Source organism: Seriola aureovittata, chromosome 1 (genome assembly GCF_021018895.1).
Source record: "Seriola aureovittata isolate HTS-2021-v1 ecotype China chromosome 1, ASM2101889v1, whole genome shotgun sequence".
Taxonomy (NCBI): domain Eukaryota; kingdom Metazoa; phylum Chordata; class Actinopteri; order Carangiformes; family Carangidae; genus Seriola; species Seriola aureovittata.
The window spans coordinates 8,759,668-8,881,563 of NC_079364.1; the positions used below are offsets into that span (position 1 = coordinate 8,759,668).

At 38.9% G+C, this 121,896-nt stretch overlaps 2 protein-coding genes, 1 long non-coding RNA gene and 1 pseudogene across 4 annotated transcripts; 2 read left to right on the forward strand and 2 right to left on the reverse strand.

Annotated features, from left to right (window-relative positions):
• Positions 1-29,887: 29,887 nt before the first annotated feature.
• On the reverse strand, positions 29,888-43,528 carry LOC130174306 (uncharacterized). Of its 2 annotated transcripts, XR_008828580.1 has the most exons (7): positions 42,899-43,528; positions 42,409-42,512; positions 39,047-39,142; positions 38,795-38,920; positions 38,180-38,322; positions 30,240-30,380; positions 29,888-30,086 (listed from the first exon to the last, which is right to left on the reverse strand). It is a non-coding gene; the product is annotated as an uncharacterized LOC130174306 (long non-coding RNA). The 2 variants fall into 2 exon arrangements; XR_008828586.1 differs by lacking the exon at positions 39,047-39,142.
• On the forward strand, positions 33,205-39,903 carry LOC130174238 (ras-related C3 botulinum toxin substrate 2-like; annotated as a pseudogene).
• Positions 43,529-57,436: 13,908 nt separating the features above from the next.
• dut (deoxyuridine triphosphatase) lies at positions 57,437-60,065 on the forward strand. The gene is made up of 7 exons (XM_056399101.1): positions 57,437-57,639; positions 58,333-58,489; positions 58,809-58,900; positions 59,092-59,136; positions 59,240-59,314; positions 59,686-59,756; positions 59,920-60,065. Exons 1-7 carry the CDS (start codon positions 57,525-57,527, stop codon positions 59,974-59,976), a joined length of 612 nt encoding a protein of 203 aa, XP_056255076.1. The 5' UTR covers positions 57,437-57,524; the 3' UTR covers positions 59,977-60,065.
• Positions 60,066-60,423: 358 nt separating this feature from the next.
• fbn1 (fibrillin 1) lies at positions 60,424-121,538 on the reverse strand. Its single transcript, XM_056398973.1, has 66 exons — positions 121,247-121,538; positions 120,745-121,029; positions 118,817-118,899; positions 116,845-116,943; positions 115,861-115,956; positions 114,333-114,428; positions 107,292-107,489; positions 106,098-106,223; positions 104,599-104,724; positions 103,138-103,290; positions 102,766-103,026; positions 101,449-101,601; positions 101,245-101,364; positions 101,030-101,155; positions 99,797-99,919; positions 98,626-98,748; positions 97,523-97,675; positions 96,679-96,732; positions 96,396-96,521; positions 96,162-96,287; positions 95,894-96,013; positions 95,163-95,300; positions 95,023-95,073; positions 94,779-94,904; positions 94,445-94,672; positions 94,225-94,350; positions 93,106-93,234; positions 91,617-91,742; positions 89,702-89,827; positions 89,473-89,595; positions 88,522-88,647; positions 87,773-87,898; positions 83,911-84,033; positions 83,278-83,400; positions 83,026-83,151; positions 81,356-81,478; positions 80,975-81,097; positions 80,703-80,870; positions 79,201-79,269; positions 78,948-79,073; positions 77,574-77,696; positions 77,316-77,474; positions 77,146-77,217; positions 76,929-77,054; positions 76,664-76,786; positions 75,369-75,494; positions 75,130-75,246; positions 74,909-75,034; positions 74,702-74,821; positions 73,866-73,991; positions 70,442-70,594; positions 70,265-70,327; positions 70,016-70,135; positions 69,774-69,893; positions 69,562-69,684; positions 68,875-69,006; positions 68,483-68,608; positions 67,375-67,581; positions 66,386-66,511; positions 65,997-66,119; positions 65,319-65,435; positions 63,788-63,916; positions 63,576-63,695; positions 62,646-62,877; positions 62,397-62,568; positions 60,424-62,083 (listed from the first exon to the last, which is right to left on the reverse strand). Exons 2-66 carry the CDS (start codon positions 120,945-120,947, stop codon positions 61,697-61,699), a joined length of 8,739 nt encoding a protein of 2,912 aa, XP_056254948.1. The 5' UTR covers positions 120,948-121,029; positions 121,247-121,538; the 3' UTR covers positions 60,424-61,696.
• Between the last annotated feature and the right edge of the window lie 358 nt (positions 121,539-121,896).

Sequence of the window (121,896 nt, forward strand, 5' to 3'; positions counted from 1 at the left end):
ACAGGAAGTGTGTCAGATGAGATAAGAGAAGAAGAGACACTCTGGTGACGTAGCTGTTGCCTCTGTTCAGTGTTCCCCTCACTGTACCGTTAAAAAGTTAAAAAAAAAAAACCTTTTTGACCAAATCAGGATCAGCTGTTCAGATTCAAATCTTTACGATGGAATTAATTAAAATAATCAGCCATTTTCCAAGGCTTGTATTAAAGGGTCAGTTCACTCAAATAGCAACAAAACATGTTTTTTCGCCTTTTAGTTTTGGTTTGATTCGTCCAGGTTTTGATATACAGCATCTGAGATTTCTGCCTCCAGCACAAAACAACAGAGGTAAAGTTTTCACCTGAACTTCTTTCTTCCAAAGAAATAGTCCCTGTAAAACCTCTTGACAGTATGTTTTTTTGGATTATCCAGACTTGAGGGGACATTGGTTGATTCTGGAGAGACAAGCTGCTGTTGGCAGAAATCTAAAAGGCAGATATCTCAACATATAACAGGAGAAGTAAATGTGAAGATCCACATGTGACATGATCTTAATGTCTGGTTGCATCATTTCAGGGTTGGCTAAAGGTGCTCACTTATTTACAGCAAGTTAGACTCTGTAAACTGTCTGTGTGTGTGTGTGTGTGTGTGTGTGTGTGTGTGTGTGTGTGTGTGTGTGTGTGTGTTTGTTTGTTTATTCATTGTAAAAAGTGACCTTTTAAATTTAAATTCTAAATGCTCTCTGTTTCCATTGTTGACATGAGGCCAGTTAACATTTGACATTTTTGCCTCATAAATAACTCAAACTTATAACAAGGGAATTTTTTGGCCTCCAGTGAGAAGTGGAAACTAGTTGTGAACACAACATTGATACATCATCACTTTTTATGTTGATTCAATTAACTTTTTTTTTTGAGCATTTCTTCTTTTTATTTGATGGAGACAGGAAAGGCAAGGGAGAGCAAAGGGCTAATAAATATTTTTAGAGCAGTATCGACACAGCAAATCATTTACATTATTAAACTGGACTAAAAACCCTGGTGTTACATCAGCTGGAAAATTCTACCAGTCTTGATTTTTTTCCCAGAACCTTTGCACCAGTTTGTTTGGCTGGTTTTCTGGATCGTCGGCCAGCTCAGACTAAATACGAGGCGTCCTTGTGCGCTGTCCCCTCCCTGCTGCTGCTGCTCTCTGCCTCATTTCACCATAGTAACAAATGAACAGGAGGGACAGTGAAGCTCTTTGCTGCTGTGAGTCTCACGTTGCACACAAGTAACTCCCTGCAGACATGTCAGGGATATTCGTATGATAGTGAGACATGAAAACACAACATCAGGAGGGTTTAATGACAACACAGCACTGTTGTTGTTGCAGCTGCATGTGCTGTTTGGCTGCAGAGGTTTCTTTGTGTGTTGTGTGAGTGTGTTTCCCCCTTGAAGCAGAAAATGCTTCACTGATTCAGGCACATGCATTCGATACGTTACTGTAACTGCATTGTTTTCCTATAGAGGATAAGGCTTGTTATGTTTTATATTTTAAGTATTTTAAAAACTAATATTTCAAAAGTTAGGTGAAATTCATTGTCACACAATTGTGGCTGTTTCTTCGCTGGGATAGTCTGGCACATAAAATGGCAAACTGTTACTTAAACACTTTGGTTTTTGTACAGATTAAACAAATGCGAAAAAGCCTACAATATATCAATTAGTGTGCATTAAGGTGCTGTTAGGTGAATTGTGCTACCTCTGCACAGAGTCATGCTAGCTGCTTTCCCAAAATGTCAAACTTTTCCTCTGAGGTTACAGGGAACAGTTGTGGTCGTGGTTAAAGGAGCTATTTGTAGGTTTTGCTATTGCTACATAGCTCTGGTTGGCAATGGAGCAATAGCAATACTTACATATATCCTCCTCTAAAAAAAATAAACAATAGGTGGCTTTCCATGCACCTGTTATTATGCACATTTTCAATTTCCCCCACATAATCCAGAGTGGAAACAGAAAATTAAAAAAAAAGTTTTGCGACAAAGTGCAATGGAAACAGCCGTAGTGAATAAATGAAGATGTACATCAGATCTGTTTGTAGTGATGAGGAGGCTGGAACCTTCCTCACATTAATGCATGAAACAAACAGAAATGTCATATTTCCATCATGTTTCCTCACATGGTTTTTCATGTGCTTTTGAAGCTCTTTTAATAACATAATCTCGTTGTGCCCTCTTCACCTGCAGTTTAATGGCACAGACTGAAAAATTAGAACCAGCTCCCAATATTCAGCTCTGTCTGTGGCACTCGGTTCCCAAGACCAATAGTTTAATTTTTACTTCTCCACTGTAGCAAACTTTACTCAAACAGAGAAAACTGTTCATTTGTTAGTCACTGTTTTCAGTGGAGGATTAACCCACATTTGGTGCTCTGGTGAGTATTTGGGGCAATAGGACGGAGTCCAAATAAACCAGTGTGTGTGCACATGGTGATGAAGGAACATATCACCCAGTGTAACAGTGTGGCTCACTGATGTGTTTTTAATAGTTTAATAGTCACATGTAGGAGCCATTCATTGTTGGGTTTGGTCTTTTCATGAAATTTGTTGACAGTTAGGAAAGTATTAATTATAACCTCTTATCCCTTAAGAAGCACACCAACTATAATTTGTGTTTCTGGTTGTTAACCCCAACCCAACCCTCATCCCAGATTCCCAGGAACAATTCTGAGGACATGACCTCAGCTACAGTATACAGTACAGCTCTGATCATGACTGTGGAAGATTACTAAACTCGAAACTCTCCAAACTGAAGTATCCAACACTTTAGACTGGAGGTGAAGTCATTAAGAGTTACAATTAAAATCTGGTCTATATTTTAGTCTATAACAAACCTTATTTTCTCAGAACAAGTGAAGAAGTCTGTCACTGCAGAATACTCCAGTCAATTCAAGGGAAATGTATTTTCTCAAATCAGGTTTCAGTTTTATAATGCACCTTACACTTTATTGTTTCAACTCTAGTCTTTAGATGTGTGCATAACAATTAAAAACAGGTAGAAATCATTGTACTGCATTAACAAATTTAAAGAAAATACAGGTTTTTGGATCCAATTACATACAGAATTATCTTTATAAGATTGGGGCTTTTGCACTGTTAAAGACCGAACTGCTCAACAGTACAAAAGCTGGACCAAACGCAACAGTTAAATGCTGCATTTACATACTATAGCCTATATATAGTATATATACATTAGATACTAGACAGCGCGTCTTTTTTGTGATCAATACAAGATGTCATAAAACAACTGTCTTCAAAGCTTCTAACATGTTATCACAGAGCTGCGTCTCTCATGATAAATATGATATTGTAAAATATGATGATAATCATGTTCAGCTCAGTGTTTAAAAACAAATACAGTGGTCCCTGTCAACACACTGTTATGACCTGGAACTCAGACCTGAACATGTGGAGAGAAAACCAGCCTCTAATGGAGCCTCTGTTAAAGGGTCTGTATTGTACTCAAGGCTGAAGCTCTTTGGCTGCTGTGCAGAGAAGGACAAAAATATTCACAAATATTGTGGCAAAGGCTGAAAGATCCAGAGAGCACAACATGTTATGCAAGCCACAATTCAAAAATTTATTAAACCAGAGAAACCAAATGAACTACTATATCTGTTGTCCATTAGTATCACTCGGTATTTTTTACACGCTCGTAGCTGTTTTTCTAGTTTCTGTGTATTTTAAATCTGCACTGATCAATGTTTCATATCAACAATTGATCACAGTTCTAAATTAAATGTGAAAGGGATTACTTGTAGTCTGTAGTTCCCCTCAACTCTACAGAGCATTTTAGCATGGGTGTAGTTTGGCAGGGTTCAGGGGGCTCACTAAACCCTCCAATGGCTGTAGCAAAAAATACATGTAGGGATTTAAATATTATGTATATTTTTTATTATAATAAGACAGAACTAATAACTTATTGTATTGTCTTGCTCTATAATAATAAATACAAAGTTGGAGATCCCAGTACACTACAGACTTCTCTATGTTTTAACATATTAGAAGCCACAGGGTAGGTCTATCAACAATCTGCAACTCATCTCTGGAGAAAAGCTAATAGCCGGAGATCTGTAACTGGTTTACTGTTGGGTTTTGGGCTGGGTTGGGCACTTCACAACAGTACTTGGATAAATGTATTTTGAGCAGACTGTGTCTTTAAAAGAAGACACAGGTGAAACTTTATTCCATCCATTCATACTGCAGCTGCCTGAAAAGGTTCACATGAGGTCCCGGCTGTTTGCACAGCTACAAATTACAGACTACTCAACAAAAAAATAGATCCTTCAATTTCAGAGACTTTTGCAGCAAATCAAATGTGATTCTGGGTCAGAGGATGTTTGATTTGTCTACATTAATTGATACATTAAGCCAGCTGTAACATAGGTCTGAGTTACTGGACACAACTGTATATAACTGGGTATAGAACATAAGGTTTCATCTGCAGCTCTGGCAGGCGTCCTCATATCCTGCTGTTGACATAAGGCAATTTACCATGCATTCTGGGCCGTGCCAGCAATGTGGGTTTTGCAGACACAGATAAAATGAAACAAACTGACTTGATGCAGAGCTCCATCAAACTGGAACGACTGGTTTTATGGTTCTGCTGTGGCACCAGCTATAATTTTGTCATGTACGCCATTCCTGTCATTCGTTTTGATTGTGGTGTATATGTTTTAACTGTTTCCTCTTCAGGTCTTAAATTCTTGCGTATGTAGCAGGAAGTATTAAACCAATGCAAACAGATAGTGACCCTGACACACAACACTTAAGGAAATACAGTGACATTTCACTCTAAACATGACATTTAAGAAAAAACAGCATTTGAGAAAGCTTTAACAAAAGATATCCACATGATGTAATTATCGACAAGCTTTCAACATATCATGACATTAAAATGTCCCATGAAACAGCAAGAATCTAGCAAAAGACGTATCCTACATTATGGGAAATGCACGATACAGAGTTTTTGGAGTTAGACACATTCAAGGGACTAAAAATTGGAAGATGCAGTAAAAAGGATCAAGATTAAAATGTTAACATTCTTTACAGTGTCTCAGACAGTTTCTAGTTTGGCAAGTTTATGTCTCCTGTGCGTTATGAAAAGCAAAGAAGACATCTACATTTGATAGTCAAATGTGAGTATCACTTATGGGTTCCTTTCCCTGTGTTGAATATAAACCATAAATATACTGTAGCTAAGGCTGCCTGGAACAATTATTTCTGTGTTCTCAGTCAAAGCTCTTCAGATTGCAGCCTGAAGGAAAATCCCTCCTTTATTCTTGGTTATGTCACTATTGCGAGCACTGTTGACCCTGTATGAGAATAAAACATGATACTGATCTTAAACCTGCTTTAATTCATATGTTAACATGGACAATGATTAAAGTGATTGTGTAAAGTGAATAAACATCATGTGTCCTGATGAAATCACTGAGAATTACACAATAATGTCCTCTCTGCTTTTATGTTTGTCTGCCGCCTAGTGGCCAAAAATCGAGAAATACAGCTTTAGGAAAATATGAGAAGATTGCAGCTGAGTCTTTTTAGGGAACTACATTTTAAAAAATAGTTAAACTTATTATTGGTTTTATTTGCTTTCTTGCTGAGAGATGAGAAGATTGAAAAAAGATCCACAAATCTTTTTTGTTAGATTTCAGTTGTAAACAAACAGTAAAATGCGCTACCTTCTGAGCTTTAGAGGTGCAGGCAGGTCAATCTTTCAAGTGTGGACAGAGCCAGGCTAGTTGTTTCCTCCTGTTTCCAGTCTTTATGCTAAGCTAGGCTAATCCTCTCCATGCTTAATGCACAGATATGGGAGTGGTATCAATCTTTGTCACTCTGTATAAAGGTGTTTATTTTCCAAAACTAAAAGACTGTTCCTTTAAATATTTCCTTATACAATGTGTTTCATCATCTTTTTGTTACAGGACTTATTTTCTTTATTTTATAGGACTTTTTCACAGCTGACGTTTTGACATGTCACATTAAGTAAAGCACAGGTTTAAAAAATAAAATGAATTGTGGTTAAATTCTTTATTATCTGCCTCTTTATCTGCTGCAGTTTCACAGTCCTGGTCTTGTTCATGCTGGCTCACTGTTATGACTCACTTGGACACTTAATAAACAGCAGTTAACCTACTGTCTGCTACAGTAGGTTGTAACAATGCCGCCATCAAATGGAAAGTATCTGAATTACAACCTGTGGTACCTGCTATTAGGATACAGGTGAATTTTATAATATAAGCTACAAAATGTAAAAGATGCAGGATATAATGTGCACAGGGATACAAAGCAAACATTTCAATCTCTTTTGACCAAAGAATGCAGCCACAAAATAGCAGTATTTGTATTGTTGTCAAAACAGTGATATACATACAGCGTATAAAAGATTTTGAAGTGGGAATTTAAAGGTTAATTTCAGTGGTTACGGTTTTTAGTTGTACACTAGATCTTAGGTCAGATGACTGTCTAAAATCTAAATAAAATGTACAGAAAAAAAGATAATTTCATTTCAGATATGAAGAATTTGACAAATGTTCACAATACATTTAAAGGGCCTTTTTGTGAACCTCATGTACACTTAATTTGTATAATGTTATAATGTATGTTTTTAACATGGTTTTATGTTCATGTGAGGCACTTGTCATTTCTTTGTTGTGAAGCAATTTGTGCTGCATTCCTTGTATGAAAGCTGTGATACAAGTAGATTATTATTAATCTTATTATTATTATTATAAAAAAAATGTATGTGCCTTACATAATGTGTTCCTGTATCACACTGTGAGGCGCTAAAAATAAACTCAACCAAAAAGAGAGAGAAAATCTATCTCTCTCATTTTGTCTCCCAGTGATGAATGATTACCTTATTTCAAGGGTGTGGATAAAATGTCATTGTATAATAAGGCATAATAAGTCATAAACCTATACTTAGGCATAAAAAGGTCTTAGTATAGTTAGGAATAAAAATGTAATCATACATTAAGGCATAAAAAGGTCTTTGTATAGTAAAGTATAAAAAGTCGTAAGAATGTCATAGTATATTAAAGCATAAAAACATCATAATAGAGGAAGGCATAGAAACGTCAAAGAATAGTCACGCATAAAAACATCATAGTATAGTTAGGCATACAAAGTCATGAAAATGTCATAGTATAGTTAGGCATAAAAATGCCATAGTATAGTAAGGTAAAAAAAAGTCATTAAAACATCATAGCATAAGTAAGGCATAAAAAGGTCTTAGTAGAATAAGGTATAGAAAAGTCATAGTATAGTATGGCATTAAAGTCATAGTGAAGTAAGGCATAAAAAGTTATTAAAATATCACAGTAGGCTTTAATGAGGCATAAAAAACGTCTTCGTATAGTAAGGCGTAATAAGTCATAAAAAAGTTTTAGGAATACAAACGTCATTGTTTAGTAAGGCATGAAAAAGTCATTGTATAGTAAGTGTTACAACAGCATATCTTCCTGGTGTTTGTCTTTTCCCTGTCTTTTCTCAACTGCTCCGCCCTCGCCCGCCCTGATTACTCCACAAGATCCACCTGGCCTGGGAAAAAAAGGTTAAAAACTCTGGTGCCAGCTGCTGTAGGGGAGAGGATTTTGACATGGGGACTGTTGGTTTTGCAACCTCTCAGCATGTGATTTTTGTTGTGTTCTCTTTTGTCTGTTTCGCATCATTAGTTGTCTTAATTTACTGCCCTGATCCTTTTGTACATTTATGTTAAATAAAACCTTCATCATTTTAGAGGTGTCTTATTTGTAGTTTGTTGGGTCACTGGTGAATAAAAAACTTCACAATATAGTAAAGTATAAAAAAAAGCATAAAAATGTAAAATTATATTAAGGCATAAAAAATCATAAATAAGACATTATATAGAAAGGTATAAAAACTCATAAAACCAACATAGTATAATAAAGCATCAAAATGTCATAGTACAGTAAGGAGTAACAAATCATAAAACCGACATAGTATAGTAAGCCATAACAACTCATAGTATGGTGAGGCATAAAAAGTCATAAAAATGACATAGCATAGTAAGGCATAAAAAGTCATAAAAATGACATAGCATAGTAAGCCATAACAACTCATAGTATAGTGAGGCATAAAAAGTAAAAAAAACGACATAGTATAGTAAGGCATAAAAAGTCATAGTATAGTGAGGCATAAAAAGTCATAAAAACGACTAAGTATAGTAAGGCATAAAAAGTCATAAAAAAGTCATAGTATAGTAAGGCATAAAAAGTCAAAAAAACGACATAGTATAGTAAGGCATAAAAAGTCATAAAAATGACATAGTATAGTAAGGCATAATAAGTCATAGTATAGTGAGGCATAAAAAGTCATAAAAACGACTTAGTATAGTAAGGCATAAAAAGTCAAAAAACGACATAGTATAGTAAGGCATAAAAAGTCATAAAAACGACATAGTATAGTAAGGCATAAAAAGTCATAGTATAGTAAGGCATAAAAAGTCATAAACACGACTTAGTATAGCAAGGCATAAAATGTTATAAAAACGACATAGTATAGAAAGGCATAAAAAGTCATAGTATAGTGAGGCATAAAAAGTCATAAAAACGACATAGTATAGCAAGGCATAAAATGTTATAAAAACGACATAGTATAGTAAGGCATGAAAACTCATAGTATAGTGAGGCATAAAAAGTCATAAAAACGACTAAGTATAGTAAGGCATAAAAAGTCATAAAAATGACATAGTATAGTAAGGCATAATAAGTCATAAAAAAGTCATAGTATAGTAAGGCATAAAAAGTCAAAAAAACAACATAGTATAGTAAGGCATAAAAAGTCATAAAAATGACATAGTATAGTAAGGCATAAAAAGTCAAAAAAACAACATAGTATAATAAGGCATAAAAAGTCATAAAAAAGTCATAGTATAGTAAGGCATAAAAAGTCAAAAAAACAACATAGTATAGTAAGGCATAAAAAGTCATAAAAATGACATAGTATAGTAAGGCATAATAAGTCATAGTATAGTGAGGCATAAAAAGTCATAAAAACGACTTACTATAGTAAGGCATAAAAAGTCAAAAAACGACATAGTATAGTAAGGCATAAAAAGTCATAGTATAGTAAGGCATAAAAAGTCAAAAAAACAACATAGTATAATAAGGCATAAAAAGTCATAAAAAAGTCATAGTATAGTAAGGCATAAAAAGTCAAAAAAACAACATAGTATAGTAAGGCATAAAAAGTCATAAAAATGACATAGTATAGTAAGGCATAATAAGTCATAGTATAGTGAGGCATAAAAAGTCATAAAAACGACTTAGTATAGTAAGGCATAAAAAGTCAAAAAACGACATAGTATAGTAAGGCATAAAAAGTCATAGTATAGTAAGGCATAAAAAGTCATAAACACGACTTAGTATAGCAAGGCATAAAATGTTATAAAAACGACATAGTATAGAAAGGCATAAAAAGTCATAGTATAGTGAGGCATAAAAAGTCATAAAAACGACTTAGTATAATAAGGCATAAAAAGTCATAGTATATAAGGCACAAAATGTCATAGTATAGTAAGGCATAAAAAGTGATAAAAATGACATACTATAGTAAGACATAAAATGTCACAAAAACGATATAGTATAGTAAGGCATGAAAAGTTATAGTATAGTGAGGCATAAAAAGTCATAAAAAAATTAGTATAGTATGCCATAAAACATCATAGCATATTAAGGCACAAAAAGTCAGAAAAAAAAATGAGTATAGTATGGTATGAAACGTCATAGTATAGTAAGGCATAAAAAGTCATAAAAACGACATAGTATAGTAAGGCATAAAAAGTAAAAAAAACGACATAGTATATTAAGGCATAAAAAGTCATACTATAATAAGGCATAAAAAGTCATAAAAACGACATAGTATAGTAAGGCATAAAAAGTCATAAAAACGACATAGTATAGTAAGGCACAAAATGTCATAGTATAGTAAGGCATAAAAAGTCATAAAAACGACTTAGTATAGTAAGGCATAAAAAGTCATAAAAACGACATAGTATAGAAAGGCATAAAAAGTCATAGTATAGTGAGGCATAAAAAGTCATAAAAACGACTTAGTATAATAAGGCATAAAAAGTCATAGTATATAAGGCACAAAATGTCATAGTATAGTAAGGCATAAAAAGTGATAAAAATGACATACTATAGTAAGACATAAAATGTCACAAAAACGATATAGTATAGTAAGGCATGAAAAGTTATAGTATAGTGAGGCATAAAAAGTCATAAAAAAATTAGTATAGTATGCCATAAAACATCATAGCATATTAAGGCACAAAAAGTCAGAAAAAAAAATGAGTATAGTATGGTATGAAACGTCATAGTATAGTAAGGCATAAAAAGTCATAAAAACGACATAGTATAGTAAGGCATAAAATGTTATAAAAACGACATAGTATATTAAGGCATAAAAAGTCATACTATAATAAGGCATAAAAAGTCATAGTATAGTAAGTCATAAAAACGACATAGTATAGTAAGGCACAAAATGTCATAGTATAGTAAGGCATAAAAAGTCATAAAAAAGTCATAGTATATTAAGGCATAAAAAGTCATAGTATAGTAAGGCATAAAAAGTCATACTATAAAAAGTCATAAAAACGACATAGTATAGTAAAGCATAAAAAGTCATAGTATAGTAAGGCATAAAAAGTCATAAACATGACTTAGTATAATAAAAGGCATAAAAAGTCATAGTATAGTAAGGCACGAAAAGTCATAGTATAGTGAGGCAAAAAAAGTGATAAAAATGACTTAGTATAATAAGGCATTAAAAGTCATAGTATAGTAAGTCATAAAAAGTCATAAAAACGACTTAGTATAGTGAGGTATAAAACGTAACAAAAACGACATAGTATAGTAAGACATTAAAAGTCATAGTATATTAAGGCATAAAAAGTCATAAAAAAAATTAGTATAGTATGCCATAAAATATCATAGTATAGTAAGGCATAAAAAGTGATAAAAATGACATACTATAGTAAGACATAAAATGTCATAAAAACGACATAGTATAGTAAGGCATAAAAAGTCATAGTACAGTAAGGCATAAAAAGTCAAAAAAACGACATAGTATATTAAGACATAAAAAGTGATAAAAATGACATAGTATAGTAAGGCATAAAAAGTCATAGTATAGTGAGGCATAAAAAGTGATAAAAAACCACTTAGTATAGTAAGGCATAAAAAGTCATAAAAAGTAATTGTATATTAAGGCATAAAAAGTCATAAAAACGACATAGTATAGTAAGGCATAAAAAGTCATAAAAACGACATAGTATAGTAAGGCATAAAAAGTCATAGTATAGTGAGGCATAAAACTTAATAGTATTGTAAGGCATAAAAAGTGATAAAAATGACATACTATAGTAAGGCATAAAAAGTCATAAAAACGACATAGTATAGTAAGGCACAAAATGTCATAGTATAGTAAGGAATAAAAAGTCATAAAAACAACTTAGTGTAGTAAGGCATAAAACGTAACAAAAACGACATAGCATAGTAAGGCATAAAATGTCATAGTATAGTAAGACATAAAAAGTTATAAAAACGACTTAGTAAAGTAAGGCATAAAAAGTTATAAAAACGACATAGTATATTAAGGCATAAAAAGTCATAAAAACAACAGTCTAGTAAGGCATAAAAAGTCATAGTATAGGGAGGCATAACAAGTGATAAAAACGACATAGTATAGTAAGGCATAAAAAGTCATAGTATAGTAAGGCATAAAAAGTCATAAAAATGACATAGCATAGTGAGGCATAAAAAGTCATAAAAACGACATAGTATAGTAAAGCATAAAAAGTCATAGTATAGTAAGGCATAAAAAGTCATAAACACGACTTAGTATAGCAAGGCATAAAATGTTATAAAAACGACATAGTATAGAAAGGCATAAAAAGTCATAGTATAGTGAGGCATAAAAAGTCATAAAAACGACATAGTATAATAAGGCATAAAAAGTCATAGTATGTAAGGCACAAAATGTCATAGTATAGTAAGGCATAAAAAGTCATAAAAACGACATAGTATAGTAAGGCATAAAAAGTCATAAACACGACTTAGTATAGCAAGGCATAAAATGTTATAAAAACGACATACTATAGTAAGGCATAATAAGTCATAAAAACGACATAGTATAGTATGGCATAAAAAGTCATAAAAAGTCATAAAAACGACTTAGTAGAGTAAGGGATAAAATGTCATAAAAACGACATAGTATAGCAAGGCATAAAAAGTCATAGTATAGTGAGGCATAAAAAGTCATAAAAACGACATAGTATAGTAAGTCATAAAAAGTCATAAAAATGACATAGTATAGTAAGGCATAAAGAGTCATAGTATAGTATGGCATAAAAAGTCATAAAAACGACATAGTATAGTAAGGCATAATAAGTCATAAAAAGTCATAAAAATGACATAGTATAGTAAGGCATAAAAAGTCATAGTATAGTGAGGCATAAAAAGTCATAAACACGACTTAGTATAGTAAGGCATAAAATGTTATAAAAACGACATAGTATAGTAAGGCATAAAAAGTCATAAAAATGACATAGTATAGTAAGGCATAAAAAGTCATAAAAACGACATAGGATAGTAAAGCATAAAAAGTCATAGTATAGTAGGCATAAAAAGTCATAACACGACTTAGTATAGCAAGGCATAAAATGTTATAAAAACGACATAGTATATTAAGGCATAAAAAGTCATAAAAACAACAGTCTAGTAAGGCATAAAAAGTCATAGAATAGGGAGGCATAAAAAGTCATAAAAATGATATAGCATAGTAAGGCATAAAAAGTCATAGTATAGTAAGGCATAAAAAGTCATAAAAACGACATACTATAGTAAGGCATAATACGTCATAAAAACGACATAGTATAGTATGGCATAAAAAGTCATAAACACAACTTAGTATAATAAAAGGCATAAAAAGTCATAGTATAGTAAGGCACAAAAAGTCATAGTATAGTGAGGCAAAAAAAGTGATAAAAATGACTTAGTATAATAAGGCATTAAAAGTCATAGTACAGTAAGTCATAAAAAGTCATAAAAAGTCATAAAAACGACTTAGTATAGTGAGGTATAAAACGTAACAAAAACGACATAGTATAGTAAGACATAAAAAGTCATAGTATATTAAGGCATAAAAAGTGATAAAAATGACATACTATAGTAAGACATAAAATGTCATAAAATCGACATAGTATAGTGAGGCATAAAAAGTCATAAAAACGACATAGTATAGTAAAGCATAAAAATGACATAGCATAGTGAGGCATAAAAAGTCATAAAAACGACATAGTATAGTAAAGCATAAAAAGTCATAGTATAGTAAGGCATAAAAAGTCATAAACACGACTTAGTATAGCAAGGCATAAAATGTTATAAAAACGACATAGTATAGAAAGGCATAAAAAGTCATAAAAAGTCATAGTATAGTGAGGCATAAAAAGTCATAAAAACGACATAGTATAATAAGGCATAAAAAGTCATAGTATGTAAGGCACAAAATGTCATAGTATAGTAAGGCATAAAAAGTCATAAAAACGACATAGTATAGTAAGGCATAAAAAGTCATAAACACGACTTAGTATAGCAAGGCATAAAATGTTATAAAAACGACATACTATAGTAAGGCATAATAAGTCATAAAAACGACATAGTATAGTATGGCATAAAAAGTCATAAAAACGACTTAGTAGAGTAAGGGATAAAATGTCATAAAAACGACATAGTATAGCAAGGCATAAAAAGTCATAGTATAGTAAGGCATTAAAAGTCAAAAAAACGACATAGTATAGTAAGTCATAAAAAGTCATAAAAATGACATAGTATAGTAAGGCATAAAGAGTCATAGTATAGTATGGCATAAAAAGTCATAAAAACGACATAGTATAGTAAGGCATAAAAAGTCATAAAAATGACATAGTATAGTAAGGCATAAAAAGTCATAGTATAGTGAGGCATAAAAAGTCATAAAAACGACATAGTATAGTAAGGCATAAAATGTTATAAAAACGACATAGTATGGTGAGGCATAAAAAGTCATAAAAATGACATAGCATAGTGAGGCATAAAAAGTCATAAAAACGACATAGGATAGTAAAGCATAAAAAGTCATAGTATAGTAAGGTATAAAAAGTCATAAACACGACTTAGTATAGCAAGGCATAAAATGTTATAAAAACGACATAGTATATTAAGGCATAAAAAGTCATAAAAACAACAGTCTAGTAAGGCATAAAAAGTCATAGAATAGGGAGGCATAAAAAGTCATAAAAATGATATAGCATAGTAAGGCATAAAAAGTCATAGTATAGTAAGGCATAAAAAGTCATAAAAACGACATACTATAGTAAGGCATAATACGTCATAAAAACGACATAGTATAGTATGGCATAAAAAGTCATAAACACAACTTAGTATAATAAAAGGCATAAAAAGTCATAGTATAGTAAGGCACAAAAAGTCATAGTATAGTGAGGCAAAAAAAGTGATAAAAATGACTTAGTATAATAAGGCATTAAAAGTCATAGTACAGTAAGTCATAAAAAGTCATAAAAACGACTTAGTATAGTGAGGTATAAAACGTAACAAAAACGACATAGTATAGTAAGACATAAAAAGTCATAGTATATTAAGGCATAAAAAGTCATAAAAAAAATTAGTATAGTATGCCATAAAATATCATAGTATAGTAAGGCATAAAAAGTGATAAAAATGACATACTATAGTAAGACATAAAATGTCATAAAATCGACATAGTATAGTAAGGCATAAAAAGTCATAGTACAGTAAGGCATAAAAAGTCAAAAAAACGACATAGTATATTAAGACATAAAAAGTGATAAAAATGACATAGTATAGTAAGGCATAAAAAGTCATAGTATAGTGAGGCATAAAAAGTGATAAAAAACGACTTAGTATAGTAAGTCATAAAAAGTCATAAAAAGTAATTGTATATTAAGGCATAAAAAGTCATAAAAACGACATAGTATAGTAAGGTATAAAAAGTCATAAAAACGACATAGTATAGTAAGGCATAAAAAGTCATAGTATAGTGAGGCATAAAACTTAATAGTATAGTAAGGCATAAAAAGTGATAAAAATGACATACTATAGTAAGGCATAAAAAGTCATAAAAACGACATAGTATAGTAAGCATAAAATGTCATAGTATAGTAAGGAATAAAAAGTCATAAAAACAACTTAGTGTAGTAAGGCATAAAACGTAACAAAAACGACATAGCATAGTAAGGCATAAAATGTCATAGTATAGTAAGACATAAAAAGTTATTAAAACGACTTAGTAAAGTAAGGCATAAAAAGTCATAAAAACAACAGTCTAGTAAGGCATAAAAAGTCATAGTATAGGGAGGCATAATAAGTGATAGAAATGACTTAGAGTAAGGCATAAAAAGTCATATAAACGTCATTGTATAGTAAGGCACAGAATGTCATAGTATAGTAAGGCACAAAATGTCATAGTATAGTAAGGCATAAAAAGTCATAAAAACGACTTAGTATAGTAAGGCATAAAAAGTCATAAAAACAACAGTCTAGTAAGGCATAAAAAGTCATAGTATAGGGAGGCATAATAAGTGATAGAAATGACTTAGAGTAAGGCATAAAAAGTCATATAAACGTCATTGTATAGTAAGGCACAGAATGTCATAGTATAGTAAGGCACAAAATGTCATAGTATAGTAAGGCATAAAAAGTTATAAAAACGACTTAGTATAGTAAGGCATAAAAAGTCATAATATAGTATGGCTCAAAATGTCAGTATAGTATGGCATAAAAAGTCATAAAAACGACTTAGTATAGTAAGGCATAAAATGTCATAAAAACGACATAGTATAGTAAGGCATAAAAAGTCATAGTATAGTAAGGCATAAAAAGTCATAAAAACGACTTAGTATAGTAAGGCATAAAATGTCATAAAAACGACATAGTATGGTAAGGCATAAAAAGTCATAGTATAGTAAGGCATAAAAAGTCATAAAAACATCATGGTACAGTAAGGCATAAAAAGTCATAAAAACATCACAGTATAGTAAGGCACAAAATGTCAGTATAGTATGGCATAAAAAGTCATAAAAACGACATAGTATAGTAAGGCATAAAAAGTCATAGTATATGAAGGCATAAAATGTCATAGTATAGTAAGGCATAAAATGTCATAAAAACGACATAGTATAGTAAGGCATAAAAAGTCATAGTACAGTAAGGCATAAAAAGTCAAAAAAACGACATAGTATATTAAGGCATAAAAAGTGATAAAAATGACATAGTATAGTAAGGCATAAAAAGTCATAGTATAGTGAGGCATTAAAAGTGATAAAAAACGACTTAGTATAGTAAGGCATAAAAAGTCATAAAAAGTAATTGTATATTAAGGCATAAAAAGTCATATAAACGTCATTGTATAGTAAGGCATAAAAAGTCATAGTATAGTGAGGCATTAAAAGTGATAAAAAACGACTTAGTATAGTAAGGCATAAAAAGTCATAAAAAGTAATTGTATATTAAGGCATAAAAAGTCATATAAACGTCATTGTATAGTAAGGCATAAAAAGTCATAGTATAGTGAGGCATAAAAAGTCATAAAAATGACATAGCATAGTAAGGCATAAAAAGTCATAGTATAGTAAGGCATAAAAAGTCATAAAAAACGACTTAGTAGAGTAAGGCATAAAATGTCATAGTATAGTAAGTCATGAAAAGTCATAAAAAACGATTTAGTATAGTGAGGCATAAAACGTAACAAAAACGACATAGTATAGTAAGACATAAAAAGTCATAGTATATCAAGGCATAAAAAGTCATAAAAAAAATTAGTATAGTATGCCATAAAATATCATAGTATAGTAAGGCATAAAAAGTGATAAAAATGACATACTATAGTAAGACATAAAATGTCATAAAAACGACATAGTATAGTAAGGCATAAAAAGTCATAGTATATTGAGGCATAAAAAGTCATAAAAACGACATAGTATAGTAAGGCACAAAATGTCCTAGTGTAGTAAGGCATAAAAAGTCATAAAAACGACTAAGTGTAGTAAGGAATAAAACGTAACAAAAACGACATAGCATAGTAAGGCATAAAAAAGTCTTAGTATAGTAAGCATAAAAAGTCATAGTATAGTAAGGCATAAAAAGTCAAAAAAACGACATAGTATAGTAAGGCACAAAATGTCATAGTGTAGTAAGGCATAAAAAGTCATAAAAACGACTAAGTGTAGCAAGGAATAAAACGTAACAAAAACGACATAGCATAGTAAGGCATAAAAAGTCTTAGTATAGTAAGGCATAAAAAGTCATAGTATAGTAAGGCATAAAAAGTCATAAAAACAACAGTCTAGTAAGGCATAAAAAGTCATAGTATAGGGAGGCATAACAAGTGATAAAAAACGACTTAGTAGAGTAAAGCATAAAAAGTCATATAAACATCATTGTATAGTAAGGCAAAAAAAGTCATAGTATAGTGAGGCATAAAAAGTCATAAAAACGACATACGACATATGTCGTATGTCATATGACATATTTCGTATACATACGACATAAGGCATAAAATGTCATGAAAAACGACATAGTATAGTAAGGCATAAAAAGTCATAGTCTAGTAAGGCATAAAAAGTCATAGTATAGTATGGCATAAAAAGTCATAAAAACGACTTAGTATAGTGAGGTATAAAACGTAACAAAAACGACATAGTATAGTAAGACATAAAAAGTCATAGTATATTAAGGCATAAAAAGTCATAAAAAAAATTACTATAGTATGCCATAAAATATCATAGTATAGTAAGGCATAAAAAGTGATAAAAATGACATACTATAGTAAGACATAAAATGTCATAAAATCGACATAGTATAGTGAGGCATAAAAAGTCATAAAAACGACATAGTATAGTAAGGCATAAAAAGTCATAAAAATGACATAGCATAGTGAGGCATAAAAAGTCATAAAAACGACATAGTATAGTAAAGCATAAAAAGTCATAGTATAGTAAGGCATAAAAAGTCATAAACACGACTTAGTATAGCAAGGCATAAAATGTTATAAAAACGACATAGTATAGAAAGGCATAAAAAGTCATAGTATAGTGAGGCAAAAAAAGTCATAAAAACGACATAGTATAATAAGGCATTAAAAGTCATAGTATGTAAGGCACAAAATGTCATAGTATAGTAAGGCATAAAAAGTCATAAAAACGACATAGTATAGTAAGGCATAAAAAGTCATAAACACGACTTAGTATAGCAAGGCATAAAATGTTATAAAAACGACATACTATAGTAAGGCATAATAAGTCATAAAAAGTCATAGTATAGTATGGCATAAAAAGTCATAAAAAGTCATAAAAACGACATAGTATAGTGAGGCATAAAAAGTCATAAAAACGACATAGTATAGTAAGGCATAAAAAGTCATAGTATAGTAAGGCATTAAAAGTCAAAAAAACGACATAGTATAGTAAGTCATAAAAAGTCATAAAAATGACATAGTATAGTAAGGCATAAAGAGTCATAGTATAGTATGGCATAAAAAGTCATAAAAACGACATAGTATAGTAAGGCATAAAAAGTCATAAAAATGACATAGTATAGTAAGGCATAAAAAGTCATAGTATAGTGAGGCATAAAAAGTCATAAAAACGACTTAGTATAGTAAGGCATAAAATGTTATAAAAACGACATAGTATGGTGAGGCATAAAAAGTCATAAAAATGACATAGCATAGTGAGGCATAAAAAGTCATAAAAACGACATAGGATAGTAAAGCATAAAAAGTCATAGTATAGTAAGGTATAAAAAGTCATAAACACGACTTAGTATAGTAAGGCATAAAAAGTCATAAAAAGTCATAAAAACGACATAGTATATTAAGGCATAAAAAGTCATAAAAACAACAGTCTAGTAAGGCATAAAAAGTCATAGAATAGGGAGGCATAAAAAGTCATAAAAATGATATAGCATAGTAAGGCATAAAAAGTCATAGTATAGTAAGGCATAAAAAGTCATAAAAACGACATACTATAGTAAGGCATAATACGTCATAAAAACGACATAGTATAGTATGGCATAAAAAGTCATAAACACAACTTAGTATAATAAAAGGCATAAAAAGTCATAGTATAGTAAGGCACAAAAAGTCATAGTATAGTGAGGCAAAAAAAGTGATAAAAATGACTTAGTATAATAAGGCATTAAAAGTCATAGTACAGTAAGTCATAAAAAGTCATAAAAACGACTTAGTATAGTGAGGTATAAAACGTAACAAAAACGACATAGTATAGTAAGACATAAAAAGTCATAGTATATTAAGGCATAAAAAGTCATAAAAAAAATTAGTATAGTATGCATAAAAAGTCATAGTATAGTAAGGCATAAAAAGTGATAAAAATGACATACTATAGTAAGGCATAAAATGTCATAAAATCGACATAGTATAGTAAGGATAAAAAGTCATAGTACAGTAAGGCATAAAAAGTCAAAAAAACGACATAGTATATTAAGACATAAAAAGTGATAAAAATGACATAGTATAGTAAGGCATAAAAAGTCATAGTATAGTGAGGCATAAAAAGTGATAAAAAACGACTTAGTATAGTAAGGCATAAAAAGTCATAGAAAAGTCATAAAAAGTAATTGTATATTAAGGCATAAAAAGTCATAAAAACGACATAGTATAGTAAGGTATAAAATGTCATAAAAACGACATAGTATAGTAAGGCATAAAAAGTCATAGTATAGTGAGGCATAAAACTTAATAGTATAGTAAGGCATAAAAAGTGATAAAAATGACATACTATAGTAAGGCATAAAAAGTCATAAAAACGACATAGTATAGTAAGGCACAAAATGTCATAGTATAGTAAGGAATAAAAAGTCATAAAAACAACTTAGTGTAGTAAGGCATAAAACGTAACAAAAACGACATAGCATAGTAAGGCATAAAATGTCATAGTATAGTAAGACATAAAAAGTTATTAAAACGACTTAGTAAAGTAAGGCATAAAAAGTCATAAAAACAACAGTCTAGTAAGGCATAAAAAGTCATAGTATAGGGAGGCATAAAAAGTCATAAAAATGATATAGCATAGTAAGGCATAAAAAGTCATAAAAACGACATAGTATAGTAAGGCATAAAATGTCATAGTATAGTAAGGCACAAAATGTCATAGTATAGTAAGGCATAAAAAGTTATAAAAACGACTTAGTATAGTAAGGCATAAAAAGTCATAATATAGTATGGCTCAAAATGTCAGTATAGTATGGCATAAAAAGTCATAAAAACGACTTAGTATAGTAAGGCATAAAATGTCATAAAAACGACATAGTATAGTAAGGCATAAAAAGTCATAGTATAGTAAGGCATAAAAAGTCATAAAAACGACATAGTATGGTAAGGCATAAAAAGTCATAGTATAGTAAGGCATAAAAAGTCATAAAAACATCATGGTACAGTAAGGCATAAAAGGTCATAGTATAGTGAGGCATAAAAAGTCATAAAAACATCATAGTACAGTAAGGCATAAAAAGTCATAAAAACATCACAGTATAGTAAGGCACAAAATGTCAGTATAGTATGGCATAAAAAGTCATAAAAACGACATAGTATAGTAAGGCATAAAAAGTCATAGTATATGAAGGCATAAAATGTCATAGTATAGTAAGGCATAAAATGTCATAAAAACGACATAGTATAGTAAGGCATAAAAAGTCATAGTACAGTAAGGCATAAAAAGTCAAAAAAACGACATAGTATATTAAGGCATAAAAAGTGATAAAAATGACATAGTATAGTAAGGCATAAAAAGTCATAGTATAGTGAGGCATTAAAAGTGATAAAAAAAACGACTTAGTATAGTAAGGCATAAAAAGTCATAAAAAGTAATTGTATATTAAGGCATAAAAAGTCATATAAACGTCATTGTATAGTAAGGCATAAAAAGTCATAGTATAGTGAGGCATTAAAAGTGATAAAAAACGACTTAGTATAGTAAGGCATAAAAAGTCATAAAAAGTAATTGTATATTAAGGCATAAAAAGTCATATAAACGTCATTGTATAGTAAGGCATAAAAAGTCATAGTATAGTGAGGCATAAAAAGTCATAAAAATGACATAGCATAGTAAGGCATAAAAAGTCATAGTATAGTAAGGCATAAAAAGTCATAAAAACGACTTAGTAGAGTAAGGCATAAAATGTCATAGTATAGTAAGTCATGAAAAGTCATAAAAACGATTTAGTATAGTGAGGCATAAAACGTAACAAAAACGACATAGTATAGTAAGACATAAAAAGTCATAGTATATCAAGGCATAAAAAGTCATAAAAAAATTAGTATAGTATGCCATAAAATATCATAGTATAGTAAGGCATAAAAAGTGATAAAAATGACATACTATAGTAAGACATAAAATGTCATAAAAACGACATAGTATAGTAAGGCATAAAAAGTCATAGTATATTGAGGCATAAAAAGTCATAAAAACGACATAGTATAGTAAGGCACAAAATGTCCTAGTGTAGTAAGGCATAAAAAGTCATAAAAACGACTAAGTGTAGTAAGGAATAAAACGTAACAAAAACGACATAGCATAGTAAGGCATAAAAAGTCTTAGTATAGTAAGGCATAAAAAGTCATAGTATAGTAAGGCATAAAAAGTCATAAAAACGACATAGTATAGTAAGGCACAAAATGTCATAGTGTAGTAAGGCATAAAAAGTCATAAAAACGACTAAGTGTAGCAAGGAATAAAACGTAACAAAAACGACATAGCATAGTAAGGCATAAAAAGTCTTAGTATAGTAAGGCATAAAAAGTCATAGTATAGTAAGGCATAAAAAGTCATAAAAACAACAGTCTAGTAAGGCATAAAAAGTCATAGTATAGGGAGGCATAACAAGTGATAAAAACGACTTAGTAGAGTAAAGCATAAAAAGTCATATAAACATCATTGTATAGTAAGGCATAAAAAGTCATGGTATAGTGAGGCATAAAAAGTCATAAAAACGACATACGACATATGTCGTATGTCATATGACATATTTCGTATACATACGACATAAGGCATAAAATGTCATGAAAAACGACATAGTATAGTAAGGCATAAAAAGTCATAGTCTAGTAAGGCATAAAAAGTCATAGTATAGTATGGCATAAAAAGTCATAAAAACGACATACGACATAAAGCATAAAATGTCATAAAAACGACATAATATAGTAAGGCATAAAAAGTCATAGTATAGTAAGGCATTAAAAGTCATAGTATAGTATGGCATAGAAAGTCATAAAAACGACTTAGTATAGTAAGGCATAAAAAGTCACAGTATAGTAAGGCATAAAAGGTCATAGTATATTGAGGCATAAAAAGTCATAAAAACGACTTAATAAGGCATAAAAAGTCATAAAAACGTCATTGTATAGTAAGGCACAAAATGTCATAGTAAAGTTAGGCATAAAAAGTCATAAAAACGACAATAATAAGGCATAAAAAGTCATAAAAACGACATAGTATAGTAAGGCATAAAAAGTCAAAGTATAGTATGACATTAAAGTCAGTGAAGTTAGGCATAAAAAGTTATTAAAATATCACAGTAGACTTTAATGTGGCATAAAAAACGTCTTAGTATAGTACGTTGTAAAAAGTCATAAAAACGTTGGAATACAAACGTCATTGTTTAGTAAGGCATGAAAAAGTCATTGTATAGTAAGTGTTACAGCAGCATATCTTACTGGTGTTTGTCTTTTCACTGTCTTTTCTCAACCGCTCCGCCCTTGCCCGCCGTGATTACTCCACAAGATCCGACTGGCCTGGGAAAAAGAGGTTAAAAACTCTGGTGCCAGCTGCTGTAGGGGAGAGGATTTTGACATGAGGACTGTTGGTTTTGCAACCTCTCAACATGTGACTTTTGTTGTGTTCTCTTTTGTCTGTTTCGCCTCATTGGTTGTCTTAATTTACTGCCCTGATCCTTTTGTACATTTATGTTAAATAAACCCTTCATCATTTTAGATGTGTCTTATTAGTAGTTTGTTTGGTCACTGGTGAATGAAAAACTTCATAATAGAGTAAAGTATAAAGAAAGTCATGAAAACGTCATAGTATAGTAAGGCATGAAAAGTCATGGTATAGTGAGGCATAAAAAGTGATAAAAACGACTTAGTATAGTAAGGCATAAAAAGTCATAGTATAGTATGGCATAAAAAGTCATATAAACGTCATAGTATAGTAAGGCATAAAAAGTAATAAAAACGACATCGTATAGTAGGGCATAAAAAGTCATAGTATATTAAGGCATAAAAAGAAAAAAAACGACTTAGTATAGTAAGGCATAAAACGTCATAGTGTAGTAAGGCATTAAAAGTCATAAAAATGACATAGTATATTAAGGCATAAAAAGTCACGAAAATGTCATTGTATAGTAAGGCATAAAAAGTGATAGTATAGTAAGGATTAAAAAGTCAAAAAAACTATATAGTATAGTAAGTCATAAAAAGTCATGAAAACGTCATAGTAAGGCATGAAAAGTCATGGTATAGTGAGGCATAAAAAGTGATAAAAACGACTTAGTATAGTAAGGCATAAAAAGTCATAGTATACTAAAGCATAAAAAGTCATTAAAAAGTGATAGTATAGTAAGGCATAAAAAGTCAAAAAAACTATATAGTATAGTAAGTCATAAAAAGTCATGAAAACTATATAGTATAGTAAGTCATAAAAAGTCATGAAAACGTCATAGTAAGGCATGAAAAGTCATGGTATAGTGAGGCATAAAAAGTGATAAAAACGACTTAGTATAGTACGGCATAAAAAGTCATAGTATACTTAAGCATAAAAAGTCATTAAAAAGTGATAGTATAGTAAGGCATAAAAAGTCAAAAAAACTATATAGTATAGTAAGTCATAAAAAGTCATGAAAACGTCATAGTAAGGCATGAAAAGTCATGGTATAGTGAGGCATAAAAAGTCATAAAAGCGACATAGTATAGTAAGGCATAAAAAGTCATAGTATAGTGAGGCATAAAAAGTTATTGTATAATAAGGCATATAAAGTCATAAAAAGTCATAGCATAATAAGGCATAAAAAGTCATAAAAACGACATAGTATAGTAAGGCATAAAAAGTCATAGTATAGTAATGCTAAAAAGTCATAGTAAAGTGAAGCATAAAAAGTCATAAAAACGTCATATTATAGTAAGGCATAAAAAGTCATAAAAACAACATAGTATAGTAAGGCATAAAAACGTCATAGTAAAGTAAGGCATAGAAAGTCATAAAAACGACGTAGTATAGTAAGGCATGAAAAGTCATTATATGGTAAGGCATAAAAAGTCATAAATACATCATAGTATTGTAAGGCACAAAAAGTCATAGTAAAGTGAGGCATAAAAAGTCATAAAAACATCGTAGTATAGTAAGGCATAAATGTCATAGTATAATAAGGCATAAAAATGTCATATTATAGTAAGGCAGAAATAGTAATAAAAATGACTTAGTATAATAAGGCATAAAAAGTCATATAAACATCATAGTACAGTAAGGGATAAAAAGTCATAAAAACGACATAGTATAATAAGGCACAAAAAGTCATAGTATAGTAAGGCATAAAATTTCAGAGTATATGGAGGTATAAAAAGTAATAAAAACGACTTAGTATAGTTAGGCATAAAAAGTCATAGTATAGTAAGGCATAAAAAGTCATAAAAGCGACATAGTATAGTAAGGCATAAAAAGTCATAGTATAGTGAGGCATAAAAAGTTATTGTATAATAAGGCATATAAAGTCATAAAAAGTCATAGCATAATAAGGCATAAAAAGTCATAAAAACGACATAGTATAGTAAGGCATAAAAAGTCATAGTATAGTAATGCTAAAAAGTCATAGTAAAGTGAAGCATAAAAAGTCATAAAAACGTCATATTATAGTAAGGCATAAAAAGTCATAAAAACAACATAGTATAGTAAGGCATAAAAACGTCATAGTAAAGTAAGGCATAGAAAGTCATAAAAACGACGTAGTATAGTAAGGCATGAAAAGTCATTATATGGTAAGGCATAAAAAGTCATAAATACATCATAGTATTGTAAGGCACAAAAAGTCATAGTAAAGTGAGGCATAAAAAGTCATAAAAACATCGTAGTATAGTAAGGCATAAATGTCATAGTATAATAAGGCATAAAAATGTCATATTATAGTAAGGCAGAAATAGTAATAAAAATGACTTAGTATAATAAGGCATAAAAAGTCATATAAACATCATAGTACAGTAAGGGATAAAAAGTCATAAAAACGACATAGTATAATAAGGCACAAAAAGTCATAGTATAGTAAGGCATAAAATTTCAGAGTATATGGAGGTATAAAAAGTAATAAAAACGACTTAGTATAGTTAGGCATAAAAAGTCATAGTATAGTAAGGCATAAAAAGTCATAAAAACGACATAGTATAGTAAGGCATAAAAATTCATAGTATATGGAGGTATAAAAAGTCATAAAAATGACTTAGTATAGTAAGGCAAAAAAAGTCATAAAAATGACAGTATTGTAAGGCATAAAAAGTCATAAAAACGACAGTAATAAGGCATAAAAAGTCATAAAAACGACATAGTATAGTAAGGCATAAAAAGTCATAGTATAGTAAGGCATAAAAAGTAAAAAAAATGACATAGTATAGTAAGGCATAAAATGTCATAGAAACGACATAGTATAGTAAGGCCTAAAAAGTCATAGTATAGTAAGGCCTAAAAAGTCATTGTATAGTAAGGCATAAAAAGTCATAAAAACGACAATAATAAGGCATAAAAAGTCATAAAAACGACATAGTATAGTAAGGCATAAAAAATCATAGTACAGTAAGGCACAAAAAGGCATAAAAAGTCATAGTATAATAAGGCATAAAAAGTCATCGTATAATAAGGTATAAAAAGTAAAAAAAACGACATAGTATAGTAAGGCATAAAAAGTCATAAAAACATCGTAGTATAGTAAGGCATAAAAAGTCATAGTATAATAAGTTATAAAAAGTCATAAAAACGAAATAGTATAGTAAGGCATAAAAAGTCATAGTATAGTAAGGCATAAAAAGTAAAAAAAACGACATAGTATAGTAAGGCGTAAAATGTCATAGAAACGACATAGTAAAGTAGGGCACAAAACGTCATAGTATAGTAAGGCCTAAAAAGTCATTGTATAGTAAGGCATAAAAAGTCATAAAAACGACATAGTATCGTAAGGCATAAAAAGTTATAGTATAGTAAGGCATAAAAAGTTTTAAAAAAACGACATAGTGTAGTAAGGCATGAAAAGTCATAAAAACATCATAGTATAATAAGGCATAAAAAGTCAAAAAATCGACATAGTATATTAAGGCCTAAAAAGTCATAGTATAGTAAGGCCTAAAAAGTCATTGTATAGTAAGGCATAAAAAGTCATAAAAACGTCACAGTATAGTAAGGCATAAAAAGCCATAAAAACATCATAGTATAGTAAGGCATAAAAAGTCATAGTATAGACCAGTAGAATCTTGTGTGGCACCTCGATCTTGCCACAACTGTTTATCCATTGCAGCTGCAGTTTCCTGCATCAAAATCACATCCCTGGGCGTAATTTTGTCTTCTAAGTCTACTTCATGAGTAACCAAAAGAACTTTACCCAATTTGTCTGCATCCGTGACTGCTTTAGCAGCTTCATCAGCCGCTTTATTCCCCTGGGTGACTTTTGACACATCCATTCTATGTGCTGAACATTTAGCTATTGGTATTTCTTTAGGCATCATCATAGCATGCAACAATTTCATTATCTGAGCGTGATGCTGTATTGGAGAACCGTCTGTTTTCTTAAACCCCCGGCTCCTCCACACTGATCCAAACAAATGACACACATTATGTGCATATGCAGAATTGGTATATATTGTCACTCGCTTACCTTCTGCCAACAAACACGCTTCAGTTAACCCTTCAGCAAGTTGTGCAGATGCAGGCTGAGGTACTATTTCAGCCTTTTCTACAACAAATCCCTTTCCTTGAGCTCTTATCACAGCATAACCAGCACTCAGTTTATCACCTACACGATAACAAGAACCATCTGTCTAATATTCCTCCTGTCCATGTTTTATCTCCTCTCTTTTCAGCTTTAGCCAGTATCCGCAGGGTCATATCCACCTATGGCCCCCTCTAGATCACTCTGGTCATCATCTTCGGAGTCCATCTTCCTGATCCTCAATCTACCCTCGGTTTCCAGGCAGGTCGTTTTCTTCTTACTTTTAGAACTTGGATACATCCTTATAATCATTTGTGCTTTTCCTGTTTCTATTATTTGGTCATCTTCATCTTGGATGCGATAATTACCCTCGTGACTGATCACTGGAAGCTGGGGATAGATTTCCTTGAACTTCACCTCCTTCTCATAAGGTGGAGGGCTCTTGATTGGATCCGTATGTGAAAACGGTGCATTAATTTCCGCCATCACTTTTTCTATTTCTTTTACGTTTTTTCGAATTATTTCCGCACCTCTGTCGTTCTTATCTTTTGCAGTTTTTAAACATTTCTGCCCCTCATTTTCAAACAACTGAAGAATGCCAAGCTCTATTTGTCTCTTTTCTTTACGTTGTTCCCCTTTTTTACCCTTCCTTTGATCCGCCTTATAGGTGGACACAAGCACCTGCATCGTTTTAATTACATCAGGGTTAAGAGTCCCTTCCACTGGCCAAGGTTGGTCAATTTCAGGCCAACGCTTATGCCATTTCTCTGACATCTTTGCAATAACTTTAATTAAAGGATTACTCTTCTGTACTACATCAACAGGAGTAATTATTTTTGGATTTAGATTTTTAATATTCTTTTTTACCATTATGATGACTCCTGTATGTTCCCAAATTATAAATCAAAATTAATTACCGAAACTTTAAACTACTTAAACTATTTAGATTGCTTTCCTTCTCTTTTTTATTTATTTATTTATTTTAATTAACTAATTAATTAATCAATCAATCAATCAATCAATCTTTAATCAATCAATCAACCAATCTATTTATCAACCTATCTATCAATCAATCAATCAACCAATCTATTTATCAACCTATCTATCAATCAATCAATCAATCAACCAATCTATTTATCAACCTATCTATCAATTTGTTTATTTATTTATATGCCACTATGTTGCCACAGTAAAAATAAAAGAATGAAAGAGAATTGCCAACTTCAAAGGATCAACAACTTACTATTATAGTAGCAAAATCACAGCAGCACTCCACATATGATGTTAACTGACCACACAAACAATCTCTGAAATGATAAGCAAAGTTCCCCCAAATTTCCTGTAAGCAAAATCCCACAAGGGACCAACAATCCCCAAATGCTTTAATTCAGACAATCCACGCGCAGATAATAGACACGCCTTTACAACTTCTCAATAGAGTTTAATTCCAACAACAATACTCCAATAGCCACTCAAATACATTAACTGGTCAGTCCGTTGCCAAGCCTCACTTTAAATTAACTACAGCGAGTATAACTCATAATTGCAAATAAATGCACTCTATTAACCCCTTAAATCATCCACTAATATAGGATTATCACCCACAACTAGCACTCTTATATTACTTATCAAGTTATTCTATACTCATTTATACGCCTACAAATATTCCTAATAATTTCTCCACTTCTCTTCAAAACGTCTTTCCTGGAGGCTTATACTTTAACCAATTAAAAATGTCCCCTGTCAGAGGCTCATATTTTATTACAAATTCAAAAGTATCCTCCATAAAGCTCATAATCTTTAACCAAATAAAAACGCCCTTTCAAAAAGGCTCATATGTTTTAACCAATCCTGAAAACGTCCTTTCTAAAGGCTCATGAGTTTTTATTAGTAAAAACAGAATATCTTTCCCTGTATTTTACTGAATCTCCCACTCTTAATCACAACCTATATATATTCTATTCAATATAATAGCTATCACATTAACATAAACCACCTAACTCACTGCAACTCTCCACTCACAGACAGGACAATGTCAACATTAAACAACACCCTTAAACACACACACACACACATACAAACACAGCCACAGTGACTGCGGAGTCCGACTCCACACACACAGAGATAAATCATTCAACAATTAAAGACACACAACAAGCTTGTGAAACACATAACAAATTCAACATCATTTCAACACACAAGCAATATCTAATCCTAAACTCTTAAAGACGTCTCATTCATACTTTTATCGCATGCTTTTTCCTGCCGCTCCTTTACCCTTTTTTCCTTTCTTTTAAATTTATGCTTATGAGATGTAGATATCACTGGTCTTTTAGGAATCAAATAGATTTATTCTCCTGGGGATCAAGCCCTTAAATTTGGACACAGTCTATGTACAAAGATCTTAGACAAATGTGTGAGGAGAAATCTTCTTTATCGTTGCCCTTTGATGGCAGATCACACTCAGTTCAGTGTTTTTAATGCCCTCTAGTTTTCTTCTTTTTTTGCAAAGCAGTGGCAAATAGTTAAAAAACAGAAAAAAAAAAGAACAATCCTTAAGTAAAGAGGCCAAGGATGAAATACTCCTGAACACAGAAAACAGATCAACAATAAAAATGCAAACCAAATAAAAAAGTGTGAGGCTGCTCTTGAAAGTGAGACTGGATACAAGCCTCTGTAGTGGCAGGTATCAGGTGACTAGAGGCTCTGTAAAACTGTTCTGTGGCTTTTATGTCACACTGTTTCCTCGATGCAAAAATCCCATAATAATTTTTATGTTTCTATCCAATTTTACACGGTTATACTGACAAACAGTTCACATTTAAAGACACACAAATCACACAAGGTTCATTGTAGAGCTGAACTCTCATCATTTATTTATTATGAATGTTTAGTTGTTTCAGTCTACTTAATAGTGTTCTTGATCCAGGTAATGTATTTACAGACTCTTACGAACAAAACTGGAGCCACACATGCAAAGTCTTTAGACGCCTTATAGACGCCATACATTTTGGTGCCCACCACAGCTGCACTGCCAGAGTCACCCTGAGGAAGAAAACATTATTATTCTTAATTATCTATTGTATATACTGTAATTTTACTTAATTATTGAAATATTTTTTAGAAAAATTAAAATGTTCAAAACATTGGCTGACTACACATCAGATATGTAAAAGGTAAGAAGCCATGCCAACTCACTCCAGCTGCGTCCACCCCGTCTCCTTTTCCACAGAAAAAGTTTTCATACGGCTGATTTGGAAAACATCCTTTTACGTCGATACTGCTACGGTCAACGATCTGTCATATCTGCGCAGTGGAGAACATCGTCGTCCTGGAGAACTGGAGAAGGATAGAAAAGACAACATTTCAAAAAGAAAAACCTGTTAACCCTTTATTTCATGCAATCTACCTAAAGCGTTTCATCATTTAGTTTTTTGAAGGACAGAATAAAGTGGCTTATGTGGCATTTCACTGCCAGTAAACAAGGGTAGTGGGGCATTACCATACAGTCATCTGAGGTTCTTTATTTATTGCCCCATATGTAGAACTGGTTCAATGCAGAGAACAGTAAATTAGCACGGCAGTTGTGTCTGTAATTCATTACCTGTTTTGAAACCTCAAATGAAATTGAATAGGTAAATACTGAACTGGATTTAACCACTAAAAATGTGATATTAATGAGAGCGCTATCCCTCCTACGAGGGTGTATGTTGTTTTACTAATTACTTAAGTTTCCTAAGCACCCTAAAAACATCTTTCCGGCTCTCAATTCAGTTGTTCATGTTGTTGTATTTTTGATGGAAGATATTTTTCTTTTTCCTAAGTCTTGTTTATAAATTGGTTATACAATACATCCCAGTGAACGGTGCCTTCATGTGCTTTCCTTTACTCAGGTGATAATGCTGTTGGACTACCATGTTTGCTACAAACTCACAACGGTCCATTCATTCAGATCAGTACAAATTTCCAAGTCTGATGTCCATGTCAGTTACATTCACTGTAGGTCAGGTTCCCTATCTGCTTATCTTGAATGTCTTTACAAAGGGACTTCTGCCCGTGAAGAAGCGCTCAGCTTCACTGCCTCCTGCAGTACTAACAGATAAAACTTGGTAAAATAACATGGTCATGTTTTATCTGAAATAAATGTAAATTCAAAGGGGACATTATGTTCTGAACATTAAAGTGAATACTATCTTTACTGTGTGTCATTGTAAGTCTTGTACCTAATTTGACAGAAATCAGACTCAGGATAATCCACTATTTTCTCTCTTGAATAATCCTTAACTGCCTGAAACAAAATTTAGTGGTTTTAATCTTCTCTTTCAAACAGGATGTACCTTCCTGTTGGACCCTGGCTCGCTGGGTCGTTCCCTGCAGGACTGAGCTGCCAGGATTTTAACAGGAACCAAGAGGCATGACCACACTTGTGTTTATGCTTCTTTACACTGGCTCCCAGTATTGATTTGAAGGTCTTATTGGTCTTTTAAGGTTCCTTCGTGGCCTTTCTCCTAGTTACATGATTAATCTCTTAGTACCATATGACCCAGTATGTAGTTTGAGATCCTCAGGCAGAAATGTTTTATCTGTACAGAGAACGGGTTAAAAACTAAAGAGGACAGAGCGTTTGCAGTCGGGGTCTCGATGCTTTGGAAAAACCTACCTGAGAAATTCAGGCTGGTTGAGTGAGTGACATTTTTTAAAATCCCTCTTAATACATACATTGATCAGAAAGCCTGTCCTGACATTATTTGAGTTTTTTACTGTACTTTATTTGTCTTGGTGATAATTTATTTTTGTGAATTGGTTCTTTCTTTTATCTCATGATTTTGGTTTGTTTTGCTGCACGTTGTAGCGTGCTGTAACTTGATATTGTTTTTGGTCCTATAATCTCAAATGTCCTGACAGACTGACTAACTGATCATTATTACACCATTGTTCAGCCGAATGCAAAGACTCTGAGTTGGAGTTTCCCCATTGGCTGATGCTCTTTCAAAATGAATTGGTGCCAACAGTTTGTCTCTAGATTTAGACTTTTTTCAAACAAGACTGTGTATGAACCTGGAACTTGGCAGGACCATGTGTGGTATTAAATGTGGCCTTAGGGCTACACCTCTTGCTACAGGTAGTCACCTTGCCATTCTGGTTTCCCGGGTACTCAGGAGCTACAGAGAAGGGGAGTGGCACTTGTAGTTTACTGAGCCTTGCCTCCATTAAGGCAAATACACTACTTTAAACAACAATATGCTTACTGCAGCACAGTAATAAAAGCCCTGTTAAGAAATAAAGGGTTTATGTTCACTGTGACTTTAACACAGCAAATGGGAGGGACTGAACGTGGCTTCACAGTAAAGCACTGGTATAATCATATCAAACGACTTGCCTCTAAAGACGCGTTACCTTCTGCAGGTGAGGTAAACAAAGGCCCCGGTCACTTTCTGAGGAAATACACTAGTTGAAAACTGATGTGGGTCCCACTTCTGACTTCTCTGACTTCTGACTTTCTCTCTGAGAGATCATTTCATACAGCTGAAGTCACAGCAAAGTCTTTGTCTTATGTGATTGGTGATTTTCAACAACAGTTTCATTGCTTTATTGGAAACTTTGCTGTATTAAAATACTGTATGTGAGCAGAGTGAGCAGAAGAGCTGAAACTAGTACGTGATGATGTCTTTTTTTTTTTCTGACAGCGGTTCCACAACAGTTTTCAAGGACGACCTCAATTTCTCACATTGACTCTACGCAGTCCAGCCAATTAATTACAGCCAGTTAATTTACTGTATTGTCCTGTTTCTTGCATTTCTGTGTGAGTCAGTGTGTGTGTGTGTGTGTGTGTGTGTGTGTGTGTGTGTGTGTGTGTGTCCACACACAGAGTCCACACAGCTCTGCAACGCAACGCTTCAGCCAAAAATTTACCCTCAGCTGGACTCTAACAAGGCTTTTCTGATGAAACATCACCAAAGACTTGACAGATAGAGGTAAGTTTAGCCTTTTTTTTTGTTAATCTTACTAAAAATGTGATAGCTGCCTGGCTCTGCTGTCTTCTGTACACCGTGCTCAGAGTATTTTTATTTTACTGTCCACTGAAGATTGAACAGTAGGGTTTTGATAAGTTTATCTCAGTCAGGTCTCCTTAGTAAAATATTTCTTGCTGCCATTGGCTTTTCAAAACAGCAGAGCTCGGGTGAGTCCTTGAAAGTCCATAAATTCACATATGTTGAATTTTTTATGTCCTGAAGGACATTGTTTATCAGTGGTCATGTAACAGACACATATTCTGGGTTATTTATTTATAGCTCATTGTATTAAGACGTATTGTTCTGTATTGGTGGGTTTCCCTCCCATCCCTCTTCAGTATGTTTCCCTCCCTCTCTTTCACACACAGAGAAATGCATGTGCACATACAGTGCAGTATCAACAGCATCACACAACTTTTGAGGAGGAGGTTGCAAGTGGACATTGACTTTGTTTTGAGAAAAGAAGTACACTATGAACATTAGCATGCAGTACATATGTAGAGTGTAGTATGGAAGTGGGACAAAAATAAAGCCCCACCCACCTTTAATCTTTCTCTCACTTCCAGTTTTATTGCCTGAAACGCTGTTATTGTCTTTTCATAATGTCTCTCTCTCTCTCTCTCTCTGTTTTTACTTGTGTGAGAGCTGTGGGAAAAACATGTCTTCTCATCAGCTACACAACATGCCTTTCCCGGGAATATATTCCTACTGTGTGAGTATGATGCACACAAACACATGCTCGCTCCCTCGCTCCCTCTCCCTCTCTGTATATAGATATATGAAAAACATAACAGAAATGAAAAGAACAAGCAAACAAACATGTAGTTGCACATTTGCAATTTACCATTATGCATTGCAATATGCCAACTTTCTGCCTGAATGTTCACACATTAGAGTTTCGGTACGACATTACACACACACACACACACACACACACACACACACACACACACACACACACACACACAACACACACACACACACACACACACACACACACACACACACACTGTAGCAGTACATGTGCACATGTCTGATGGTGTTAATGCTGACAGGTTCAGGCTGGCAGCAGCCTACAGGTTATGAAAACACACTTCTTTCTAAAAGCTTGCCAGTTAAAAACTCACTCACTCTCCTCTTCTTCAACATTTAATGTTGCTGTGCCCACGAGCAAGGCACTGACCCGGTGTTTACTTTGCTAGTCAACATTAGATAATTATAGGAATAAATACAGTTATAGACTTAGTCTATAAAGCACCCTTTAAAAAAAAGTTACAAGAGGCTACACATGGGAAAATAAACACAAACAATTCAGAACTACAAGTGGCAATTTAAAGTGCAACAATTTCATTAAATGAAATACAGGAAGGTAAAAGAGAATGAGAATGAATATTGTTGACATATCATAACCAAGAAAATAGAACTCAGGTGAGAGGTGATAGAGATGCCACCTTAAGTATTTATCAGGGACTTAGGAATATAACTGGAAGTCAGCCCTTAAAGTAATTGATATGTAATCAGTGAAATCTTAAAATCATCTGTAAACCAGACTGGATACTGTTAAAGAGAAGAAAGAGCCTAAAACTGCTGTTTTTCACTAAGTGAAGGTGTGAGATGCAAATACATGACAATGTTACAGGATGCTGCTAAAAAAAAAAAAAAGTGTGTTCATCAAAGTTGCATAAGAGAAAAGTGACGTAATCAATAAGGTGACAGAGTCTGTACCTGCAGTCACTGCTCTTTACATGAAGTTAGGAAAGCAACACACAGAGCTCATAAATGAGACTGCAGTGTTTCAGTGTGACCACACGGGGGCAGTGCTGCTTAAACGTTATAATCTACAGCATTGTAGTGGTTTCCTGAAACACTGGTGTTTTAACAGGGGAAGGTGTCTAACTGTTCTCAATGTGAAGGTAAGAAATGGTCAGTTTTTAATAAGTTGTGTTTTCTCTCCTTTCCAATAAATGTCTCATCATGAGACTCTACCTTGGCACAAATGACTCACCAACTGATTGACTGGTTGATCGCTGACCTTCTTACTCCCCGCAGATTTGACAACTACTCAGCTAATGTGATGGTCGACAGCAAGCCAGTCAACCTGTGCCTTTGGGATACAGCTGGACAGGAAGACTAGGACAGGCTCCGCCCACTCTCCTACCCACAGACGGTATACTATCACTAACACGAAGGAAAAATTGTTAAAATAAAATACAATTTGTGTCCCACTGGGTTTCACACTGGGAGTCAAGAACGTTTCAGATCTATATACAACACTGCAGAGTGATTGTGCTACATCTCATTAAATTAGAAGACAGGAACAGAAAAGAGAAGAACTGTTACTGAGGAAGCTGATTAATGTGGGAAAACACGTAATATGTAGATATAAATTCCTACAAATGCTGATGACTTTATAGTGTTTTAGTATCAGAATCAGTAGTATTGTATAGTAGTAGCAGTAGTATAGTATCAGAATACACATATAAAACCTTTGTTATTGTGACTGGCTTATTATTTCAATATCCAACATTATAGAGGCTATTTAGTGTGAGAAGTTCCTGCATGAGACCAAAGGAGAAAAGAGAGTTTTAGCTTGATGAGTATTTAATTTGAAAAATTGAGTTAATTCTGTAATTCAGTGACACATGGCTCATTTACTTGATTTAACCAGCGCTTTCAGCCCCCACTTGTGGCCTTCTTTGGCACTGTTTTGCTCAGTTGTCATGGAGATGGTTTATTTGTTATTCTGTGACCAAAGTATGGAATCATGGTCACGTAATAACAGACATAACCACATAAGAAGTGGCTGAAAGTGCAGGGAAAACCAAGTAAGCGCATGTTGGTATAAGATTTTATTTTGGTCGAATCAGCCTGAACATTTTGGCCCATTTTAAATCAAATACTTGTTTCAACAAAATCACACACAGGTAGAGCAAAGTGGACATCTCCACGAGTTACTTAATATATATTTTCTATTTCCTATATATCCTTGCAGACATAGTGACTGAGCTGGTGTGGTACAATCTATTTAATCTTTCCCTCTTCCCGTTGTTTATCTTCATCCAGGATGTTTTCCTCATCTGTTTCTCCCTGGTGAGCCCGGCGTCCTACGAGAACGTCAGAGCTAAGGTGAGTCTCGTCTCTAAAGGTGAATTATTATTTTATATGTCACTGGAATCGATAGCCCCCACTTATATACTGTATATTTCCCTTTATTAAATAAAGTAGTCCTAAAATAGAAATGGCTGAATGAAAAGAAGAGCAAGAAACAATCAACATGCCAGATATTGTTCCTGCATGTGTGACATTGATTATGTCTCTTCTATGATATTCCTCAACATTCAACGTCTTTAGTTTGACTGGTGAAGAATGAGGAGGAGGAAAAAGGTGTCACCATCACCACATCTATTAAGAGTGTCTATAAAGAGATGCACAATTTATTATATTCTATTTTTATTTTGTTATACCATGGGTATATTATAGGTAAATTTACTTCACAGGTACCGTTACTGTTTGATAGAAGTGCTCCTTTAAAATAACTGATTTCAATTATCTTTTGGAGCCCAAAACTAATAACCTGCCTCTTAGTTGCATCTTATTAAATTACTTGTCACTGTCTCCACTGTAACATGATACTGATGTGATGCTAAAAACAAGTGGTTCTTCGTAAAATGTTGGCATGGAGGGAAATTAAAAAGGAAGCCCAGGTGACGAAAAGGTAGAGAAACTTCTACAGTGGAAAGAGGGCTAACGTTATACATTTACACCCAGAAAACAAAGCTGTATTTGAGCTTAAGCACAACAAATTACCACATTACCTGTATGTATGTTAAGATAATGAAACTTTAATTTATTTTGCACGTGTGGTCACGACTACAATCATTTAAACAAATACTGATTGGTTATAATCATTTAAATTTTTGAGATTTTTGTCCAAGGACAAGCCTCTAATGATGCTCAACCTTTTAGCCCTGGTCTGACTTCACATTCCTTCCTTCATCAGTTTCAGAAAGCTCGTTAGTTTTTGACGGCAAGGCTCCCGAGCAGCTGAATGTGGAGCAAATCAAAGCGTAATGACACAGTGGAGAATAGATTGACCAGCATCCTGTTCACTCAACGTCCATCCATCACTAATCAGACATTATTCAATCTGTGCTATATTACAAGACGCACAATCAACTGGAGACAAAGAGCAGGAAGATTAGTGTAGTGCTCAACAACCGTTTCATGGAATTAAAAGGAAATTAGATTTTTTATCTCGTGACTGCGACACTAAATGACACAAACCATCCTGCTTGGCTTTTTATCACTGTCTTCCTCACTGGGCTACCTCACAACCACCACACACTACTTACTGTAAGTGTAGCTTCACAGTGGAATATTGCGTGTGTGTTTACTTAGTAAGACTATTTTGTGTTTTGGGGTAGGTCTAAATTTTAAGTCACTTGAAACCTCATGAATTTGCAGCACATAGCGGTTCAAAATTGAAGCCATACACGGTAAGACGGTTAAAAATAAAAACTGACTCAAAAAAGCAGCAGTATGATTCATCAGGTATTACCCATAATCCCCACATGTCAACTGGCTGGCTTGTGAGGAAACTACTTCATTACGTAGGTTGGATTTGTCATTCAAAGAAACTACAATTGTCACCGGTCTGTGGGTGCAAACAGAATCTACTTAATTCCTCAAGCAGATAGGATCTTTCATTTCCATGCTGAAGAAAATGGATGGAGAGAGGAAGGAGAGGAGTGAGAGGGCAAGAGGAAGACTTTAAGAGGGAAAGGCAGAAGCAAAGGAGAGTGGAGAAAAAAAGGTAAATAGTGGGAGCCTGGGTGAGAGAGAGTAAAAGGAAACGGTAAGAGAATTTGTAGAAGTGGGAGGAGGTGATAAGAGCGTTGAGACTGTCAGTACAGGATTGAAATTATTTGAAAGTTTGTGCCTGAAACCTGGATGGCTTGATTGAAAAAAAACACAAGCATGGAGCCTACACCCAACCACGACCATATATTCTTCTCATTTCAGCCTTTCATTTGAATTTCAAGACTTATTTCATGACAGTTTAATAAAACTTTCTCCTCTCGTCTCCCTTCAGCCCTTGTCATTTTCCTCATCTCAGACACGTACCTTCACTTTGTGTCTTCCTCCCTCTCTCTTCATTCATTTGGTTTGTCTTTGCTTGTCCTCTACCAGTGGTACCCGGAGGTTCCCCACCACTGCCCCTCCACGCCCATCATCCTGATGGGCCCCAGTCTGGCCCCAAGCTGGATCTGAGGGACGAGAAGGAGACCATCGAGAAGCTGAAGGAAAAAAAGCTTGCACCAACCACCTATCCTCAGGGCCTGGCTCTGGCAAAGGAGATAGGTCAGTGACACTCATGGGTGACTGACTCTCAGGTCTTGTATGACAGCGGACCGTAGCCTTACTGGCTGGTGGAGGCTTGAAACAAAGTGGTGCTTAATTGCTGAGCAAGTGATAATCAACCACTCTGTGTGTATAGATGAATGAGGTTGTTTCACACACTGGGTTTGCCTTTTGATGTTGGTTGAGTTGTTATTGACTTTCAGATCATGGTCATCAATCGTCCTCTCTGACAGACGAAAGTTGCAGTGACCTGCAGTTAGTTTTGTTGTTAACAATGGCATCTTGTTTACTTCAGCCTACTTCCCCGACTTAGCCTTTATTTCTATGTGTCGGTTTATCGATGTGTGTTATTCTGTGTCTTTAGACGCAGTGAAGTACCTGGAGTGCTCGGCTTTGACCCAGGGTGGTCTGAAGACTGTGTTTGATGAGGCCATCCGCGCCGTGCTCTGCCCCCAGCCCACCAAGGTCAAGAAGAAGCCCTGCTCACTGCTGTAGACGGTAAGTCTGAAATAAACAGAGGGAGGGAGGAGAAGAGAAAAAAGGATAACAATGAGAAGTTGTAGTGAACAAGAGAGGGAGAACAGTAGTCACAGTGATTTATTTATTCCTGGATCTTAAATTTCAACTCACTCTACACAACTTCTTGATCACATACTGTGCAGCCAGACTGGAATTGTCACTAATGATTCAAAAGCTTCTTCCTTATTGAACATAGAGTTTCATGCGCTGGAGAAACAGAATAAAAGTGAAAGAAAAAAAAAAACAATCACATTAATAGACAAGACAAATTAGACATGACAGATAGAATAAGAAACACAAGGAGTGAGCTCTGATATCACACTGAAAATAAAGGCTGATTCTTGCAAAGTGACGTCACTAATGTCACATTTTATATGTGAAATAAAAGTTCCTATCACAGCACTTGGGTAATTATTATCACAAGACTTTTCAGGGAAGATTTCCTTTTTTCCAGAAAGGAGGAGGACAGACACATCATGCAGTGAGCTGGAAAGTACAGCAACAATTTGACAGACAACAATCCAAGCTTTTTCTCCACAAGAGACACATTAGCTATTGAAAAACCCAAAGATGCAGGAATGTGAAAAAAGATCTCATTTTGAGCTTCTGCCTTTTTTTTTTTAAATTACCAAAATAAATGCAGAACTGCATCCTGCTGGCGTTTCAATATGTCATAGTACAGAGAGTATTTAAAGACGTGACAAAGAAATGATTTTTATAAAATTGCATGTGCAATAATCACTCACGTCTTTGCTGAGAGGAAGAAATGTTTTTGTTCTTAATGCTGAAGCAGAAATTAACTTTGTCAGACATCACACATTCACTGCAAAAATTTCATACATCTACAAGTATGTGGTCTTCATCATTTTAGGTTCCTCCAGGACCAGAGAGAAGCCACAAAGAGCTTCAGACTGCTGAACCCAGTTCATGAGAAGAACATTTGAAAGTAATGTTGTAATGTTTCTAAGAGAAAAATACAACTAGATTTCCAGTAGTTTGAAAAAAAAAATAATGCTTTTGCTGTTATAATAAAACGGTACAATACTTTCTGTACAACATATTCTGAGACTGAATTTTAAAGTGCATTACATACACAGCACCAGTTAAGATTTCTCTGTTAATTATTCAATTATACCAGAATAAATCACTAAATGTGGAAGCAACACACTGTCCCACAGACTGTCACACACTTTACTAGACTGTAGATTCGCCCAGCCAGCTTTAACCAGTGTACCAAACTTCCTGCACATATGTCACTGCCCTTTTTGGGGCCACTAGTATAAGGCACACAAGGAGTCTTGTGCAGCTTCTAATCATGATAATACTTGTTACATATTGAAAACATGGTGTTACAATGAGATTAGTTGAAAATGTTCTACCACTGTTGTTTTGAGAGTGAAGAACAATGATTACGAATAAGGATCAGTAATGTAGTTTTGTACGAGTAGGGAGCTGAACAATGTTGTATTTCAGTAAAATCTATTCATAAATGTATTCTTTGTTGTGATATTAAAATAAAAGATCTTTAATCAAGTGAAATATCTGCGGAGGAAAATGTTATGTCTTCAGAGTCGACTGTCAACTTTTTCTACTTTAGTAAAAACATGTTTTTCCAGTTACTGCACAGTCTCTACAGCTTCCGGAAAGCAGCGTCAGACATGCATCATCACCTGCATGATCCCAGAAGTGAAATGAATGAGCAGAGGGTGGAGGGTCTGGGTAAGGTAACACTGATGTATCTGACTGCATTTCTACCATCTGTTCCAAACATCATTTATCTGAGTTTGCTTTTCTTGAAGGCAAGACACCGCGACAGTGATATTAATCTGACTTATCTGTTTAAAATGATTAACAGTTGCTTAACTGATTAAGCATTTCTGGTATAAACACATTCACTCATTACTTGTTCAAGTGTGTGTGTGTGCGCGCGCGTGCACGCGAATTAAAAACAATGGGGATGTCTCTTATAGAAGCTAATATCAAAAAGGTAAAAGACCAAACCATAACAGCTACACAAAAGACTCATAAAATTAAATACACTCTATGGGGTCAAGTATCTGTACAACAACTAATCCATTGTCTCACTGCTCATGACAGAGCAACATAGTTTAGCAACATACGACCATACATGACATTTTATATTGGTAATGAAATCATAAGCCAACACTGGAAATCAAAGGGCCCATTATCAGCTAGTTGACAGTGGTTACAAACTAGCTAAAACTAGTTAGCTAAACTGTAAATTACAGTTAAAGGTGAAGTAAAACAACTGCAAGGCTGATGGGCTAGACCTGTTTTTCAAAAGACTTAAAAGGGGGAGTCCAAGTCAGTTTGAACAGTGCACAAACACTCAACCACCTTCCACTCATACTCTATTACTCTACTCTACTAATGATGACAATGATACACCCCCTCCCTGTACCAATTCACGAGTCATATCAGGACTAAACACCTTGACTTTACCTGAAACCTGCGCAATTAAAAAGAATTTGATGAAAGGTAAGAAGTTTGTATTCGCCTATTCCATCATTTACGATGTCCAGTCAGCCAATCAGAAGAGAGGCTCGGAGGCCAACACAAGACGCCCTGTTCTTGCCAGAGCTCCAGACAGAGGTGTGAGAGATATGTAAAACTATATTGAGATGATTTTTGGTACTTTAAACCACAGATATGTAAATCTTCTTCCTTCACTGTATCCCAGCATGCACTGGAAGGAAAGCAGGAAAATGGTTTAACACACAACAACACACAATCACACACACATTCAAACCTGTGGATAATTCAGAGTCCGAGTACGTATATATATATATATATATATATATATATACACACACACACACACACACACACACACACACACACACACACACACACACACACACACACACACACACACACACACAGTGTTGAGGCAACACAAAGACACTGGAAGAGTTAGAGCTTCTGTCAATGTCTGAACACATGCAAAGCACAAAACTGAAATTTGGTGCTCAAAATTCAAAAGTGTGTGACACTGAGGTAACAAGTAGAATTTAAATTCTGGTGTAAAAATAGGATCTGAAGTCTACTTGTAACCTCCATACACTTGTAGATTTATGAAGGCAAGGGGATACTGCAGGACACATGGGCAGGCTATAGCAGCATGAGGAAGGGATGACGACATCACCACAAAAGCAGACTCAGAAAATAAGGTTTATTGTCAGGTAGGTTTTCACTTACAAGATATTTGGCTTGGTGTAGTATTAAATTAACGTATTCTTAAGAAATAAATAAAAAAGTTAATACTGCAATACTTAAATATAAATAGATTTAAAAAAAATAAAATAAACAATGAAAACGATACTACGCAACCATATACAAAAGTGTTCTAGAATGACAAAACTCCTGCTGGGCAAGCTGTGCAAAAGGTATTGATTAGGGGATGTGCAAAAGATCACAGTATAGACAATATCTGTTATGTGCAGGGATAATACCTCAAGGTGTTACTGTAATGTGGTTGTTGATTGATGAGGCCAGATGCAGAAGGAAAGGCAGGTGCTGGTCCAACATTGGTGATGATTACACTGGAATTCTGGTCCTGATAAAGACAAACATGTGATAGGACAATTCATTTAGCTCATACAAGTTCTTTACATTCAAACATGTTAGGTCTGTTTTGTAGATAGATATTAAATTGTGAGGATAGATATGAATATGCAAAAGTAAATACACGTGTATCGACGTGTATTCACTCGGTCTACTGGGTCCATACAATCTCAAGTTACAGTCATCAGTTACAAAATGAGCCTAAAGTTACTGACGTCACTAGCTGTACAACAGCCGACAGCAAGAGACAATTCTAGTAACCGCTAAAACGTCTGTCGACAACATCAATATCACCACCTGAAATGTTTGTCGCTACGGTTTGTCAGTCGTTGCACTGATTATACTTTTAGCTAAAAAGCCAACAATGATGCTACTCACCGGGCTAACAGGAACGTTGCGAGCTCAGCATCAAACTGCATCTCTTTACTCTCAGGAGCTGTCTCCGGCGGTGGAAAACCACATCGAGAGTTACTCGTGTTGCTTCTTTTCTTCGCCGTTGAACGTGGTTTCTTGTCGGGAGCGGTCCTGCGGGATACAGATACATATCGCCATTTAGGAGGTTCAGCCATTCCTGTGTTTCTGTGATGCTAACTTCAAGTGCTGCCGGAAGTTGTTCTTCTTCGTGGGACTGAGGGAACACTTGACGCGCCACTGACTCACACAGCGTCTAGTGTCACAAAGTGGTATTACAACAGGGGACAGGTCAGGGAGATCATGACATCACTGCGTCTCCTTTAGACACTGCTGATAGTGTTGATTCATTTTTTGAACATTTTAAACTAAAGTCCTGGCCACATCTTATTAGGGCTGTGCGATACTGCAAAATTTGGTATCGATCCAATACCAAGTAAATACAGGGCCAGTATTGCCGATACCGATACTTTTTACTACTACCATGTACTTTTGTGTAGGGGGGAGCAATGTATCATAATTTATTAAGTGAATGCATCATCAATATGCAAATTTGAATGAAAACTTGAATTTTCATGATTATTTAATTATTTTGTAGGTTTTCCTTTAATTAATCATGTTTATGATGATAATAAAACACAGATAAGTGAAAGATTAACATTTCAGTTATATTGAAATTTTGGAAAACTTTATTTACTGTAGAAAACTTTAGTGAGCTATTTATTTGTTTAAGTTTTCATTTAACTTTATAAGACATGCTGCTGAGCCTGGGAGCTCCCTGCATTTTTTGTTAGAATTTTAAAACAAAGATATCTATTGTCTAAGAAAAAAAAAACTTTAACATGTTGCAAATCTGAAAAGCTGTTAAATAAACATATGATTAAAGGCATTTGAACAAAGTTAAGTGGAATTTTTCCATTATTCAAAATTTTCACACCAATATTTTCCCTTTTATTGCAAATAAATATCGGCTCCAAATATCGGTTATCGGCCTCCTTGACTACTAATAATCGGTATCGGTATCGGCCCTGAAAAAACCATATCGGTCGATCTCTAGTATTCACTCGGTCTACTGGGTCCATACAATCTCAAGTTACAGTCATCAGTTACAAAATGAGCCTAAAGTTACTGACGTCACTAGCTGTACAACAGCCGACAGCAAGAGACAATTCTAGTAACCGCTAAAACGTCTGTCGACAACATCAATATCACCACCTGAAATGTTTGTCGCTACGGTTTGTCAGTCGTTGCACTGATTATACTTTTAGCTAAAAAGCCAACAATGATGCTACTCACCGGGCTAACAGGAACGTTGCGAGCTCAGCATCAAACTGCATCTCTTTACTCTCAGGAGCTGTCTCCGGCGGTGGAAAACCACATCGAGAGTTACTCGTGTTGCTTCTTTTCTTCGCCGTTGAACGTGGTTTCTTGTCGGGAGCGGTCCTGCGGGATACAGATACATATCGCCATTTAGGAGGTTCAGCCATTCCTGTGTTTCTGTGATGCTAACTTCAAGTGCTGCCGGAAGTTGTTCTTCTTCGTGGGACTGAGGGAACACTTGACGCGCCACTGACTCACACAGCGTCTAGTGTCACAAAGTGGTATTACAACAGGGGACAGGTCAGGGAGATCATGACATCACTGCGTCTCCTTTAGACACTGCTGATAGTGTTGATTCATTTTTTGAACATTTTAAACTAAAGTCCTGGCCACATCTTATTAGGGCTGTGCGATACTGCAAAATTTGGTATCGATCCAATACCAAGTAAATACAGGGCCAGTATTGCCGATACCGATACTTTTTACTACTACCATGTACTTTTGTGTAGGGGGGAGCAATGTATCATAATTTATTAAGTGAATGCATCATCAATATGCAAATTTGAATGAAAACTTGAATTTTCATGATTATTTAATTATTTTGTAGGTTTTCCTTTAATTAATCATGTTTATGATGATAATAAAACACAGGACAAAGTTTTCAGGCAAATAAAAAGCCACAGGCAGTGAGTGAGTGTAGCAGTGGAGGCCGGGGAGCGGAGGAAAGGGGAAGGGCTAATTGAGCATGAGTGAAGAGAGAGAAGAGCAGTGTTGTACGGCCAGTCGGTCACTCTGTAAATGCCTGGAGTTCTACAGAAGATAAACTGAAACTTAAGAATCGATCTCATCAAACAAGTATCGATCAATACCCAATACCAACGTTAGTATCGATACTATCGATATTTAAATCGATCCGCTCACCCCTACATCTTATATTGCACCTTTATGTGGCGATGCGAGGGCTCAAAATATTATACTACACTTATGAAATTTGAAACAAAGAAACCAACAACGCCACCCTGGGAATTGCACCCAGGGAATTGTAAATAAATATAACTATGAAGGAAGGCACACAGGTAAGTAATACAAGGAAGGGCAGGAGACGTGGTTCACGGTAGCAAAAATAATTAACACGTTTATTGGAAGTTGGTCGCACAAGTTAAAAAGGGTAGTTCACGACAGAACTAATAATTAACCCCCTACTCCAGTAGCTGAGGCTTACCAACGGTGAAGGACAATGTGGGGGGAGGGAGTCCAAAACAAAGAAAAGGCACCCCACTCTCACGTGACACACACACACACACACACACACACACACACACACACACACACACGTGAAGTGCAAAACAACCAAATCCAGAATCACAGCACACGATGAGGAAGCACCACCCAGGACACCGCCACCACCGTCAGCTCGCAGCAACTATGGAGGGAAGGGAGAACACAATTAAACACAAGATACATAAACACAAATCCCTTATAAAAATGTAAACTAACAATTGTCCAAAAACAAACAATAATAACAGTCTAGGACTGAAACTCAATGAAACAAGAAAACAATTAGACCATTAGCTTAACGACAACTTAGCAAACAAACAAAGTAACCAATGGACACAATCATTCAATAAAAATAAACTAAATGATAAATGACCAACCAATTAACTCAAAACAATACATTCAAAGAAAACATAAAAATACCTGGTCCCATCTAACCCCTGCACACGCTCACACAGCCAGTCAGTGAATATGACCATTCATCCCTTCACAAACACAACCGCGCGCGCGCACACGCACACGCACACACACACACACACACACACACACACACACACACACACACCTGACGGAGCAGCTCTCGCTAAGCCCGCCGCCCAGAAGGGGAGCCGGACACCGGCGACCGGGGGGAGCGAGCAGCAACCTGCAGAAAACCGTCACCGTAGCAGCGGCAGCAAGCGAAGCAAAAAGCAAGCGAAGCAGAAAAGATGCACAACCGACAGTCTATTTAGCGGGGCAACAGAGCCATCCACAGCACCCAGCCACCACAAACTGCGGGTCGGCAAAGCAGTAGTGTTCCTGTACTTAATATCCACCGTTAGCCACAGGCCCCGAACAGCAGGAACCGTTCCGAGGAGGTTCGGCACCGCTCCGTATTTGACTGGAGCGTCTGTGGTGCGTTCGGGATCAGCTATAAAAAATGGACAGGTGAGGTGTTTAGCACCTTGGCTAACGGCTATAGTTGGAACTGAACATAATTGCTAAGGTGTCCATACCTTGTCCTCTTAATGGCTATGGCAAACAGGGAGAATCGCAACCATCCCCTTAACCACTGTTAAGCAATGTAAAAGAAAGCGCCTTTACTCATTGTGTTATGCACAGTACTTTTATTTTGAAAGATGTTTATTGTCCGATGTGTAGCTTACCCCGGGAAACGTTTTTGTTCACGCTTGTGTGTTCCAGCGGTCGGTTATGGAAAAATAAAGCAATGATGGAAGCTGTACTGAAGTGGAGTTTGAACGAAAATCCTTAACAGGTTATGGGCCAAGGCATCCTCGGACACCGCTAGCAGCTAATGAGAGCCGACTTGAAGATAAGTACCGGGCAAAGTTATGAGGAGTATCGCGACGCATGACGCGAACGCCAGGGCTAAGAGCTAAAACCTAGAAGGCTAGCAGAAGAAAAGACTGCCGCAAAATGACGAACAAAAGAGCGGCAGGGATGCTAATGCCGCAACTATTTTTTGACGGAACAGAAGATAAGTATGACCTTTGGGAAACGAGATTTCTTGGTCACCTACACAGCTTAAACCTGAAAGAGACTATTTTGCATGAGCCCAGGGATGATGATGAAGAGCAGTTAGCTCTAGACAGACGGAAGAATGCTGACTGCTATGTTGAACTGATAAGGCTGATAGATGATAAAAGCCTATCGCTAATCAGACATGACGCTGCCGATAATGGCAGGGAGGCACTGAAGATATTGAAAGAACATTATTCGGGAAAAAGCAAGCCAAGAATAATAAGTTTATACACATCGTTGACCAAGCTACGGATGGCAGACAACGAAAGTGTCACAGACTATATTATAAGAACGGAAAATATTATCACAGCTTTGAGAAATGCAGGTGAAACCATGAGTGATGGACTAATGATAGCCATGATACTTGGCGGGCTACCGGACATGTTCAAGCCCCTAGCTGACCATGTAACACAAAATGAAGACCAAGTTACATTCACAGACTTTAAAAGGAGGCTGAGAATCTATGAAGAAGCTGAAAAGATGGAAACAGCTGAATCAACGGACAATGTAATGAAAACACACATAAAGCATAACAAGCAAAATATGAATACACACTTTAATAACAAAAGACATGAAGATGTAAGTGTGACATGCTACAGGTGTGGAATAAAAGGGCACAAAGCAAGACAATGCACACGAAAAGTGTGGTGCAGTTACTGTAGAAGCAACACACAAAGAATCCTTGTGCAAGAAAAAGGGGGAACAAGATGGTGCCAGAAAAGTTGCAGAGAAAGAGCAAGAAGGTGATGACGACCATCTCTTCATGGCGAGGCATACAAAGACTGAGAGACCAGCAGATAATATAAAGCTGAAAGGCATCATGGTGGATGGAGGAGCAACCTCTCACATCGTGAACGATGTGAGCAAGTTTGTGAGCTTCGACGACACATTTAAGCCAGAGACCCACGCAGTCGAGCTGGCAGATGGGACCAAGTGCAACGGAATCGCTCAACGCAGAGGGACAGCTGTGATTCATCTCCTGGACAACACAGAGCACAGCTTCGGCAAGCACTCTACATGCCATCGTACCCCCAGGACATCTTCTCAGTGGCGAGAGCAGCAAATGGAGGAGCAACAGTCACCTTCAAGAAAGAGAACAGTCACATGATCACAAAAGATGGCAGCAGGTTTAACATTCATGAGTGGCAATTTGTATTATTTATCAACTGTTGAACATAATGTTGATAAATGTAAAGTATCCCACGACATACAAACCTGGCATGAGATTATGGGTCATTGCAACTATGAAGATGTACAAAAATTACAAGGTGTTGTAAAAGGCATGGTGATAAAGGGGAGTGTGGTCAGACCAACACAGATATGTGAAGTGTGTACAAAAGGAAAATTCACACAGAGTAGAAATAGAGAGCCAGACAGAAAAGCTAAAAAATCCTTACAGCTAATCCACACTGATCTAGCAGGTCCAATGCGAACCCCGAGCATAGAGGGACACAGATATGCTCAATCTTTTACAGATGACTACTCAGGTACCATGTTTGTGTACTTCCTTAAAGCCAAAAGTGATGCAGTTCATGCCACAGAAATATTCTTGGCAGACATAGCACCTTATGGTGAAGTCAAGTGCGTCCGTTCAGACAACGGCACTGAGTTTACAACTAAAGACTTCCAAGAACTGTTGACCAAGAATAGGATAAGGCATGAAAAATCTGCGCCCTATTCGCCACACCAAAATGGCACAGCAGAGAGAGGTTGGCGAACTCTCTATGACATGGGCAGGTGTTTACTCTTAGAGAGTAAATTACCAGATAAACTATGGAACTATGCTGTACAGACAGCTGCTTATGTAAGAAACAGGTGCTACAGCAGACGCACAAGAAAAATTCCATGAGATGTTTACAGGTGTGAAACCGGATGTTTCCAAACTGCAGAAGTTCGGGTCCATCCGTTTTGCCTACAAACAAGAGAAAGGGAAGTTAGATTCCAGGTGCCAGCAAGGTGTTTTTATAGGATATGATAAAAACAGCCCAGCTTATCTGGTGTACTATCAAGACACAGAAAAAGTCCAAAAGCACAGGTTAGTGAAATTCACAACCAAAACAGCAAATGAAAAGAGACACAAACATCAGAAGCACACATTGAGTATTGTGATGGAGGTGTACAGCCAAAAAGTCATGACGATGGAGAAATGGTTGATGAAAACAAAGATAATGCATCAAGTCATGATAATGATAGTGATGTTTCTGAGACTGCTCCAAAACAGACTGAAGTGCCTCAGCAAGAAGACGACGCTGAGAGAACAAGGAGGAACCCAAAGAGGGAAAGAAAGAAACCAACTTACGTACAGGACTTTGAAACGGAAGAAAAGGTAGACAAATTACAAACATGTATTGACTTCTGTTACAGAGCAGTGTGTGACATTCCTCAGACTTACCAGGATGCCATTGCTTCAACCAACTCAAGGCAGTGGATCAGCGCTATGAATGAGGAGATGCAGTCACTGGAGGAGAATGAAACATTCAGCCTCACCCATCTTCCACCAGGCAAACGAGCAGTGGGGGGCAAATGGGTGTATGCACTCAAGAGTGACACTGATGGATCAGAAAAGTACAAAGCAAGATGCGTAGCAAAAGGCTACAGTCAAAAACAAGGAACTGATTACAAAGAGACATTTTCACCCACTGCTGATATGACCAGTGTGAGGGTGATCATGCAGAAAGCAGCGCAGGAGAATCTGGTGCTGCATCAGATGGACGTTAAGACAGCATATTTACATGCACCTATTGACTTTGAACAACCAGAGGGTTATGAGACATGGTCAGACACAGGTGAAAAACAAGTGTGTAAACTGCATAAGTCTCTCTATGGTCTCAAGCAGTCCGGAAGAAACTGGAATGCTATGTTACATGCATGTTTGATCAGAAATGATTTCACACAGAACCCTGCTGATCATTGTGTGTATACAAAAGAAAAACATGATGAAAAGGTAATCCTCATTATATGGGTTGATGATCTGATAATAGCAGCTAGCAATGAAAGTGTATTAACAAATGTGAAAACAATGCTAACTGAAAAGTTCAAAATGAAAGATATGGGGAGACTCAGACATTTTCTGGGAATAGACTTTGAACAAACAGAGGGTCAAGTTGTTATGTCACAGAAAAGATATGTGAACAAAATACTGAAAAGATTTGAAATGGAAGACTGTAGGGCAAGAGAGACCCCATGTGAACCAAAACTTGACTACTCAGAAAATGCTGGAAAAATGACAAATTCAAGAAAGTACAGAGAGGCAGTGGGAAGTTTAATATATTTGTCCACATGCACTAGACCAGACATAGGTTTTGTGGTCAGTAAACTCACAGCATTTTGATGATCCAACTGAAGAACACTGGAGCACTGTAAAACATGTGTTTAGGTACCTTAAAGGTACAGCAGAACAAGGTCTATGCTTCAAAAGAAATGACACAAGTAAACTAGGTTTGAAAGTGTACAGTGATGCAGACTGGGCATCAGAGAGGGCAGACAGGCGTAGTATCTCAGGTTATTGTGTCAGTCTAAGTGAAGGAAGCTCTCTAATTTCATGGAAATCTAGACATCAACCAACGGTTGCACTTTCTACATGTGAAGCAGAATACATTGCCTTAGGATCAGCTATACAGGAATGTATATATTTGAGACAGCTACTAAAAGGAATGGACAAGTACCAGTATAGACAAACAAAAGTGTACGTAGACAACCAAGGTACTATTGCACTTGCCAAGAACCCTGTAAACGGGCAAAGATGTAAGCACATAGACATCAAGTATCACTTCATCAGGGAGGTGGTAAACAGTGGCAAGATACATCTGGAGTATTGTCCTACTGAGCAAATGCTTGCTGATGTAATGACAAAACCAGCTACTAAACTGAAAAGGTTTGTCAAAGACATGTTTGGTACATAAAATGTTATGTTCTCAGGAAAGCCATTAAGTTAAAGGCGAATGGGGGTGTTAAGCAATGTAAAAGAAAGCACCTTTACTCATTGTGTTATGCACAGTACTTTTATTTTGAAAGATGTTTATTGTCCGATCCCGGATATGACATGTGTAGCTTACCCCGGGAAAAGTTTTTGTTCACGCTTGTGTGTTCCAGCGGTCGGTTATGGAAAAATAAAGCAATGATGGAAGCTGTACTGAAGTGGAGTTTGAACGAGAATCCTTAACAACCACAATGGACCACTACGCACACAAAGTTAAACAGTTCAATGCAGAGGCTAATAACTAAAAGAAACAACCTGCAAACAATGCAGCCGTGCACCTACCCGTCTCGAGTGCAAAGGAGGAAGCGGAAGGCCGGGAAGCGGGAGGGCTTTCGAGCCAGGAAGTGAGAGGACGAGGGACACGGCCCCCTTTTATTCCCTCGCCCTCTGCATTGATAGGCTACGGCGCCAGGTAAAGTGCAGAGCGGCAGACTTGAATGCAATCAGCCCCAGCAGCTGCTACATTTACAGCACAACCACCAACGCTGACATTTAAAACTAAAGCTACATGTATTTTGCCAACACTTAAGTTAAAACTAAGACATTGAGCTTAACTGATATTGACACATTCCATGAATACAAAACATTTTGATTTGCTTTGACAGTATATAAATCTATGCTTGGAATATAAAATACAATCATGCTTTACCTTATACTTACATTCAATTTGTAACTTATGAACATTTGTATTTGCCCATTTTGCAGTCAGGCTAGTAGATGTTGCACTGGTCACATGAAGCATCAAGATATAACCCCTTTGTGGAACCACTTTCCTGGGAAAGAAAAACCTCAGACACTGTGAGACTCCCAGTACCAGGCAGTTGATTTCTGCAAACAAAGAAGACATAACAGCCCGGGAAATTTTACTCACCGAGTATTTCACTTACTGATCGTGGACTGCTCACAGAGCCAGGTTTCAGTTGCAGCCCTGTTGGTTTCTATATACAAAGAAATCACGGTGTATTGTCCCCCCAGTCACCATATGTTGGCAGTCTTTATGTTAGACACAGCTAAGGGAAAAGGGAAACAACATAAAACCAGGTGTTATTCTTAAATCAAATTTATTGCATAACCCGGATGCTAAATAAGGAAACAAAAATACAAACAAGGTGAGAGGATAACTAAAGCAGGGGAACAGAAGCCAACAAAGAGCCCAACTGTGCGATTCTAACCAACCTCAAAACACAAGCAGCACCCCTGTTCCTAATGTGTCCAACAGTCTTTTTCTAAGGGTGTGATGCACAATCAGAATTTTAAAACTAACCCAGTCCCCAACAATCACTACCAGCATCTCAAACCAAATCACAAATTACACACACGTTGACAAAGGCGGTAAAGAGGCGCGCTGCCTATCATGTCAGCCGCCACTAATGATGTGCTGGCCGGGTATTAAGCTCTTTTCCTCTGAATGCTTGAACGGCTACAGCTGTGGTGAGCACTCAGGATCATTGTCGCACCAATAGGAGAAACCGGCCGTGGAGTCGGAGGCTCCTCCTCTCTGCTTCGACCAATCCCGTCACGGAGTCCGCGCAGCCTGATTAGCATACAGACAAAACACACTGTAAGAAGCAGCTGACTGCGCTGCGCTCATTTGAACATATTTTTATGTCGTGCAGAAAGTTGAACAAGAAAGCGCTGAACTGATGACACAATTACGGACGATTGCCCCGGTAGAGCATAACATTAAAAGTATTCGAAAATTCCTGGAGAAATTTTGAATGCACCTGCTGCTTGGTGCGTGTACTTCACTCTTCACGTTTCAACCTTTACAAAGAACGTTACTTTCACTTTCATTCACGTCGTAGAGACTCATCCTGACACTGACCTCAGTCACTGCAGGTGTCCCTCAAAAAGCCTTTTGAAGCTGTCACAACTGGCCAGAATAACCTCACAGATTGTTTCAAACCCAGATTTGTCCCCACAACCATAGCAAGACATGTATGCACACATGTACATGTCCTAACAGAAGTTGATCTGCAATAAAGCTATACCACTATATCCCCATATAGACTAGAATAGCTTGTAAGAACCTTTATGATATACCTTACCTGTTACCTTTTTGAGACTTATTTTGAAAGCAATATGTGAGGCTACATGGGAAAGTGGTCTCAGACTTTTGGCCACCACTGTATATAAACTAACCCTATACTGAGAGGTGTTCCTAATTTTTTGTCCATCCCATTTATAGGAATTAGACTTGACAAACTATTAGGAACACGTCTCAGTACACTTAAACATTACCACAATTACAGCCTCCACACTGACCATTAAAATAAACCAACACTTTTCAAACAGATTCAGCAAATACTGAACATTACAATTCTCAAGAAGGAGGATTTACTGAAAGGCCTGTTCCATTATACTGCATTAGTTTCATCCAGGTTCACCTAATACATATATATGAATTCAAATTAAAAATCAAGGAGACTTACAAATGCTAAAACAAATCAGCCCTTTATTTAAAGTTTACCCAATATACAACAACGCTAAATAAAATGCATTCCTTTGAACAGAATGGTAATGGGGTTGAAATAAGTGACTGCAGATTGCCTTAAAAGGTCCACTGTGTAACTCTGTCCAACCTTTTTGCAAAGAGGGCCAGATTTGGCAAGGTGAAAATGTGTGGGGGCCGACCATTCAGCCTGACATTCTTTGAACCATTAACATTAAATACAAATGAACTATTATATGAAATTTTTTTTGCAAATGGCATACAAGTTTTTGCCAAAATCACTCTGCCTTTCATATTTGAAGACCACATAAAATGGGGAGAAAGTCTGTCAGGGAAAAAAAAACTTTTGGTAATATGAAACATATCTAGGTTAATTTGAAACATTACATATTATTCACTATTAAATGCTCACTGTAAACCTCTAAATTCAAAACAGTGGTCCGTGCATATTCAGAACTGCGGTTTTGATCATCACAAAAAAATCAATTCACTGAGATTTTAGAATTTATTCACCTCAGAGGAATAAACACATATCTTGCCTGCACTAATGTGAAGGGTGATACTGAGATCTCGACTGCAGTATGTAGGCCTAGTCCAGGTCTGGCTCAAAAACAGTGGTTTTGATGCGCAAGCTGTCACGCAGGTGAGAGTCACTTAGCCTCGTCCTCACGCAGCTCTTGTTGATGTTCATAACCGAGAATGTCTTCTCGCACAAGTATGTCGAGCCAAACGAGCTCAGCATTTTCTTAGCAAATGTTCGAATCTCTTGGACCCGGCCTTCATCCAGCTGGAGGTAGAAGTTGACAAGAGGGAGCTGTTGGTGCCGACTGCGTCGTAATTCAGCGAAAAAATACTCCAATTTCCACTTGTCCTGGAAGCGGCGGCCCTCGCTGTCAACTTTCTGTTTTTAGTTACAGTCGCCATTTCAGAAATGGGCTGAAAGGATCACACAAGGGTCACGGCGGCGAGAGTGCGGCCACAGGTCTACTGCCATCTTCTGGTGAAGTGTAAAACAGCTTTTATTGTACGCGTGTATTTTATACAGTGGTCAACAGAGCTGGCGGGCCACATATTATTGATTTTATGACAGAGGCTGCGGGCCGGTGAAAATTTGAACACGGGCCGCAATTGGCCCCCGGGCCGGACTTTGGACATGCCTCCTTTAAAGGTTTGCAAATGTTGATTTGACTACAAACATTGGAATCATTTGTGAACATCACCTTACAAGCTCAAGCTCAAGCTCATCATTTTGATCGTAATTTGAGCCTATATACATTTAATGCTTATTTATTCATTTTAAAAGTGCAACTTTCCCTGTGTGTGACACTAACAAGTATGGATTTTGACCTATCAGTGACACTGACAGAGTTTTGGACGGTTTTCTGCTCTGTATCAGTACACAGATGTTGACAAAACTTTTAACTTTTAACCTCAACAACAATCATTTGTTCATGGTTGTGATTCAGTCTTTTTTTAAGAAATGCAAATCTCTTCAACTCGAGCACAATTATTTTCACATGTAGAAACTTGAATTTCTCCTCAGTGTGTCTGTACATACTCTGCCGGTGGTGGGACTGCAAATGTCATAGTGTAAAAAATTCAAAGATTCATCCATCAGGCTACTGAAGTTATAGGCTATAGCTGAAGTTACTTTGAGCCACTAAATTATTGCAGTAACCCCATTATCTACAGTAGCTGTGTAGAGTACTCCCTAACAGATCTTATCCAGATTTTGAATTGGATATAAAGCTTAAGATGTTTAACACACATTTTGGTTTAAGAAATTACATTTTTATGGCCTCACAGCATCAGAGCCCCATTCATTGTTATAGAGAAAACTGGGATGACATTGTACATTTTAAGTTTCTCCCTTTGGTTTCCAACTTTAGAGGAGAGTGCTGAATGTTCACAAATATTCACCAAAATGTTCTGGGGCACAGGAATAATAAATGTGAATTCTTAAAAAGGGTTGGGTTCTCCTGTAAATGCACAACCCATGATTATAATATAGTGTTTTATCCTCAAAGCATCTGGTGCAGAAAAATAGATATTTATAGAAGCCCAATGGGAACTTTAAGATGATCAATTCCATGATAGTGTAATTTTTCATACGCGTGTTTCTAGGATTACACTGGACTTGACTCTATTAATATGAGCAAAGCAGGAGAAGCAGTCAGCAGGTTTCTTTTAAAGGTATTTAAGCTTTTTCTTGCAGTCGGTCAGGTGTGAGTGGTTAAACTGAGTGCTTATATTTTTACAAATGATTGAAAGTGTATACACAGGTCAAATTCGATCATATTATCTTGAATAAAGCAACAAACACTTCTAAATCAAAATCAGTACATCAATATTTTCTTACTCTAAATATATAACCATGTGAGAATAAACCAAGGGGATTAGATGTACTACTTAACAACAACAAAAAAACATGACTTGAGGAAATGTAATGAAATAAACTCACTCAACTCACTCAGAGGGAACCAGCTCAGCTGAAGGGCAAATAGAGAATGAGTTCAGGACACAGAAGGCACCTGTGTGAGCTGCCCAGTCAGCACACCTGTTCTCCTGCTGCTCTTTATCCCAGCAAAGTAAAGACAATTCAAAAGAAAATGCAGTAATCCCATTTGCATTTTCACATACTCATGTGGGCATTCTATGAATTAAAAATGAAAACCTACTGACAATTAATTTTCAAAAATTGAACCTGCTCTACAGTGACAGTATTCAAATACAATAAGCAAACAGCGCTCTGTGTGACATCACTCACTCTAGCTGTGAACATTCCACCACATACACACTAATGTAAAACTTCAGAAACGATCATGAAACTTGAACTGTGACTGTGTAAAAACTATGAATGTGGTTTCTATGGAGGTCGATTTTGTCTCAATGTTATTTGTCTGAACAGATTGACAATCTGTGAGTAAATGTGTAACTCAACAGTAAAACAAACTACACCAGTCATCTCTTTACAGGTTGGATGGGTATGAAATGTGGCCTACTTACAATGTTTCTTCATCATCAAAAGACAGGAGATGAAAATGTGTTGACAAGACAGGATTGAAGAAAAGAGGAGGAAAGGAGAGCAGATGTGGAGCAGATGTAAGAGAATAAGACATGCATTTAATATTTCTACATCTTCAGATCAGAAATATTAAAACTCTTTTCTTTATATATTCTTTGAGTGGAAGACATTTCCAGGAATGAATGAGTGGAGCTGAGAGAATGAAAGAAGAAAAAAACAGGAAGAAATGAGAAATGATCAGTAGATCAAAATTAAGTATCTATCTATCTATTGTTGTTTATCCTATGATGCTATTCCTTAAAGAATTTTAATATCATTGGAGTAAATGTTCTTCTGTTGGCCTCATATTCATTTCAGAGAAGTGAAGACATTTACTTGTCCTTGTTGTGGATCCATGACAGCTCAGTTAGCACAGCACATTTTATTATGGTCTGGATTAAAATGTAGATTTGTCATCCAAACTTTAAATCAGTGAACTTTACTCCTGCACAGTGTAACCAAAATAGGTATTGACATTAGTGATGCTGTTTATGTGGAATTCATTCCCAACCTATGTCATGTAAATTCAAATTAGTCACATCAGACAATCTTTAACTCTTTTTCTGTGATAGTAGTGAAAAATAGTCATTGTCAAAATCTGTTGTGTTGTGGTTTCAGAATGATGGAGACAGAGAACAATTAGATTCTAAATATGATGCAGGCTCTGGAGGATTTTTTTCCTGGGCAACTATTTTATTTACCTCAAATGATGTACAAATGGCTTAACACAGTAAATAATGCATATAGCTGCTGTCACTGGGGAAACAATTCCCCGGAGGAGCATGTCCCCTTGCCCTGGATGTAGGCTCAAATTGGAACTAAGCCCCGGATGTTTGCTATGTCTGACTCCGCCCCTGTTTCTATCCACAACTTGAAATGCTTGTTTAAAGCACTGAAGTCAGCCAAGTCCGCTGAGGCGCTGCAGAGCGACGGAGGACTGCACTAATGAACTGTTAGCTTGGAGACAGCGTTAGCGACCATTATGACACGAACGTTGCGGAGGCTGTGGGAGCTTCAGCTACAATGCTCTTCGATTATTGATGCCACGCGTATCTTAGGAAGGGAAATTCATATGCAGAAGCCCACTCAATACAAAGGCAAGGGAGAAATTGCCTTCCTATTGCACTTGTCAAGCGCTTGTTGACATTGACGTTAGCTTTGCTAGCTCAGGCTAGCATTCTGTAACCTTTACCTACCGCTTTGGTTTTTGTGTCTTGTGCTCTCTGTTGTGTACCGACACCACCATTGCGTCTATTATATCCAGTTGCAATGCATGAGTGAGTGAGGCTTATTTTCCTTAAAATATTTTCTAATGCATCTGTTACATGTCTGTTGTTTACATCAGCAACTCACGCGAGAACTTGTTTAAAGGCAAACGTAGTGACTAAAGTGGTTGCCATAGTTTCAAAGCATACTAAGTTTCTTGCTAATTTATTGATGAGAATATTTTTCTCCCACTGCATAGAATAACACGTCTGTAGTTGTTTACAGTGCTGCAAGTCATCGGGATTGTCTTAGTTTTTAAAATAAAAAGCAAGATAAACTATCCCTTTAAGATGACGTGTTTTTGAGGAGGAGCTAATTTGGCGCTACATCCAACGCGGGAAGTCGATTCGTTCAAATACAGAAGCGCCAAGAAACTGGGACAGAAGCTTGGGTTTTTGTAGACGTTGCATTAGTTAGCGCTAGTCCTGACTCCTGGTTAGTAATTAGGTAGTCTTTTCCATATAGATTATTCAGTGCACTTTCGGCTTTTAATTGTGAAAACTCTGCCAACATGCCCGCCCTAGAAGTAGCAGATGCTTCTGCAGTTTCTCCATCAAAGAAGGCAAGGATAGAAACAAAGCCTGCAGAGGAAAGACCTGTCCTCAGGTTTGCTAAACTCTCAGAGCATGCCACGACACCTACCAGAGGCTCGACTAAAGCTGCAGGATATGACCTCTACAGGTTGGTAATATTTTTGAATTAAAATTATATTTTTGCGCCATTTATGACTTAATGTGAGCAGCAGTCTGTACGTTTTGAATACTGTGACCACATTTTCTTTCAACTGAAGTTAAATGACTCGATATAAATTGTGTTTGTGATATTCAATTTTAAATTTAACCTAAACCTAATTTAACCTACCCCTTTTACCTTTACTGTTACTACAGATCTGTAATATACTTACTTCCTGTCGCTCAATATAGAAGCATAGTCAAATGAATATAACTCCATGAAAACCAGCCTTAATCCGCCTTAACCATAATTCTCTGAATTTGCACAGTGCATACGATTACACCATTGCTCCTATGGATAAGACCATTGTGAAGACAGACATCCAAATAGCAGTTCCACACGGCTGCTATGGGAGAGTGGGTGAGTGTTCAGAATTTGGCTGATGCAACCATGCAGCTCTAGAAATTCAGGTTTTTCCTTCCATGTCTGTAGACTATTGTTCAGGGCCTGGGAATTCAAGTTATGAGTTTCTGTTGGTGGATAATGTTTCATCAGTTGCAGAACAACAGGCTATAACTGTCTCTTGCCATTTTTTTTTTTTTACTTCTCAGCACCAAGATCTGGACTGGCAGCAAAACACTTCATTGATGTTGGCGGTGAGTTTTTACCTACAATGAGATTCCTTGTGAGCATGTATAGTTTTAACCCTTGTCATGTTAGTCATTTTATTTTTTACTAATATCTCTATGTTCTCCTCAGCTGGAGTTGTTGATGAAGACTATAGAGGAAATGTGGGAGTTGTGCTCTTCAACTTCAGCAAGGACAAATTTGATGGTGAGTGATTCAGCTGGAAAATGGCAAATTTCACAAAAAAGTCATGAGGGTACATGTAGCAGAATTAATTAGGTCATTGCATATCTGATACTAAAACTACATACATACTGAAACTCCCTAAGGTGTAAATTGTTCCCTACATTTAGAAAACATTAGTGGCTAAAGGTAGAATTTAAAAACAAAACAAAAACACGTTTGATCTTCACATTCCTCACGTTTCATTTCAATTCTAAACTGAGTGAGAATTAACAACGGTAACATTTTGCCATCCACACTCTTTTTGAGTTTTATGATTGTCATGAAACTATTTGTACAGATGCCTCATGTATAATTCATTATTTCACATCCTTCTCTTCCTCTTTGTCTTCTAGTGAAAAAGGGTGACCGAATTGCTCAGCTGGTGTGTGAGAGGATCTGCTACCCAGACCTGGTGGAGCAAGAGGTAAGAAACGCAATACATAGATACTTATCTGTCTCAAATACTTGTGTGGACACTGTCACATGCTCCAATGACTGCTTCTTTTTTTTTACTGCACTAGATGTTTATCTCAGGTATGTATGTCATCAGAGTTAATCTAATAAATCATTGTCTTGCTGTCTTTCAGACTCTAGATGAGACGGATCGTGGTGCTGGAGGCTTCGGATCAACCGGACGCAACTGAAACCTACAAATATGACACAAATATGATTGTGTGACTGTATATGTTGAAAATATATAGATTAGGTGCTAATAAAGTTCTCGTTTTTGTAAGTTGGGTCTGATAGCCTTACTGGAAGAATCACCCACATGTTTTCAGCAAATGCTTTGAGCTCTGTCTGAAGTTCCTGTCTGACCCTCCACAAATGAAGAAGAAAAATAAAATCTTCCAAATGTCCACATGGGGGCAGTGTAGGACAATAATTGCATATCTAAACATGCAAGCCTGGCTCCATAACCAATTCCATTAGTGTAATGTGAGCCTCGCCAGCTAATACATTCAGAGATCATGTTGCATTTTACTTGGGAACACATGACTGAAGAGGGATGTCCAAAATGAAGCTAACGGCCGCTTGTTGAACTTGCTGCAACAGTAATTCAATCCAGATAAAGGTGAAAGCACAGCAGTAAATACATATACACCAAAAAATATGTTTTTATTGTGAATTTACATCTAAACCCTCACTGATGTGAACAGAGAACACAGACTGGTGTCAGGCTGGTCCGTGGCAATGCAGCACTGATTGTACTTGTGAGAGAATGTGTGGCCACGAAGACCTCAGTGCATAATCATGAAGGCCCAGGTTTGGCATCATCAAATGTGTGTCGTGTGTGCAGGTGTGTGTATGTATACACAGTTTACAAAGGAAGTAGTTGGTCATTATAAGCACCATTACAAACCCCTCTATTCCAGGGGCTTCCTCTAGTTTACAAATGCTTCATAGATTAAAAGTGGCATTGATTATTACAGTATAAACACAATTTACATGTAGTATAGAGGAGAGCAGACAGGCTATGAAGCTAGCTGTTTACGGATGCAAAGACATGAAATCTTCGGAATGGCCGATGGGATTGTATCTTGGTGACTACTGAGTTTTGTATAGTAGTACAGTGCATTCAGAAGTCTATGTGGGTGTGTTGCTAGCACCAGTAAATATGAATTATTCTAGTCAGTAGGAAAGATGGAAAAGCATAGTTTAAATATGCAGTAGGAGTCATTCAAGCTCAGACATGGCTACAGCTCAATAGTCCATAGTGGGTTCCTTTCCTCTCCTAACTATTCTCATAATCTTTTTTTTTTTTTTTCATCTTCACTCCATTAAATTAATATCTGGGGAAGGAGAAAAGTGTTAACTTCCATGTATCCAGGTTTGTTCAGTCATTTACCTGAGGGGAGGAAATGAATTTATTTCAGACTATTGGGATTCACCCTTTTCTTCCACCTAAGCTGAGTTGTAAAAAACTCAGCCTTTAGAGCTTTCTGCAGTCCACATGCCCTTCAAAATGGCACCTGATTCCACATATCATTATAGAACAATAAACCCTACAATTAAAAACCATTCACACTCTCAATAGTGCTTTACACATAGCTGACGCTGTGTGTCGGGGCAATATGTTCTTCATTTAACTGAACTCTTTCATAATGCTTCATTCAGCTGGTATTTTCCACAGAAACTGTATGTATGATATGTAGAATCATCTTTGGCAATCAAATGACACAGTCCCTACCCCCCCCACCCCCTTCTTGTCTCTTTGGTGGCGAGCCCTTCTCCATGTTGGAGCAAGTAGAAGTTGCCCCTAACCACTGACCCAGAGTCAGAGATGTTTGGCCTTTGTGGGGAGTGTGAGCCTGACACTGGATTAGCAGCTGCTGGCAACATCTGCCTGTCTCAGTCTTGTGATGGTTAATGGAGGATGATCTGCACCCTCATCTTCAGTATGTCTCCCAGCTGTCCTGTGAGGTAGTCTTTATCGTGCCAGTCCTCCAGCTCAGCCAGCTCCTTCTTCTTGTAGAGGGGCAGACTGCTGATCTGAAGGTAGTACGCCCCAGGGGGGAGGGCCTTCTTCTTGCTCAGGTGCAGGTAGCTGACACCCTCTCTCTGGTTGATCTTGAAGTAGCCTTCTTCGTTTCCATAATCGATGCTGTAGCGCACATGGTCGCTGAGGGCGGATAAGGCCGGGGTAAACTCAAGGATGTGGTCACGGTTGCTCAAGTCGCTGATGTTCAGGTGGAGCTGCAGGGTGTCCTCAATGTCCACACTGGCCAGACTTACCTCCTCCTTCTCAGTCAGCTACAGAGAGAAAACATGGTCCAACTGAACTTAGTGAATGGAAGATATCTGACCAACAGTAAAGTGTATTTTCTGATAGTCAAGAGAGACAAAAGGCAGAGGTGTGATAGAGAGAAATGAAACAGAAGGTTTCTAACATTTTAATATTGTTTATTTGTTCAGTTAACTGTAGAGGTTAGCTAACCCTAACCCAATTATGCTTTTGGTAAATTTAAATTATATTTTGTTCACCTAAAAGCAGTAAAACTTAAGTTAAGTCCCGTCGAGTTCTCCCAAAACTACAGACAGTAATGCACAAAGACAGACAGATTACCTGTATGTCTTCCAGAGGATCCTCTTGTGTTGAGTTGGTGCTGCGACGTTTGCGTCCCTTCTTCGGATAGCCATTGATCTTACATTCATAGCAGGCCTCAGGAGACAGAGAATTATCATCCACCTCACCTCCCTGTCCACCACTAGTAAAGCCCAGACCTGTCACACAGTGCCTGAAACAAAGACAAAGCCATCAGTGGACAAGAAACATCTACAGACAGCTTTCCCACATAGTCAGTCACTAACGCACCCTTGTCCTGCACGGAAGTATCCAGGTGGACATCCACAGAGATAGCCCCCATCCGTGTTGGAACAGCCGAACTTGCAAGGATTCTGGCTGGTGGAACACTCATTGATGTCTGAGCAGCCTCCGCTGGTCTGCTCATAGTTGAAGCCAGTGGGGCAGAGACAGCGGAAGCTCCCCAGGGTGTTGTGGCACGACGCTCCCCCGCAGATCTGGCTGTTCAAACACTCGTTCTCATCTGGGTCACCGGAAGGTCACAGGAAGTAAACAAACAAGAGGTCATTCCAGTTAAAGGACACAAACAATACTGGGGAAGTCTGCCATGGTGTTGCAAACTAAAAATACAGGTTTAATTAACAAGCTTGTTATTTTGGGGCATACAGAGAGTCACACAATTACTTTGCAAATGTCTGCGCTATTTCTAATTATTTTAGGTACTTTCAGATTTTGGCATTGCACCACCCTCCTCTTTTCATTTGGTTTTTGGCCCTACTTCCATAGGTCACTTTGTCCTTTTAGAGTTAGATATATTCAGGGTCTCTCTTGTCACATTCATAGTTTGTATTTTGTTTGTTTTTATTAATTAAGTGTGTATATATACAGTATAATTAACTAAGTGTAGCCGTTTTAGGTTTGTAAGTAGGATACTGTGCATTTAGTTTCAACACAACATTTCCTTTTCTCATGACCTTACCACAGTAAGGGAAGGGTTGAAATTCCAGAGAAGAGGAAAAACATTTTGGACATATTTATATTTTAAGAGTGGCAGGAAAGAGGTGAAGGACAGATAAGTTGTTTTAAAAAGGTTCCAGGTCGGACTCCAGCCCAGAACATCAAGGCTGGATTGTACATACTTTGGCAACCAAGTCATCAAGATGCCCCAAAAGGAAATCATTTTTATATTTGCTGATAAAAAAGAACAGCAGTTTTACTCACCCACACACTGGTTCCATTGGTAGTGCTGCAGGTAGCCTTGTGGACAGCTGCACCTGTATCCACCCACTAAGTTCTGACAGCCATGCTGACACCTGTGGTTACCATCACACTCATCCATATCTGTCCGAGACAAACAAACAAAAGCTACTGTGAGAGTCTGTTTTCTGTAATGAATCAGCTGATTGTGAGGTCAGTATCAGTTGTTTTCGGACCTTCACAGGTTTGTCCATTGGGATCTAATGAGAATCCTCTCTGGCAATCACAATTGAAGCTCCCTGGAGTGTTCTGGCAGACACCATTGGAGCCGCACAGATTGGGGTCTGTTGCACATTCATTGTTGTCTACACAGAGAGGAGAAAAGGTTCAGACAAGGGTAAAACCAGAAACATGATATTAGGGCTGATTACGACCCCGATTTGGATTTGCTGAGTCATTTTCAAATTTGCGGAGAGTGTCGACACGGGTCTCGGAAAATAGGGCAGGTCACCATGCACTGTTGGTACAAATAATCTCACAGTCTTCAGGCACTGGAGAATAAAATCTCTCACCTACTGATTCAATCTCAAACCAGAGGAGGTAATCATAAACATGAGTGAGTGTGAAAGCTCATTCTTGACCTTGTGAATAATAGTCTGACAAAATCACCTAAACTCAACACCCACTTGCTTGCTTTTCCTGGAAAAAGGTTTAAGTGAGCCTTGAGTTTGGATTATTTATCAACCAACACGAACATGTTTGACTGTTGTGATTGGAATTGATGCAAATCTGAACACGATCACGTACTTTATGCTCTTTAGGGACAAAGATCAAAGCGGAGAAAGATATAATCTCTAAATGTCAGTTATTAAATGTGTGATCCTGGATTTTCACTGTCATCTGAGTCTTCCAGCACGCCTTCCCAGTTTTAGATCTCCATTTGGTCAAACTGTCAACATGTGGGACATAGTGCACAAAACCATAGAAGGAGTGTCTACTTTCCCTAAGCACTACCTGGCAATCCAAACATGGATTCCAAACACTTTTTTGCTTTAAAGGAAGGAATCGTTATCAGTGTGACTGAAAACAGAAAAGTAAAACATTATTATACTGGAAAAGGACACATACTTTTCAGCAGCAGCTTGAAAGAGCAGATGCATCGAAAGGAATGAGGTCTTACATACAGTATTTACAATATGCCTCCCTCAATAACAATATTTTTGGGCAGTAGTTACTGAGGAATGATAAGTGTTGTGTGTCACACCCATGTTTCTTCAACCTCCTAACTCTTGAACACATCCACACCTACTGTATGTCATTTGCCTGGAGCTACTCCTATAGTCAAAACTGAGGGTTCCCTGCCTCTGATTTGATGTGAGCTCATGGGAGCTGCTTTATGGTCTGGAAAAAAAAAAAAAAAGCTTGTGGTAGTCACAGCGATCCACTGCAATGTTCCATAACAAAGCATTGCTAAGCTGCCATGACTACAAACCAGTCCAGCCTAATAAGATCAGTGTGATATCAGCCGGAGTCCATTAAATCTGAATAAGAGTTAGTAAAGGTTAGACAAGAGGGTGCTTCAGGGGTCTTTTATGAGCTGGGCTGGAAGATACTGTAAGAAATGACACAGTGAAAGAACAAACTGTGTACGAATTGGTCATGTAGTGCACCTCTTTTGAGAACATACAGATCATTGTACAAAAAGCATTTCTAATTGCAAAATATTTGGGTGTGCAGCGTATCTGTAATCTGCATGTGTGTATTTACCAATGCAGGCAGTGTGATGCTGGGTGAAGCCAGGAGGACACTTGCAGGTGAACCCGCCGATGGTGTTAACACATAAGAACTGACAGTTGTGCTGCTTGGTCGAACACTCATCCAGATCTGGAAAAGAGGAGAGGTTGTACAGCTAAAATACACATTTGTTTGTTGGTTTCTACAGTGCACTTCAGATTCTCTGGTCGGAGCTGTGTCAGACGTACTTCTGTATGGGGACTGCTCTTTTCTGAGTCAAATTCCAGTCCTTCTACAGTCACTGACCTACAAATGAACTGCAAATGAACCAGACACCGGAAACACGGAGGGGTACTGGAGAGGGGGAAACTACAGCTTTGGTAAATAAAGATAAAAGAGACCCTAAAAAACTCAACACCACGACTACACTTGTTTAGACTTACAAACAAGTCTGATGAGTGGAGACACAGACAGATGCGGTGTGTTGCAGGGTACACGTTCATGAACAAACGTGCGCACGTGCACACACCATTTCAAATGAAGCGTCTCGGGACAATGAGCAGAACACTGGCAAAGGGCCCGGCCCACTCAGCACTACTGTAGCTCTAAACTGGAAACTAAGTCAAGCAAGAAGAGCACGCCACTGAACTCAACTGATCTGAGCAGCACAACATTTAGAGGTTGTGTTTTTCAGTGTTTTGTGCATGTCACCTTTGCAGCTCTTCCCATCCTCCTGTAGGATGTATCCGCGGGGGCAGGAACAGAGGTAGCCTCCCTCTGTGTTCTTACAGATGAAGTTACAAGGCTTTGGTGCCTGGATGCACTCATCCACATCTACAGAGAGACAGAGAGGGAAAGGGTGAGGGTGAGACAGTAAGAGTGAGAGACAGAGAGGAGACAGTTTGATCCTGTAGCCAGAAATTCCATAAGGGGAGATGATGAGACACACAGACTCGGGCTGCATTTTTCAGAGGAGTGTGTGGGCAGTCCACCCACGTAGTTTCAGCTCTTTACTAGACAGCAGGAATGAGAATGGGAGGTAGGCATGGTAGGAAAAGAGTCCATAAAGTGTAAGTGCTGGAGGTGAAATTAAGCCTTACCCACACACAGTGTGCCGCTGATATCAGTAGTGTAGCCAGGTTTGCAGGTGCAGCTATAGGAGCCCAATGCGTTGATACACTGACCATTCTTGCACAAGTTCCCCATGACACGACACTCATCAATATCTGGGCAGGAACAAGAAAAGTCAGCTCCAGATACATTTTACACATTCTTGGGGAAATACTGATCTATGCATTTAGCCGTGCGTCGCTGTTGTGTCAAGTATAAAAGCAAATGATTGTATCACCAAACAACAACAATCTGTTAATTTGACACCCACATGTTAATTGAAAAAAAAAAAAATCATAAAAGTGGTTTCATGTGCATATTACTGCTGACAAATTTACAAAGCATAACAATTGATGTCCTCGTTTTCAGGCAGCAGTTTGAATCATTTCAGGACACACAGATCATTCACCTGCAGAGATCCCAAACTTGTTGAGATAGTCCATCACCTTGAACTTTTGTTTGCTTTATTTTTATCGAGGTAAGGTAAAGGTAACAGAATTGTGAGCAGGGACCATATTGAAAACACTGCCTATTGTTCTATTCTGAGTTTGATCCGCTGATATCTAAAGCTAACAAATGCAAAGCTGTTGTGAGGGCGAGCTTTAAATCTTGGATGCTGTAGCCTTCATGAAAACAGAGAGGTTTTCAAAATTAATTCAGCTTGCCACTGAAAGTTATTGAAATGAGTAGAAATCAGTGGCTGCCCGGCAGGCTGAAGGAAATCTAACAGCTAAACATGTTCATGGCTCAACAGTGTAAAACTATAAATATGGACATTTTAATAATTCTAGCAATTTAATATATAGTTTTGAAAACCGATCTCATGTTCGCTCTATAAATGAAATTTAAAAAAAATGTATCCCTAATCACTGTTAGAGAAAGATCCACACTCATTAACTGTAGAAAATTTCCTCTTGATTGATGGTCAGTTTTTCAGTGACAGTCAATTCAAACTCAAGTCTCCTCAGCAGTAAGATACCTCTGCCATCGGTGGTGTATCCAGGTCCCAGAGGACACATCCTCTTGTACTGGGTGGTCCCAGGAAGGGGGCAGAGCTCACAGTTGGTGCCCCAGCCTCTTCCTCCATCACAGCAACACTCTGACTTGGTCACCATGTTCCTGTTACTGGAAGTCATCTGACACAGAGTGGTCAGAACTTCAGTGAAACAGAAGCCTTCACGGTTATCTGGAGGTGGGAGAGACAGGGAGAGGAACGTGAGCGCGAAAAAAAAAAAAAAAAAAAGATGTGAAAGCAGACCAAACCACCCAGACAGGACCCTGCCTCAGAGAACCAGACGTAAATAGATAACCCACACTTCTCTATCACAACTGTCTGTAAGGAGGAAGATAGCTATAGAACCACAGAGCTTACAAAGTGTCCCTGGAGATCTTCTCACCGAGTTCAGCACATCGCATCTATCCAGAAGTATATATTTAGATTAGGGAGGAAGGCTTTGAAAGGATTTCCTTGCCCCTATCTCGACAGTCACAGACACATGGTTTTTAACGAGACTGTCATGGAACGGTTAAATTCCCACTGAGATTAAAATTACTTTTTCACGCGGTTAGCCAAGATTCAACTGCATAAAACATTTCGTTCAAACACAATGGCCATAAAATCTGTAATTTTTTATCTTCCTGGAAAAAATGTTCCTGGCTATGTTCAACTCTAAACTACTAATTTCTTCAAACATTTTCAAACTGCAAAGTAATATGAGTGATTGTATGAGAAGGAGAGGTATAGGCTGGAACTAGGTGAATTCATTTAACAATTTGTGTCATTAACAAACATCTTTCGTTACTTTTGGACTCCAGAACCATCCATCCCAGTATTACAGTATATCTCATTCCAACATCCAGTGTCAGCCCCTAAATAAAGTTGTTCTCTTATGATTTTAACTTCACACTCTAATTTTCTAGAGGCTGATTCTATACAACAAGTTCCTTCTGAACAAATTAAAGAACAGTTAGGACACAACAGATCCCGATGAAGACCAACACCGAACTCAAACAAGAAATGTTAGAGCACAGTGGGAAAAAAAACCTACAGGAAGACAAAGATATATTGATTATAAGAATGTACATACCAATACATTCAGTCTGTGTGGGGTTAGCGATGAATCCTTGGTCACATCTGCAGCGGTAGCTTCCTACTGTGTTCTCACAACGGCCGTTCCTACAGATACCTGGTTTGGCTGTACACTCATTCAGATCTAACACACACACACACACACACACGCACATGGTGTAAAGATCAAATGGAAATATTTGTTGCACAGGACTTGATGAGATGAAGTTCAACCAGGAGGTTTACAAAGGCAGGATTTTAAAAATCCCCACTTAGCTTTGTGCACTGTTGCACAAAAGTGAATGAGCATCAAAATAGATTTATTTTATGCAAAGTGAAGCCAAGATTTGGCGCCATAAACTAGAAGGATGGTTTATGCTTTTACACTGTAGGACACTATGATAATCTTACCCATGCAGCCATCTCCGCTGGGCTGGCGCATGTATCCAGGGGAACAAATGCACATGTATGTACCAATCAGGTTCTTGCAGGTCATGCCCCTGCTGGCACAGTCATCTATACCATCTTCACACTCGTTCTGGTCTGGAAGAGAAACAGCATACTGTCAGAGTGAGAGGACGCACAAGTGGGAAGAAACCTATGTGTATGTGTGCATGTGCAGCAGTTACACCGGTGATGTAACACAGACACTCATACACACTGCAGCACTCCAGCACTCCAGAGTTTAATCTAACCACCCAATCCGACACTGAGCTCCGTAGTGCTAACAGGCATGAGGTGGGAGAGTTGGTGGTCTGTTTGGAGCTTTAACGTAAACAGTGACGCTATAGACACTGACAAGTTCCTCCTGTCTCAGCGCCTCCTGCCAAATACAACCGTTGCTATGGTGCCCAACCTATCTGAGAGTGCGGAGGTGTAAATAGTGACTCGGCCAGTTACAGTTTCCAGAGAGTGTTTTAAGTTTGTCAGAGAAAGAGAACCCTTGAAGATGTCAGAGAGATAGTGTGTTATGCAACTTTGTGGATGGGGCCAGAATGTCTCTATGAGGAACTTAGTTTATTTTCTACCAGCACTTTCCAATAAATGGACCGTGACCGAAAAAGCTGAGTGTATGTGTGAGTCATTTAGTCATATCACCTTTGCACATCCTCTTGTCCTCACGCAGAACGTAGCCTGTGGGACATTTACACTCGTAGGAGCCCACCACGTTGACACAGCGGAAGGCACACAGCAGAGGATTCTGGGCACACTCATTGATGTCTGGAACAGAAGGCAGCACGTTACAGTAGTACCGCATGACAACAAAGACTGCATGAGGGAAGAGGGAGTGCATACATAATGACACATACCTTCACAGGTCATCATCGGCCCAGGCTCAAAGCCCTCATCACACGCACACTCGAACCCGCCAATGGCATTAGTGCATGTGCCGTTGCCGCAAGGATTGCCGATGTCACACTCGTTAGTGTCTGTGTTGGAGAAAGTCAGATAAACCCCATCAATCATGTTAGTGTTAGATTAACATGGACCAGGTGAATGTATCAGTGAGGGAGCGTGACAGAGAGATAGCAAAAGCAGTGAGTAAACTGACCTTCACATCTGACTCCACTGATGTCCAGGCGGTATCCCATAGGACATTCACAGCGGAAAGAGCCGTCTGTGTTGATGCACTGGCCATTAACGCAAGGGTCATTGAGGCATTCATCAACATCTACAAGTAAAAAAAAAAAAAAAACATCAACATGAAGTGAATTACATTCTACAACTGTAACTGAGATGCAGAAAAGTGAAGATTCAGTGTTAATGACACACACACACACACACACACACACACACACACCTTTTGGATGGTCATCTGGCCCCCGTTGATATCCCTCATTGGGACAGAGAAGAAGAAAGCCATCTGGAACCATGGGATGTGAAGAGTCAAAAATACAGTTAAATAATGTAAATAATTTTATTTACATGAGGGATTCCCTGCATATGTGAGTGTGTATGTGATAAGAAGTGTACGTACCCTCTCCCTTGCTGGGGCAGATTTCACAGGGGTCTCCCCATCCTTGACCTGGCATTCCAGTGCAGCAGCAAACTTCCTTGGTAGTGTTCTGAGGCTTTGGAGCCAGGCAGCGCCCATTCTCAAACTTGGTATAGCAGTAGTTCACACGGATATCTAAAGGTTAACACACACAAAGAGGACAAATAATGAAAAAAATAGACAATGAGGAAGATTGCAGAGGGAGAGTGATAGATGGAAGGAGCAACGCCCATCATATATATGTGCTATGTTGTTTACTCCACCACTTTTACTCGTCTTAAAGGAATAGCTCCACCTTTTCTGGAAATAAGCTTATTTGTTTTCTTTCTGGACGTTACATGAGAAAACTGATACCACTCTCATGCTTGTCTGTTAAATATGAAGCTACAGCAAAGAGTCAGTTAGCTTATCTTAGCATAAAGACTGGAAACAGGGGAAAACAACCAGCCTGGAACTGTCCAAAAAAAAAAAACACACCTCTAAAGAGCACTAATTAATACAATTAACAAAAACTGGATCTTGTTTGCTTAATTCGTTCTTTAAACCCTGTATCATTAAATAATATATATATTTGTCTTCACCAATTCTCAGTGAAGTAATGCAAAATCAAACTTTTTCTTCAAGCATAACAAATTACAAGATGTGAGTATTTGAAACAAAAAGTTTTTTGCATCTGGGTTTTACTGTCACACTTTTGGCTGATGATTCAGTAGGTCAGTGTGATACCCCCACCAGAGATGGTTAGATGGGTTTGAAACAAGTCCAATCTTAACCTAACAAACAACCAGCAGTAACTAACAGGTCTGAATGATGAATGGTTAGGGACATGTTCCTGTGGTCAAATAGGACTCCACTGTAAAGCTGCGTCAAGCATGGTTGGTCATGGCCACAACTTTGATAATGACAATGTTGAGTACAGTGTTATGCTTACCTGTAGATACTGTAAATTGACCAAAACTACAACAATAAGGCTCAGATATATACGTTTCTTTTTTTTTCTTTTAAACCAAGATTTCACATTTTTGTAGTAAGGATAGAGGCTGACTAATTATCTCTTGTCAGTGATCAGTGTTTGCCAGTCTCTCTCTCTGTCTGTCTCTCTCTCTCTCTCTCTCCCTGCTTCTGAGGGCTCTTGTTTCTCCTGGACTAGGCAGGCACTTACTTGTAATGAGAAGCATATGGTCGCGCTCTCCTGCTAGCACTGGCCTTCACTGAACTCTACACAAATAAGCTTTCTGGCCACCATAGATCACACACACATGCAAGCACACCTGGCTCAGAGGCAAGGATCACATACGTGAACACCTGGTGCTGTGAGGAGAACGTCAAAAAGTGTCATGTTACTTTCCTCCATGAAACTGATTTGTCAGCTTTTCCGCAAAAGAGATTTATGGTGCTTTGTGCACAGCTGCTGTGCAAGTGTGTGTGAGAGCATGCACATGTGCATCTACACGTGCATATGTCATTCTTATTTCCTAGTTTGTAAGTGAAATATATGACACAAAATTTTCAAATATTGTGCTTTCTTAATATGGTCACCTAAAATGTCAGTGTCATATAATTTCTTTAAATCTGTGGCAGAATGTAGTAAAGAAAAAATGACATAAAAGACAAACAAAGTAGAAAAATAAACCTTGGTATGAATCAACGCTTGGCCAACAAAAGGTCTGACAGTGGTGACACAAATCTGATAGTGGTGAGGGTGGTGACAGATATTTAGTTATTATTAAACCACTGAGGCATTATAATTTAAAACGTATCATTAATCGGGCAGTCCTGGCAGCCTAGTGGCTGAGACACATACCATGTACTGTTATCGCAATATGCCAAGTATGATCCCAGCCATGGATTGATGTTGCACGTCATCCCCTTCGTCTTTCCTCATGTTTCTCTACTATCTACTCTATCAGTATTTTCTCTGTCCTCAGGACATACTTGTCCTTTCTGTCTTATTCTGTGTCTTCTTTTGTATGTTTCTGTTATCAAACACAGTTCTCCTCACCAACTGTGCTTTCTTACAAAGCAAAGGTCATTCATCCATCCCTACTCTTGGTTCTCCTGCTTTCTTAATATGGTCACCTAAAATGTCAGTGTCATATAATTTCTTCCTCTTGGGCTGAGTTCTCCTCAGTCCAAGAGGAGAAAGTGTAGATGTGCATGATGTGTGTGTGAGGCAGCATTTCCTTTCCCTTCAGCTGCTGTTTTTATGTCTCAATTTGAGAATTATACATTAAATCTATTTTGTGATGCCAGATAAAATACTGTAAATATAGACGTGCTGGTATGTCGCACAAATAGTGTTCTCCGCTTGTGCTACTGTTATACTGTGTTTACAGAAGCTACATAATCTTGCTTTAATGTAGCATTAATGTAATGGGCCGAAATATATTCTAACATACAGTTATATGAGAAAAGAAGCAGTTGGCCTCATGAATGGGTTTATTAGGCTTTTAGAGGGAACATCTAAGTTAATGTTAATTGAGTTGAAAATATAGTCCATTGTGCAGAACTATGAACAATGTAAGGTTTAAACATCCTACTGTATTTACAGCCTTCGTTACTACTCATTGCTGTCTTTCATGTAATACCTAAAGTGAAAATGTATAATATCTTCTCTCCCTATGGGCACATAGATGATATACTGTAGGAACAGATTAAATCAAAAATATTAATTGTTTCATTGTCTTCTCATCTATCATAATTTTTAATAAAAAACATGGGTTTTCTCAGTGGGACAGGGTTTGTCCTTGTCAAAAATCCTTGATCTCTTTTACTGCCCATATTGCTCATTCTCCACCCAGCTCCTCCTGTTTATCCCCAGACCCTCAGTCGAGCACTTCTGACACTGGAGAGAAAAGTGAAATACAAACTGTAAGCTGCCTCACTGAACTGATTATGTCATCACTTCAGTGTTTGGAGGGGGAACTCCCTAACAGAGGACTCAGCGTGCACCCACCCAACCCAGAAACACACATATATACATAAACACACACACACACATACACACACATATAAACATATACACACACACACATACACACACACACACACACACACACACATATATACACACACACACACACACATATATATATACACACACACACACACACACACACACACACACAGTGAGGAAATGGAAAAGTGATCTGTTCAGAGCCACCCTTGGCCTTGTTGAGGCAGCAGCAGCAGAACCAGCTGGAACACAGTGTGCTATCATGAAAGAGCAGGAAAAGTCTAACGCCACTTACTGCTGCTTCGTCTCTATGAGCACTCAGAGACAGACTATACAGATACACAAGCATTTACACTTTGCACTTAAAACTTGATGTATATGATAGCTTTATAGCTTCACCTCCCCTCTTTCTCACCCCCACACCCACCCCCACACCCACACAACAATTACCTAAACATCTGCGTCCAGAGGCAGAGAGCTGGAATCCTTCAGGACACAAACAGGTGAAGCTTCCTTCAGTGTTGGAGCAGGTTCCAAATGTGCAGATCTCAGGTGACTGGGAGCACTCATCAATATCTGACACACAAAGAAGAACGGCATCAACCACCTCATCAAATATACAAATCTACAAATCAAATTCATTCCTAATTTGTACCATCCAAATTCCATCCTGCAGTGCTTCATTTACATCTAATTTTTCTTTCAAATACTCTCGTGGCTGCAGGGATGAAGTCATACCAGTGCATCACGGTCTATCCAAATGTGATAAAACAGAATGTAATCTCACTAATGGGTAGTTGGATAAAGTCTTATTATCTGGAGCTGCCTCCGTGTCACGTGTTCGCTCATCACAATGACCAGCTGTTGCTGTTACTGATGCTGAGAATTGAGTCCTGTTCCTCTCTGGCTTCCAGGAACAGAGCACAAAGCAGGAATGTGTTGAAGTCTGCCGAATATCTCTTCATCAGCCCCACTATATAAACAATCCAAGTGTTCTGGCTTGGACCCACTCCCACGTGTGAAAGGGAGAAAAAGGGGTGCTCTGTAGGAGCGGGGCTATTGAAAAGAAGGAGGAGGCCAAGAAGCAGTTCGTTCTCTTCTCGCACACCTCAGCAGAGCTATGTGTGTGTGTGCGTGTGTGTGTGTGTGTGTGTGAGCACGTCTCATATAAGCAGGTGTTCTCTGCATTGCCTGAGGTGAGATATGGTATTTTATTACTTCAGAAATCCCTGTTTTTATTTTTCATTTCTCATGATGCTGAAAGGAATGGCTTTAGGCTGTGGTACCTTCACAGGTTTCCTCATGGAGATAGTAGCCAGGTGGGCAGATACACCTGTAAGAGCCATCCATATTCAGACAAGTTCCCGCACCACATGTGCCTGGATTCACTGCACATTCATTAATATCTGAGAAAAAAAAAAGGAATATATAAGGGATACACATACATATTATATTCAAATAAACATGAACAGAGAAAAGTGGCAGTCCCTTACCTGCACACAGTCTGCCATCTAAGGTGAGCTCATAGCCATCATTGCACACACACAGGAAGGTGCCCACTGTGTTTATACACTGCCCGTTTCGACACAAGCCCCTCTGCGTCGAACACTCGTCCACATCTGATCGACACACAAACACAACAGTACGTCACATAAAAGCTCAGCGCTGTTGTTTTTATTCTTCTCTATTTCATCACACCGGCAGACGCACGCACCTATGCAGTCACTGTTGTGCGAGTTCTGGAAGCCGGGGTAGCAGAGACAGTTGTAGGAGCCCACTGTGTTCTTACAGGTCCCGTTGCCACAGGGTTGTCTTTCACACTCGTCCACGTCTGAAACCGGAGAACATGGTCACAGTTTCACCTCAGACGGTGATCACATTACACTGACGAGACCACGCGTAAAAAAAAACGAGAGAGAGAGAGAGGACTGATAAGAACCATTCACAGCTTACCAACACACATCGACTGATCCCGTGTTGTTTTGAAGCCATTGGGGCAGATGCAGCGATAGCTACCCAGCGTGTCAATGCACTGACCAGGATTGCAGATACCGGGGTTCTCAATGCATTCATTTCGGTCTGAACAAGGAGGAAAAAAAACACTGTGTGAAATTCAAGGTCAAACCATATAATAGCATATTAGCAATAGTTAAAACACTTATAATGGTATTTAAAAATCTGTGATGGCTTAATTTGATACTTTTTTATTTCTCGGGTTAATCATTGAAGACCCCGTAAAATGAAAATCCCATTTCTATATTGTTACCTTACATCCCTCAGTGTATTGTTCTGCTGTATTTAATATTTCAAAATTGCATTTTATGCATTTTCATATCAAAGTCGCGTCCTTTTCTCTCCAGTTCTGAATAGAAAAAAAATCTGCTGTAAATGCGAGTATACACTGGGATAGCGCATTGCCAGCCCATCATCTTGCTTCTCCCACTGTTGCTTGAGGAGAGAGTTTGACACTTTTGTCCTTAACTCACATCAATGTGTGTTATATGATACCAGAGTCGTATCATTATCTAATAAAAGTAAAAGAAAATCTATTTAAAATACTTCATTTGGCATTGTGCAGCGATGCTTAATTTTTTCAAATAACTGTTAATTCACACATGTGAGGTCATCGTCGCCTCCCGCCACAGTTTCAGTTTTCTCTCACTGTAGTCTGGCCATGTTTTGTTGTTAGGAGTCGCATGAAAAGCAGGAAGCAAAACAGGATGTTAATTTAACAATTACTTATCGGACTGACAGCGACGTGTTTCAGATATACTGCAGCATATGTTCAACAGCTCAACACATGCTTCAGATTCTCTCTTCCTTAATAATAAGCCCACCATGAAGAATTCGCCCCTCAGCCTGACATGTCATTGTGCTGCCTCTGTTGCTTTATCTTTGGTATACAAATGCCAAGAATATGTAGTTCAAAGAGTTTCATATAACTGAGTTTGATACAATAGCTTAAGGAGACAAGAGAGCCGGCCACAGAAAGACCCAGAGACGCCAGCGTCATCCTCATGGAAGACAGCAGTTTTTTTTTTTGGCTGCTTCCTCTAACTTTTTTTTTTTTTATCTAATCCCTGCTCCATGTTTCCACCAATTCTGTATGATCTCCACCAAGGTGATTCAGAGTTCACTGAACCACTGCAGGTTGAATGAACAGTGACAACCATGCATTACACCAGTGATGGTAATCGCGGTGCCTCTTCAAAATTTGTATCGATAGTTGATCACCTCCGCAGCCTTACCTAGACATTGCCCAGTGGGGGTGAAGCGATATCCAGGTTTACACTCGCAGCGGAAGCTTCCTGGCATGTTCAGACAGGCTGCATTCTGCTGGCACACGGGTCCATTCTGACACTCATCGATATCTAACAACAGCAGGGACAGAGGCGTTCAAAGACTCTTTTTTTTACAAGGAAGTGTATAAATGTAAAAAGACGGGTCTGACCAAAGGAAGAATTCACAGTATTGTATGTTTTGTCATCACCTTAAGTGGGGTGCAAACCTCACCTTCGCAAATCAGCAGCTTGTCATTGTAGATGAAACCAATGGGGCACTCACACCTGAAGCTGCCAATCATGTTGATGCAGACTCCATTCTCACACACTCCTGGGATTTCCCTGCACTCGTCAATATCTAGCACATGAGGAGGAGACGTAAGGGACAAGATAAAAACAAAACAAACTTTCCTTTTTACACACGAGCATTTGAATGGGAAAAATCTTACCAATGACCCGTCCAGTGGTGATGTCAATGTAATATCCTGGTCTCTCACTGCCGCACAGGATCGCAAACTCATCTGGGTGAACATAAGACAAGAGTTTATAAAAGCTCACTTTTACTTCCTAAAACTTTCTACATATATGTGTACCAGCATGAGCGTGTGTGAGACTTCACCAGTGCTGGGCACGGGACACTGTTCACAGGGTTTGTTCCATGCGCGGCCAATGTTGTAGGAGCAGCAGCACATCTTTTTGGTCATGTTGAAGGTCAGCTCTCCATCGCACGTCCCGTTGTCAGAGTAAAAGTTTCTGTAGCAGTAGCTCTTCCTCATGTCTGTGTGTGTTAATAAGAAAGAGGGTCACTAGGGGAAAATGTCCCTACATGACATTTCGCTGAGTGGCACAGTGATGAGGGTGCAACATGCAGACTTACCCATGCAGTTGTTCCCTCCGTTGACCTGCATATAGTCCACAGGACAGATACAGGTGTAGTTCCCGATGGTGTTGTAGCACTGGCCTGGGCCACAGATACCTGGTCTTTCACACTCATTGACATCTGCACACAGAAAGACACCCAGAAACAAATCAGTCCATTGTTTTGATAAATACAGTATCTGATTTACATTCCTTTAGTTCAGGTGCCACGCAACTATTTTGATTATTTAAAACCAACAACTTAAAAGAGGACCTGTGATCTGAAGGAAGGTGGGACAAGCGCAAGGAATATATCATGTTAAATATGGCCTACGTGGAAGAACTGGAGCACACAAAATATTATGATCCATGCCTTGAGGCAAAAGAAACTAAATCCCTCTCTCCAGCACCTCCACTTCACCTTTATTGCTTTTGTCATTTCAGTTGATTTAACCATTAACTTCAATAGGAACGTGCAGCTTTCACCTGAATCACAAATGTAGCATCTATTTCCTGCACTGTTCTTCCTCTGGGCATATTTCTACACATCGTCATCATCATCTATTGTAAATGTATTGCACATCTTAGGTGCAAAAAGACAACTACAGCCAGAAACAGGGTAGAATTTGTTTCTATTCATATCAGTTTTAGTTTTTGAAGTAGCTCTCCTTATTTCTATGCTTACAATTCTTTCTCTCACAACATTACCGCCACATAGCAAACACAATGTGTTTGTTCCTTCTGACCCAGCTAACAGCTGAACTGCTGATTAACTAGAGACATAGTGGATGTGCAGTCCTGGACTTTACAGAGCAGACACCCGCTTTTGTTCTCCTGGCCAACAAACACACGCTAATTAAAATGCCGCCAGCCACATGTCATTGTCTAACCCTTAGCCCTCTCCTCTCCGTTCCTGTTCCTCTTTTCTAAACACCCTTCTCATTTATCTCTTTTTTCCCCCCTTTCATTCCTCCGTCTTTCTCTCCGTCTGTCATCTCTGCCCTGTCTACAGGGGACTCAGTGTACTTCCCTGAGGAGAGGGCTGACCACATCAGAGCCTAGTCCTCTGGACACAGTTAGGCACTCAGCAGTCTCATCATCGTGACTGAGCTTTGCTGGGTTAGCAACAGACGGGAACTAGAGCAGACACATATTGAGCTAGAATGAACTGCAGAGTTGTCAATGGGACAAAAGGGTCCAATATTGCTTTGTCTTTTTGCTCTCATTGTCTTTTCCTCTCTCTCCATGTGTCCTCGCTGAACTAAGGCCTCGACGGCTGGACTCAATTTCCTTCCCACTAAAATGTCCCAGGGCAAGAGCTACAGAGGAATAGGTCACCTGTGTGTTCATGCTTCTGTGGGGCTGCACAGAGATACATGTGCGTGTCTAATACCTTCACAGACTCTGGTTTCTGTGTTGAGGGCGAAGCCTCTTGGACATTCACACTGGAAGCTGCCAAAGGTGTTGATGCACTGTCCTCCCTGGCACAAGCCTGGCAACTCCTGGCACTCATTGATGTCTGCCAGAGGGAGAGAGAGTGAGAGAGAGAGGAAACACTCAGTGGCATTGTAGGTGGGTGGGTGTCATCCGTAAGTGCAGCCAGGAGCAACCTCACACAAACACATAATAGCATATTGCTGTCTGACCTTCCAATATGACAGTGATCGGGTTTGGTCTGAAGCCTTCTCCTCCGGGACACAGCGTCTTGTACTCAGCTGTAACACAGAAACACAGCACCAAATCACATTCACCGGCAACAATGACACAACACATCACCCCACAACCAGTCTTGTTTTCTTGTAGGATTTGACAGCAAAGAGTGGCAGCTGATTGTGAGATGCTGAATCGGTCAGGGGCCTGAATAGAAAAAGACGTTTCTGGTCATCTACTCGTTTCCTGTCGCTCTCTGTTCTGCGTTTTCTGATCAGCCAGCTCAGATCTCAAGAGTTATCCACAGAGCCCAGTGGACCGGACATGACTGCAGCTACTCAGAATTACAAAGTGAAAAGAAAAGGTTTTGTTCTTGTCATAGGAGCAAGCATTTCCTTGAGCTGAAAAGCATGAGTCATTCCCTGTAATGTTTTGAACCATCTGTTGGCAATTTTCAAGTAAGTTGCACAAATCTGTCTCATCTCTACCAGCAACAACAATTACAGCAAACACATACTCATCGCATGAGAAGAGCAGGCAGCATGTAGCCTGTATGTTGGCAGAGCAGTTAACTCCCACCTTATTAAGCCTGATTCACATTTTGGTGTTTTGGTTGTGATTTTTTTCATGTTAGTAGTTGAATTGGTAAGAGAACGCCTTTAACAACTTCAAGGAACTTAAGGGCAACAGGTGCCAAATGAATGACTGAATGATTTGCTAGGCTCTGTGGTACAAAACAACTAATAGATGGATTTGTCAGGGTTATTGATTAAAGCCAGAGACTTTACTAAATTACTTAATTAGTTCCCTGCCCACTGAGCTTTTAAGACAGTCCAAAGTCTTTGACCGTATGATTCAAATGTTTAGTGATGGAGGGCCGTGTTAAAACCTAAAGACAACTCGGCTACATAAACAAAAAAAAACTTTGGTCTCAAACCAAGAAAATATATAACAAAGAAGCAGTAAATTTGTCATAGTATTGTTCATTAGACATTTGTGTTGCAGCTGCCTCCGATGTGAAAATCCAACATTTCCACTATAGACCCATGTAGCGAGAGTTTGGTGGTTGAGTTTTAGTATGTATTATTGACATTCTGCTAAAACACAAAGGATCTTAATCTTAACACTTCCTGAATTTCCCCCAGGGGTAAATTAAACTATCTATCTATCTATCTATCTATTGCACTTTGATGAAAGGTTTGAAATGGTTTGGTTTGTTTCTAAATAAACGCGACAACTTGCATCGCATAACTTGAGGAAGTTTTTAGCAGGGATAACATTAAAAGGCAACTTCTGTGCCACCCCCATCTTCTCGTGTTTTATCACTCCACTCTGAGCCAGTCAGGTGCACAGCTCACACACTGAACTAACTAAATGTATATTAACACAATAAAAATATCTATAATATATCTAAAGGCCACAAACCTTGCTATTGAACTGAAAGATCAAAATGAGCATGCATAGTGCACAGACTCTCAGTAGCGATGATATGACTCACTGGAGTTGACAGAGGGGCATGATTCACATGGATTTCCCCAGCCCTGGCCCAGGGAGCAGCAGCAGGATGCTTTCGATACACCAACTCCGATCTCATTGGAGCAGTCCAAGCTCTCTGACGCATCTCCCCGGGAACGGACATCCAGGAAGCAGCTTCCAGAGCGAGTGTCTGTTCACACACACACAAACAAACAGGTGTCCAGGTATACAGGTGTTTCTGGCTTTTGTTGAGATCAAACAGCAACAATGTAGTGAGAACGTGTTGAGTCTCACCTACACAGCCCACTCGAGTGGGGTTGAGTTCAAAGTCTGCTGGGCAGTTACAGTGGTAACTTCCAGGGATATTGACGCACATTCCATTTATACAGATGGTCGGGTCTGCACATTCGTTGACATCTGAGAAAATAAGACAAAGCAGCACTCAATAAAAGAGTTTTTCATTTTTTTGTCAGTAAGTCACTATTCGCCACAACAGCAAGGGGAGGAGCAGCAACTTTCCCTCTGTATCTCGAGGGATGTGAGCGCTGTTCATCTCTTCACTTGCACACTGTTGCTCCACTCTTTTTACACTCTTTCAAATTTCTTCAGCTCATTGGGCCACAAAGAGAGCATCATCGGGCCAGGCAGCTGGACTGGCGTGTTGACTAGTCTTACCTGTGCAGTTGCCTCCACTCCTGTCCAGTTCATAACCGATGTTACATTCACATCTGAAAAGTCCTGGCATATTCAGGCAGCGTCCATTGACACAGATGTCAGCAAAGGTACATTCATCTATGTCTGTAAAAGAAAAAGGGGTGGGGGAGAGAGAGAGAGAGAGGGAGAGGGAGAGAGAGAGAGAGAGAGAGAGAGAGAGAATGAGAGAGAGAGAGAGAGAGAGAGAGAGGCCCAGCTGTGAGGGATTAGTGGATCATGGGATCATGGTGGAAAATTGGCAGCCAGCAGTAGGAAGTGAAGGCCGCTCACCTCTGCTAAAGAATGACAGTTCTGGGGCAAAAAAATGCCCAGACATATCCAGACAGACACACACACACATACACAATCAGAGCAGCAGCCAAGGTTATGAAATTGTGCTCTTCCACATCATTAGACTCTGCACAAGTCATTACTGTCCAGTCCTGCCTGAGTTGAGAAAGGGAGGACTGGACAGGTTATTTCAGGATGTTTGACACATCAGCACAATGAGGTCAGTCTGCTCATTCAATTGAATCCAGCAATGCATTATCACTGGGAGCATGAATCATGCTTGTCTGCTACCAGTCATAAAAGTGTTCATATGTCAACTCTACTGTAGCACAGTTCTGGATTTCATACAAGATCCCACTTCGGTTATTTAAGTCTACACGCAAGGTTGATCGCCTTAATATTTTATTCTATCTCATTCAATTAAAATTTCCCAAAATAGATCTACTGTCTATGGAAACCTACAGAAGGCAAACATGGATGAAATACGTTTAACAATAAATGTTAATGCAATGACAACTTGCACTTAAAGTGAGGGATAATGCAAATTATGAGTTCCACTACATTGCTCCTCTGCATCAGGAGAACTCACATACCTTTATCTCTCTTAACTGTATAACATGGGCATTAGCCAAAGACGGTTGTGTTACATTAACTCAAGACAATGTTAACATCTGGGCCTACTCAACCTTGTCTCTCAGTCTTAGAGAGGCTGGCTAAGTTAGCTGACTAGGGATTGCAAGCCAACATTACACCATTAGTCCTGCTCCCACTTTGAGTCTGTTATTTTCTTATATTGCTAGTGTTTGTTACATGAGTGTAAATAGGTGGGAAAACAGGAAGAATAGCCCATAAATAAAAAGCTAAATAAACATCTGTACATACAGTTCATAGTTGGGACAGAAGCAGAATTTGTCTGCTAATCTGAACCTTTGATGGACCAACTGATGTAGCATTCCTGACCTGATACGTAAACATCTCTCATGGCTTATAACTCACACGTTGTCGCTCAGTAAAGTTATTTTTTTTAAATATTTTTTGTGATGTTAAAATGCAGAAAAACACCAAATCACGAACCATATCTGAAAAAGGGAACGAGGCTGTTGTCCCAATGTCCTCACAACTAAAACCACTTAAATGCTCACCATATTGTGTACTTCCCATGACCAAAATACTATCTCACGAGTTCTATTTGAAGGAAGCATCTGTTTGGATCGGCTCTTTCTCCAAACAGGAAAACAAACAACCATTCATCGGAGCACCACCAGACCTTTTTGAATCACTCGACATAATTTAGGATGTGGGCACCAATTCGGAGGTCTGGAACCAGGATAGTCAGGAATAGCAGTGTTGTAGTGCCTTACCCTCGCAGGCCTTGCCGTCAGAAGTGGGGAAGAAGCCCATGTCACATTCACAGCGGAAGCCTCCTGGCAGGTTCAGACAGTGGCCATTGTCACACAGGTTGCCGTTCTCTGCACACTCATCGCTGTCTGTATGGGTGACCAACACACACACACACACACACACACGCATACACAGTCCATAAGCACAAAATGTATTTGCGCATCCTTTAAGAAGCAAAAGTGTGGTTTAGGACACGGGTTTATATGTGTGACCTGAGCAGTAGAATCCATCTCCAGAAAACCCTTCCTTGCACACACAGCGATATGAGCCCATTGTGTTGAGACAGTCAGCGTTGTTGTTGCACATGTGTGTCCCATTGGAACATTCGTCCAAATCTGAAACACAACAAAAGTCCAAAGGTGCTCAGTCATTCCAATTGAACTGGCTCAGAAATATATAATTTCATTTTTTTTTTTAAAGCTTGGCACAGTAGTTTTAAACAAATGTGACTCAGACCGGGGTAAACAGTGCATCTCCTTGGGAGTCTGGATTAATACACAATTATTTACAGCACCAATGTTGGTCCATGTCAGTCAGTGCAACTGTGTGGATCTTTTAAGTAATTTACTCATTTTTGGACAACAATGTGTCCATGGTACAAATGTAGAGTGATACATGTTCAATACTTGTTAACAGGATCACTTGGTTTTGGTATTTTCAGACCAACTTCAAGCAAAAGTTAGTTTTTGCTGTGCCTGAGAAGAAAAGGAAAATACTTTTATGCTTTTGTTTGATTGCTGAATCACATTTCGTTTCTCACCTCAACTTTCTTGGCTGTTGACAAAACGTTGCAGAAATTTCCATCCCTTCTATTTCGAAGCTTCATAATAAGTGGCATCATTTACCTGTGCATTTGAGGCCGTTGCCAATCCACCCTGGAGCGCAGTTGCATTTGAAGCTGCCAGCTGTGTTGGTGCAGGTAGCATGTCTGTCACAGTTATGGGCTCCAATCTCACATTCATTGATATCTGTCAAAGAGATACAAACATGAAGCCATGTAAAGAAAAATAGATGATGATTTGAGTCTGCATTCTGCCCAGTGAGGTTCTTGGCACTGTGGAGCGAGTCGATGCTTGGTTTGAACTGTATAAAGACAGAAGCAGGAGACGACAGGACTAAGTCTGTCTGGCTCACTGTCTTCATCCATGGAGAGCTGTATTTCAGAGCAGAAGGCCCAGAGATTCTCATGATCTCTGATACTAATAGCCTTCCTGCGAAGGTTTAATGAGCGGACCCAGACTCTAGATTTTCATTGTGCAAGTGTGTCCAGAGAGCTATATAAAAAAGGCCAGGAGGGAGAATGATATCCTAATGCTCAGGCCTTGTTCTGTCCGCTCTGTCTGAACTACTATTTCTGAGGTTATTTTCGGCAAAGATTTCCCTCTTCACCCACAGACCCCTCACCTCTCATATGAGACTTTTGTAACAGCACATTACAGACCTTCTTTTAATGCTCATGTTCGGTTTTCTCACCACCCCAGCTGTCAAGTTTGGAAATTTAATCTTTCCCGAATAAATTTCAATAAAAATGTGATGTGGTAATGTGCCAACTCTGCAAATAAACATTCCTTCACTGCAAAACCATGATAATTATATCTGAACTCTGCCAATGTTTGAAATATTGAGGTACTTAGTAGATAATGTGGTTATAAAAATACCTCTCTCTATGTGCTAACCTATTGTATGTGGCCCTGGATTCTAATAAATGAACAACCATTATTAATGGAAACAATCAAACTGGCCATAATAAAATCTGCCTTGCCCATAAAGCTGTTTACATCCTGTAGGGTGAGGCAGTAAGGATCTCCATGAAGTAGCTGGTGTTGATAAGACACCGGGGCTGTGGCTCTACAGCTCTTGTTGCTCGAGCGGTTCTGACATGATCAACTACATTGGCACATTGGAAAAAGCCTGTATGGAGCTACAACAATGCTGGCTGCTAATCTGAGCCAAAACAACCCTGTGAAACCTTGACCAACACAATACCTGGCCCCGAGCCTGAGGTTTGAATGTCGCAGCTGCCATAGAGAGATTGTACAAGTGTGTACACATGTGTGTGTTGCTGCACATCAAGGGAAGCCATGCTATGAACTCGATCAAGATGTTAGGACTTATCAGCCAATGAGACATGCGCTCCTCTCTGTGTGTCTGTCTTTGTGAGGGTAGTAATTCAAAACACTGTCAATTAGAGATTAGCACTGCTGGTTTATAGTCTTCCTGAGGAGAGGGTACAGTATATTTACACTACATTTGATGACGGGGTTAATATGAGGGCTGGGAGCAAACGAATCTCCCTGGATTACAGATGGAATTAAAGATCATTTCCCCCAAGCCTTTGATGACAGAGAGAGCACAACAAACACACACATATACACACACACACTCATTCTCATGTGGAAATGTAAAATGCAAACACAGGTTGTTGCATGCGAGAAACATGCCAGCGGTCACAGCTGGTGTCAAAGAAGAGGTTTGATTTAACTTGGCTAATGTTTGACAGATGAAGGGCAAAAAAAAAGGTTAAAAAACGACAGCAGAGAATTACACATCTGCCGTCAGAAGTGGGGACATGTCTAGCCATCTCCCAGTTGGTATGCCTGCCTGATTGCCTGTCTGTTTATCTTTTTTCCTTTCTGTTTAACTGTCTGTCTGCCTCCATGTCTAAATGTCTTCTGGTATGGCCGCTTTTCAGAAAACTTTCCTTGCGGCAATATCTCGCAGATTAAATTGTCTCACTTCTCTTCATTTGGAGGCTCCCCTGCTTATTTCTTTGTACCGTCACTGACCTGTTTTGGAAGTCCACTTTTTCCACTGTTTTTGTGAAGGGCTATCTATATGATGTCATCTTTCCTGTCAATAACTAGATATTAGTAAATTAAAGTGCAGTGTAACTGTAGTGTAAGTCGAGAGGAGTCATGAACTTAGTAAGCTGATTCAGTAATGTCAGTAACACAATATTATCCAAGTTTGCTAATATTAGCTTACATTAGCCACCATAGGCTACTGGTCATACCAGACCAAGCGGAATAAGTGAAAGTGAGAATATACAAGTCACACTTAGGAGATAACGGTAAATATTAAAGTGCAATGTAATTGTAGCACAAGTAGAGAGGACTCAGAAAGTTAGTAAGCTCACTTAGTAATGTCAGTTACGGCATTAAACACAAGCCGCCAAATCCCAGAGTGTATTGAATTGACCAAGTTTTATTGCTTCTGAATTACATTTTTCATTTTTAAGAAGAAAATTGTGTTATTCATCATTTTTAAAGTCACATAGTCTTGCTGTTACTCAAATTATTTGACTGTCATGTAATTTAGGAAAAAGATGATGAATTCAACCCTTCGCCTTGATCCTCTCTTTAAAGCTAAGAGCCAATGTGAACTCCACCAGTACATCTCCACCCAGTCCTAACTTTCCAATGTACACAAGGACTCATAAGTACTTAAGTGTACATACATAAATTCTCACTCCCTGCCCCTGAGTTCTCAATGTTGTGGAATAAAAAAATTCTTGTGGGAGCTTCATCAACAGCTGGATCAGATCTGGGCTTGACAGCACCACTCACTCATTAACACTCACACACAAGCAAGAAGATTAAGTCCACGCATACCAACGCGGTCACATAAGGCAATTCGACAATGACAACCAATTTCTTATGCATTTTTCGTCTGAATATATTAGAAGGGGATCTTTTCCAAATAGAGTAGCAGGTTTTGTTCACTTGTCTATAACAAGGGCTCCTGCCTGCCTGAGAGGAATTAGCAGCTTGATTTCCTGGTATTCTGCGGCTGAAACTCCCAACCTGTGAATCAGAACAGGCTGCTTTACTGCAAACCCAAGTTTCTTAAAACAAGGAAAATTCTGTATGGACATTTTAATGGGATTTGAATGAGTAAGTGTGTGCGTATGTGCCTGTGTTTGTGTGTGTGAATGAGTAGGAAGGGGGGGGGTTTTGAGTCACACTTCAGACAAACCTGTTTATTTGCGTCTGCAGGAGGACGTGCTGCTGCTGACTATGAGTCTGACTCATCTCGATCACTGAGACGAGGCCAGATAAAATCACTACTTCTCCACTAGCCCTCAATCCCAAATTTTTTAAGTGGCCTTATAAATCAGACTTATCTCCGGCTAGACGAGAAGTTGAATCCAAACTAGCAAAGGACTCTACCAGCCGGATGGACTTTGTATTTATGTGTTCTGGAGCCGTTACAGGTGGTTACGTGCTGCAGAACTCCTCCAACCATCACGTAATGTTTAACTGGCCTTAATGAAAGAGCAACAAAAGGAATAAACAAAGGTGCAATGTGATGCATACATCTGATGAAAGATAGTGATCTCATTGCTCCTGCTGCTGTTACTGTTACTGCTGGTGCATGTGTGTGCGTTAGCACACGGGTGTTTGTGAGCGTGTTTCTCATCAAGTCAGACAGGAGCTCTTGAATGAGGGTAAGTAATGTCAGAGCTGCTTCTGGTTAGCCAGACTTTCTCTTGTTTCTCACCTCTAACTTCAGTTTGCATCCACTGCATTCAACAAAACCACACATACACACCTGTCTCATTCATCCTGGTAATCAGCAGGCGCTCTCCGTTGACTCACAATCCTTTAACTCCCATCCACGTTCCTCCACTGGCAGGACATTTCGTTGCGGGTAGGAATGCTTGTGTGTGTGTGTGTGTGTGCATGCGTGCGTGTTTGTTTTGCTCACCTGTGCAGCCTGTCGTTCCTTTGCGTACAGAGTATCCCAGGTCGCAGTGACAGATGAAGGATCCCTTGGTGTTCTCACAGTTCCCACTCAGACAGATGTTTGGGTTCAGCTCACACTCATCAACATCTAGACAGGGAGGGAAGAGAAGAGTGTAACAGAGAAGGAGCAAGAATGTTAATGTGCTAAACACAACTACGCTAAAGGAAAGGTTATGACAATGAATAAAACCAAATTAGCTAATTTGTTGATTCAGCCTGACAAACAGGTTTTGCTAAACTGGGATATATAACGGTGAGTCACAAAAGAATTACATCATAAACTATATTGAGGCTTTAACATTAAATTGAGGCTCTGTTTTTGTACTATTAATAAATGCAGCAATAAGAGGGTATGTGTTTGTGCAGACCCATTCAGAAGTCCCTATATCACTAATGTCAGGTTTTTGTTTTCTCACTCAGTGGAACCAGACATCTAAATGTCACGCATTCCTCCCTGCTCAAGAGAACCAACACAATGTTCACTGTCTTATAAATCAACAACAACAACATTACTCTCAATCCGCACACACATGGACTCATAGATCTGAGTCATTAAGTGTTATTCTAATGACTCATATCTTGGATAACCTTTAAAATGACGATTACGTTGTTTCAGTAAATCTCTGAGAGCCCCCTGGATTTAATAAGCACAGTGCTGCAGACAGTGTAGCTGCAGCCTTTTATTTTGGGCATAAAATGTGCATCAGTTACCCAGGCAGGTCTTCATATCCTCAGATGACATGAAGCCATCAAAGCATAGACACTGGTACGTCCCTGGGGTGTTGGTACATTGGCCTCCATCACAGATGTCTGGGCTCTCCTCACACTCATCAATATCTGCAGATTGAAGACAGAGAGGCAGAAAGGCAAATCAAAAAATGGGAGCAGAGTAAGTGTAGACGACAGGCACTAATCCAGGTTTCAATGTTTACGTATCACTTAACCAAACAGTTTTTGAAAGAGCACATCTAGATTACAGTATAAACACTGCAACTTCAGGGTCCTGCAGGGCAGAATACAGGACCATGCAAAAAAGAAATTCAGGTGAACATTTACTTTTTCAACCATAAATCAATGAAGACAAGTCAGGACAAGGCTTGCAAAATAAACCGAACATTATGCTGAGAAATGGCAAAGCAGTTTTTTTCTTTGGCCCAGATCAGCCTTGTCTGTACTCTGTCTGTATATGTGTCTCTGGTAATTAAAGGAATTGTTCAGTCTATGAACAACACATGAAACCTGCTATCATTCTCCCCAAATGAACACCCTCTCAGCCAGAAATGCTGTTAAACTTATTAATTAGCCATATTAATCAGTGAGCACCGTTATCTGGTGATATTTTGAAGCTAATAATGAGTGAACAGTCTTCAGTGTCTTCAGAGTAGAACAAGAATATTTTTGGTTTAAACATGTACCCACTCAAATTACAGCAGAGTCTCTCTTCTGTATAAATTAAGTTTCCTGATGTGCTGTTTTATTCCTGCTCTTAAATCAAGTCCATCCAAACACAACCTTTGAAGTGTTTTTGTACCACCATATGTGTAATGTACAGAAAATCTAAACTGAAAGGGAGTTTGCTTTAGTAACCACATCTTGACAAACAAGACAATAGCACATATAAGAATTGTGGTGCCATGACAGACAAGATAAACAGCTACTTACCAGTGCAGCTTCTCAGATCAGGCATCAGGGCGTATCCGCTGTGGCAGCTGCACTCGTAACTACCCTCTGAGTTAGTGCAGAAAGTCTCACAGCCGCCGTTCTCAATGGTACACTCGTCGATGTCTGGCAGGCACAAAAACACACACTGTCACATACTGGTGGCATAAAACCTCAATCAAAACTAAAGATTGTGTATTTGTAAGGAAATAATCATATGTAAAGTACCTACCGACACATTCCAGTCTGTTCTCAGTAGATTTGTATCCTGTGTCGCAGGTACACTGGTAGCGGCCGATCATATTGACACATTGTCCATTCCTGCACAGCCTGTCACTCAATTCACATTCATTGATATCTGTGAGAGAACAAAGATATTATCAAATTCTTACACTCGATCAATAAAGACAACCCACATCACCAGGGAGCATGTCCACATGATGGTTAGATGTTTACATCCTTGGACATAACCTGACCATAAGTCCGCATGGAGTAATCCTACAAAGGACTTACCTATGACTAGCACTAACAATTGTTTTAATTATTTAATTAACCTCTTATTTTTCAATTAATCAATTGGTTCTTTAAATGAAAAAAAGAAAAAAAGAAAGAAAAATCATAATTTCACAAAACCCAAAGTGACAGGTTCAAATCGCTTGTTTTGTCTGGACAACAGTTGACTACACTTTAGAATTTGCAGTCATTTTTGGCATTTTAGGTTAAAAATTACTTAAATGATCAATTGATTATCAGAACAATTTTCTGTTGATTGACTAATTGATCAATTGGCTAATCGTTTCAGCGCTGCACCCACACTTAATTGCACCAACAGAGCCATTAAGTAGGACCTGCCTGAGACCAGCCAATTACAGTTGAGACCATTAATCAATGTTCAAGCACAAATTGTGACAGATGTTTCATGACAGATTCAGAACCTAATGTTGATTAATGGGACATTAACAACAAGGAATCTGACATCATTAAGCACACTGTGAAATTTGCCATATAACTAAAGTTTGTTGTCATTATTATCATCTTAGCTCTTCAACTTGTTACTTCAATGGGGATAAATAAGACCATTGTCTCAGAAGGGATGAGGTAGGCAGTTTTGCAGTAATGCTTTCATTGTTTTTATTACTTTGGGTGGTAATAAATGAAAATAAATGAGCTTAAGGGACAGTGATTGAGTGTCATGGACTGACACACCACATTAGGTCATCAGAATGACACCCAGTGAATAATGCATGATCAGCTCAATGCTATAAACTAAACATGGGGGCTGTGAAACTATAGAAAACACTACAAAGGTCCGGCTCTTCTCTTGTTCTTATATAAAAGTGTGTTTGCGCTGCCCAAGTAACACAACACTAACAAACTTACTGGAAGAGACTCCTCGTTATTCAGCCGACATGTTACAGCCTTCATTGGGGCATTTTACAGAATAAGGGGGAAAAAAACACCTATATATACACAAAGCAAGATGGCTGCCTCGTTGTCAATTATCCAATGAGAACTGGACACATAAAAGGCCAGCCTCTAAAAGGATGCTGCATCCTAAATGCAGAAATTTCAGAATAAAAGCACACAGCAAAATGAACAGTAAAAGCTACAGTGCCATACAGACAAAATTCAATCAACGAAATAAGGATAGTATTTGAGACCTAAATAAATATTAACATAACATAAAATATTAAATTATTTTGCTACATAACTATAAAGTCTCTGATTCTCGATGAGGATTTTCTCTCGTCTTTACTGTGTTGACATGAAAGTTGACCCTTCTTAGTGTCAACATACTGTACATGCAGGCACACACACTGGTCTAGTGTTCATATCAGCCCATCTATTAAAGAATATACTGTGTATCCCACATATACACAGACCTAACTCAAACATTCCCACCCCCACACAGAGCCTCAGTGAGCCCACACACAGAGACAGAAACAGAGGCGATCCAAAGGTTGCTTGTCATTCAAACTTTCAGCTCTGTGACAACACCTCCACTTACTGATCTTCTTTTCACCCTTTCATCTCTCAAGAAAGCACATTCTGCCGCACAGATTATTCAGAGAAGGGAAGAAAAGCGAGAAGAGATTCAGAGAGGGAGTGTTTGCCTAACTCTACTCTCTAATAACCTCATCACTCACCTAGACAGGCCGATCCGTCGGGTGCGATCTCATGTCCTTCGGGGCACACGCACTGGAAGCTGCCCTCCGTGTTCACACACTCACCCCCACGGCACAGCAGAGGGTTCCTCTCACACTCATCGATGTCTGATAAAGACCACAAACACGTACAACACACACACACACACACACACACACACACACACACACAAACACACACGTAGAGGTATTTAGTGTTAGGATTCAGTCACACTTGGTCTCTGCAGATATTTGTTTCACCACATCATCAATGGAGCTCCAGTGGTGACGTGAGCTCTGATTGGTTTTGGCACATTTGCAGATCGAACTTACTTCACCTCTGTTAAACTTTGCGGGACTGGGACTTCCTGATTCAGGAAGTACTTGAAGTGAAAAAATACAAGCAGCAGCTCCACAGCTGGCAGCGATGTTGAGAATGTAGATGGACAGTAACAAAAATAAAGAGTTTGGTAAAAAGCTGTAGAACTTTTTTTTTACTTGTTAGTTATTTTTGTTAGCCTGCTTGCCCAGTCAGTACCAACAGCTTATGAGTGAAATCATGCCCACATTATTTCCAGTCCCAGATGCTTTTTTTTTTTTTTTTTTTTTTTTTTTTGGTGCAGCGTGCAAGTAAATTTTGTCTCGCCAATTTTAGTCTAATGGCGGCTTTAGGCCAACGAAAGTATTGAGACTCTCCATTTTGTGTGTACGATTCCTCCCAAGAATTTAATCAAACGGCGTCAAAGGCAGACCAGAACAGAAATAGAGCATTAAGTATTTTCACAGATGGCAGAACATTAGTACTTGTAGCTTCATATAAAAACCATTTTGCTGGGCAGCTGATTGTGTGTCCTTCGCATGCAGGTCAAGTACGTAATAAAGAACAATTATCTTTTAGACTTTATGGAGCAGTCGTGTGAAGCGATTGTGACAACACTTGGTCTGCACAGATTAGGCCCTCTCAACACCCCACAAGAGTTTAAATAAAGTCAGTTTAACTCTATATATATACACACACACACACACACACACACACACACACACACACACACACACACACACACACAGCCTGCAAATTTGAGATTACATCAGCCATCTAAACAGTGAGTTCCAGGTCTGGCATGTTAGCCTAAGCACCTCATCCAGAGCTTATGGCCCAAGAGGGAGCGTGGAGGAGATGGCTGGGGTGTGATTGGGACTCGGGTTGTGTGGCAGGCCCTCCCTATATTTGGAGACCTTTATTGGTTGGCAGAGCTCCGTAGTCTCAGATACTGCGACTTTAACAGGGTGTGAGAGAGAAAGATCAAGTTTTGCACTCATGTCCTCACAGACTAATTGATTTCATATGAAAAAGTGCTGTCTGCATGTAACTGAACCAAATCCTATCGAGTCGAAGAGGCGACTGGCTTTATGAATTGTTAGTGTCTGAAGGTGATGGGGTGGGTGTGTGTGTGTGTGGGGGGGGGGGGGGGGGGGGGGATTCGTCACTTACCCATGCAGTTTTTCATCATCATGAAGCCACTTTCGTAACCCTCAAAGCACTCGCATTCGAAATCTCCTGGTGTGTTGACGCACCTGCCCTGTCCACACAGGTCCGGAGAGATGCGGCACTCGTCAATGTCTACAGGAGAGGAATGCAACAAAACAAGCAACAAACTCAGCAAGGTAGAGCTTCCCTTAAAAGTGCACTAACATTCACGCATGCAAAGAAAATCACTTGGAGAGCTCCCTGTTTTTATTATATACAGAGAGATAAAAAGACAGACTATAAAATAAGATTAAGTGGTGAATTTAAGGTCTTTAAGCAGATTCTGCCAAAGTCTAAATCTAAAGGCCTGATCCCTTTTGATTTTAATCCACATTTTGAAACACTTAACACAGAGACTTTGCGCTGGGATCTCACTCATATGGGGTTAAAAGGTCCCAGATATCATTTACTTACGAAGAGCCTATAAATTATTTCAGAATAAAGTAATGGCACTGGCATTTAAACTTAAAATGATGTGTGCACATTTCAGCAGAGCAGTAATGCATCTAACCAGACTACAGGGACCAGCTCCAACAAGTCCAAAGCAGCCAGACTCCCATTAGACTGAATGAGCTGAATGTAGGCAATGGCTTTACACCACTTTACTGTAATTGAAGTTGGCAGAGGGATTCAGAAAAGGGCATTGATGAAGAACGGCTAGACTTGTAAAGATACAACGCAGCTGCAATATTGTTTGTAGCTGATGCTGAGCGAACACTCTGGCCAAAAATAGAAGCTGAAGATGGATGTTAGCTCGTACATTATTGGCAATACATGAACTGCTGATTACTGAGGAGCTTCACATTCAAAATCCAATCTTTGTAGTAATTTAAACAACCATTGTACAGTTAATCAGTTGCTGTGTGTTGTACGTACGAGTAATGATTCTTTTCATTATCATTTTATCTACTTAATTGGCTATTTTGGCAATAAAATGTTACAAAAGAGGGAAATATCCTCATCACAATTTCCACAAAATATCCTCAACTTGCCGCAAAAATGCCCAAAACCAAAAGACATTTTTTAACAATTATCAAACTGTTATGATTAATTTCTTTGACTCATTCCTTCAGTGCTACTCACCAGTGCAGTTCCTCTCGTCAGAATCCAGAGCGTATCCATTGTCACAGCGACAACGGAAGCTGCCGATGGTGTTTCTGCACCTCCCATTTGAGCACAGGGAGTTTATCATCCTGCATTCGTTTATGTCTAAGGTACAGAGCAGAGAGGTGAATGAAGAGAGGCGAGAGACCATTGATGAAACAACCCAGGCGGTCTATGCAGTCTGTGGACGGTGAAATACCTTTGAGGAAGGGTCTGCCGTTGATGAAGTCACCCCTATGTGAGAAGCCCGGGCCCCGAGGACAGAGCTGGGCGTATTCTGGAGCGCCCTTCTCTGGACATTCGTCACATTCAGGGCCCCAGGCCACGCCGACTGAGCAGCAGCACGCATCGACACGGTGCTTCCCTGGTATAGGAGTCCCACAGCGCTCATCCTCATGGGTGAGGTAACATTGCTCCATACGCAGGTCTGGAAGTCACAGACATATATTTCATATATATATATATAAACATATATAATGAGTATATGATGCACACACAGACACACACACACACACACTATGTACAGTACCCACCAATGCATGTCCTGCCACTGACATCAACAGTCATTCCTGGAGGGCACTGGCAGAAGAAGGAGCCCGGTGTGTTGATGCACTTGCCATTGATACACACTGCAGGAAACACTTGACATTCATCCACGTCTGACAGTCAGAAGAGAAAAATCAGAGCAACGTCAGTAACAGGTCCAGTGTTTCCCATCACTTGAATGAAATGTAAGTCTGAATTTCTACATCTACATGGCCTCAAAGCAGATTTTACCTTCGCAGACATTTCCTTTCACTCTGGCAAAGCCTTTACTACAGATTGGATCTGAAAAAGGGGGGCACAATATACAGTGTCAGTCGTTGCAGTTATATGGTAAAAATCTACTAAAACGTGTATAATGGTGATCATCTCACCTTTTTCACATTTGGCACACGGGCTGTTCCAGGCCTCTCCCAGTGTAGCGCAGCAGTGGGACTTCAGGGTGGCCCCGTTGATGTTGACCTCACAGCGATTATTGACGATCTTCAGCCAGCAGGTGCTCTTAGTAGTCTCTGTTTTATGAAACAAAACGTATCGTTACTGGAAATTCAGCAATATGACATATGGGTCAACACAGGCTGGTTTGGCACTTACTGTATGTCAGCATGTTATCTAAAAAACTGAAACACCCGGAATTGAATATTAAATCTTACATTTGATTAATCTCCATATGAAACAGATTGCTGATTAATCTTCAACTCACCCTAGACAGTGAAACCAGTTTCTCCAGAAAAAGTTTTTTCAAAACGCTCATTTCTGTCAAATGATCCAAGTTTTGTTTTTATTTTGCCAAAATATAAAAAGGACAGTGCTGGTGCAACTGGTACAGCATTTTCAACCCAATTTTTCTCACTTTGTTTGATGTATTTAATCCCTGAGCTCCTGCAACGCTGAACTTAAAGCTCGACAGCTTTTTTTCTGTTAATAAAAAGTGGAAAAATGCTTCTATTTAAAACCATATTGACCTATTTTTAATACTTGATACTATTAAATAATGAAGTTTGATTAAATCAGAATAGTTTCTTTTTTTTAATCTATATTTTTTATATTAAATAAAGAAACATTTTGCTAATTGAAGTACTCAAACAACACATTGCTCACTTACCTATACACTCCAGCCCAGAGCTGTCCAGCGAACTGCCCATTGAACACAAACACACAAAGGACCCTTGGCTGTTCACACAATCTCCATTAACACAGGGGCTGGATTCACACTCATTCACATCTGTGGAGAGACAAAACCAAACACCAGATTTTATTTTATTATTTTTTTTCTCAACTTACCCATCTCTTATGAATCTGATACAGCAGTCCCAGCACATGCAGTGATGAAGCGATATTGTACTGAACGACAGAATGAATGAGTCTCTGACCCTCGCAGACGTCTGTCTCAGGATCGAAGCGGTATCCCTTTGGACACTGACAGGTGAAACTGCCCGGTGTGTTCCTGCACAGACCGTTGTCACACAGCAGTCTGTTCATCAGACACTCATCAATGTCTGAGGAAAAACACACACACACACACGATTACTCCCCCAACACTGTGTTTTGATATCAAGGCCATATACTTTATTTTTCCAAGCACAATTACAGAGCACTTCACCTACCGACACAGTTTTTGCCCGTCAGATCAACCTCAAAGCCTTCATTGCAGGTGCATTTGTATGTCCTCAGCATATTCTCACACACGCCATTCTGGCAGATGTCAGGGTCGAGGGCACACTCGTTAATATCTGAGAGGACAAAGCATGACTTGTTCAACATCAGAGAAGGAAAAAACTCTAAGCTAAATAATAACTGCCTTTAATTTATGTGCCCCTGTTTGGTTTCTGCATGGTCTGTGCTTTCGTTCCAGAAAGAAACACAACCAGAGAAACTTGTGGGCATTACCTCTTCCATCGCCAGTTATCCCGATGCCATTGGGGCACAGAGCCAGGAACTCAGCTGCAACAAAACACACAAACAGCACGGTTTGGTTGATAAAAGAAGAAGCGTTTGGGAAAATATCATATTTGCCAAAATCCAAGAAATCTCAAAGCAAGAAATTTAATACCATGTCATTATCCATTTTCATGCTTTCTCATTTAGCCTAGATGTATATAAAACCAACTCCTTAATGTGGTGCAGCTCTGGCGTCTTGTGATACAGAAACTTTAATTGGAAGGACTAATGAGAAGTGACTGGATGACGTGTGTGTGTTTGTGCATGTGTTTGTGTGTGTGCGGAGGCTGTCAATGTCTCCTAACTGTGGGTGTCTTAGCCACAACTTCATCACTATTATTCTGTCATTTATCAAATCCAAGCTCGTATGTCAGGGAAGACCAAGCGTTTGATCCGGTCATCCTGACTTTGACAGGTGTGTTTTGAATTAAATGCAATGTGTGTGTGTGTGGGTGTGTGTGTGTGTGTGTGTGTGTGTGTGTGTGTGTGTGTGTGTGTGTGTGTGTGGAGGGGTTTGTTGTACCAAATTCAGGCAGCTTCGTGGGGACCAAAATGCTGGTACCCCAAAGGTTTGAATGGCTGTTTGAGGATTAAGACTTGGTTTTAGGGTTAGAATGAGGTATCGGTTAGGGTTAGGTATTCAGTTGTGACGTTTACGGTTGGAATTATGTCAGTCACAGGTCCCCTGGAATATAGTAAAACAAGGATGTGTGTTTGTCTATGCTTTTTATTGTCAGGCGGCAGGAGGTGGCTCCATATGTATAAAAGGGTGGAGTGATTGGAACATCCATACCAGAGCTTTGTGGTGGGCAGGGCTGGCAGGGCTCTCCGTAGGCATACTCTGTGCTGGCACAGCAGCACTCCGACTTGGTCACAGCTCCAAATAAAGGCCTAACACACTGCCCTCGCTTGTAGCCACCATAACACGAACTGCGCATATGTGTGTCTGTTTCGGACAAAACAAGAGAGACGGTGTATGAGAAACATAGATGAGGCAAGAGATCTGGAAAGAGGCTCGAGCCAGACAGAAAGAGAGAGAGAAAGGGAGGCAAGAGTCTGTAGTTCCAGTAAACAACAACACTGGCAAAACAAATGGTTGTTCTCTCTCCATAATATCCTGGGATTCGAGGCATTCCCTTGCGCTGATATCATCCTGATGAAAACTCACCCAGACCGAATAACAGCATTTCAACACTTCCCACACAATACACAAAGAAATGTCATTTGGGGAAATGTGGGAATGTTGAAAATAAAGAGAAAAAAAACAGATCTGGATTCTGAGTATCAGTCCAGGGGATTGGGGCACAAGGAGGCAGGAAAACATTTATCAATGTTTGTATGTGGTTGCAACAGGTTTAGAAGATGAGCTGTCAGTAAAGTTTATTGATTCAGTTTTGTTTTTTTTTAATTACAGGACTGGAAAATATTGTTATTGTGGTTATTCTGTTTAAAATGTGTGACAGTTGTTGTGACAGTATGCGCACTCTGAGCTTTCAGTTGCTTAGAAAACATTTCGCCATCATTTCGTTTTGTCCAGTCACTGTTGGTACAAGAGGCACAAGTACACCAAACCTATGTGAGGATTCACTGGAGATCTAAGCATATGTGCTTGTAGGAATCAAACTAGTCAATGAACTTCTTGAACCATTTTTATCTTCTCTTTGCGGCAGCTGAGAACTTTCAGGGAAGCTGCAGCCAGACTGAAGCAGGGGGACACAGGCCAGATCCAAAAAAAGCTGTCTTACCCTGAAGAAAAAATGCAAGGCTATCTAGCTCCCCTCACCCAAAGAGGGTGTTGCTTTTCTACTGAGATTGATGTGAGATTACAGTTTGCCACAGTATCCAAAATGAACACGAGTTATTCCTGGAAACAAAGCTACAGCTACATTTACTCACCAACACAGACTCGTCCGTCCAGGCCCACGGCCATCCCAGCCATACACTCACAGCGGAAAGACCCCTCCGTGTTGACGCAGTGACCGTTCATACACATGCCTGGAGTCTCACACTCATCAATATCTAGAAGCAAATACAGCACAAATTATTTCTTCATACATTTCGCTTCATTGAATGAATGGTAGAAGGCCAGAATCTATTATAATAAACCAATTTCCTGCTAAGGCAGTGCTTATTAAAGTCCTCAGGCACCTGATTCATTGAAAAAAGCAGCCAAAACTGCTGCACTGTTTCAGTTTTATGACCTCAACTAAGAAAACATTCTTTTCCTTCCCCTTGATCCCATCCGCGTATTACAATAATTATCATAATGAGCGTAAACAATGATATGGCATGCACCTATAACTGTGTGTGTTTATGTGCGTGTCTGGGTGTGTTGGGGGACAGGAAGAGTTTGGATAGCAGCAATGAGGTCCCAGGGCGCCTTTTGACTACACACTTCATTAATGACTGCATACATCAGCACACTTCACCCACACCCTACTCTGTTATTTATTTATTCTGCTGCGACTTAACCAGGTCAGTGTCTCTGAGATCAAACGTCTGCACCATGAGGGTTAAAATGGCTGCAGGGGCGTTTGTTGGCCACGTGGAGATTTATGGTACATATTTTAAACATTACATTAATGCAGGCTCTGTTTGATGTTGTTTCTAAGGTTCCACACAGCATCTGATAGTGTCATGTACAACAAAATGGTTGCTCAATTTGCTGTGTGACTCACAAGTTTGTGTGTCCTAATCAAACCGGTGCCTGCTACAGCACGTTTTGTCAATTTCAGGAGAAGTTTCTTTTCTCTTTTTATCGTACAAGTTTAGGAAAGGCTGTCTGCCTCAGAATAGGCGGGCCCCAACTATCCACATGTCCAGCTGGCCTGCCATGATGCTGAGGGATTTTTCCAAGGCTTTCAGGGGGATTTTTGCCCTGTGTGCAAAGACTCACATATTAGAACCACTAACATGCCAGAGAGGTAGCCACCTTCCAAGCTAGCTTGAAAATGCAGGTCAAAAGAACAATTGACTCAAAATATATTCTGGTGCTGCAGCCAGTGAACATGAGAATGTACAGATGTGATATTACTCTTACAGTCTGTGAGCTTTCTGACAAACACACCTACACACATGCGTCCACTGGTGTCAAGCAGGAATCCAGGTTTACAAATGCATTTGAAGCTGCCATCTTCATTGATGCACAGTCCATTGAGACACATATTCCTGATCAGACACTCGTCCTGGTCTGTGGATGAGCAGAAACAAACATACTGGTTAAAGACACAAACTGTGGGTTAACAAAATATTTTAGGCACGACATTTTAGTTTACTTCATTAGGCCTCAACAGTCAGATTGTTACTGAACTTGCTTTGATAAAAGTTCTGTTGTTGCTGTTGAGCAATGCAGTGGCAAGTAAAACCCTGTTCAATTCAAGGAAGCTCAAATTAGACAATTGATAGCTCACTGTCAAATCATTACATGTGCGAGCTGTGTACGCTGTCAGAAAATCAAGGCCAGCAAACAAGTACTAAGCAAAGATAGGAATCACGAAATTGGGAAAATTGATTGCTTTTGAGCAGCCAACTCTTTAATATTAGATCCTGGAGCATTCTCAAACAGAACAACAGGCAGAATTGTTTATACACTCCATGCCTAAAACTTAATTCATGTGTCAGTAATATGACTTGACAAGAGAGATTATAAGGGCCAGGCTATGCTGGATCAGAAATAGTTTGTGCAACGTGCTGCGCGACCTCTTCGGGAAATCAAAAGTGTTTGTAGCAGTTCTGAAACAGTGAAGGGGGGTTGAGGGGTGTGGGTGGGGGTGTAAATGTCCTGGAAGGAATTTATAGTGTTGCACATGTGCTGTTCACACGAAAAATGACAGAAATAGTTGTAGAGAATAGAGCTAGATAGAGACGTTCAAACCCCACCCCCACACACAAAGGTGTGGAGGGAAGGGGTTTCCAAAGTAGTTCTAATCAACAAAACGTTTCATGTGATGGACTACCTCTCTATATGAGTTTTCAATGCTTTATAGCAAAGTAAAATGAGTGGAAACAAAAGAATGCCTGCAAGGTAAGAAGTAAATACTAACAACATCTACAACATTTGTACAGGGGTTGTTGATAGTGATATGAAATGTGCATATTTTGCACAAAGCTACCAGCTTGATCTTTTAAAATCCTGTTTATTAGGGTACATGTATCCAACAGCCATTGGTGTTAAATCACCACATCCAACAGATCCACGGTCCATTGAACATTAAACATTACACATACTGTGGTTATTACGGAGAACTTCCCTTTAAATATGTCGCGACACCATAAATGCAGATGCCAGAAATCGACAGACCTTGACAGTTTTTGCCATCTGCTGAAATTTCAAATCCAGCGTTGCAGACACAGTGGAAGCTGCCCTCAGTGTTCACACAGCGGCCGTTGTTGCAGATACGACCGTTGGCCACACACTCATCCAGATCTGGCAGAAACAAACAGATAGCACAATAAACACGCATATCCTCTTAAAATGTGTGAGTATATATGTGTGCATGTGTGTGTATGTGTAACCTCGGCACTCTGTTCTGGTTGCAGTGGTTTGGAATCCAGCAGGACACTGACAGATGTAAGACCCAGGCGTGTTCACACATTCCCCATGTGCACATGGGCTTCTCTCACATTCATCATCATCTGCAGAACAAATATGAAGCTTCTTCACTTTCATGTAGGCCTACGTTAGGTTTGGTATTTGATTCTCGTTCTGTCAAAACTTACCAATGCACTCTCCTCTTCCATCCAACCTGAACCCCATGTTGCACTCACAGCGATATCCAATGCCCGGCATTGGGATGCACCTGCCATTCAGGCACAGGTTGCGGTAGGCCTGGCACATGTTGGTGATATTCTGGGTTTGGATAATAACAGGCCCTGATGGAAACATTAACACACTGATAAATGATAAATCATAAAATCACATGATGAACGATCCACAGTTATCTGCCTTCATTCCTTCATTTAACTCCATGCCGAGTGGGGTAAATTACTATATCTACTGTTAAAGGTGCTTTATGTAAGTCTTCTTGCCGGTAGCAGGTGCTGCTGGTGAAAATGGTTGCTTGCCAAGCTTCACACAATCATTGTGTTTACAAAACAAGAGGTCAGAATACACTCTCTGATCAGCGCTCCTTCTTTATCCTCTCATGCTGAACTGAGGGCAGACTGGATACTGCAGTGACTCCCTATCGCAAATTCGTAATACAAGAATGGACAGCGCGGGGCTAGCTGGTTAGCACGCTAACTTCAGCAGGAGAAAAATAAGTGATACAAAAAGAAGCAAAACAAGAATTAACATTGGAGTTGCTTTCCAGCCCTGGAGACAGCTATTGGCAAGTAAAGGAACAAAGTTTGATGCTTAACTTGCAACAGTTCTTCTAGACCGGTAAGTAAACAGCTGTTAATACTAACGTTGGCTATGTAGCGATAGCAAAAATGTACAACACCTTTAATGTACATGTAGTAGTGCAAGGTAAGTAGAATTGGAAAAGTAACTTCTCACCTGCCTGCAAAAAGCAAAAGGCCATTCATTAAACATGTCTTAGTCTTGCATTGCCAGACCTATCCTCATGCTACATTTGCACTGTACAAAGATTTGGAAGGATGTTCCATCTTTCTCATTAAGGCAAAAAGTGCTGACAGTTTCAGAGGAAATCTTATTGTGGAAGATTTCACGCCTTATTATTTAAAGTCTTGACATTAATGGCCTGCAAACAAATGAGAACATTTTCTGCACATATTCTACAGCGATACCCGTATGAAACAAACAGCACAGTGTCAGGGCACAAATCAAGTCTCAGTCAAAGTTTCCCATCATTAAGTTGTAGATCATTAGCTGGAGGGTGTGGGTTGTTGTTGTTCAAAGTGGGATTTTGAAAATGCAAAACAAGATCAGTGGGAGTTGGGACATTGCACATCCACTGAGTCATACCAGAAAGTATGAGTTATAAGTATTATGGCACACATCAACTTTGAAGACAATGTCAGTTTATGAGTGAGAACATGGGAACCAAACACAAGCAGAAAGTAGGAGCATACCTGGAGCAGGCGCTATAGGTAACTGTCCTGGAAATTGTCCTGGAAATTGTCCTGGAATTTGCCCTGGAATCTGACCTGGTATTTGGCCAGGGACCTGGCCTGGACCCTGGATGGGAATTTGACCAGGAACTTGCCCAGGTGTTTGACCGGGATACGGAACTGGGTAGATGCCGGGCAGGTCAGGCCCCCCGGGTACACGACCGGGTATCAGCACTCCACCGTTCCCATCAGGTGCCTGGAAGCACAGTTTCTGGTACTCTTCTAAAATGAGCACGTGTGGAAAACAACAGAAGGTTAGCTCTGTGTTGAGACATGGAGTAGTTGCGAACAAAATGTCTGAAGCCAAATCCATGCGATAGTGAGTGACCCCACCTGTTGCACGAATGGGGCACATTTCGGGGGTGGACCCATCAGACCAGCAGCGACCACTATCACAGCAGCACTGCATTTTGGTCAACAGCTGTGAGTTTTGGTTGGCACAGCGCCCGTTCAGCAGGCTAGCATAGCAGTATCCACCACGAGCATCTGTGGGAAACAACACAGCGTGAAGTAAGTTAAACTAACCGTGGTGTATGGAACATGGCATGTTTTGTCTGCATGTTGAACAAATTGGCAAGACTACAATCAAAAATTCGTTGTTGTTGTTTCAATTTTTCCATCATTTGGAAAATGGAAGCCACTTCCAAGTCATCACTTCCTATTTTTTGAGAACCTTTCCTACATCCTGCAGTTTCTGGCACTGGGCACTAGCATGACTAACACGCAGGTTCCCTATTAACATAAATATATCATGTCTTGTTTCACACCCAGCCCATCCAGCATATTCACATGGACAAAACTAACATTCTACACTGATGATTACTTGGTTAAGTTCGACAAGATGTCAGGCAAACGTGGAGTTGGTTGGAGGAAAAGCATTTGGGCCATTAAGGGGCTGGAGTGGATGTTTAAGCTCGAGTGTTGCTGCATGGGAAACAGACTAAAATGTTTGGCGCACCAGTTTTCTGGAGCAAAAGACTCAGACATTCCTTCCTCACAAACATCCTCTCCTGAGGGGGTAATGTGAGCGTGTGTTTGCATACGTTTGTGTGTGAATACATGTGTGTATGCGTGCACATTTGAGCATGTGCGTGCACGTCTAATGAACTACTTTGACCAAAATTCCTCCGTGGTCTGTTTTGGGTCAAACTGAACTGAACTTGCAAGCTTTACTGGAGGCTTTTCTGGTTATCGTGCATGTGTGTGTGTGTGTGTGTGTGTGTGTGTGTGTGTGTGTGTGTGTGTGTGTGTGTGTGTGTGTGTGTGTGTGTGTGAATATGCACTGTTACCAACCCTCCAGGATGTGGACTGTTCAATGATACACATGCACACTGTTTAAGCAAATGGACAGATGCACACACACACACACACACACACACACACACACATACACACACACACACACACACACATACTTCACTTCTACCAACCATGATGTAAAAATCAAAGTCACCGAGCACAAGAGGAGTTCACGTCCCTTCTCTTGTCATGTCCCCTCCTCAGTTTGAAGAGAATATAGCTCATTGTTGTGGAACTAGAAACAAGCAAGTGACTACTGACCTAAATTCTACCAGCTGGAACGTTGGACAGATTTCAGTTCTTTCTGCTCTCAGTGCCAGACATAAAGGGAGAAGAACCAAAATGGGGTGGAAAAAGGAAAGAGAATGAGGCTGCACCTTTTTTGCTCAACTACTTCGTCTCATATTTCATCTATCCAAGTAACAATGAACCAAAGCAAATCCTATGCGGTCGATTTGGAGAGGTGTGACACCCAGTACCACAGTGGACACTCACCTATACACCTGGATCCGTCCACAGAGGAGTGATATCCCTGGGGACACTTGCAGAAGTAGCTACCGACAGTATTGGAGCATTCGCCTACACCACAGAGACCTGCGATGTTTGAACACTCGTCCAGATCTACAGAGAGGAGGGGAGAGGAGGGGAGAGGAGAGGAGAGGAGAGGAGAGGAGAGGAGAGGAGAGGAGAGGAGAGGGCAAACAACTATCAAATATGCCTCAAAACATTTTATATTGCTTCCTGTTTGTTTGCTCTATGTTGCTAAAAAAACTGCATAGTAAGTGTTGATGAAAGCGATTAAACTAAAAACCAAGTTAAAATGAGAATGGCTTCAAGGGTGACTGGAGCACATGTTGGCAGTGACAATGGAAATAAAGTATTGTCACAGGATATTAAATCCAGGGGCCTCTGTAGCGGCCCTTCTGTTAGCACCGTTAACCACCAACTGCACATCATAGTGCACAAAGTCTGTTAAAAAATACACTGTAACTTAGACCCGTTTGAAATGTCTTTTACACAGTCCAGAAGTTTTCCGGCAATTATTTCTGGGTATAAAATAGCACATATTTTACTCTGGATATGTGTGCCACAAAACCCTGCTCAGTCTGTTTCACCAGAGTTAAACTTGGTCTGGAAGTTGTCACATTCATGTCTTAATGAGCCAATATTTTTCGCAGGCTAACTGTAGGTCTTTATTTCTGGAAAAACAGAAGTGATGCAGAGAGAAGGATTTTATTAAAGTCTTTTCAGCCAGTAACATTAAAAAATATTGTGAGCCTCTCAGTGGCCACAGTTACAAGGTAAGAAAAGATGTGTGATGTGTAAGAATTCTGAAAGCCAGTCAGAAGCTGATAATTAGGATCCCCAGCTGAGAGAAAAATGTCTTTTCAAAACTACATGTGGACATAATCTTCACTGGCTGTTTCTTGATTTATACTGTGCATTGATATACCTGGCTGAGAAGCTGTTAATGTTTATTTTTATTTAAAATGCTAAACTAATGTAACAGTAGCAAAAGTGGAGAAGAGTTATAAGCCAGGAAAGTCACACTAGAGAAAGTTAAGGTTGTAGCAGCATTGGAGCGATGAATTGTTCATGAATTCAGCTTTTCATTTTTTAAGAGGAAAAATGTATTTTTTCACTCAGAAGTTACATAGTCTCATGTTAACACACGTATGGAGGTAAAAGAAATGATATCAGCATTTATCTCAAGCCTCACAAATTAAGTGTTATGCAAAATTACTGAGATTACTGGAGTGCTACTTTGGTTTAATTAAACTTATTTCAGGGGAAGGGGAAAGAGGCTTATGTGTGGTCTTTCCCCACAAAGTAATAATCAAAATACCACGACTGAGGTGAAGTTAACCACAACTAGACGGATGTGGCTTAACTCTACTTTCATTGTTAATTAGGAAATTTTAAAGTTTTTTAGTCTACTCTGTCATTCAGACATATCACAGTTTTACTTTGGTGGCTGCTCACTTGATTCTTACCTTCACATTTCTGTGAGACCTCGTTGAACTTGTGCCCAGCGGGGCATTTACATTCAAAGGATCCAACTGTGTTGATACAGTTTCCTCCTTGACAGATGCCAGGGATGGCCTGGCACTCATCCACATCTGTACATAGAGGGCATACAATTAATACACACCTTAACACACACGGACACACAGAGTCCTTTAACAAGAGACATGACACAGTCATGGTAAAATAAACTCAGTACAGGGGAAAGAGGGCAACACACACACACAGACTAACATTGACACACAAATCTGCACATGCATGGATGTGCAGAGATTGAAATTGGGTCTGTTTTAACAGTCTGGCCCTGACTTTTCTGCGATCAACAGAGTGACAAGGGAAAAGAGAAAGAGGGAGAGGAATGTCTCCTGCAGGAGGAACAGAAACTGAGGCCAAGTCGACCAAAGAAGAGATAGAAAGAGGGAGGAAATACAGAAACGACTGGTCTACAGTCAAACAGACAGTTATAGTTGAGTGATGTAGCTTTTATGAAAATTTGTTGCAAAAAAGGGACACTATGACATCATTAAAGAGTTGATTCAGAGCTCTGGACTTGTCGGTCAATCTATTTATCCCACAACTTTTAGGAAGAAATTTCAAATCTGTGACTTTGTGAGTTACATTGCTGATTAAATTAAATTCATTTAATGAATTTGGCCGATTAAAACGTAGGTCTCAGGCTGAAAACCGCCAGGAGGCTGTGACCTGATGCAGTCTCAGAGTACTCCATGTTCCTCTGGGTCCTGGCTCAGGTCCGCCTCCCCTGCAGAGGTTCTGATGTTGTTGGGTCTGGAGCAGGCAGGCAGAGGGCCGTCTTACCAGAAATGAGCTCTCCCACGTGGCACCGCCACTGACCCGTGTTACTGACTCTGACAGTCCCGCCACAGCGGGTGTCCGTGGGCATTCCATACACATGTGGGAGGCACTGCCACCCACCCCAATTTAACCCAATTAGAACTAATCCTCTAGAGAGGGGATGGTGGGTAGAGATGAGGGGATGACAGAGAGCGGTGAAGGCAGACAGGGAGGGAGAAGGAGTTAAAACAGGCAGAGAGAACAGAAACAACACTTTACTTAAAGAAGGAGAGGGGAGGGAGAGCGACAGAGAGAAAAAGTAAGAGACAAAAACAAAAAAAGAGACAGAGGCGCGAAGGAACAGACTTTACCTTGGCACGCCCCGGTGCGGTGGTTTGGTATGAACCCTCTTCGGCAAGGGTGAGGTTGGGCTGGGCACATCTCACAGGGGTGACCCCACGCCCGTCCCACTGTGGCACAGCACAAAGTCTTTGTGCACACAATGCCTGTGAGCTGGCCTTGACACATCTGGTTATTCACAGAGGCAAAGCACGGCCCGGTGCGGTAGTCTGCAGAGACGAAGCAGGATTAATTTTTTTGTGAAAATGAAACTGAATTTTGTTTTTTCTAGAACAAAATGAAAAAAAAAACGAGGTTTGGTAGCATAAACAGAAAAACATACAAAATGGTTAGAAAAATAAAGCCAATGCTGAAAAACCTAGAACCTGAACTTGTGTCTGTGAGTGAAAAATAGTCTGGCATACACAAACAGAAATGCTCAAAATAAAAAGTAATTTTGCATGACATCTACCACACACTTAGATTATATGTGATGAAAGTACCGCTGAGCGAACAGTAACACACTCCATAAAGAATGCATTGTCCGTTGCTGGCATTTAAATCGGTCTGGCTCTCAGGTGCATTGTATGTGTGTGTATGTGTGTGTGTGTGTGTGTGTGTGTGTGTGTGTGTGTGTGTGTGTGTGTGTGTGTGTGTGTGTGTGTGTGTGTGTGTGTGTGTGTGTGAGTTAGAGAAAAGCAGAGATAGGGAAGAGGTCTGGAAAACCTTTTAAAGTTGTGTGGGCGGCTGTGCAGAGTAATAGACACTAGCAAAAGTAAGCAAGGACACCCAGACAATGAAAAATCAGTCTGGTGCACATATTATATGATCATCAGTTCTTTAGTTATATGTATTGTGTTTTACGGCAAAATACCACATTTAGCACATAGTGGTAAATTAGTTTTCTAGTAACATAGGATGTAAGGAATAGCTCAACATCCCTAAGACCAGCAGAGGCTGACTGAAAGCGCATGTCTATGGAACACAGTAGGTGATTTCCACACTAGCTACAGCAGTCTAGAATTAAAACTAAATAGCTTATAATAAATATGATCTCAAGTGTGTGAAAAAAGTCCCTCCATCAAGATTCTTCATCTCTCCTTCCCTTCAAACTGGTTTAAACTTTATTCCCTTGATCCCACTGCTTGCATGCATCTATCCCCTCACTTCATTCTCTATCCAAACACCACTCCTTAGTTGCAAACTCCCTGTGGATTTAACAAAATCACTGAATCTTATCAGGTGAAGGATTGGAAGATGGTGAAACAGAGATAGGGACAGAGAGAAAGAGAGAGGGTAAAACGCATCCCTCCTAAAAGAATCTGGCCAAGATCCAAAGGCAAAAATCATTTCCACATTTCACGGCAGACAACAGACAGCGAGAGGAAAGAGGGAGACCAGTTCCAACAGCGCAGTCGTTTAAAACAAACGAGACATTGTGCGTTTCCCGTGTGGACCAGGGCCCAGCCCAAACCCGTCACGTGCACCACAGCCTCCACGGTCTTTCTGCCTCTGGCACCAGCACTGTGTGAAACAGAACTGGGTCATCTCTCCTTCTCTTTCTCTCTCCCTCCTGCTCAGGCTCTACTGGAGACCAAATGCTTTCGATTCTTAGTCTACTTCTCCTTCCACCAGAGGTGGACAGTAACTCAGTACATTTACTTGTACCAGTGGTGGAAGAAGTATTCAGATCAATTACTTCATTAAAAGTACCAATAAAGCAGTATAACAATAGTGTAAGAAGTATTCAGATCAATTACTTCATTAAAAGTACAAATACAGCAGTATAACAATAGTGTAAGAAGTATTCAGATCAATTACTTCATTAAAAGTACAAATACAGCAGTATAACAATAGTGTAAGAAGTATTCAGATCAATTACTTAATTAAAAGTACCAATACAGCAGTATAACAATACTCCATTACAAGTAAAAGTCCTGCATAAAAAATGCTACTTATGTAAAAGTATGTATTAGCAGCAGAATGTAATCTGAGTATTAAGGTAAAAGCACTGGCATGGTCTCTCTGATTGATATATTATGATGAATGAGATCATTACATTATTAATACTGAAGCATCAGCGTGTGATCAGCATGTTACTGTTGTAGCTGCTGATGGTGGAGCCAGTTTGAACAACTTTATATAAAGTTTTCAGAGGAAAAAAATCACTATCTGTAGGAGCTGTTAACTCATAGACAAGTAAAAACTGACACCGACTACACACTGGTTTTTGAAAGACGCAAAAATGTTTGAAAATCCACTGTTGTATTTTTAAAAGCTTGTTATATAATCCATTCTGTCAAATGTACATCTTAAAAGCAATTTGTAACTAAAGCTGTCAAATAAATGAGGTGGAGTAGAAAGTATACTTCTCTCTGAATAGTAGTGGAGTGGAAGTATAAAGTATTGCTATTTAAGTACAGTACTTGATTAAATGTACATAGTTGTACTTTGCATGAGTATTTCCATTTAAGGTAAGTTACACACCAAGCCATTTCAGAGGGAAATACTGTACTTCAATCCACTTTAATCTAATCTAATTAATTTGAGACCACAAGAGAGTTACTAGTTACTACTCTGAAGGTAAAACTCCATGCATACTAAAACTGCTAAACAAGTTTAACGTAGCACCAGCTGGGCCACCTACAACATTTAATAATTTTAATGAATTATTCTCCTTCCTCCAAATTAAACAAACAATATATAAGATGCTAATCAGTGAACTTTAGAGGAGTAGGCAGGTGGATTTTTGTTACAGAGCCAGGCTAACTGTTCCCTGTTTCTGGTCTATAAGGTGGACAGCTGCAAAGGATCAGATAATTCTTACACCGCTGTTTTCAGCAATGTTCAGCTTTGAGATAACAAACCCAACCAGTTGGTAGTAAAGCTGCGGTATCTACTGCAATCCTACATTATATGCCTTACCTGCAGCAACAAAGGAATACACCGTACATTGGAAAAGCTATTACAGGAACTATGGAAACTTTTTACATGGCGCCCATATAAGCTGAGTGCAGCAGACAGTGTAAAGAACTCAAGTTTCTCTTTTCATCAGATTAAGGTTTATGTGTTATTACTGTCGGACTGCCTCTCGTAATCCATCTGACATAATACCTGCTTATTACGGCTGCTTGTGGAGGGGAGCGAGCACTAAAAACACAAAGACCTGAGCATGAAATGAAGCAAATACAAGCACAGCACTTAAACAGTCAGCTGAGGTAAACAGGGAGAGGCGGACAGCTGTAGGGTGAAAGTGGTGTCATTTCATTCGTCATCTTACTGTCTCCCTGTGAACTGCATACAGCTGGGGGATCCACCCATGTCCTGTGCATCTGGGAGCAATCGCACGTGTTCGCACACATATGCACACACACACACACACACACACACACACACACACGCATGCACACACACACACATGCGTGCGCACACACACACACACACATGCGCACACAGAATCTCAGCCACCCCTCATCCACAGTCTAGCCAGAGATGATCTCAAAACAGACCAAAACTTGCAAAATCGTTGCTCTTGTTTTTGTTTTACTGCCCTACTTTCAGAAACACGTTTGAATATTATAATAGGTGCATCAGTATATCAATACGGGAATGGATAGATGGTTTTGACCCTCATTAGCAAGCGATTTCATGTCTGTGCAGTTACTTTGGGAACACAATAGAAATGCTGGCTTCCTCAATGACCAGCGAGTTTATGTGCAACAACAGCCTTCGGTGTGAACAGGAGGGAAGCCCGTCGGGAAGTGGGTCAAAAGAGTTTCCTGGATTAACTCCAAAACGTTTGTACACACAAAGAAAAATTTTGTCCACCTTTTCCATATCCACCCTTTCTCAATCTTCCCTTTGCAAATGGTGCTCACAGCATCCTTACTGTACATGCCTTAACATATGTGTAATTTGTGCACATGCATCCGCGTATGCATATGTGCGTTTCCATGCATGTGTTATGGGGTCTTATATCTGGGTGGGTCGTTCCCTATAGGCCCGTCAGGAGATTTCTCCATCCTCCCAAGACTAAAAAGTTGAGCACACACTCAGACACACACAGAGGCACACACTTGGTTATCTATCTACTGAGGTTTGCACTGGGCTAGAACAGAGCCTGATAGGAGAAAGTCAGTGAGGCATTAAGAGACAAGAGAGCCCCTCAGCTGACTGACCAACTTCCCAGTTGTGCTCTGGCTGCTGACTTATTGACTGTGTAACTCACGTGTTGCCACGTTTCAGGCCAGTCTTTCACCACCATCCCAAGTGAACTCAATGGCGTCATACCGAAAGCTCGTCTTTATTACTCCGTAGCTAAACGACTCTGCAGCAGGAGCGAAGAGCCCTGCATGCAATCATCAGCGGTGTGGCTGGATCTCACCAATCCCACATTCCAACCTAAATCGCATTTGTAACCAACAAAGAACACGTTGATGTACCAAGCTGCATTTCTACTGCAGTCAGCTGTGCCTGGTGGTGGGACCACTGGTCAGGAGATCGCCACTCACTTTGGCAGCATATAGCTCAAAGTCACACAACTCTGCAGTAGTGATGTGTTTATGTTGAGCCCTGATAGCACCAGGATATTTCCCCATTCAAGAAAAGGCATGGGTCCAGATTGCAGCTACTTCTCCCCTGGTCAGATCACATGTTTGTGGAAAACCTCGTGTTCTTCCTAATGTGATAGGATCAAGACATTATGGGGCACGGTTCTGTAAACAGCATTAAAAACAGTGTGGGGTTGTGCATGTGCACATGGATGTGTGTACACACGTACTTTATGCATGTGGTTGTGTTTGTATGAGAGCACAATGGCTTTCCCCTGAGAAGTGATGGATCCCAGCCAAGGAAATTCCAGTGAAAGTAACTTAACCCAAAACGCCACTGTATCCATTGGCCTACTTTCTCTGCCTCTTCAAGATGAAGGACCAAATAACTGATGAATTCATAGGAGGGCAAGCACTGATTATTTCCACGATTGCTCAATCTCTTGACAGCTGTTTGGATCAATAAATCAATAAACTATTCAAGTTCCCAAAACCTAACATTACATTTTCAAACAGCCTTTTTTCTCCAACCAACAATCCAAAACCCAAAGATATTTAATTAACAATGATACAAACAGATAAAGCAGATTATCCTCACATTTGAGAAGCTGGAAACAGAGAATATTTGGCCTTTTTGCTAAATAAATTACCTAAAAGACTAATCAATCATCAAAACTAATTGTCTTTCAATCAACTAAGCACCATACTGTATATATTATACAATTATATTCAGCACTATACAGTAATATTAACATCTTGCACTGCCCAGTTCAGGCATGTCTAGCAGAGATTTGGAGGCTGGTGAAGCAGGACTGAGTTGGGATGAAGGCACGGCTGCATGACTGACCGGCAGGCACAGACACGAGCAGAGAAGCAGGCAGGCAAGGGAAGAAGGTTGAGTGGGATTGAAAGCAGGGCCATGAGCATGTATGGATGACTGATCGGCAGGCAGGGACCCGAACACAAAAACAGGCGGGCATGTGACGATCCAAACTGGCTGAAACAACGATCTGGCGAACCGATGATGATATACTGCTGGGTTCATGAGTAGATCGATTGCAGGTGTGGAGGCTGATCAGCAATCAGGGAGCCAGGGGAGAAAGAGCGAGAGAGAGAGAGAGAGAAGCGCCACGCCCACAACACACATACACACACACACACACACACACACACACACACACACACACACACACACACACACGCAGGGGAGCACAGGCTACACAGAAACCAGAAACACAATGAATAAACTGGAAACTGGAGGTATGGACACCTCACCTCAGTTCAGCACAGTATATTATGTTAACATGAATGAATGAAGATGGAAGTAGGTTTCCAAGCAGCTGTTTCCAGACACACAGACAACACACACACACACACACACACACACACACACACACACACACTACACGAACTCACCAAAAAGTATGCAAAAAGTTTCATCCTGCTACTATAGCAGACAAGAAACTACCATTCATAAATCAGCAGACAGCGAGTGGCCAGTTTGCATGCTTGTCACTTTATGTGGCAAATCAACGTTTTAAAACCAGATGTGGTCAAACTCCTTGCCCATACATCATTCCTCCATCAGAAATTATTACACAAGACACAACAGCAGTGTTTCTGAGATTCCTTGTATTCCCCGGCAAGTATGAACATCTAGAAGATGGTGTATGCTACAAAAAAAAAAGGGGAAAAAAAAGAAGAAAAAGCTTAATTTGAATTCCACAACAGTCTTATAAACCATTTAGCCAAACTTCCACAGGAAAGACTGGAAACCAAAGTGACAACATGTAGAATAGGGCTTCAGTAGATAAGGCTGGTTCCAACCCACCAGGCAACCAGATAGTGTCATATTAATTGCAAGGTTAAAGACACTAAAGTAAACCAAAGGACCAATCATCAGCCTGACCCTACTGACAAGCCCCTGAATCATGACCTTGTTAAAAAGGAAGATGCTAATTAGGAGCTCTGCTGTCAATCTAAATATTAGCTTTACAAGGTCACCACGTTGACCTCTATAGGTCATCACTGCCCGGCACATACACAAAACACATGCCTGCATACGCACACGCACACTTCGCTCACAAACACAGTGCAGGCCGCCCTCAGTTTGCGTGTGCTTGTATATTTTGGAGCCTTTGCTCACATGTGCCAGAGAGCAACCACAGGAGGTTGGGAGGTCTTCAGTTAACAAACAGCACACATTTAGAAAGACATTACATTCCCCAGAGCGTCGTTTGAGAGCAGATGTGGAAAATAATGGTCATTTCTGAGCTCAAGCTTCACATGCAAATGTTCCACAACAAACCGCATTCCTGGAGCTGGTGGCATGACTAAGCAGGAATTGTCTTCAGTCACAAAAAACAACCGCCATTCAACATCGAGTCACGTTTTCACAAAATCAGCACGTGTGGCTTTGAAAACACACTTCAGCAGCAGTGAGCAATGAATGTAGAGCACAGAGACAGTGTGATGTAAGATGAGTGAGAGAAATGCTGAGTCCTGCAGTGTGGTGCTCATTACCTCTCTCACACTGGGCGCCGGTGAAGCCGTAGGTGCACACACATCTGTTGGGAGCCACACACCTTCCTCCATTGAGACAGCCATTTTCACAAACCGCTGGAGAGGAAAAGACAGAACAACAAACAATTACATGATGACACTACTGTGACTTAGGAGGAATTTAAAGGACATTTCTGGTTTAAACAAATTGGGTCTTAAGTTTGTAGTTTTTGCCATAATTTCTGTTGGTTATGATAACATTGCAGTCACTAAATTAATTACAGAGATCTGGGAACACGATGACATCCCTAAAAAGAAGTCAAATGGGGCAAGAAACCAGCAGTCACAGACAAGCAGTTGAGGTTATCTAAACCAATGTATTTGGAGGTCAAACCAAAAGTAAGCACATCCAAAATGCAGTGCACAGTGCACACACAACTAAGTACACAAGGTCAAAGTTGGATGACGAAGTTAGTCCACAGGCATACTAGAAGCTCTGTAAAACTGTTCTTGGGCACAGCACAGTTGCTAAATGCCAACACTAGGATGGGAATCGCACACAGTGATAATGTTAACATGCTTTTGTTTAGCATGTCTAATGTTTATGTTAATGTTCACCATTTTACTGTAGTGTGTGCTTACATTTAATTAGCACTAAACACATTCTTAAAAGGAAAAATGTTAGGAAATAGAGGTTTTATAACATATCTTTTACATATAACTCAGTTTGACTAACCTATCTGACTGCTTGTGTGTCTTGCCCGTTCTTTTTAGAAATGTTGCCATGATCACGTCTCAGCAAGTTAAGTATTATTATGAAAATGAACCAAAGCTACAACAAGACTAAGAGTCCGCAACCATGCTAGCAGCTCTGTAAAACTGTTCTTGGGCACAGCACTGTTGCTAAATGCTAACACTAGGATGGGAATCGCACACAGTGATAATGTTTACATGCTTTTGTTTAGCATGTCTAATGTTTATGTTAATGTTCACCATTTTACTTTAGTGTGTGCTAACATTTGCTAATTAGCACTAAACACATTCTTAAAAGGAAAAATGTTAGGAAATAGAGGTCTTATAGAATAACTTTAACATATTGCTCAGTTTGACTAACCTGAGGGTTTTGGGTATCTGACCATTTGACTGCTCGGCTGTTTTGCCCCATGGCCATGATAACGGGCAAGTTAAGTATTGCTATGAACAGGAACCAAAGCTACAACAAGAGTAAGAGTCCGCAACCATGCTAGCAGTTATGCTCATGCTAGCTGTACTTGGGTACAGCACGGCTGCCAAATGCTAACATTACAATGGGAATATGCACACAGCGATAATGTTAACATGCTTTTGTTTAGCATGTCCAGTTTTTATGTTAATGTTCACTGTTTTACTATAGTGTGTGCTAACATTTGCTAACTAGCACTAAACACTTCCTTAAAAGGAAAAATGGTAGGAAATACAGGTTCAATAGCATGTCTTTATCTTAACTGATGTTAAAATATGCTGATAAAGTTGAATTGTGTCTTATGGTTTTTTTCAGGATGATCCTTACGTTGACCACAGTGGTTTCCAATGTAGCCTTTCTGACACTGGCAGTGGTCCTCAGCACATGTTCCCCCGTTCATACAGCGAATATTACAGTGCTGGACTGTGGGCAAAACAATGTAAACACACAAACACAGACATACACACAGAGCAATGTTGGACTTAATTTCAGAGTAGACAAACATACACTGCAGATTAGATTTACAACATAAACAAAATGCACTTTGAAACATGTTTCTTGAAAGTCACACTCAGATATAATTTCCTAGAAGTTTATGGTTTTCAAACAGATGAGCACACTAGGTTGAAGTGCTGTGAGCTGCGAGAGAGTAACATGGAGGAGATGTTGACTATGGATGTCTTCCAAAGAACACACACACCAAACACACACAACAACCCACGAGATTGGCCGCTATCTGCCAGAACGTGATTGCACCATATATCAATTGTTGCAATCTTGAGGCAGTTTCAAGGGATGTTTTCAGGAGATTCTTTGGCTTAGTATCTCATATTTTCGGACCATGCTAGTTAGTGCTCATTACTCATGATGAGGAGAAGAAAACTTAAGAAAAAAGATTCAAATGGCACTCAAAAAATCTGAGCCAAATACGATCTCTTTAATTTCAATCCTACAGAGGGAAAGACATGACAAGGCAGCATATTTTCTGTCACTGCTTGTCGTTATACTGTATGGTGAAATGTCTGTCTTACAGCTCCTTCATTAAAAGAAATGCACAGACAGGGGTGTGGTCTAGGCTGTGCTTTCCAAAAAACACTTAGGTTTGACATACACTCCTATTTACATAAATCATACCATTAAATCATACCATTAAAGTGTTTATCTGTTTGGCTAAGTACTAGTAACCCCCCCACCCACCCACCTACCCCTCTCTATGTACACTGAATCTCTATAAACCCATCAAGCTGATGACAGCAAGCTTCAAAGGAGTTCACTGCGTATCATGGTGTGAAAGGGGAGGTGCTGAACAACCTGACTTGGATCCACAGGATGGGGCAATCTGGCCGTTGGGACAGGTGCACATGTTGGGTCTGGAGCAGAAACCATCTCCACATGTACTCCGGCAGATCGCTGCAAAGAGGAACATGACACTCAGTCAAACAACATAAAAAACCTCCTCTGTCAGGTGCAAGATGAAATAAAAGTCCAGTGCTCGGTTTATGGCCCCAGGATCTGTCTTGATTGTGCATGAGAGAAAATTCATGTTATGTATCTGCTGCTTGTCAGCCTGTCCGCTGCAGGTTTTGAATTTCAGGTTAGAATTTCATTTGGTGCAATTTAGGCCATGATCTAAACCTCATACTGACCTCTCATCTATAATATTTCAAAACTCAAACAGACCACAGTCCAAATATGGCCAAATCCTCCTTGTAACCATCATCATGGTTAAGTTATAGAGGCCCACTTGGCAATGGCGTCCGAGCTATTTTCTTCTTTGAGCTTTGTTGCCATAAATGTGTATCAGTTGGTGTTTTCAGTTGGTGCTGCATGGCTGTTTTCGTTCAGTTTTTCTCTTTCCCACAGACTGTTGTTGGCATGGTCCCCTGCCCCCAGCTCCCATCAGGTAGAGTCCAGCCACTGACCCCTACTCCCTGAACCCCACTGCTAAACAATGTCATTAGAGCCGCGACAGGCATCCTGCCAGCTGACCAGCCAGACTGCAATCACACAATTCTACAGCTTCTCAGACCTTCCTGTCTACTGAGGGAAAGCGAGAAAGCGAGAGAGCAAGGGGGAGTAAAAGAAAAGAAACCACTGACAGAATACCAGAGTAAATGCATGACAATTATTGACCAATTCCCACTTGTTTTAGGTCATGTAATTGGCTTATCATCACCATTAGCCACACTGAGCAATTGCTAATGTAAAATTACTAGGTGATGCAACACCTTTAAACAACTAAGTGGCCATTTATACCTGAATAAATCCAATAAATTAGTCTCATTAATTAGGCAAATGGACAAGCAACAAAATTAGAAAAAATGTTTTTGCACATCTTGAAAGCATCCACTAGTTTTTAATATTTTGCATTAGGTAATATTTGCATTATTTTTTTCGTATACACTGAGGTCTTTAGGGTTATTTATATTACACCAATTTAATAATTACTGAAACTGTAATTGTTAGCTTCTTTTTCACCAACTCTGAACAATCTGGATGCAACAAGACTTCTGAGAGTGTTAGCTGTCAGTATTACCAGTGTCCATTCACTATCTGAAAGTTGCAGTGATCAGTTGGTTTCATCCAACAGACTCAAGTGCAATAAAGTAAACTTACATACAATAACAGTGTATTTTATTCCTCCCATTCATTTGACAATGTTCAAGAAAGAAGATGAATTCATTTACAAATTAATTGCACAATCCTGTTGGATCTTTTTCCAACAAAGCAGGGAATTTAAGATAATGTAACATGCATTCACTTTGCACATCAGGGGGCTGGAACTAATGATTATCTTCATTATCTATTACAGTAATCTGCCAAATATTTGTTCATTGAATCCATTAGCTGTTTGGTCTGTAAAACATCAGAAAAGAGTGAAAAATGAACATAATACTTTCTCAGAGCTTGAGGTGATATCTTCACATAGCTTTGTGTATTCAACCAGTGGTCCAAAACCCAAAGACATTTAGTTCACTACAACATAAGACAGGAAATGCTCACACTGAGTGAAGCTGGCTCCATCAGAGGTTTGGTATTTTTGCTTAAAAATGGATATAAACGATTATCAAAATATTTTGCTGCTTTTTTTTCTTTCCCTGGACTTATCGAATAATCGACTAATCCTCTCAGCTCTAATCCAAGATGTATAATACTCTGGGACTGAATGGCCCAAATAAAAACGGGGTGCTGGACTCTACTGCTTGTGATGATGATGAAGTTCTACCCGACCTGAATTTACAACCTACTGGAGCGCTTGTGGAATAATGGAGGTGATACTCACGGACAATGCACTGGTTTCCTCCAGTCAGAGTCTTCCAGCCTGGGCAGCAGTACGCATTGTTCCTTGAGCCACACACATTTGGTCTGTGGAAGAAGCGGTATCAAAAGGTCAGTCCATTTCACACAATTCAGATCACTCTCAAGTCCATTTTGTTTTTACAGACTCTGATCACAGGTTTGTCTTTGTGGCTACATGATGATGTACATCAAACAAAACCCTCTGTCCTTAGACCCTCAGTTGCTCTTTACTCTCATTGATTACTGACCCACACACTGTAGGAACAAATGTTCAGTTTTTTGACTCTCTCTGCAGAATACTTTATCAGAGGCAACAGGAATAAGGGCACGTTGCTCAAGGACACTTCAGCAGGATGGTGATTTGCGGCCTGACCCCAGTTGTCCAGGCAAAGGACCAAAATTCACCCCCAAAAGTTCCAGTAACATTTGTAGGATTAGCGAACACAAAGGCCATCTCAAAATACCAAAATTATATTTTCACAGGTTAGGGTTAACTTAAACCCAATAGGTAAACCTATAACGTATTCCACCAGAAAAAAACAAATTGTGGAGTATTACAGTATTTCTTACCCATGCAATTATCTAATGATCACTCACATCAATCTCATGACCTGCTGTGGGGATCCCCACCCCCAGGATGGGAAGTACACATGCCTATGGTTCTCGTGCTAATGTCGGGCGCGGCCTGGCATGTAGCATTTGGCACTTCCCAATACAAAATATCCTTGGTGAGGAAAATATCCCTGCACAAGGTGTTTCAAGGAATTTCATGATGAAAAATATTTCATCTGACATGGAAGTGGATTCTTGGGCAATCCTGTCACCTACAGGACTGTGACAAGTCGAAATTTACTGGGCCTGTGTCGACCCGGGGGTCAGTGTCTATATTATAAGGTGCAACTCCAAACAGATCCATGAGGTGAATAATGAAGCCTGATGGATATCTGAAACATTCTTATAGTGGTAAGTCAGCATGACACAGTATGCAGCCTGTATGCACTTCCTGCCTGTGAACCCAGATGTTCTGATAAATTAACTTAAAGCATGTCAAATAAAAATGCCTGTGGAGAATGCTCATTGAGCTGTCTACTGTGTGACCTTCATCAGCTGTTTGCTGTCATCACTGGACACAGACATTCGTTCTTTTCTTTTCTTTTCTTGCTTTCCTTCTGTCTGTCTCTCTTTTCCTGCTCTCTCTCTCTCCTCCTTTCCTCTCTCTTTTTCACATACACACAAGCACACACACACAACCTCTCCAGCAGTGACCCACTGTGTACAGCTGCAGATGTGATTTATCCACAACTGGGGTGTGGTGTTTTTGGCCAGAAAGAGGATTAGGCTGTTAGTCAGTCTCTCTCTCTCTCTTTCTCTCTCTCTCTCTCTGTTTCTCACTCTCTGTCTCTCTCTCTCTCTCTCTCAGCCACAGCCACACACGACCAATGGCCTCCTTTGTTTGGATGTAATTTATTATTGCAGTCAGCAGGAATGTGATATTCTTGCCAGTATTTAATTACTAAACTTTGCTCCAAACTTCCCATCATAGACAATGTCATTCATGGGTCTCAGTCTGCCTTATTAAAAACACACACACACACAAGTGTTTTCTGACCTTCAGTGATCGTGTAGGACCAGCGAGTTAAACGTGAGAAGAACAGACACCTGCTCCAAGCCAAAATAAAACACACGCAGAAAGATGCTCACTTAAAGTAAAAGTAGGGGTGAACATTGGCAGAAAGAAAAGAAAAGAAAAAGAAAGGAAAGAAAAGAAAAGAAAAGAAAAGAAAAGAAAAGAAAAGAAAAGAAAAGAAAAGAAAAGAAAAGAAAAGAAAAGAAAAGGAAAGGAAAGAAAAAAGAAAAAAATAGAAAAGTGTTCCTAATTTGGACGAACAGGGATTATCATAGTCACATTACCCTCTGAGGACGTCTGTCCCTCCCCGCCTCTTAGCCCTGCTGGCTCTGGAGTCGGTCTGCTTGGTCACCAGCTCGCTGTCCCCGGTGTCCACCACCTCTGCAGCGTCTCCAAGCTCGGCGCAGAGCGACAGCAAGGCCACCAGAGCCACGGCCAACTGCAGCAGCCGTCCTCCACTCTTACTGTCCGGCATATCCACTCTCATATGTACAACTCCAGTGCTCGGTAGAATAAAAGTCACCTTAACTAGTTTCCCAGCCCCGTCGACCTCTGCAGTGGAGTCAAAGCTGCAAAACAATTAAAAAAAAAACATTTGGAAAAGACGCAGAGTGCAGGAGATGCTGCGCACAAAAGAAAAACAACTCTGAGAAGTAGCTACTGTGACATGATTTTTACAATTATTAAGTTAGAAAATGATTCAGCTCAGAGTCGCAAAAGCATGCAGCGTTAAAATGATAATGTGCAACAACAAAAAAAGTGCGCACGAATGAGTCGTTACTTTACCTTGTCTCCCGAACAGGAGATTCGCCTCAGACCCGACAGAGGACTGCTTCACTTTTACTGGCAGGTATTGCTGAATAAACGTTTAGAAGAAAAACTGCGGAGAAGAAGAAAAGTCACTCAAACCTTTCGCTGAGCTGCTATAAATAAATGCGCATTGTAACTTTTGGACTCTGCTGGTGCGCATCCAGTTGTGTGTTGATTTTGCACAGATAAGTCAGAGGAGCTGATGCATTCCAGAGGATGAGAATGGCAAAACTCACTGAGTCTCTCTCTCACTGCAGAGCTTTTTCCTCATCCCTGCTCTACTCAACTTTACCCAAAACTTTTTTTCCCCCTTTCTTCTTCCTGCTCTCGCGATACAAAAGCTTGAGTGCAAAAATGCTCAAGTTATGCTCTGGACCTTTACTTTAGTCCCTTAACTGATATAATAATATTATAGCCAGCCCAGAAAAGCTTGGGAGAAGAAGACAGGGGCTAATATAGTCAAACCTAAAATATATTTTTATTTTTTATTTAAAAAAAAATGCACCTGTTCATTCTTATAAAACGTGGCATGTACCATTTTCTTACAAGATACGCATTATACAGCAAAGGGTTTATAAGTTCTTACTTTATCAATGTTAATGAATTTACTAATGCATAGTCACGTT

Excerpts from the sequence above, each read along its gene's own strand:
- fbn1 (XM_056398973.1), bottom strand. The coding sequence starts at position 120,947 with ATGAGAGTGGATATGCCGGACAGTAAGAGTGGAGGACGGCTGCTGCAG. Across the intron at positions 77,475-77,573 it reads CGGAGGGAACAACTGCATGG|ACATGAGGAAGAGCTACTGC; the intron begins GTAAGTCTGCAT and ends TAACACACACAG. Across the intron at positions 69,894-70,015 it reads CAGTGGAGTCAGATGTGAAG|ACACTAACGAGTGTGACATC; the intron begins GTCAGTTTACTC and ends TCTCCAACACAG.
- dut (XM_056399101.1), top strand. The coding sequence starts at position 57,525 with ATGACACGAACGTTGCGGAGGCTGTGGGAGCTTCAGCTACAATGCTCT. Across the intron at positions 58,901-59,091 it reads CGGCTGCTATGGGAGAGTGG|CACCAAGATCTGGACTGGCA; the intron begins GTGAGTGTTCAG and ends TTTACTTCTCAG. Across the intron at positions 59,137-59,239 it reads ACACTTCATTGATGTTGGCG|CTGGAGTTGTTGATGAAGAC; the intron begins GTGAGTTTTTAC and ends TGTTCTCCTCAG.